Source organism: Xenopus laevis, chromosome 8S, assembly GCF_017654675.1.
Source record: "Xenopus laevis strain J_2021 chromosome 8S, Xenopus_laevis_v10.1, whole genome shotgun sequence".
Classification (NCBI taxonomy): Eukaryota; Metazoa; Chordata; class Amphibia; order Anura; family Pipidae; genus Xenopus; species Xenopus laevis.
In genome coordinates this window covers 28,808,178-28,952,356 of record NC_054386.1, presented here as the reverse complement: position 1 = coordinate 28,952,356, position 144,179 = coordinate 28,808,178, and the positions used below count along the sequence as shown (strand labels likewise).

The 144,179-nt window shown below is 41.7% G+C and overlaps 2 protein-coding genes across 5 annotated transcripts; both read left to right on the top strand.

The window, feature by feature from the left end:
* The first annotated feature begins 49,494 nt into the window (after positions 1-49,494).
* tmem250.S (chromosome unknown open reading frame, human C9orf69 S homeolog) lies at positions 49,495-51,618 on the top strand. 2 transcript variants are annotated; one of them, XM_018232572.2, is made up of 2 exons: positions 49,495-49,665; positions 50,973-51,618. In XM_018232572.2, the coding sequence occupies exon 2, from the start codon at positions 51,108-51,110 to the stop codon at positions 51,525-51,527; it is 420 nt and encodes a 139-aa protein (XP_018088061.1). In that variant the 5' UTR covers positions 49,495-49,665; positions 50,973-51,107; the 3' UTR covers positions 51,528-51,618. The 2 variants fall into 2 exon arrangements, with proteins under 2 accessions (XP_018088061.1, XP_018088060.1); XM_018232571.2 differs by having other exon boundaries at positions 50,880-51,618.
* Positions 51,619-60,186: 8,568 nt separating this feature from the next.
* On the top strand, positions 60,187-114,601 carry nacc2.S (NACC family member 2, BEN and BTB (POZ) domain containing S homeolog). Of its 3 annotated transcripts, none has more exons than XM_018232569.2 (6): positions 60,187-60,411; positions 99,090-100,014; positions 107,640-107,807; positions 112,215-112,320; positions 112,865-112,962; positions 113,530-114,601. In XM_018232569.2, the coding sequence occupies exons 2-6, from the start codon at positions 99,153-99,155 to the stop codon at positions 114,033-114,035; spliced, it is 1,740 nt and encodes a 579-aa protein (XP_018088058.1). In that variant the 5' UTR covers positions 60,187-60,411; positions 99,090-99,152; the 3' UTR covers positions 114,036-114,601. The 3 variants fall into 3 exon arrangements, with proteins under 3 accessions (XP_018088058.1, XP_018088057.1, XP_018088059.1); XM_018232568.2 differs by lacking the exon at positions 60,187-60,411 and adding an exon at positions 95,302-95,891; XM_018232570.2 differs by lacking the exon at positions 60,187-60,411 and adding an exon at positions 95,945-96,821.
* The last annotated feature ends 29,578 nt before the right edge of the window (positions 114,602-144,179 follow it).

Sequence of the window (144,179 nt, the reverse complement as noted above, 5' to 3'; positions counted from 1 at the left end):
AAAATCTTGTGTTGTTTTTTCCTTTTGTAATCGCACTAAAATTCTTAAGAAAATGAGGGTTTCAAGGTTTTCTTATTCAGATTAATTTTGTGTTTTTATTTGTTTGTGATTTTTATATCTATGAATAAATAATTCGATGTTTGTGTTTTCTTAAAAAAAATGCATTTGAAGACGTTGACCTAGAGTTGTGCGAGAATTTTGTTCAGCTTCATTACATGGTATCATTAAAGGGATACTGTCATGGGAAAAAAAGTTTTTCAAAATAATCAGTTAATAGTGCTGCTCCAGCAGAATTCTGCACTGAAATCCATTTCTCAAAAGAGCAAACAGATTTTTTTATATTCAATTTTGAAATCTGACATGGGGCTAGACATATTGTCAATTTCCCAGCTGCCCCAAGTCATGTGCTCTGATAAACTTCAATCACTCTTTACTACTGTACTGCAAGTTGGGGTGATATCACCCCCTCCCTTTCCCCCCTAGCAGCCAAACAAAAGAACAATGGGAAGGTAACCAGATAGCAGCTCCCTAACACAAGATAACAGCTGCCTGGTAGATCTAAGAACAACACTTAATAGTAAAAACCCATGTCCCACTGAGACTCCTTCAGTTACATTGAGAAGGAAACACAGCAGCCTGCCAGAAAGCATTTCTCTCCTAAAGTGCAGACACAAGTCACATGACCAGGGGCAGCTGGGAAATTGACAAAATGTCTAGCCCCATGTCAGATTTCAAAATTGAATATAAAAAAACCTGTTTGCTCTTTTGAGAAATGGATTTCAGTGCAGAATTCTGCTCGAGTAGCACTATTAACTGATGCATTTTGAAAAAAACATGTTTTCCGATGACAGGATCCCTTTAAGTAATGTTATTCCTTCAAAACCTCTATTTATTGCCTTTTCTACAGGTGCCCATATTTCTTGTAGGTGTTTTGGAGTCAATACTGTACCTGCACATTTATATATAAGCTTCAAATGGTTTGTAGTTAATGAACTGCCGAGGTTGTATATAAGTCACTGGCAGAGGTACCTATCCTATTTTAAATTTCTCTGGTCTGCGCTGGATTTAACCTGAAAATCTGACCTTTTCAGGCTTCTTTGGCAAAAAAATGAAAAATTTTCTGGCTTTTTTTTTTTTTTTTTTTAGAAATGTTCGATTGAGGTTATCATTCTATTTTATTGAGTTTTTACCAGAACTGATTAAACCAAGCTTTTTTTTTTAAAATAAAATTAAGGTCAAATCATGGATTCTAATTTGGTTGGACTTTTTTTATTTACATAGTACAAAGATTTTTTTAGCGAGTAGAAATTTAAAGTTGATATACGTGTATATAAAGGCTTATGATTTCTACAACTGGTTTTACACCGCATTACAATTTTAGATGAACGCCACGTGTGTGTGCTGATGGTTAGAACAACACAAAAAGACCGGCAAGGTTAAATCAATCAAGTATCAGTATCAATTAGGCACATGACAAAGCCATACATTTTGGAATAGGCTGAACACCAACTTCCCCACTAAAGATTCAGGTGAATTCTTATATCTGATCAAAATGCAAAAAAAGTTTCAAGGGCTCTGATTGGCTTTGAGCAAATTCAAACAATTTACCCAAATCTGAACCGGACTTTGATTTGGCAGAAACCCAAGCCGAATCCTGGATTTGGTGCATCAGTAATATTGATGGAATACTGATTTTTTCTCACTCCAAAAAATTTCTTTTTCAGCTCATTCTAAAAGTAGCCCTTGGTTCTGTTTTTTATTTTTCATAATACACATTACTTTCCAATCCTTTTGTTAAAGTAATTTTCGCATTGAGGAAATCTGTCAATGCTTTTATCAGATGAGAAGAGTGAAAGGTTTTCAGCTGCTCTGCATCCTATACATACTGATGTGTGCATAGTTAATGAGAAAATCCTAATTTCATTTATGGACTATTTATGGAGCCAAGTTGTCCTCCTAATTTTATTCATTCTTCATCCCTCCCGTGCTTTACAACAATGTTTATTCCTAATAAATAATGTAAATTTAATTTTCTTCCGTCTTGGTCTTAAATTTTAACATTACAGCTGCCTGTAACCATAAATAAATTCTTTGATGCCGAATGGTGTCTGCGGCTGGAATGGAATTATTATTATGCAAAGGGATAGGCAGGGTTAGCTAATGCCGTAAAAGTACGTCTACTGTGGAAAAAGGGAAAAAGGTAAGGGATCAAAGTTCAGCGCAGCCAAATTATTTATCTGTGTAATAACTTAATAGACTGAATATATTACTGGTCTGTAAACTTGATGCACAAAAAAAGACAAACAGATTTGTCAGATATATGAAACAGTAAGAGGAGGTGGGTTGGCTGGACTATAAGATGCTTTATTTCCCCTCTTAATGAATAGTCCTAAAAGGACATTTGAAGGTCACTGAGTGAGGCAAACACCCCAATGCATGATAGTTTGTGCATTTAACCCTAAGGAAGAGTACATTTTTAACCGTTTCGCCTATTTCATAGTTATTCCGTATTTCTTTATGGGAAAAGATGTGTAATAATGGAAGAATAAAAAATATAGTAAGTAGACATATAAGACTAGAAGAATAAAGAGGTTGAGTGAGAAGAGGAGGAATAATAGTTGAAAAGTGGACCCACGGTCTAAGGTTTTCTGGTGGGCCCACATTCTAATGTTTTCTTGAGGTCCCACGGTCTAAAATTTTCTTGTGGGTTAATGGTCTAAGGTTTCTGGTTGGCCCAAGGTTTAAGGTTTTCTGGTGGGCCCACTGTCTAAGGTTTTCTGGTGGGCCCACTGTCTAAGGTTCTCTGGTGGGCCCACAGTCTAATGTTTTCTGGTGGGCCCATGGTCTAAGGCAGTGATCCCCAACCAGTAGCTCGTGAGCAACATGTTGCTCTTCAACCCTTTGGATGTTGCTCTCAGGGTCCTCAAAGCAGGTGCTTTTTTTTTTAATTCCAAGCTTGAAAGCAAGTTTTAATTGCATATAAACTAAGTATAGTGCCAAGTAGAGCCTCTTGTAGGCTGCCAGCCCACAAAGGGGCTACTAAATAGCCAATCACAGCCCTTATTTGTAACCCCCAGGAATTTTTCTCATGCTTGTGTTGCTCCCCAACTCTTTTTACATTTGAATGTGGCTCACAGGTAAAAAAGGTTGGGGACTCCTGGTCTAAGGTTTTCTGGTGCGCCCCTCGCACCTCAGTCGAACACTGTACAAAGGTATAACTTTATTTGTGGTAAGAACAATTCTTCTCTGTGCTCCAACTGGGATGGAATTAGAAGATTACCTCACACACAAAGCGGATTTTGCTGCGACAATGCATAGTTTAGCATTTCTGAGCCAAAATCCACTCTTTGGGGCAGATTTAAGAATATTTGAGCCTGTTCCCATTTGGAAAAGACGACACAATGTGGCCTGTGGAAATATCTGAGTTAGAATAATAAGTTGTTCCGCTATTTCCCAATCTGTTCAAAGATAATGTCCTGTCAACTGTGCCCTTCTCCATCAAGTCCTGTGACCTCACAGCAAGGCCCCTATGACAGTATATTTAGTAATTACAAATATGTCATTTAGGTTATTGCAATCAATAGAGTTTTGACCTTCATCCTAATTTTTCAATAAGTATGCAGTCTATGGGAGCTATGAAAGATATTCTATAAACATCACCGAGTTATAGGCTCTCAAGTAAATGAAATATTTGACATTTGTTTTGAAAGTAAGGAATATCTTCTTGCATGTCCCATAGAAGAGTCATCTGCTGGACCCGTGGTCTTCTATATCCCAGCCGAGTGTATTATTTTTTATAAGCAGAGGAATCTCAAGGCTTGACCTTGAAAATGATACAGAATAAAGTAGGGGGACAATTTTCCAGTAAATTATATATAAGCCATTAAGTGACTCCCTGATCACTTCCATGGACAGACTAGCATCTGTGCAAGTTGAACTGTGCTTCCCAAACAAATTCCACATCAGTCAGGAGTTAACTGTGCCCTTTTTATTAGATTAATCCCACACAAGCTGAATGATGATGGGTAAGGTGGTGGTACCTGTATTAAGCAGTTGATATCAAGTGTCTCCTATGTCTAGGTGAGTCAGATATTCAGTGTGACATACAGTATACAGAAAAGAATTCACAAGTGATACATATACATAGGATGCTGGGGTCCTGAAATAGGCAGGTGTTCTTTACATCAAGGCTGCCAAATAGCCAATCACAGCCCTTATTTGGCACCCCCTGGAACTTAGTTCATGCTTGTGTTGCTCCACAAACTCCTTTTACAATCAAATGTGGCTCATGGGTGAAAAAGCTTTGGGAAAGCTGTTATAAGGCTAGTGCTGGCATAAGTGGGTGCAGTCCAGTCAAGGGCCCCATGGCCAAGGGGACTCCAATCGACACAAAAGTGTATCACTGGTAATGAAGGAGGCATGGCTTGCAGGGAGTGGGTGGCATTTGAACATATGGTCACAGCAACTTGTCCATGCATCTTCACCAAAGAAATAGGGGATGAAAAAGATTTAACTGGATTAGATCTAATCCCAAATATTATAGTGCAATAGCCAAAAGTGATTCATATATCTGCCTACTTGCAATTTTTTGGGTGCTACTATATCTTACAGATTAAATCAGGAGAGCGAATGAGCATTACGTTTCCATCGCCGTGAAGATGAAGATAAATCGTTATGGCGGGGGAAAAAACGCTTTGAGCAAAGTACCGGCCTTAACCTCAAGTTCATATCTTCTTCATAAGTAGGAGTAAATTAGTGGCTTAAATGAGACCAATAAATTACACCTAATATTACATTTGGCTCATCGTTTTGCAGCAGAAAAAAGACTCTGCAAGAAATATTTTCATTCCTAGCACCTATGTTCATCTCCCTTTACCATATAACATTTGTTTTAATATTAAAATGGTAGCCACACCATAAATTATGAATCATTATCACTCCTTATTGATTTTTTCCCCTAGTAGTGCTGTCTGCAACCCTGGGTATGCAGGTTGGCTGAATATCACTCTATTGGATTGAGATTCATATCCTATTTGAGGGTCAAAGTTTAGGACCTTCAGAGTTTGAACTTCTATCAGCCTGGGGTGGATCAATACACAGAGATATATTTGGCCTTGGCTGCTTATACAGATTAAGTGGCCATAAATACAGTCTAACACAAGAGGCTTCTGAGCTAAGTGACTGAAAGAGGTGGATGACAACTTTAAATGGTGACTGGGGCACCAACTATAAAATATATGGACTCATCAAATGAAAAAGGGCATTCGAATTAGAAAGGAGAAAGTGCATTGGTGTCTGGTAAGGACCATCATCCCCCACTTCTTCCCACTTGCCTGCACATATGGGTGGAGCGGCGAGTTTAAGAGTCATGGAAGGGGATCCCATAATTATTTTATTTCTTGTGGCTCTGGGTAAATCACCTTGTGCCCATGAAAAAAATAAATATAATTCTCCTGAAGATGATGGAACTGCTGTTGCAATTATTCTACTGATGTTTTCTTTTTAATGAAGAAGCAGAGTAAGGTGCCCAGAAATCTCTGTCATGTGTCATCATTGTTGTGGAGCAATGCTTAGGGACCTGTGCACCATGGGTCCAGAACAGGACATTGGACATGAAGGTGGCAGTAGGAGGAAAACTATGCCCATTAGCTTTCATAAAAGCCAGTGATAGTGTTTTGGTCGAGGGCTACAGTCTTCTGCAAAAGGCCGATTGTGCCTTGTGTCCAGAGGCTTGCTAGCAATGGGCATGTTGTTCACTCCCGTGGGCTGAAGATCCACTTGAATGTGCAACATTCATTACCAGGTTATACATTTTGTCATTGGTGAAGTCATTGATCATTTTCTTTTCCCTCTGCAATGCAGCTGTGTTTGTCACCCAGCAATTTTCGTAAACCACCTGGCTTTGCTCCTGCCTCGGGACCATAGCATAACACTTCTTGCCCATGAGTTGCCTCTTACATGGCAGGCTCAGGTTGAACCAAATAAGTGTCGTTCATTGTTAGCTAAAAATCTTCCTGCAGTCTTAGTGCACTATCACACCAATCTTGCTGAATGGATATGGTCATAGGAAAACGTGTTTTTTTTTGTGTAAAATTCATCCGTTAATAGTACTGACATCTGTTTTCCAAAAGAGCAAACAGATTTTTTAATATTTAATTTTGAAATCTGACATGGGGTCAGACATTGTCAGTATCCCAGGTGCCCCCAGTCCTGTGACCTGTGCTCTGATAAACTTCAGTAACTCTTTACTGCTGTACTGCAAGTTGGAGTGATATCACCCATGACTGTCTCCTAGGCTTAGTAGTTACACTGGGTAGCACCTAATTGCTAAACCTAGTTGCCCATTTGGGCATATTCAATATTAGATGGTCTGTCATGATATGTAAGAAAACTATTTTACAAAATGCAAATTGTATTGAATTGGTCTCCTCCATTATAGAGCATTCCAGCCTTGAATAAATATGAATAAAAGAGAAATAAAATCCAATTTCTACGGTTTTAGTGATAAAGCGATTCCAACAACTCAGGGGAAGAAAACACCCACATAGTCTGATCTATAAAGGAATGGCTCTGTCAGAATTGATATGATAATTCTTCTAGCAGATCCAAACTTTGACAAGTAAATCTCATATTTTAAACACAGGATTACATTTTTTATTACTTCAGTGGAGGATTAATGCCCAAAGCCCCCAAATCTAAAACACACACAGAGGAAATAAAGTGAATTCCGCAGAAGATAATCGAAGAGTGAACCATGTTGTTAAACCAATGAGCAATCTGTATAATAAGCGATCATATAGAGCATTGTAATCTGAATCTTGCACCAAATATTACATGGAATGTAGAGAATGAGTTAGTATTACACATAAAGACATAATGTAACAACTATGTTACAGCAAATGATATTACAGCACTTTGAATGGAATATTATAATGCTCATAGACATGTAACCACGCTCATACTTTGCAGAAGATTAAGCTATATGGAATTGCTAGGGCTATGTCTTGAAGCTACAGGAAACCAGCTAGGTAGGAGCGAGGTAGAAGAGCAAAAATATAAGGGGTAGTCAGTGTGGGGAGTAAGGTGTTGGTTCCTTAGACACTGTCACGATCGCCGCCCGGAGCAGGACCAGGAGCTCCGGGCGGCGCAACTACCCCTTCCGACGCCGCTCCCAAAATGGCGGCGCCCATGGCCGCCACGTGGGTAGCGGCGCCGGCGCAGAGACGCCTGCGCGCAAGTGCGCAGGCGCGAAGACGTCACAACGGCGCGACGGACGCAGGCGCAGCGCGTCGGTCGCAGACGTGCTGACGCCGACGCAAGGGCGCCAAAAATCCCCTTTAAAAGGACGCCTGAGGCGCCAAGATGGCGCCCGAAAATAGGATCTTGTTCCTGATTAGATTCCTGGGTTCCCTGTTGCTGTTATCCCTGTGTACTCTATTGATTGATCTCTTGTTGTTGACCCCCTGCCTGGACTTTGGACTCTGTTTATATTCTGCCTGCCTTTTGACCTATTGCCTGAACTTTATTACCCCTTCGGCTGAATCCCTGGATACCACGATCCTGATCCCTCCTGAGGGGCTTCCTCCTTTATCCGGACAACTCCCCAGAGGGAACTCCCGGTTCCCTGACAGACACAATATTTGTATTTTCAGTAAGTCACAATGGGTCCAAAGAGTTTCTGTTTAAGGGTCTCAACAGAACTGGGGGATCTCTGATGCTGGTCCTGGTGAGATGAAAGAAATTGGTCAGATTGGTATGAAGTGATATAAAGTTGGAGTTTTTTTTAAAATGTTAATGCAGTTTATAGTGCCAGCATAGTCTTGTTTTACAGTAATGACATCAGTCCCTATCTAAGGTCCATAGGGTCACACTAGGGTCTATTTCATCAGACCTCAACCAAAGGAATCCAAGTTCTTTATCCAATAGGGCTGCTCCTATGCTCTTTCTATTTCTCGGGTGCTCTGTCTACAACGTCCCCACTGTGCAAATTCACCAATCAAAGAAGGGGACATCACTCTGGTAAAAAGATAGGCAGATTTATTGCAGCATCCTGCACTGGTTATATACCTTACGTGTTTCAGGACACAAACCCTTAATCGTAGGCTTATGATTAAGGGATTGTGTCCCAAAACGCTTAAAGTGTATCACCAGTGCAGGATCGGCAATAAATCTGCCTCTCTTTTTACCGGAGTGCCGTCTCCTTCTTTGGTTGTTCATTTCATCAGAAACCCGTTGACTTGTCTTTATGTTTTTAGATTGTGGGAAGAAACCATGGCACCCAGGGGATGGTCACATCCTATGGGTATAACATGCAAATTTCTTGCAAACTGTGCCCCAGCTGGAATTAAACTCAGCACCCCAGCACTGCAAGGTAGCACCACCACCCCAACAGTCAGTTTTGATTAGTATAGTGCAGTTAGAAATATTAACAAAGGTTTGATTGGTGGCAGGCATAGGTCCTTGTGCGTTCCTTCAAAAGGGCAATACTTGACTTACCGCCAGTGCAAACTGCTGGTCAATGTACTATGAGTTCATGACATAAGGGAGTGGGTTCTTTAGAATTGTAGGTGCCACTTACATAATCTAAACAACCACCAGAGGAACAGGGAAAGTAGAGGACTTTTTTAACCCTGTAAACTCCAAGCTAACCAGTTCAGATGAATTATTAAATAGAGTTCGTGAAAGATAACATAAAACGTAACTTTTAATCCAAGTAAGTTAAAAGCACACCCGCACCCACAAAGACAATGCCAAGACTGACTCCATTATGTGTATATGGAAGTCCGGGACCATGTCCCTAAAAAGTACACTCATTTAAAAACCAGGCATAGGATGGAATGGTGGACAAAACATGTAGTCAGCGTTATCTTAACAGCCTGACCACTAAAGTCTTAAAGTATCCGCCATATTACTGTGACCATTCCAAAAAACCTCCCTTCCAATCATTCCCCAGTGAAAATTCTGCCTAGCTACGTGGGGAACAAGTGGGAGCTAATCGCCCACCGTCCACCTATGCCACCAGCCCGACGCGTTTCACCGTATTGCACGGCTTCCTCAGGGGCATAAGTGGCGAGTGCGCGTCCAAAATCAGTTTAAATAGATATCAGTTATCCCTCGTGTGCGTTTGTGCGCTTGTGTGACTTCCGTTCAGTCACTTCCGGTTGCGTTCAGTTACTTCCGGTTGCACTACCGCGATTTTGCCCACATTAGCCTCAATGGCCCAGTGCGCACTTACATAACTCTAATTGCTTGTAGCTCACAGAGTAGAGTTATATTTCCTACCCTTGAGGGTCACACAAATGTAAATTTTAGGATGTGATCCTGGGTGAATATATGTGGCTACTGTAGGTGTTACTGTGCCAGTTGCGATGGACTGAGACAGGGACACAACAGTGACATTTAGAAGTATGAATCCACATGCAATTGCTTTAGCACAAGGCACTTGGTTCACTCTTAAATATCAGTGAGATTTTCATCTCAACTGAACAGACTCAAGGGGTTACAAATAATATGTGAAACCCTCTGCAAGATTTACTTTCTCTTTATGCAGCAACATTAGAGGTTATGGCCAGTGGCTGTGTTAGGGCTATATATCATGGGTGGGGCATTTCAATGATTGTGCGTTGCCTATATGAATGCCGCTTGGGGTCAGAGTGGCTGGCGAATTAGAGTGATTTAACGGTGGGATAAAAAGACAAGCATGCAGGTCAAGTGCTTAAAAATTTAAATTTGTTCCAATCACACCAGGGCGGACCTGTAAGGAACCTGGCAGAACATTCACAGATACATCATAGTGCACAGTTCTCATTAATACTTGCCCCGTGTCCATATGGTAAAGATCCATTACTGTCGCGTGGCAATTCCTTTTAATGTCGTGGTTAATGAATCAATACATCAGTTGCTGTTTTGGACTGGCCTATTGAGCCAACAGTCATTTAATTTTAGCTGCAAAAAAAAGAGTATAACCCACTGTTACACAAATGAGATGTTTCCTATCATGCTTGTAGGCCCTGGGCAAAGGATTGTTACCAGAGGGCACCATTTTGGCAACAATGGAGATGCAAGACATGCCCACACATCCTCAGACAGAGTAGAGATGTCGCGAACTGTTCGCCGGCGAACTTGTTCGCGCGAACATCGGGTGTTCGCGCTCGCCGGAAGTTCGCGAACGTCGCGCGACGTTCGCCATTTTGGGTTCGCCATTGTTGGCGCTTTTTTTTGCCCTCTCACCCCAGACCAGCAGGTACATGGCAGCCAATCAGGAAGCTCTCCCCTGGACCACTCCCCTTCCCTATAAAAACCGAAGCCCTGCAGCGTTTTTTCACTCTGCCTGTGTGTGCTGAAGAGATAGTGTAGGGAGAGAGCTGCTGCCTGTTAGTGATTTCAGGGACAGTTGAAAGTTTGCTGGCTAGTAATCGTTTTGATACTGCTCTGTTATTGGAGGGACAGAAGTCTGCAGGGGTTTGAGGGACATTTAAGCTTAGGTAGCTTTGCTGGCTAGTAATCTACCTTCTACTGCAGTGCTCTGTATGTAGCTGCAGTGGGCAGCTGTCCTGCTTCTGATCTCATCTGCTGACTGCTGCAATAACAGTAGTCCTTGTAAGGACTGCTTTTATTTATTTTTTTGTTGTTTTACTACTACTACTACTACTACTACTATAAGAGCCCAGTGCTATTAGTCTAGCAGTGTTGGGGAGTGGGACTGGTGTGCTAATCTGCTGCTCCTAGTAGTTCAGCAGCACCAACTTTAATTTTTTTTTTTTAATATTCATTTTATTTTACTTTTTTTTATTTTACTACCGCTGTAGTAGTGTATAAGTTGACCTTTTAGGCATTATTTGCCCTGTAGGCATTATTTGCACACTGTTTTCTTCAACCCGCCATCGAGCTGTGTGACCTTGTTCACATTCTGTCTAAATATCCATAATATTACCGTCTCCAGAAAAAACACCGGAGTCACTTTTTTCAAGCAGCCATAATATATTTTACGTAATCCGTATCCACCGCTGTAGTAGTGTATACGTTGGCCTTGTAGGCATTATTTGCACACTGTTTTCTTCAACCCGCCATCGAGCTGTGTGACCTTGTTCCCATTCTGTCTAAATATCCATAATATTACCGTCTCCAGAAAAAACACCGGAGTCACTTTTTTCAAGCAGCATTCATATATTTTACGTAATCCGTATCCACCGCTGTAGTAGTGTATACGTTGGCCTTGTAGGCATTATTTGCACACTGTTTTCTTCAACCCGCCATCGAGCTGTGTGACCTTGTTCCCATTCTGTCTAAATATCCATAATATTACCGTCTCCAGAAAAAACACCGGAGTCACTTTTTTCAAGCAGCATTCATATATTTTACGTAATCCGTATCCACCGCTGTAGTAGTGTATACGTTGGCCTTGTAGGCATTATTTGCACACTGTTTTCTTCAACCCGCCATCGAGCTGTGTGACCTTGTTCCCATTCTGTCTAAATATCCATAATATTACCGTCTCCAGAAAAAACACCGGAGTCACTTTTTTCAAGCAGCATTCATATATTTTACGTAATCCGTATCCACCGCTGTAGTAGTGTATACGTTGGCCTTGTAGGCATTATTTGCACAGTGTTTTCTTCAACCCGCCATCGAGCTGTGTGAGCTTGTTCACATTTTGTCTAAATATTGATAATATTATCGTCTCTAGAAAAACCACTTGAGTTACTTTTTTTCAAGCAGCATTCATATATTTTACGTAATCCGTATCCACCGCTGTAGTAGTGTATACGTTGACCTTGTAGGCATTATTTGCACACTGTTTTCTTCAACCCGCCATCGAGCTGTGTGACCTTGTTCACATTTTGTCTAAATATTGATAATATTATCGTCTCTAGAAAAACCACTTGAGTTACTTTTTTTCAAGCAGCATTCATATATTTTACGTAATCCGTATCCACCGCTGTAGTAGTGTATACGTTGACCTTGTAGGCATTATTTGCACACTGTTTTCTTCAACCCGCCATCGAGCTGTGTGACCTTGTTCCCATTCTGTCTAAATATCCATAATATTACCGTCTCCAGAAAAAACACCGGAGTCACTTTTTTCAAGCAGCATTCATATATTTTACGTAATCCGTATCCACCGCTGTAGTAGTGTATACGTTGGCCTTGTAGGCATTATTTGCACAGTGTTTTCTTCAACCCGCCATCGAGCTGTGTGACCTTGTTCCCATTCTGTCTAAATATCCATAATATTACCGTCTCCAGAAAAAACACCGGAGTCACTTTTTTCAAGCAGCATTCATATATTTTACGTAATCCGTATCCACCGCTGTAGTAGTGTATACGTTGGCCTTGTAGGCATTATTTGCACAGTGTTTTCTTCAACCCGCCATCGAGCTGTGTGAGCTTGTTCACATTTTGTCTAAATATTGATAATATTATCGTCTCTAGAAAAACCACTTGAGTTACTTTTTTTCAAGCAGCATTCATATATTTTACGTAATCCGTATCCACCGCTGTAGTAGTGTATACGTTGACCTTGTAGGCATTATTTGCACACTGTTTTCTTCAACCCGCCATCGAGCTGTGTGACCTTGTTCCCATTCTGTCTAAATATCCATAATATTACCGTCTCCAGAAAAAACACCGGAGTCACTTTTTTCAAGCAGCATTCATATATTTTACGTAATCCGTATCCACCGCTGTAGTAGTGTATACGTTGGCCTTGTAGGCATTATTTGCCCAGTTTTTTTGGCCACAGCCACTGAAGCACAGAGGCCAGAAAAAATATGCCATATAAATGCTGAAAATAGTCATTTTTTGCCATACGTTGACTCAACGTATATGGCAAAAAATGACTATTTTCAGCATTTATGTGGCATATTTTTTCTGGCAACTGTGCTTCAGTGGCTGCAACCAAAAAAACTGGGCAAACAATGTCTACAAGGTCAACGTATGGCGAAAAATTACTATTTTCAGCATTTATATGGCATATTTTTTCTGGCAACTGTGCTTCAGTGGCTGCGTCCAAAAAAACTGGGCAAACAATGTCTACAAGGTCAACGTATGGCGAAAAATGACTATTTTCAGCATTTATATGGCATATTTTTTCTGGCAACTGTGCTTCAGTGGCTGCGTCCAAAAAAACTGGGCAAACAATGCCTACAAGGTCAACGTATGGCAGTTGTTTAAAGAGAACAGTAGATTACTAGCCAGCAAAGCTACCTAAGCTAAAATGTCCCTCAAATCCCTGCAGACTTCTGTCCCTCCAATACAGAGCAGTATCAAGCAGATTACTAGCCAGCAAACTTACTATCATCTGTCCCTGAAATCACTAACAGCTCTCCCCCTACACTATCTCTTCCAAGCACACACAGGCAGATTTTTCAGATACATTTTTGCCCTTGATCCCCCTCTGGCATGCCACTGTCCAGGTCGTTGCACCCTTTAAACAACTTTAAAATCATTTTTTCTGGCCAGAAATGTCTTTTCTAGATGTTAAAGTTCGCCTTCCCATTGAAGTCTATGGGGTTCGCGAACCGTTCGCGAACCGCTCGCGTTTTTGTGCAAGTTCGCGAATATGTTCGCGAACTTTTTTTCCGACGTTCGCTACATCCCTAAGACAGAGTACCAGTTCCTAGTACAATAGAGGAATACTATGTACACGGCCACTACACTTGCTCATCCAGCAATGTGGACAACATTGGAGAAACTGGACAAAGCTTCAGAAAAAGGAGAAATCACCACCGGTTCACAATAAACAATAAAAAATTGGACACACCAATAGGTAAACATTTTAATAGCCCCAACCACAGTCTGGATGATTTTCCAAATTTCTGGGAAATTCAAGGGCAATTTCAAAACAGAAAATGAATGCAAAGTGTGGGAATACAAACGTATGCTAACCTTTAGGAGTCTGGAGACAGGACTGAATTTAGGCCATGGATTTATGGCTAATTACCAAGACTAGAAACAGATGCATACATTTTTAAAAAACAAATCTGTAGAGACAACAAACTACTACAGGAATCTGTTATCTTCTTCTAATTCATGCCTGGTCTGGACAACTTTGCATAACCCACCTCCCTGTAAGTCTGCCCCAGCTTGCAATACAAATCATGCTTATGTGTTGTTTCTCCTTTTGTCCCTCAGTTTTTTTTGTAAACAAAATGCTGTATATATGTCAGTGCCAACATTGCTTCTTTGTAATCAGCTTTGAAGAAGGAACTACAATGTTCTGAAAGCTTGCTGTGATTATCATCTTAGTTAGCCAATAAAGGTATCACCTTTACAACACTTTTGTCATGCTTCATATCAAATGTTCTACCCTATAACCTGTTTTATATCCCAAATATGGTGGCTTTTATTATAAAGGCTTAGACGTCCTGTTGGCAATCTGGCTCTTACTGACAGGTCTGTGGCTTGTGAATCTCTCCACCCCACTGGCCTCTCATTTTACATGTTCTGACGGGGCAGGGGGAGAGTATAAAGCATTTAAAGGCCTGTAGGTGTCTTGCATTACATGTGCAGATAAGCAAACTGCCATCTCGAATCCAGAATCAAGTTGCAGTGGATTTACCGTAAGAGCAGCTGCAGAGGAAAAGTAAAAACAAATGGATTTGAGCAGGGTATGAAAGCAGAAAAGCACCCAGAAAGCAGCATTTTCTGCAAAGATGAGAACTGACACCAATGGCAGCATAAAAACCCAACATATGGGGAATGTTATGCTACTTGTTTAGATGTAGTATGGGTGTAGTAAGGCATTTGGGCCTTACAATGAAATAGGCCAGATAGTTAGAAGCAAGAGGAACCACTGAGAGTTTTCCTGGTATCCCGGTGGGCCAGTCCCACCAGTGGTTGGGGCAAATTGTAAGGCACACACAAATATCCCCTATGCACAAGCAATTTAGTGTACATTCTATCACTTTGCACTTGCCTTTGTGTTCCCAAATGAGCCCCAATGTCACTCACTTTACTTCTTTCCCCCCACACCCCTATCCCAACCAATTCTTTTTCTTCTTCTTCATCTTTGTGTTGTTTTTTATTGTATATTGATTTATTCATAGTCAGAATAGTAATGTATCTGTTGTTTTTATTTAAAAAAACATGCATAACAAATTCAAGAAAAATACTTTACCTTTGAGAATGGATTTCAATTTTGATGCCGATGCCGTTTGGACCATCCACAAGCCAGAATTAAAATTAAAAAATGTTAACTGTTAAACATGACAAAATGATCCGGCCAGGGCCTTGTGTTAAAGAATACAAATGGCTACACTGCCATCTGTTGTCAGCCTTGGGCCCTGCTTGCCAAAAAGACAAACCTTTCTTCTCCCCAAGCAGTCTGAGGTCCGTCAGTTTAATGTCTTGACAGTTGGGACTAAAGAGATGTTACGCCAGGTTGGCTATAAATTATCCATAAATACTTAGTGCCCAGAACAAAACTTGGGATTTTAAAACCGGTTCACCAAATTGTCAATTAAGAGCAAATCAATCACGAGCTGTTTATCACTGTGTTAATCTGTCCAAAGAGTCCGGTTCAAAAATCGATAGTTGCCGTCACTGGGGACGAAAGGATGAACAGGGTCAGCATCTGCTGTATCAGGGCAACAGCTAATATTTATACTCTTTGAGAAAAATCCCAGCCTGCCAGAAATGGTATTAGAAGCCTTACAAAGCTGTATCATACAGCGAACTATGCCCATAAAGAACAAGTGCTTCAGAGAATGGAAAGACACACGCCGGGACTAAACATAAAATATGAATATTCCAAACCCACTGATGACCGCGAGAACAGATGAGGCAAATAAATACCAGTGCCGTGTAACAAGAACAATTCATAAAAAAACTATGCAACATGGAGGAACGCACCCAACCCATAAGGACACGGGTAGCTCTGTATGATAAAAGAAAACTAATTTTTACCACTGTTTCTGTGCAAATGATATATATATGGACTGGACCGGCCAAAGCCAATTGTCTTGAAACAAACTAACCGGCCCAAATGTAAGGCCCTCTTCTCAGCCTGCCTGAACAATACCTGCCTGAATATCCCAATAAATAGGGACTATATCAGCACTTTGAACCAGTTCCCTCTCAATGGGTCTCTGTAGTAGTTACACCACAGCCGCCCTGTACTCCATTTAAAATAGCAGCCTTCATTGACTTCGTTTTAAAGGGGTAATGTCATTGGAAAACATGTTTTTTCAAAAACCATCAGTTAACAGTGCTGCTCCAGCAGACTTTTACACTTAAATCAGTTTTTTCAAACGGATATTTTATTATTTATTTTTGAAATCAGACATAGTTTTAGTTTCCCAGGTGTCCCCAGTCACGTGATTTGTGCTCTGATAAACTTTAGTCATTCGTTACTGCTGCACTACAAGTTGGAGTGATATCTACCCTACCCCCTCCCTTCCCTCCCAGCAGCCCATCAGCAGAACAATGGGAAGGTAACCAAATAACAGCTCCCAAGTAGATATAAGAACATTTCAAAAGGAAAACCACCAGCACACCCTGGCCTCTCGAAAAATATAGGTCCGGTAAGAAGGGTCCGCACCCTCCAATGAACGTGAACTAAAAATAAGAAATACCGCACTCAGGACTCCATGCAAGCAGGCCAGGCCCTGCGTGTTTATTGATATGTAACATTTGCGTGCCCCCGAAACTTGGCCTGGCCCGCTTGCATGGAGTCCTGAGTGCCGGTATTTTTTCTTTCTTCTTTTTAGTTCAGATATAAGAACAGCACTCAATAGTAAAAATCCATGTCCCACTGTGACTCCTTCAGTTACATTGAGTAGGAGAAACAATAGCCTGTCAGAAAGCAGTTCCATAATGCAGCAATGGCTCTTTCTGAAAGCACATGAGCAGGCAAATGACCCAAGATGGTGCCTATACACCAATATTACAACTAAAAACAAATACACTGGATTAGGAATTAAATCTTACATGAGTGAATTATTTGCAGTATAAACAGTGTCATTTAGAAATAAAAATCATGGGAGAATCCTTTTAATATAAGGTAAATAAGACCCCAGTCTTACGCTTTTCAGACCCTACCAACCCAACATCATCAATCATTATTTACCCATGTTTGCCCCTCTTTGATGTCACCAGGATCAGTTTAAGTATATAAATAAATGACCGCCCAAGGATAAGATAAGAACATGTTGTGGTTGCTGTTGGGGTGGGCCTCGGGCCTTTAGTCCTCCTACTAAAAGAGTGTTGCACTGGCCCAAAACCACCACTTCATTGGCCATAGGTCATCCTGATTAGGCCATGTGTAGTCAAGTTATATTGAAAATAGACAATTAAGTCAGCCTTAAGTCCATTAGTTATTTTGACTGGTTCAACTCTATACTCTCATCCAATAATAAAGTTATATGGTGCCATTAGGGAAGTCTGTTGGTTTGTGTCTTTGCTGTGTAGTGAAATCTTGATCATAAGAATGCCTCTGTCAGGGGAAAGGGGTATAAATCACTTCTTTACAGCAAAACAGTAACTATATCTGTGATTAGTAGGCATCATGGTGCACATCAGGATCATTAATGAGGTCGCTGGAGTTAAGAGAAATCTGTTAGCCCTGGATTTAGCCACATGCATCAAACAAAGGACACAAATAATGGATTATGTGCTTTTCATTTAGGGCGATTTCCTTTTCATCCTCCAGCAGGATCTCCTTGATCATCGTGTAACTACAACACACATTCAAACCGCATATTAGGGATTATATGTTCCAAGGGAGGATTTTATTGATGGACGCAATGAACTGTTTGGGTTTTGCCTAACAAAATTAATATTTTACATGCATTCTATCTCAAAATAAAGCTGTTTTTGTTTTTTTACTGCTCTATGGAGCACAAGTGTAAAACAAATTAATATTGTGATTGTCTCTGAATTCTACCTTTTCTATTAGTCAGTATATACTGTATATGTAGCTGCATCTAATTCTCTCATTCAGTTGAAAAGATGTCTATCTATCCATCTATCACTATCTATCTGTCCTCTCTGCCTATCTCTCTGTCTGTCTGTCCATATCTCTCTCTCTCTCCATCCATCCATCCCTATCTATCTATCAATCTATCACTCAACCTTCATCTGATTCATTAAGAATTTTATTGCTTCATTATACATTTTACAAAGGGACTAAGTTTTACTCACAACAGCTTTCAAAGTAAAACTCCCAAACTTGGTTGCCCTTTTATTGGCCACCAGTGGGATCACCTGACTATAGTTGGAAAGGGAGGCAGCTACAACATGGAGCTAGCCACAGCTACTTTTTAAAAATTAGCGGTAAGCATAATTTTCCCTTTTTTTTATAGTTTTATTTAATTATATTATATATAATTATATTAATTATGTTATATAGTTTTATTTAATTATTTATTACAGGAGCAGTGGTCAGCTTCATGTTGTAGCTCCCTCCCAACACATATCTTATTTTATCTTTAAATCTGCTAAATAACCAGAACAACAATCACAATAGCTGTGACACGGGAATATTACCCAGGATTCCCTGAATTAGTGTAATATTACAGCCTGGTGTTTTACCTAATGCAACTCTTTGTACAGCATATCCAATACAACAAAATACCCTCTACTGGCAGCACATGAAATTGCAGAGAAAGGGGGGCTGTTCCTGCTGAATTGTGCTTAGTACAGGGAAATAATAAAATGACTCTGAAAACATCAAGTAGACAAATGTAAATAAAAAAAGAAAATATAGTAGCCCTTGGGTTGTTTTTAAATGATCTTGGGGTAGGCCTTGTGTTGTAGCTCAGGTTGCTGTGAAGTATGTTGATGTGTGATCAGACCAAACTAAAGGGGAACCCATTATAACAGTATTTTACTGGCTGAAGTGGTGGTAAATGACTTTGACCAAGGATGTTCAACTGGAGGCCTAAAGGAAAAGCAGTGGCTTTGTGAGGGATATTTACGGCCTTCACACCTACATAGAGACATCTCAGTATGACATCATTACAACCATGTACAACTGCTTGATGTCTAGGAGGGCGATTTTACTGCCTGAAAATTAATTTAGGAGCTGTAGAATTTCATTTTCCCTAAGCTGCTTCCTGACACTAGAACTTCACCTTGGCCTGTGAGCAGAGGACAGAATCCTAAACTGATGTTTATATTTTTTAATTTCCGGCCTGTTCTTCAAACGGATGGACAGATAAATAGCCTTCCAACTAGGATGGACAAGGTATAAATCAGGTTAATAAGAGTCTGGCCTTGGGATGTGTACAAACTGTAGTAAACCTGAACTCGTCCTTCTGTCATAACATCAGGCTTTGTTAACTGTCTGCCTCCAGGTCTCGCAGGAACCATCTTTCATGAAAATCATTTGACAGTCATCTGGCATGGTTCTGCTGCTCAGACAGTTGAAATAGTAGTACGCCTTGAAATGAATCAAATGAAGACTTAAGTCTCCTACCTTGATCTAGCCCCACAGTTGGGAGGATTTTTTAAAATACGGTCAGTGACAGCAAAAGAACTGTTGGACTATATCAAAGCTTATGCAGCAACAGAGAAAACACCAAACGTAGGGCGCACATGCTTAGTTTTTAGTGCATTGCAGCTGTTTGTCAAGCATGTAGATGACCAAACTGAAGGATGGAAATGTCTGGCCAGCAGGCTGGCCTGTTGGGCAGGAATAGAGACAGAAGAAGACCACTAGTTGCTCAGGTGGGTTGACTTTAGAGCTGGAACTAGGGATGAACTACAGAAGCATGTGCCATCAGGTGCAACTGAGAGGACAAGACGGCGCTAGGGCCTCTACTGGCTTCTATAGCTTCTTCTCTACTGGCTTCTATAGCTCAGACCCGGTATGGTAGTGTTGTACAATGAGATGAGCCAGAATTATTTGCTTTGGACCTTTAACTAGAGGCTGCTGGGGGCCGAAGCTGGCACAGTAAGGTTGCAGGCAGAGAGCAGAAGGAAGAGCTCAACCCGAACCCGTATGCAACCCGACAATCTGGTAATCAAACCCAGGGTCGGAACTAGAGGTAGGCAGAAGAGGCACGTGCCTAGGGGGCAATGCTGTAGGGGCCTTAGGCATATATCGTCTCTATCTGCCTGCCTACTCCAAGTCCAGACACTTGTCCCTCCACTCCAAGTGGACACGGCATTCCTGCCCAACCCCCCTGTGATCTAATCGAATATGTGCATGAACGTCTGCACTCGCACGCGGTTGGGGGGGGGGCGATGGGGCCAGGTTGCCTGGGGAAGCCCAACTCTGTCTAAATCTGCCTCGACCCGCAGGTCCGATGGGGTTTTGCACATCCCTACAGCACAAACACTATTTAGTGTACTAATATTGAAGAATGGGATAAATGGCAGATTTAAAGCATTTATTCTCAGTATAATACATTTATCACTGGTCATTCTGCTAGGTGCTGGGCCATGCTGATCTCAACAAAAAAGGGATTTGTAGTAACGGACAAAATACAGATGTTCCTTAAAGGGGAACTCCGGGTTCCAAACCAAAATTAGATAAAGAGGCCCACATAACACAGAAACCACTAATATACCCATCACAGTTACCCGTTTCTTGAATGCATGCCATGTTCTAAGCAGAAATCCAGCTGTTTAACAGTTCTTCTCTTTCTGCCTCATTTGAAATCCTGGCAGGGAAGGAGGGACTAAACACTGATGTTACAAATTGTAACAACTTCTCCAGAGCTTACAGACAGCATGCAGGAACTACATAACCCACAATGCATTGCACACTGATGTTCCTTTTCTTATTGAAATCAAGTGTGCAGGGAATTGCAGGGTTTTCAGGATGCAGGCTGAGGACAGATGGTTGCTGATACAAAGTTACGGTAGTCAGCCAGTTTAGCAAAGTAGTCAGACAGATCAGCAGGAGAGCAAGAGGCTAGGCTTAGGGAACTGTTCCAAGCCATTAAATATCATAAAAAGTCTGCATATTTTTTAATTGATGTATATTGCAAAGTTGCTTTAAATTATGTTTACTTTTCAAAAAGCTTAAAAAGCTTTTCAAAAAGTTATTTTTTGTTGAGCGTCTGTGGGTTGAGCTGCCAAAAGAGGCACTGTCCCTTTGAAAATGGGACAGTTGGGTGGTATGCAAAGGGGTTTGCCGGGACAACCGAATAGTAAAACATCCAATGGATGTGGATTTAATGGATACACTTGCATGCCACTGGCTGCATTGGAAGCTCCCACGCTATTTGGTATCGGAAAAAATACATCTGTGCTTAACGGCTTCTGCTGATACAAATTCTTTTCAACCTTTATGGTGTTATCTGCCAGCAACAATGCTGACCGGCACTTGTGTATACCTGGCGCCTGCTTACCGGAGTTCTTGATTGCTTGAGACAGAAAATTATTGATCTGCCCTCAGTTTATCCCAACTGCCGGATTTCAATAAGTGGCAGATTGGGAGGATTAGCAAGTGGGATGTGTTTTTATTTGTACCTGGCTGTTGGCTTTGATTTGTCAGTAGCTTGGTAAGATTTATAGCCCTCCACCTGAGCTTGCATTTTCCCACACAGGTTGTTGAATGTGGCAGGTGTTTTTTTTATAAATATATATATAATATATAGGGGGTTGTTTATCAGAATCTGAATTTTTCTGAAGTTTCAAATAAAGTCAGACCAAACTAGAATCCACGATTTACCCCTTAAAAACAGAAAAAAAATTGGATCAGAAAAAACCTCGACTTTTTCCGATTGTCGAACTAAAACCGAAACTTTTTCGGATGGTCGCGCGAAAAAGCCGAAATTTTTAGATTAGAAATCCGAAAAGTCCAAATTTTTTGTATAAAACCCAACGCAAATCAAATTGCAAATCGGACCGTGACAGGTTGAAGATGGAGTATTTTCGGATTCTGACTTTTTGCAGCATATAATAAATCAAAAAATTCAAGGTTTTTTTTTTCCAATAAAAATTCGGATTTTATAGTAAAAAACAATTTTTTTTTTGAGTTTTTGGCATTTAGACTTTAATACATAACCCCCATAATGTTGTTCAATGGTTTCAAAACCCCCTCACTCTCAAACCCGTAGAACAATTTTATCCAATTAATTCAGTGTCCGCATTTTCCATAAATCTAGTATATTCATTAATGGTGCTTGTCTTGGCAGAGACCATCTCTACACACATCACGCTTTGCGGTAAAAAATTGGACTGCACTGTCCTACTACAGTCTAGGGATGTGGTTCCCAAACCGTGGGCTCCTCTGTGGGGCCCAAAGCAGTGGATGGGAAGGTCATCTATGGGTTGAGTATTTAATGTCTGAGGCTATAGGAAAGAGAATTATTGGTCTAGAGAGAATGCTTCATATCAGGAAAACATTCATAAACGGCAAATAAACAGTAAGATGGGTCAGTGGACAGAACTTATTGTGACGTCATTCGCTGTCAGCTTAATGAATAAACACAAACCTTTTTTTATCAGTGACGTATAGGTGTCGTATATGTAGACCCAATATGGAAACACGGTGCAAAGCGCTGCAAGTCCCATAAAAGGAGTCTGCAATGGGGTAATACTGGAGATAATTTGATTGTTATGTCACCTCAATATTACTTCATCCAGTGCTACTCTACACTTGCCAAGGTTTTATCATTGTCTACATTTTTAAAGGAGAACTAACCCACCCAATAAGAAAACCCCCATCTACAACCCTAGATGGTCCCCCCTTCCCTGTTTCCGAAACGCATAGTGCATTATTCCAGTCCCTGGACAGCATGCTCACTTATTTATGCAGAGTAGCGATGTGGAGCTCATGGGCACCATCTTCTGGGTCTTCAGTCTTCTTCTGTAAGGGAACGCTGTATTTCATGCATGTGCAGTTGGAGCAGTTCGGTATCATACCAACTGAAAAGTTCAGTGAATTGCCGAAGGGAAAGAAGAGGATCCAAAGAAGACTGAAGATCCAGAAGATGATGCCCATGAGCTCTGCTGCATTTACTCTGCATAAATAAGTGGACATGCTGTCCAGGGACTGGAATAATGCTCTATGCATTTAGGGTTTTATAGGGGGGACTATCTAGGGTAGTAAATGGGGCTTTTCTTATTGGGGGGTTTAGTTCTCCTTTAAAAGCATGTACAAGGGGAATTAATATTTTAACGATGAAACCAGGATATTTAAAGATTATGGAAAAATTGTGGTTTTGTGCAGTTATGAATATAGGAAATGCAACTTTTTATTAGATAAACAAAAATTCGGGAAAATTATGTTAGGGTGAACGGAAAAAGGGAGGAAAGTAAAATGATTTGTTGGATTTTACACAACTGAATATTTGTCCATTTTTCACAGAAGACAAAAACATTTCCTGGGGATCAATTTAGCTTGAGAAGAGTCGGCTCCTTTCAAGCCATAATCCATCATATTTCCCCATCTTTCATTTCTCTGTGTCTGAGTCGTTTAACTTGGTGATTAATTATTTGTTCAGGTTTTGAAAGGGTCCTTTCCAGGAGCTGGGATTAGGGAGTTACCCTGAGTGCCAGCGGGTCAGATAGTATTAGTCTGTTGACTGAGAGAACCGTAAAACTCGTGCCCCCTTATTGGCAGTTGTTGTGGTCGGCTCATCTGTCAAACTGGGCCTGTAATCAATCACTCCGGGGATCAATATTCGCCTTATACATTCATCATGCCTTTGGGAAGACTATTAGGATGCGGCTGCCTGTTACACACGAGAACAAAGCAGAGTACAGGAATAAAAAGAAATTCTGGCATCCTATATGTAGAAGAAATTGAGCAGATATTACCCAAATTCACCCCTATAAGAACAAGGACCTTTCACATTAGGAATGAAATGGAAACAAACAAGCACATTTTAAGAATATTTAATCTTTAAAAATGCGTTTTGGGGTGGGGGAGGGGTGGAGACTTAGTAGTTCGGATGTTTTTGTGCAAAGCTCTCCAGATTGTGTGATTGGTCTGTCAATTTGATTTGTGGTTAAGCCTGCCAGGATAAGTGGCACATATAACAGCACAGGCCAAGGAAAGTATTATTGTGCATAAAGCAAATCCCTGCAAACCTGAGCACTGGGTATTCAAATGGAACAGTTATCGGAAAATACATGTCTCTGTTTCATTAAAGCTTATCTTCAAGATAGGAGATACCTTCCTCATTCATATGCAAAGCAAAAAGAATCCTGGTGAAAAAGGCCTAGTTTAATGTATACATCGAAAACTGTGGAGGCTGAGGCTGAGGGTTTTAGAGCAAAGCAAGTGCTATATGCCAAACATATTCCCAACTACAGATTGGTTTAAAGATTTTCTTCTTTTATGGGATAGGCAGTGTCTGACTGGGATGCCAGGGGCCCACCAGAAAAGCTTAGACCGTGGGCCCACCAGAAAAGCTTAGACCATGGCCCACCAGAAAACCTTAGACTGTGGACCCACCAGGCAACCTAAGACAGCGGGCCCACCAGAAAACCTTAGACTGCGGACCCCACCAGAAAACTTTAGACCACAGGCCCCAATAGGAAACCTTAGACCACTGGCCCACTGGAAAACCTTAGACCGTGGGCCCACCAGAAAACCTTAGACTGTGGGCCCACTTTCCAAAATATTATTCCTCCTCTCCTCAATCAACCTCTTTATTCTCCTAGTATTTTCTATCTACTTATTATGTTCTTGCATTATTACACTTTTTTCCCCATACATAAATAGGGAATGACCATGAAATAGACTAAATGGTTAGAAACAAGTGGGCCCACTGACACTAGGACCCACCGGGAGCTTTCCTGGTATTCCGGTGGGCCAGTCCTACACTGGGTATAGGATATTGTTTTAGAATAAACAAAAGAACTTGGGGTTGGAGTTCTATTGCACACTGCTAAAGTCATTTAGGTGAAGACGTTTTCATGTGCCCCTCACCATGGGGCAAATTCACTAATCTCAGAAAATTCGCTATCGACGGCTTTGCTCACAGCGTAACACTTCGCCAGGACAACACTAATTCACTAAAATCCGAAGTTGCGTCCAGGGCGCTGAACACTGGCAAAGTTGCGCTAGCGTTGCCTAATTTGCATACGGCAAGAAGTTAAAGTTCAATGGACGTATATGTTGCAGCAAATACATTACAATACACAAGCCAGGGAAACCTTAATAAAATAAAATGAAGTTGTTATATTGCACTAAAAATTAGCCCAGTGTATCGTTTATGTGCCATATGTTAGAAAATGTAGGGGGGAAGCCAGTTACCCAAAAAGATTTACACTCTTTTGTAGCCTATCACCCTGAAAAAAGGAAAAGACGCTAGCGTTTTTTGGGAATTTGTGGGAAATTTTCAACTATTTTTTGAGGAATTCCTATCTACTCTATTGCTCTTCACCTGGTCTGAGGTGGTGAAGGCAAGTCTGGCGCAAGAGGTAACCTTCAGTAAAATCCACATCTTAGTGAATTTGGGTAGTTTACGTCCATTTCGCAAATTCGCCAGCCTCTGGACTTGACACAAGTGTGTGTCCTTGTGTGTCTTGGAAAATAAAGTGTTACAAAGCACCAGTTCCTTTTAAAATTTACAATAATTTTTTATCAGATGCTCAACCATGAAAAAAATCACTTCAAACGGGCCTTGTGGTTTAACAATTGATTTTTCGGTGACAACTCCATTGAACTTGTCTTCTCTCTTTGATGAGTTACCAATTTTTACTTCTTGCCGTTTTAAAATAATTCACCCTATATTAGGATGTTATGTACATGCACTAGAAATAAAAAAAATGTAAAAAAAAAATCAAATTTCAAACAGCAATTTCTGCTGGTGATATGGTTTTTCCTGCATCTCTGGTACCCTGCATGCATTGCTCTTAAACCAGTCTCAAGGTCAATGGGTGCAGAGGGTGGGCTCTACAAGCAATTTCCTAATCTTCTAGAGCAGTGATCCCCAACTGTGACTTGTGAGAGAAATGTTACTCACCAGCCCCTTGGATTTTGCTCCCAGTGGCCTCAAAGTAGGTGCTTATTTTTGAATTCCAGGCTTGGAGGCAAGTTTTAATTGCATAAAACTATGTGTTATGCCAAACAGAGCCTCCTGTAGGCTGCCTGTTCACGTAGGGTCTACCATACAGCCAATCAAAGCCCCTATTTGGCACCACCAGGAACATTTTTCATGCTTGCGTTGCTCCCTTCCTCACTCCTTTTACATCTGAATGTTAATGTTTTTCACAGGTGGAAAATATTGGGGACCCCTGTTCTAGAGTATTACATATTTTTGTCTGCATTACATAAAAATGATATTGAATGAGATTGTTGAATCCAGTTAAGGGAGACATTGATAAAGGCAATGGTGGACATCAGTTTTGAAGATTACCATAGCCAAGCTAGGCTTGTTTCCACTGGAGAAGAGGAACTTTATATGTAGGAGGACCATCTAATGCTGGGGTCCCCAACCTTTTTTTATCCATGAGCCATATTCAAATGAAAAAATAATTGATGAGCAACACAAGCAAGAAAAATTTTCCTGGAGGGTGCCAAATCAGTGCTGTGATTGGCTATTTAATATCCCCTATGTGGACTGGCAGCCTACAGGTGGTTCTGTTTGGCAGTTCACATGGTTTTCATGCAACAAAAACTTGCTTGGAATTCAAACATAAGCCCCTGTTTTGATTCCACTGGGAGCAACATTCAAGGGGTCAGTGAGCAATATGTTGCTCACAAGCCTCTGGTTGGGGATCACTGATCTAATGTATTTATTCATTAGCATAGCAAAGGGCATCACATCCATTTAGATATAAGAATAGTAGTGTACAAAACCATGGACTGGACTGGAACCTGGGATTCTCTTCTGGTTTACAGTGACCTTACAGAAAATCACAGGCCTCTAATAAACCATTTATCACTGCCTTAAGTGTATGATGCGTGGAATGTGCCAGTAATGCTTTTTGCAGTGTGTGTACGACACTTTGTGGATTAAATATATGAAACACTGTAGACTTCATTGTTCTGAATGAATCAGCATAATTATGGTCAGGATTAGGGACTTTAAGGGTGACAAGCTCCTTATAGTGGAATTCTTTGCTTCCCAATAATGATCCTACTCACTGGTTGCCTGAGGTGGTGAGTAGCCTATATGTATAGTGTAATATCCAGCCTGCATCTAAATATAAATATCCCACAAAATCCCACAGTAACCAGAATGAATACCAAGTGTCAGATCACTTTACTGCCCCTCGGCTCAGAAGAACTGGAGTAGAGTGTTGGGCTTCAAACTTTTGTATTTAAATCCTCCACTTTAACAACTGTCTTGCGTTACACTAGCAACACCATCTGTTCAGGCCAGGCCGTTAGCTGTGCATTATTTACTAGGATGCATGTTGACGTTCTAAAGAGCACTTGTAGGATATTCATGAGGACAGTTTACCTCCGAAGCCTGGATTAGATGTCTTGTCACCCAACACTCTTTTACTGAGTCTTTTGCTTTGGTGCACTTTTGCCCTCGCCGTAAAATCTTGAGACCACTCATCACAATTCATTCAGGCTTTTCTTATGAAATCAGTTGGGCTCCTTTAGTTCTGTGGTGGTTTAAAAATATTACATATGTATGTAATATGTAGGAAACAAAATTGGCCTTCATACACAATATGTTGAATATGTTGCTCTTTGGTCTCACAGTCAAAGTAGCCTTGCACTGTCCAAAAGTGGACCTGACTGGCCCTGGGGGACGTTGCACAGATAGGGGGTTATTTATTAAAGTCCGAATGCCAAAAACTCTTCAAGTTTTCTGATTATAAAATCTGAATTTTTAGTGAAAAAAAAACCTCACATTTTTTGGGATTTATTATACCCGAGGATGGAAAAAGTCAGAATCCAAAAATCCTGTATCTCAGACCTGCCGAGGTTGAATATAAAGCAATGTGAGAAGTCCCATTGGCTTTCATGCAATAATCCGAAGATTTCGTGGTTCTTGGGCAAAAATCTGAAAAAAACTGATTTTTTGGGCAGAAAATCTGAAAAAATTGTACAATTCGAGTTTTTGTACGATTTTTTCAAGTTTTTTCGCCAAACTGGAACTTTTCGGGTAAATGTATTGATAAATAAATGGAAATAACCTGTTTGTATTTGGTTGGAGTATATTTCAGAAAATAATGAGATAAATTCAAATAAATAATCACAATATTGTATTAAAGGCCACAAACACAATTTGACCAAATTTATATTGTCCGATCATTTGGATAGACAGCAGGGAGTAAAGAAGATGTATGTGTATGGCCAGCTTTAAGGTGGCCATAGATGTTAACATTTTAAAATTAAATGTTAAAAGATTTTTTTGTTATGGTAAAACCAAGCTTATCTGGAAACAATCGTTTAAATGTACGATTTGTCCATTCAAGCAATATCGTCTAGTTGAAGCCAGGGAAACTGTGGGTAGCCGCCTGCTTAGATGATAGATCGTTCGGTGCCCACTAACCATCACAATGTTTTGAGGGGCAAATTCACTAAATGCCGAAGCGCCTAACGCTAGCGTGAATTCGCCAGTGTTACTTCGCACTCTTACGCCTGGCGAATTTGCGCAACGGACGTAACTACGCAAATTCACTAACGCGCAAATGATTCTGAACGCTACCTTTTACGACAGACTTCCTTCGCCACCTCAGACCAGGTGAAGTGCAATAGAGTAGATAGGGATTGCTTCAAAAAAAGTTAAAACATTTTCTAAGTCCCAAAAAACGCTGGCGTTTTTTCATTTTTTATGGGTGATAGGTTGAAAAAGATCGAATTTTTTTGGGGCTACCCTCCTTCCCCCCTACATTTCCTAACTCATGGCAACTTAACTATACAGTGGGCACATTTGTAGGGCAAAATAAAAAATTTATTTGATGTTTTGAAGGTTTCCCAGGCTTGTGTAGTGCTGCTACTAATACTTCCATTGAAAATTGAATTTGGCACTAGCGTAGTAGGCGAATTAACGCTAGCGCAACTTCGCAACCTTAAGCTACCCCTGAGCGCAACTTCGGATTTTAGTGAATTTGCGGAGCGCTCGCGAAAATACGCCTGGCGAAGCGCGGCAAAGCGGACGCCAGCTCAACTACGATTTTTAGTGACTGTCCCACTTAATGTCTATGGTGATTTTAAGGGTTGATGCTGCTCTTACATTTTCCCATGTGTTTACTTTTTCGTCTACAAGTTTCCTCCCACAGTCCAAAACACATTAAAAGGTTAATTGGTGTCCAATGAAATTGTCCCTGGTGTGTATGTGTGCTAGACTGAAAGCTTCAATAGGTTAGGGACTGATATGAAAATATTCTCTGTAAATAAACAATTCAAATGAGAAATCTCCCAGGATCCCCAGTGAACCAGTGGACACTAATGGTTTATATAAACATGTATACCTCATAACAATTATTTTGATTAACTGGCAGTTTATGTTGATGGTTGTTTCAGATATTCAGAGATGCCATCCCTATAGATACAGTATTTTCATCTATGAAATAGCCGGTTTCTGCTTCTCCATTACCTTCTAGTACTTATACACCAATCCCCATCATCTTCATTCTATTTCTTTTAGATCTCAGCTTCTTTTATTCACATCACTTGCTTCTTTTTCAATTACGCAGACATGGGAGGCTGAACTTCCATGTTAATTTAGATATTCAACACCTTCCTTTATGTTTTCCACTCCATTTAGATAGAAGCTGATTCTTAAAAAAATACTTATGTTTTCTTCATTTTGTTAACTTGATCCTAACTTGATCTAGAACAGAGACAGGTCGAGTAGTTTTAGTGACCAGGGCAATACTATTTGGCCCACTGCCCTGTTTGCAGCTCAACCACTTAGGGGGTTATTAATTAACGTCAGAATTTATCTCATTGGTGTTTTAAAGGGGAAAACACAATTTTTCATGGGAAAAAAATATAATTTTTCAGGATTTATTAAACCCAGAGGGTGTTAAAAGTCCAAATAAAAAAGTACTCCAACTCAGACCTGCCGAGGTTGTATATAAGTCAATGGTCGAAGTCCCGAAGATATCCTGATCTGCGCTGGGTTCAGTGCAATAATCTGAAGAGCTATGGTTTTCGGGCGTCAAATTTGCAAAAATTGCAGCTTTCGGCAACAAATCCTAAAGATTTGCACGACGTGATTTTTTTCCTGATTTTATCTAGTTTTTTTCAAACACAGGAAATTTTCAGTAAAATGTATTGATAAATAAGGGGAAAAAATGAGTGCAGTAGTGAGTATTTTTCAGAAAATTATGAGATATTTTCGGTAAATAACCCCCCCTCCCATGTGGCCATACACTTTTAGATCCGCTCGTTTTGGGAGGTTATCAAAAGAGCAGATCTTTCCCCGATATGCCAACTAAAGGCAGAATGATATTGGGCTAATTTGATTGTTCGGCCCTACGAGGGCAATGGGCGCCAATGCAACAAGGACATCAACTAGCTGATGTGGTCCTGGACATATCTGGCCAGATATCGATTGGGGAGGCCCATCGGAATGCTCCATGCACAGGCCAAAAAGCTGCTGTATTGATCTAAAGGAGCGATTTCAGCATCTTAAATCTGACCATGTATGGGCTACCTTTACTCACACACCTCTGCCGATCAATCCTGACACCAACCTTCTCCCGAACCCATTGTAGTATGCATGGCAGTCCTCTGCAGCTCCCCACCGATTGTGCCCAAGGCACATTCCTTGCCAGATGTCAAAAGTTGTAGTTCAACAACAGGTAGGTGGTGGTGAAGTTCACAGCTATTCCGGTCTATTCTTGTATATGGGATACATAAACAAAGGCTACCGTACAAATATTGACTCAAAAAGTATTAGTATTATTGATGCAGAAAAAATTGCTTCCCCTCTGAATAACACAAAAGAGTAGCAACAAAAAAAACCCTAATTAACGGCTCCAGCTATTTATGAATTAACTATAACTTTTTTAGATGTATACTTTAAGTGGCTCTACATAATCCGTCACCCTTTATCCGCTGTAATCTGCAGTGTGCATCAGAAATCATGGCAAGGACAGAGTATTTAATTTGACACCTCTATAAAGAAAAGAGACCCGTAAAGTAAACCATATCATGACACGCAAGCACATAATAGTATTTTATTCACGTTTTAACCGTGGCCATGTCACAAGCGCATGTGGGTATTTAACCGCTAAGATTCATGGCAATGTTTAGCCAATAAATCGATGGCAATCTAAAAAGCAATGGTGAACATTCAGAGGGAAAAAGGCAGTTGTTAATATCTTGAAAATAGGCCACTGAGCCTTAGAGTACAATGCAGGAGCCGTCCACTGCTGACCCTCTTCATTAATCATTTTATTGGCACCCGCAGCTATTGGCACCTTTCTACTGAATGAGATTTGCAGGCCTTTGGGGAGCAATGGGCGCCAGCCTGGGTTCTTATCAGGCTGCTCAGCTCGTGCAAATGGCCCATTCTAACAAATGAAAATTGACATTTTCATTTGAACTTCCCGACCTCTAGTAATCACACTAATGGCCTAGGTTCGGCAGGGAGCCTAAGTGTTTCTTTAGTTGGAAAGGTAGTAAAAGATCAGTTATTTTACAGCTCTGAGCCTTTAAGACTTTTCCTGGAAGATGTGGAGAGAGAATGGGGACTCTAACTTAATGCCCTGTCTGGCCAACATCTCTATGTGCAGCTTCATGGCCACATGTTGTATTACTTACTAAATGATAATTGAGGTTGCTTTAAGACCTAGGCCTTAACTTGTATTTCCCACTGAGAAAAATAAACTCTTTGGCTTACTTGCAGGCCTAATAAATCTTTGAATTAAAGGGGAACAAAAGGGTGCCCATGGATAAGGCACCACCCCTAGTGATTATAATCGATAACCTCAGCCCTTTTATTTATCAAAAAAATACAAATCTAATCTTTGTCCTAGTTTGGTGATCTTGGTTGAAGTCTTTGCCCAGTGTGCACTGGGGCATTGTGAATTTATGCAGTTTGCATCTGGATTGGTGAATGATGTGTAAGTTGTACCATACAAGATTTTGCAGGTTTCAAAAATGATGCTGGAACACTGGGTAAAATATGTTTTTGCATACTGCAACTGAGCCCTTTAGCCAGTGTTGGTGTAGGATGCCTGGGGCACACCAGAAAACCTTTAGCCATGGGCCTACTCTCCAAACTAATTTTCCTTCTCTTGTCATTCACTTTCTCTATTCACTTGTCCTCAAATATTATCATTAGTCTCTCCCTCCATTTCTTCTCTTTATTCTTATATAGATGGGAGAAATTGCTGTTGTATAGGCATACAAGGCAAATAGATGGGTAAGCAGAAGGGCCCACTGACACTTGGGCCCAGGGTCGGACTGGGACACCGGGACACCGGGAAAAAAACAGATGGGCCCCAGCCCTTAGGGCCCCACTGGCCCAGACCACTCCACACAGGCTGCGCTCTGAAGACTCCACCCCCCCACCTAACGCGCACTGGTACTCACTGGTGGGGGAGGCTGCAGGGGATGCAGAGGGGCAGAGCTGGATTTACGGCTGGGGAAGGGGGTGAGGGCCTTTATCACCAGCCCTCGTGGGCCCCCGCTAGCCCAGACCCACTCCAAACAGCCTCCCCCCGGTGGGCAAAGACCCCCCCAGTCCGACACTGCTTGGGCCCACCGGGAGTTTTCCTGGTATCCCAGCAGGCCAGTCCGACACTGCCTTTAGTATGTCACTTCCAATGCAAATTCATTCATTTTCCTTTCATAACGGGATCGGGACAATGTGATACTTGTCTCCAGTAACTGACACAGAGCTACACTGATACAGTTAAATCTCTATGACAGAGAAAGACGTGTGTGTCTTCCCCCCAACCCCCTTGCACTCTGGAGCATTCAATATTCCTGTGAGCGATGGGTTACAAAAGTGGGTTAATGAAAGAAGCACTGATTCTTCTGGCTGCTCTGAGATAGGAGATGTAAATAATGAACTGGGATTATTCAATGCCCATAAAAGATGTTTATTCTTTGGCAGGAAAGAAATCAGAAGGAGAGACAAAATGACAGGTCTGTCCGACGCTGATGGAATACCTGCCCTACCCCGGTACATTAAAGAAATTGTATAAGAGAGGATGAACTGGCTGCGATACAAAGACTGACCTATAATTCTGCAAAAGTTACAAAGGTGCCCGAAGTCTACTTTTGGCACTGAGGAGGAGGAATGGAAACTGCCAAAGGTGCAATGGTTGAAACTGAATAAATTCAATAATATGGAATAATAGGTTATAGTATGTGAAGAAAAGAGACTATGAGAATAGAGGTTGAGTGAGGAGAAGAAGAATAATATTACGGATATCTGACCTGTTATCAGAATGCCGAGGACCTGGGGCTTTCCGGTTAATGGATTTTTCTGTATTTTTCATACCTTAAGTGTACTGGAAAATCATATAAACATTAGATAAACCCAAAGGGATAATTTTGCTTCCAATAAGGATTAATTATATCTTAGTTGCGATCAAGTACAAGTTAGATTTACAATTTTCTCAAAATTAAACACCAAACTATTTTTCTAAATGAATTCAGCATTCAGACATTTTTTTTAATTTGGTATTTATCTGCCTGGCAACACTTTTACGTAACATACTTCCACTTGTCTCAAAATCATAACAGTCATGGAGTCCAATGAACCTTTCATGCAACTGGTTTATACTTTGTGAGTCCCAGGCAAGATGTTGGTAGTTTCTGTTGACCTGGACAGGTAGGCATTGCACATATCTGATTACAAGGCTCTGTTGACAGTTCCTCGCTCTGCCTTCAACAATCAAGCCAAGGGAAAAAGGAATCTCTTGGCTGTTTTAATTTACAGAAACCTGCCTCGGCGTAAAGTTCTCCTGTCACTCAATCTGTTTAACATAAAGGACTGACTTAAGCAGTATTGAATACATTTAAATGAGGTTTCCACTGTCTATCAGAGTTATGCATTGGTCCTTAAAGCAAATATCATGGAGTCAGAGGAACGACATGGAAAAGGAAAGGTCACTGGAAAGGATACATTTGATATTGTATACACAAGATCAGTGGATGGACATTCCAAGAAAGCTTTGTCCTTCAGAAGTCACTTCATTTTGGTTAGTGTGGTTGAAACATCCTACACGGCATTCCCTTTGGAACCCCCTCTCTGTAAAACTGTGTACCGTTTTCTCCAAGCATAAGGAATAGAAGCAGCCAATAGGAATATCATCTGTGACTTTAAGTAAAATTATGAAATTACTGAGGGCAATTCTTCAGGTTTTGACCTTGTTCATTAGGAGCGGTGGCATGGTGATCCTTTTTTGGTTAAGCGATTTCTCTTTTATTTTACTTTCTTTTTCTGGCTTTTTTTCTTGTGCATAATTAGCCTTTTCTAAATTGGCAATTTCTACAAAATGCCCTAAAACAGACAGAAAACTTGCAGTTGATAGATTCTCCCTAAGGGGTATATTTATCAAAGAGTGAAGTTGGAGATTGCCACAGTCCTCTAGAGTGAAATTCCGCCACTCTCCATTCATTTCTATGGGATTTTGAAAGGCGTATTTATCAAAGGATGAATTTTCACTTTCACCCATTGATTAATACTCTTTTAAAAATCCCATAGAAATGAATGGAGAGTGGCGGAATTTGACTCTAGTGGACTGGGCGACCTCTAACTTTACTCTAACTTTACTTTAAAGTTTACCCCAAATTGAGGATAGGCTTCCAAAAGCATCATAGGAGATCAAATAAGCATTGTTCCAAATCTTACTGCAGATGGCCTGAAGGTTGGATTCCCAACCAAGGCTCTCATCTCAACTCAGACCCGATAGTCTTCCCAAATATACACAAAGAAACATTGAGGAATATTAGTTTTGTTTCTAAATTATGCAGATGTTTGTGAGCTCTTTAATCCACAATTAAAGACTTGGCTTCGAGGCAAAAAATAGGTTACATACACATCTTTATCCTCTTAGCTCTGAAGTATGTTTTGCACATATTGTGAGCAAAATACGGATTGATGCTGCATTGTCAGGAGGGAGAAGGGATGAGCCTAAGGAGATTAACTCCTTCGCCACAAAGACTCAAAAACATGCAAGTGGACTCCAGCAAAGTCAAATCTCATAAGACTTTCTGTTGCTTAGAAGTCTTAAAATACAAGCATGATAAACGGCTTATTGATATTAAACCACTGGCACATTTAAGTACAAATACATCTGATGGCTCACTAGATATTATTTGGACACAAGTGGTAACACCACATGGCACAAGTGTCCTTCAGCCTGCATATAGCCATATTTTGTAGTGAATTTATAGCAATAAGAGAAAAGCTGCAAAATTGTGGTCATTTGGACAATGTGAAGTTGTTCCTTTACCTTTTTGTTGATTGTAAGCAGTGTTGGACTGGCCAAATAGAGGCTAAATAGATGGAATAATAGATTATAGTATGTAAAGAAAATAGACTAGGAGAATAGAGGCTGAGTGAAGTGAGGAAGAATAATAGTACTGAGAGTGGGCCCCCGGTCTAAGATTTTTTGGGTGGGCCCCTGGTCTAAGGTTTTTGTGTGGACCCCTGGTCTAAGGTTTTTGGGTGGGCCCCTGGTGTCCCAGTCCGATGCTGATTGTAAGGCGTTAATGCCCTGTTCTTGATCTGTTTCGATATAGATGCTACAATACATCTTAATTCTCTCTTATCTTATTCTTGCCAGTGGTATTAGCTGCACTCATACTTAGGTTATAATCTCTTAAATTACAAGCTCTTAGGAAACAACATTTTTAGAGAACTCTACCAATATGAGTGAACTCTATTAAAAAAAAAGTAATATAAACCAGAATCATCAACAAAGTGATAATTTGAGTGAAACAAAAAAACCTTTCAAAATCTTTCAGAAACAATGCAATCTTCATTGTCATCTTAAAAATGTTTGAGACCAAAGTCATTTGTGAACACAAGAGCAGGGTGCAAAGTGCCATTTTTGACACAAATCACCATAATACAATGTTTTCTCCAGAATTCTAGCTCAAACTGTGGACAAGATCAGAATTGTGTCTGTCATAATTGCCCTTGGCGCATGAAAAAGGGAGCAACCTCACTTGTGTTATGACACATATGCATTCAAGTTGAGTTCAAGTGGGCTTTAATTCAATTGTTTTCATCAGACCCCCACTAGTAAGTTGACTTCATTAAGCAGACTCTGGCCCTTTGTATAATGCATTACTAATACAGGTAATAGGATTACTTATCTGGAAAGCGAGAAAGCTCCAAATTACGGAATGGCTGCCTCCCATAGACTCCATTTTGTCCAAATAATCCAAATTTTTAAAAATGATTTCCTTTTTCTCTGAAATAATAAAACAGTAGCTTGTACTTGATCCCAACTAAGATATAATTAATCCTTATTGGAAGCAAAACCTGCCTATTGGGTTTATTTAATGTTTAAATTAATTTCTAGTAGACTTAAGGCATGAAGACCCAAATTACGGAAAGATCCGTTATCCGGAAAACCCCAGGTCCCAAGCATTCTGGATAACAGGTCCCATACCTGTACTCAAAAAATGGAAACATTAATATCATTGGTTAAAATTCATTCTGTACATACCGTATTTAATTACCCCAAAATTGTCTGGGGGAAGTTGCAGTTTTTAAAACAAGGAAAAATCAGTTCAATCCCTATTGGCCAAAGACAATTAAGTTCATGTTTCCTATTAAGATTTTGACTTGCCGAGTACCTAATGAAAATCCACTTTTCATGCACATGTATTCACAGTCCATAGTGATAAAGCACCTTGAGTGCATTGACTCCATAGCGTGGCAGCTCAATCCATGTTTACGCATGATTGAGCTTAGCGAAGGTCAGCAAAGGTCAGACGATCCATGCTTCACATGCAGTATTGGACGGTAAGGACCAGTGGTAGGATGGCTGGATGGTATTTCATGCTATAAAATTGACAAAAAGTCCTCACTTTTTGTGCCTCCTCCGATTGATCTGTTCCTTGTAAATTAAGGCGACAAGTCACAAGTCTCCAGGGTTTGATGTAGAACATCATGAGCTCTCAAAGCTTTAATTAAAATCTGGTTTAATTAAAGCCCTTCTGGGTCTTTATTTGTTTCAGTAATTGATTTCATTATGCTCGGAGATCCTTGAGAGAAAACATCCTGCCTGGAATTCAGGGCATATTCACCCTTTGGGAAACTGGTTGTGCTCCAGTGGTGATGATAGAGATAAGTAGGTATGTACAAGAACACAGACATGGGAATATGTTATAACACACTTTGTTTATTCAAAAACTAGCTGCGTTACTTGGTATCACCCAACAAAATCTGATATTAAATCTATAATATAATAACTATTAAAAACAGTTATTTGCATTCAGAACCTTTCCCTGCTAATGAATTCTCCAGTACTACTGAATGTCACAATAGCAATGGCCAGAGAGGTAAGAGGGCCGGTAGGTACCACTGCTAAGTGCTTATCCAATATGATGGAATCTCATTGGTCAGATAGGCCACATATTGAAAAATTCCCCTCTGTATATGTCTTGTGCATTTGGTCATTTGGTCAGATCAATCGGTAAGCTAATGTAAATGGGGGACCAATGGTTTGGGGGGAAAAAAGTAATCTTGTACATGGTAACATCAACTAAAACTGTAGACAGGGTCAGAGATCAACAGGTCCACTGCTCAATGGTGGGGCATGATGTTGTTTGTTGACTTGTTCATTGGTAGGAGGATGGTCGCTGAGAAGTTTTAAACAAACGTCCATCTTTATACACAACATATTTTTCTTGAACGTCTGATGAAAACAAAGTTGGAGATGCACAATCGTCCCATGCCTGGTCCTTAAGTGGACAGAAAGGGCCTTCAAAAGAAATACCAAGTCTGAGCTGGTTCTTAATAATTGGAGATGGATAATCCATTGATTCTTGTCGTATAAGCTATTATGTATACATTGTAATCAAGTCAAGGAGTCTCCTCAACTGGTATCAACTACAGGTGAAACCATGGTTGGCCATCTTTTGTGTTAATTCCTAAATTATTACAATAATGGCAAGCATACCATACAATGATTTTGAAAAGTCCAATTTTAAGCCCAAGACGGAGAAGCTGTAATCGCATCTATATTTTCTCATTTTATGCACATGTCACCAGTTAACTGTTTCTTAGCAACTGAAAGAGGCGAAGTGTCCTTGTAAATAAACAAATTCATAAATAACCAACACGCTTATGGTGTAAGGAGTCATGAGCCTGTAATGCGATGCAAATTACATTCAAGATTTCTTTTTCCTGTGTGTGGCATTTTAATATTAACCAGCCACAAGATTGTCCTGTGCTACAAGTGTCATTTTGCTGATAGCAGAACCTGCTAATTTGTTTTTGAACAGTTGCATGATGGATTGATGATTGTAGAGTGGATACTTATGGGGCACACACATGAATTCTTGAAGTATTTATCATAGAATTTTAATAAAAGTATTTTAAAGGCTTGTGATACCATGGAAGGTGCTAGACGTAGCCAATGAATGTTTGGTCTTCTCGATAGATTAAAGCAGAACTGGTAAAAAAAAGTAACCGATCTCAAGTCAATGCAAATGGGTGTTGTGTGGGGTTGTTGGAATGGATTTGAGTTTACATTTCTTTAACTGGCTTTAAAGAAAATGTTCCATTCTCAGCCTCTCTGAATATGTATATTCTAATGCGAGGTCTACTTTTATCGATGTCCCATTTTGATATACATCCATAATATCACTGTTAGCATTCTGTTCCACGGTAAATATTACTTAAATATTATATTGAGAATTGATATTGCTATATTTGACAACTGTTTCTTATGTAACCTTAGCGTAGATCCCAACCTTTTGGGCACCCCGGCTATAAACTTTTAGGGAAAGTAAGAAATTTCGTCTTCTCTCGAAGTGACTCCAAATAATTAAGTTTTTGGATGTAGTAAAAAATGCAAGGTTCCTATGCCATGTGAAAACTGGGCACTCCATCTAGAAGGGCTAGAAAACTAAAAAGCCATCTAGAAGAGCTAATTGCATTCAATTCCATGCACATTTATTCCAGTTTCCCCTGATTTTCCCAGTAATCTTAGAGGAATTATAATTCATTTTTGCAGAACTAATTTATTACTGAGCCTGGCTAGTGTTAATTGCCCCTTGTATGTAATAATACAAAATACTATTTAAAGGAATCAAAAATCAATTAGTTGGACCCCATGTTTCCACTCATCATCCAATCACCTCAGGCCCTGCTCCCCCACACCAGAGCTAGAGGTAAAGATGTTGGGGTGGGCAGGAATGGGGTCTGCTGGATGTAGTGGGGAGGTAGTATGTGTGATACCTCTGTCTGCTGGTCCCTGTGCTTATGGGGCCTCCTCCCATTTGAAGCTTCTCCAATTGTCAGGAGCGCATGGTCGCCACGTGATTTCTGCGATGTCGCGTTGAAGTCAGTGTGCAAAGGCGTGATGTCACAATGCCACATTTTGGTGCCAAATTCAAAATAAAAGGACGCCCGGGATGCCGGTTCAATGCCTGATTATAGGATTTGTTTCAAGCTTTTCTGGGTGTTCCTAAATTCGTGTTTATTGCATTCCTGGACTGTTGGCCATACCTGTACCTTGACTTTGCTAATTATCTGCCTGCCTTCTGAACTCCTGCCTGGATTTAACTATGTTTGTTCCTGAACCCTTGACTGTTACCGTGAACTTTGGCCTAAAGCTTCCTCCTTTGTCTGGACTTCCCCCACTGGCCCCCAACACCAATGTTCACAAGTTCTGATTGGGCTCAACTGGCCTATACCCTAACCCTAAAACAACGCTCTCCGTGGTGGTTATATGTCACAGATCGGCAAACAAACACAAAAAAAAAACTTGGAACTGTATGCTCCATCCAAAAGAGGTATTATTCCAATATTTATGTTTCCTGAAATCCTGCTCAATAAAATTGTACATTCACAGACGCGCTAAGAAATAAAATAGCTTTAAAGCAGTGTTTACTATTAAAATTCTCCCAAAGCATTTGCTGATAGTTCCCTCTGCTGGCAGAAAGCAAGATTTTTCTTTGGTCACCACCATGAAGTTTTAGGGGTCAGGAAAAAAATTTTTATTACATTGAGATAAACCTATAAAGGTTTCTTGTACAGGTAATATTGATGACGAATCTAGAGATGGGATGATTGAATTTCATGCAGTTTCATCCTATAGCTTTAAGAAATCTAAAAGTGCCAATAAAATTGCTTGAGTGATCATCATTATCATCAGGGAAATATAAAGTAATGGTATCTGTTGCTGCTGGCTTGGAGTATTAGTGGAGTATTAGTGGAGATTATTAGTAGCTGGATTAGACATTTTATTTAGAGCTGAAAATATAACTATCTACTTTATCTACTTTAAAGCTTTGAAGGTATGACATACTGTAAACAAGGTACAGTTAAAAAATATTACATGAGACATACATGCTACAATTACGATCTTTCCCACATCGATTGGTCGTACAAAAGATCTTTCGTCCACTTTACTAACGTTAAGAGCTGAATCATATGATATGCAGGTAAAAACAAAAAGAATTATTTAGCTCTATTTGATGATTTAGCATTAACTTTACAATGTTGTAAAAATACTTACCGGCGTCCAGCGCGCGTCCCGTTCCTCAGCCGTGATTTCACGTTGTCGCATCGATGTGTGCATGCGTGTACATCACCCCAGCAATTACCGTATAAACACAGATCTTGGCGTGTGCACGTCTAAATGCAGGATTTCACATTGCCTATGTTTTGACACGCATATCGTTCAGACACAGGAGGATTGGCCCCAAATTTGACGCTATTTAAAGAAAGACGAAGATATGCTAAAAGCAAAAATGTCCAAAGTCTCTGGAGCTTCCCCTTTAATCCGACCCAAAAAACTCGTTCTCCTCGAGTGTAATATCCAACCAAAAATCAACAGACTGTAGAGGTCAGCGCTAAAAAGGGGAAAATTAGAATATAGCAAATAGAGATCTTATGGTGTAGTATTTATTGGAGAGTTGTAGTTCAACAGCTTCACCTATTCATGAACTGATGGAGAATATATAACAAAGTTGTAAACATAGTAATTTAAAAGTTTTGTCTGCTTGTTATATAATAGAATGTCTCTTCATATGGGAAATAATTCATATAAGTTGGTAGGAGTTTTCAAATAAATTTTCCAATTCAATTAATTCTCATTTATTATTTTATTATTGAAATTGATTTTCCTTTTTGGCTACATTTTAAGGTAATTCCTTAAATTTACTAGGGATGTGCCGAATCCAGGATTCGGTTCGGGATTCTGCCGAACCGAATCCGAATCCTAATTTGTATATGCAAATTAGGGGTGGGAAGGAATCACATGATTTTTTCTCACAAAACAAGGAAGTAAAAGAGTTTTTCCCCTTCCCACACCTAATTTGCATATGCAAATTAGGATTCAGATTCGGTTCAGTATTCGGACAAATCTTTCACCAAGGATTCGGCCAAATCCAAAATAGTGGATTCAGTGCATCCCTAAAATTTACACAATTTATTCTCAATTTTTATTTTTACATTATGATTGTGTCATTTGATTTTTTTATAATGTTATAACTTGATTTCTTTTATATATGTATATATATTCATCAAATCTTCTCATAGTGATGTTTATCAGTTACACATTTAAGCATAAAAGTAGTTTATATATCAGCTATCAGACTCCTCAACTCACTGTCTGCCCTCCCACAACATTAAACTATCTTCCAATCAGCAGAGGCTAAAGTTGAGTAGATATGGAGTTAGGCATGTGGCAGCATGATATCTTTATATAACAATCATGCTATAGTAAGAGATAAACTAATCATAAGCAGGCATATGAAAGTTAAGGAATGGGCTTAAAGAGATACTGACACCAGAAATTAAACTCTTTTTTACATCTATCATAATATTGCCTTTGACAGCTAGTTATAACTTTGCCATAAAGTATTTGCACAATGCTTTTACATTACCTGTCTGATGCCCCACATTCCTGTATGAGGGGGCTGCCATATTTGTGCAGCAGGAGCCCGTTAGTAGTAGAAACTTTAACTGACAGGCTGAGATGGGACAGACAGGTTAGCAAAACAGTCTTTAGGTTTAGAAACTTCAACTAACAATAATTCACATAAACAAAGCTCTCAGCTAAAAACAAACAACAAGACCTATAGGTAACTTGTAACGTACATTTATATTTTAAAATTTAGTTTTTTAGTGTCAGTATCACTTTAAGGGAAAAGGGTATAAAACTGCAAGCTAACTATGCAAAGCATCCACGTTGTACTGCTATCTAGAAGCACAGAGAGGCGCTGGTGCAACACAGGCATGAGGCTCTGTCGCTGCATCTTCTGCATTAGGTGCCAGCTCTTGTGGAAACCTTGGAAGAAAGGCAAGATAAGAGTGTGTAAATGTGTGATACAGCAGAATGGGCTGTTAGCAAACAGAGAATAAAAGAAATGCTAAGTAATAAAAACTGACTCTGCAGAAAGTTAACACAATTAAACCATAAAAGGGACGAGTGACAGGTGGAAGTTATGCGGAAAGAGTGACTGAGCAAAACACATAAAAGAATCATGGACGGAGTTTACAGTGCGTGTGTTTTATGAGGGGGTTAAAATGGCTGATATCTATAAAAACAACATATTTCATTTGATTGCTCTTTTATAGCCATATAAACTTGTTGGAATGGAGAAGATTCCATAGTGACGATATGAGAGAGCAGGGCGCCTTTGCTGAGCCGCCAATAGCATTTTGCGTATTTCAATTTGAAAAAAAGCCAGAAAAATGAGGGATCACCCTAAATCACATGACAAAAGTCAACTCCTACAAAATGTGTTTAGTTTAGATCATACATCATTCTAATCAATCCCTGCCCCAGTAAGCTGACAATCTAAGGTATCACATTCACATACAATAGGGTCAGTTTTATCTGGAGCCAATTAACCTGCCTGTAAGTTTTTTGAGTTTAAGCAGAATCTGAACTACTCGGAGGAGGAAACCCATTCAGGCACGGGGAGAACATACACACTCCTTGCAGACAGTGCCCAAGCCAGAATTGAACAAAGGACCCCATCGCTGCAAGGCAGAAGTGGTACCCAATGGGCAACCGTGCTTTCTTGTTAACATATTGTCAAGACCATTGGCTGCCAGGAGATGTGTAATAGTGATTCAAGAGCCAGAAAAATTTAAACTTAAATTGCCCCAACCTGAGCAAGGCTTCCATGATGGTTCATATCCAACACCCACTCAACCATCTCTGATGTTACTGGAAGGGAGGGAGCAAGGGGGAGTGCATTTATAAATAAAAGCAAGACTTTCAACTGTTGGCAAAGGGCAATAGGACCTAAAGGAGGTAGTCTGGCAGGCTTGGGTGGGCCCAACGCCTTGGATATACAATGCAAAAAGGCTAAATGGTTGTATGATGATATGTCACCCACAAAACCATGTTATTTCTCTTTATCAGGCACATGTAGGTTACATAGTTACATCAAATGCTTAAAGTAACAGTTCAGTGTGAAAATAAAAACTGTGAAAATAGATAGGCTGTGCAAAATAAAAAATGTTTCTAATATAGTTAGTAAATAGTTAGTATATAGCAACCAGTCAGTGTAAACCAAGAGAGCTGAAAAGCAGGAAGTAGTGTTCTGGCTATTATGTTAGACATCCAGTCACTCCAGCCTTTATACATTACATTTTTGCCTAACAAACTATATTAGAAACATTTTGTATTTTGCACAGCCTATCTATTTATACAGTTTTTATTTTCACACTGAACAATTCCTTTAAGAAATTAGAGGTGTGCTGGATTAGCACATTGGGCACTTTATCACTGGGCGGTCTGAATATTCCCTGTTCAAAACAGGGAATATACTCCTATGTTGTTTATATGAGTAAGTGCTTATGAATAATCTAACTTAAGTGCTTGTTTTTAATATATACCTGTGTTTATTTTATTTATATCCCTTTCTTTTTGTTTGTTATATTTTAGGACAGTAAGATTTAAAGATATGGAAGCTCCAGATCCAAAGTAGTTCTGGGTTGTTTGTCCCCTGAATTCAGCATCGGAGCCAGAAAGAAATGTTTCCAAGACAATTAACATAAAGATTTATTAAAGTAAGGCTTTCTAGTACTGTCCACTATTTATTGCTACAATGTATTTTTAAATTTTAAATGACACTGTTTTGTAATTTTTAAATGACATTGTTACAATGTGTTTCACAATTTAAGATGATATGACACATAGTATTGTTTATGGTTTATTGTGTAAACATAAGGCACAAATTTCAGTGTGTATTAATTAAAACACTACAAAGTTTCACTGTGCATTATGGGTAATATAGAGGTGACCAATTGTGGCTCCTCCTCTTCCTGTGGGTATTTAAACACTTGATGGTATTGTTAATGAGAGGCTTGAAAAAGGGCCATAGAAGCCCAAAACATTGCCTTGGTACTTTAAGTAAAGATTCACTTTTTTCAAATTACCGCAGTGCTGCTGCTTTTGTTGATCTGCATCTATTTGCCCTGGCAGAGGGTACAGCGTACACCTGGGGCCACAAAGAGCCGCTTCCCACTCTTGAAGCACACATGAGTTGAATTACATAGTTAAATCAGGTTGAAAAAAGACAAAGTCCATCAAGTTGAACCCTCCAAATGAAAAGCCAGCATCCATACACACACCCCTCCCTACTTTCACATAAATTATATATACCCATATCTATACTAACTATAGAGTTTAGTGTTACAATAGCCTTTGATATTATGTCTGTCCAAGAAATCATCCAAGCCATTCTTAAAGGCATTAACTGAATCAGCATCACAACATCACCCAGCAGTGCATTCCACAACCTCCCTGTCCTGACTGTGAAGAACCCCCTACGTTGCTTCAAATGAAGGTTCTTTTCTTCTAGTCTAAAGGGGGGGCCTCTGGTACGGTGATCCACTTTATGGGTAAAAAGGTCCCCTGCTATTTGTCTATAATGTCCTCTAATGTACTTCTAAAGTGTAATCATGTCCCCTTGCAAGCACCTTTTTTCCAGAGATCAACCCCAACCTTGACAGTCTACCCTCATAATTTAAGTCTTCCATCCCTCTAACAAATTTAGTTGCACTTAGTCTCTGCACTCTCTCCAGCTCATTTATATCCCTCTTAAGGACTGGAGTCCAAAACTGCACTGCATACTCCAGATGAGGCCTTACCAGGGACCTATAAAGAGGCATAATTATGTTTTCACCTTGAGTTAATGCCCTTTTTTATGCAAGACAGAACTTTATTTGCTTTAGTAGCCACAGAATGACACTGTCCAGAATTAGACAACTTGTTATCTACAAAAACCCCAAGATCCTTCTCATTTAAGGAAACTCCCAACACACTGCCATTTAGGGGCAGATTTATCAAAGGTCGAGGTGAATTTTCGAATGAAAAAAATTTGAATTTCAAGCTTATTTTTGTGTATTTTGACTAGGGAATAGTCTAAATTCGATTCGAATTTTAAAAAAATTCAAAAATTCAAATATCGAAATTTATCATGTACTAAAAATTTGACTTCGGCCATTTGCCATCTAAAACCTGCCGAATTGGTGTTTAGCCTATGGGGGACCTCCTAGAACCTATTTGGAGTCAATTGGTGGACTTTGAAAAATCAAAGTTTTTTTGGGGAAAAGCTTTGAATCAAATTCGATCGAATGCACTATTCCTTCAATTCGAACAAATACGGGTGTATTCGATCGAACCTATTTGACCCAAAAAAACACTTTGAATTAATTTCGGTTGGTCTTTTTGAATTCGAATTTCGAAGTTTTTTCAATTCAAAATTCGACCCTTTATAAATATGCCCCTTAGTGTATAACTTGCATTTATATTATTTTAGACAAAGTGCATCTCTCTAATCAGTTTGGTTGCACACTCTGCACTCTCTCCAGCTCATTTATATCCCTCTTAAGGACTGGAGTCCAAAACTGCACTGCATACTCCAGATGAGGCCTTAGCAGGGACCTATAAAGAGGCATAATTATGTTTTCATCCCTTGAGTTAATGCCCTTTATTTGCTTTAGTAGCCACAGAATGACACTGCCCAGAATTAGACAACGTGTTATCTACAACAACCCCTTGATCCTTCTCATTCATAGAAACTCCCAACACACTGCCATTTAGTGTATAACTTGCATTTATATTATTTTAGACAAAGTGCATAACCTTGCATTTATCAACATTGAACCACAGAGAATGGGACAATACACATGCTAAGAGTATTAGGGGCATCCAATGGTTATTGAGCTACATGTCCCAAAACATGTGTAATTATTGAGATGTTATGACCCTACATCATGACTCTTAACATGACAAGGCACATTTAACGTCTAAACTATATATACTGTATATATAGAGTTGTACTAAACAGTGCAATAAAGGTAAAGGTGACAATGCAAGAAAACTTCATGTGATGAAGCAAGTAAAAGTTGAACTCCATACACAGCGCAATAAACCAGGAAACATGACAGAGCACATCATGCAAACACAACGAGTGTGACATTCATGGGTTTTATCACTATGGTTTTACTGCCATTACTACAATAAAAGCAGTTATGAAGGGGGAAAGCTGTTGTGTAAAGGAGTGCTAACTGGCTATCAGAGGTCAGACGCAAGTAAATACATGAACTTTCATACTTCACACACACACACACACAGTAAAATATGCACGTCTTTGGTCTGGTTTAGAGACTGTTCCCTATGGAAGAATCCAGGGATAGGATTTCAGAGGTAAGGATCATTAAGTAAGAAGTAAGGCATATAAATAATGAATTTTAGGAATCTAGTAATCATATAGATTAATGAACTTCTATGCCCATACGTATCAGAGTAGAGGATGGAGTACAAATGAATATCACAGACAAACAGAAGTCAAAACAGAAAAGGTTAAGCAAACAAGACCCAGAACTCCCTAGTGGAGCTTTATCCAAAGTATGTGGAATCAGTGCATTTATTATGACATTAAAATGACCTAGGACCACTTTGGAGTAGATATCTGTTGGAACAACTGTTTTTGGACATAAAAATAACAATTAATGTTGCAGTGGTGTCCTATTTGTAACAAACATTGTTCCTGTCTGAGCAGAGTTGTCTTATGTCTCTTATGGCAGCACAAAGCTAACCTAGAGTGCTTGTCCAGAGGTCGGAATAGCTTCTGATCCTCTGTCTGATATGTATCCCTTACAGGGCCACAGACACCTTGGTACAACACAGCAGAGATGGAGTTAAACCCACCTGCCCTGAGAAGGCAATTCATCACTCCAAGTGAATCTGCTGCTGATTAAATTAATAAATGCCACCCCAGCCCTAAGTGAGTTAATTGGGATGATTTATTTGGGCCTGACAGTTTTATGCATCTTTGATGAAGTATTATGAGGTTTGCTTTTGATTTTGCATAATTTAACTTGAACGTTCCAAATTGGGGGGTTCCACCAGACACAGCCAATCACAACAGACTCTCTACCTTTGCGAGCCTTCGTGCTTCATTCTGAGGCATCCTATGGAGTCTGCTGTTTGCCTTTGTGGCAAGTACACTGACGGATTGGCTTTAAATAAGATTTGGAAGCTGTCAGTTGAAAGGATAAATCTTCAGAGCATGTTTAATTTATCCACTTTTCAGAAATATCTATTAATTCTGTATCTCTTTTGCAGCAAAGCGAGATTTATTAGAGTCTTATCAACTTTGCTGTACAATAAAAATACATTGCATGACACATTAACATCTAGTTGAGAGGGCACTGCCTATAAACTGATGCTTAAACTTTAATATGTCATTCATTCAGTCCACCCTCCACGGGGACGTTTGCTTGTCTCAAGTGTTTCCTAGAATTGTACTGAAGTCTAGACCATGGAAATCAGGGAAATGTCAATTCCCAGCATCCTCTGGCAGCGACGGCCTGTGCTTATATACACGTAAATAAAGTAGAATGAAGGTACTCAAGCTTTTACAGTGGGTGCTGTTCCTGACGTTTCTCATACCTCTTTATGAATGATTTTTGGGAACGGTATGTGACTGTGCCACTTTCCACGGCACGGTGACAATTTGCCAGAAACTGATTTTATTTATGTCCAGCAGTTTATTGGGATGCCCATTCTGAAACTGTGCAGCTGGTCTGAAAGTAACCCATGCTGCTGCTCGGAGTAGGAAGCAACAGTGTCATGAGATGCTGCTCAGGATTTCGTATAAGACCTTTGTAATTTATACTTGTGAGAGATTCCAATAATCAAATCCAATAGTAATTTGCAGCACTCCCAAATTGTAATAAAACCGCCTTTATTGCACTTTACATCTGGCACGGGAAACGTTTCTGACCTACCAGTACTTTTTCAAGCTGGTAGGCCCGAAACGTTGCTGTGCCAGATGTAAAGTGCAATAAAGGCGGTTTTATTACAATTTGGGAGTGCTGCAAATTACTATTGGATTTCATCTTACAGGATGTGAAGATGAACACATCACTTGGCAACCACTCCCAGTGCCCGGTGCTTAGGAGGGGGGGTAAGTGCCAGTGCCCAGGAGGGGGGTGTGTGCCAGTGCCTAGGAGGGGGTATGTAGCAGTGCCCGGTGCTTAGGAGGAGGGTGTGTACCAGTGCCCGGTGCTTAGGAGGGGGGTAAGTGCCAGTGCCTAGGAGGGGGGTGTGTACCAGTGCCCGGTGCTTAGGAGAGGGGGTAAGTGCCAGTGTCTAGGAGGGGGGTCTGTACCAGTGCCCGGTGCTTAGGAGGGGGGGTAAGTGCCAGAGTCTAGGAGGGGGGTGTGTACCAGTGCCCGGTGCTTAGGAGGGGGGGTATGTGCCAGTGCCAGGTGCTTAGGAGGGGGGGGGGGTAAGTGCCAGTGCCCAGGAGGGGGGTAAGTGCCAGTGCTTAAGAGGGGGTTATGTGCCAGTGCCTAGGAGGGGAGTAAGTACCAATGCCCGGTGCTTAGGAGGGAGGTAATTGCCAGGGCCTGGGGCTTAGAAGGGGCCCAATGTGCCCAATGCATAGGAGGGGGGTAAGTGCCTGGTGCCCAGGGCCAGATTTACATAGCAAGCGACCCTAGGCCTGTTGTCATTCGTCACCCCGTTTCCTCCCCTTTATTCACACACATTTTTGGAGCAATGGGGATTGGTGCACTGGAAGTTTAAAAAACTATTGTATCTCCTGTTTCTGAACCAATGTGGGTGTGGTTGGGCATTATGCCACCCCTTAAAATCCTGCTGCCCTAGGCCTGGGTCTTGGAGGCCTTTCCCAAAATCCTGGCCTGCTGGTGCCTAGAAGGGGGGTAAGTGACGCTTTGAGAGGCTTGAGAAAGGGCAGAAGCCCGAAACGCTGTCTAGTCTTTGGCACAAATAAACACAGATTTCCACCATTTCCGAGTGCTGCAGCGTGAGTTCTTCTATGGAGGAAGGTAAGTGCCAGCCCCTGGTGCCTATGAGGGGGGTAAGTGCCAGTGCCTTTATTGCCTGGTCCCCAGTGAGCAGAACAGTAAGTGCCACTCGCCGAAAACAGAACAGACTGAGGACTGATGCTGCGCGAGCTTTAGTACCAGGAACGGTCGCCTTGGCAACGCGATTTCTTCCCTGGTAACTAAGGGAACAGCACGAGATCTCCAGAGAGCACGAGAGTTGATACCCGGAAGTAGGAAGTGAGGGAGCAGTGGACCGGCTGGTTTGACTCCTGGAGGGGTTGTGAGACCGGCTGATGCTGCTGAGAGTCCGAGGAGATGGAGGGGCGAGGGCCTTCAGGGCTCTGGCAGCGGGGGAGCGGCGAGGAGATAATTGCATGTAAGTGTTGTGCGATGTGACAGATCCGCTTGGCTCATAATGTGCAGGAGGCTGGGATTTACCATATGGGCTTTCATTTTGACCATGGGCTGGGGGGGGGGGGGAGCATGTGCCTGGGGGATAATGGGAGAAGGTTCCATCAGTGGAGAGGCATGGGGGGCTGATACATACATACATACATACATATATATATATATACATACATATCTCCCAACTGTCCCTTTTTCGGAGGGACAGTCCCTCTTTTGACAGCTCAACCCGCAGTCCCTCATTTGTACTGGAAAGCCCCTATTAACTTTCATAACCTGCCAAATTTTGTAAAATGAACATGGTAATTAGGGGTGTGGCCACAGAAATGGGCGTGGTCCAAAATATCACTGCGCTACATGCGAAAAGTTTTTTTTTGTCCCTCTTTTTACTTCCAAAATGTTGGGAGGTATGCACACATACGTATGGAGACTTGGCCAGAGTGCCAGACATTGAGTGTTTCCAGGCTGCTGAGCATTAATTGCACTGATGGGAATGAAAAAAGCCACATTGATCGCAGCTTCCCACAGATCTGTCCTGTCTCCTGCTTATAGTCGTGCTCTTCCAATCACATAAGGCACCTTTATGTGTGTAGATGTCCCGGAGGCTGTTTATTAGAGAATAAAACTATTATCAGCTAAATCCATAAAGCTGACTAAGGGCTGCACTTGGCTTAGGTCATATGTGTGTGTGGGTTCCATAGACTTTGTATAATACGGATTAAATTCAGAACGTGAAGTGCGTCTGGCGTTTGCTCCACTATCCAGAGACTCTGACCGAGGGAAAGGACACCCTTAGCTTCTAGTACTTTATTAAATGGCAACTCCTCCTGAATACTGTTTTTTTTTTTTTGCACAATGAAAGCGCAATGGCATTCCTGTAAGACGCTGTATGTGAGGTCAGTAATGGAAGAAGGGAGCGTGGGTAATTGTTGGCTGTGCTGCGACCCACACAAACCCCCTAGCCAGGGTCTCTGTCTGTTTATATAAAAGAAAGTGGACATTATAAAGCTATTGCAAGTTAATATGTAGTATATGATATATAGTGGAATAAACAGCCCCTTACATCCCAGTTGCTGATTCTCAAACCCCATGTCTCAGAACAAGTAGATTCATCTTCCACCAATACCTAGTGCTGGTGTATGGCATTTAGGGGCATTTGATCTCAAGCTCACTTTTACTTTCCAGGTGAATTCTCCTCTTGACTGGAGCAACACTGGTGCCATGATTGGTGCACTGACTTGGATACCAATCTCTCACAGTAGGCATTTTATTTTGCAGCTGAGTGCCACCTCCAACTGTCGACTATCAGCTCAGGGATACACACACTTTTGGTTCCATTCCAGCTGGCCAGCCATCTGATGGTATGATCCAGGTGCGTCCACCCCTGCCACCCTGCAGACAGTGGAATCCCTGATGCCTGTTATCCCAATTCCCCGTCGTGTTCGGTCATTCCACGGACCCCACACTACCTGCTTGCATTCCGCCTGTGGACCGGTCAGAACCGCACATCTGGTGCGCACCAAATACAACAACTTCGACATCTACCTGAAATCCCGATGGATGTACGGATTCATCCGCTTCCTGCTCTATTTCAGCTGCAGCCTTTTCACGTCCATCCTCTGGGTGGCGCTGTCCCTCCTCTTTTGCCTTCAGTATCTGGGTATCCGAATATTCCTGCGCCTCCAGTACAAACTATCCATCATTCTGCTGCTGCTCGGACGGAGGAGGGTCGACTTTAGCCTGCTGAACGAATTGCTTATTTATGGGATTCACGTGACCATGCTGCTCGTCGGCGGGCTGGGCTGGTGCTTCATGGTGTTTGTGGATATGTGAATAGGTGCATGCAGCACATGGCTTCTGTTGCCTTTCTCCTATTTTTCCCTGCCAGAGACGCCTGGGTTTTTAATAAACGCACGTCACATGGTTTCCGGTCTCCTGTTCATTCCGAGTGCTTTTAGTTTTACCCTTTTGGTGTTTCTATCTGATTAAATGGATTTCAATAAAAATAATGTAATTTTAGTGCGTGGGTATGATTGGTCTATGCATGCTTGCACTCATAGTCTGCCTACCCAGTTAGGGTAAAACCCCCTAACTGGGATACCCAACCCGAGCCAACACTCTACTGTTTGAAGACCCTTCTCTTGGCCGAACAACAGAAATTTTCTTAAGGGAAAAGATCATTCTCGATACAGCAGAGTGGCAAGATTATCTGCCAGACCGGTGTCCCCATCTTGCCATACATGCTCAGGCAATTTGGTTGAAATAACCCAGTTTGGCAGTGGGTTCTCATCATTATGACCATAAACTAACATTGGAGATATAAGGGCATTGCAGTTGGAATGTAGAGAGTTATGGTGGCCATACACACTACAATTATAAACTTTCCCACGCCCATTGGTTGTATGAAATATCATCCACTCTACTAACGTTAAGAGTGGAATTGTCACTTGTCACATATGCAGGTAAAAACAAAAATAATTCTTTAGCTCTATCTGATGATTCAGCATTAACGTTACGATGTTGGGTAACCTTCAAAGGTGCCCCATAAAAATTTTCAGTCTTGCCCGATCAATGAGACGACTGATATCCCAGGCTTTTTACCAATATCGTTCACCTCGTCTCCCACCCCACATGCACCGATTATTATATGAAAGATCTTTCGTACGAATAATAATGGTGTGTCCATGGCCACCTTTAAGCCAATCTGCTAAAGGGCAGATTGCTAATAGGCAGTGCTGACTGGTACACCCGGCTGTACTGAGGGCACACATATGTAATAAGCACACATCACAATACCACACGCTAAAGCTGATGCTTGCAGTGACATTTCAGCAACGGTTGGGGGCACAAGTTGGGCACACATGGTACATTAGCAGACAGGTGACTGTGCAGTCTGGACTCGGCATAGTTCCAATGCACTGAATAAAACGTCTTCTCACTCTGGGGAAATCACAAGGAGTAAGACTTTGCTGGGATGCCCTGTTGTGGAGGGTTCGATTCTGCTTGGAGAAATGTATGAGTTGGTTTATTTGTGATTCAGTTAGGAACTCTTCGTGCCCGACGGCCCAGTCTGGCCTGTGCCCACTTTCTTCTAATCCCTGATCCATTGGAGCTGACAGTCTAATTTCCTGTCACAGACAAACTCACAAAGATCTGGCCTGCTGGGAATCAAACCCAAGGCCCAAATGCTAAAAGGCAGCTTTTAACCTTATAATAATGTTCCTTATCTGTGTCTGACACCACCAGCAGTAGGGATGAGACTATTAAATGACTCCTGTTCCATTAGAAGCTTCTATATTAGGGTCACAGCCCAAATAAACTACATTACAGACCCCTCCCACTTCATTCTATGAGTATGTATCACATGGTATAACTGAATGAGTGAAGGTAAAACTAAGAATATGGCAGTTTATGGAGTGTGAGCGGGGCTGCTTTATACTGTGCCCTGCATGAACATGAGGAAACACTGATCACAACCCTCATAATAAGGATTAAATGCACTGCTGCACTCTATAACCGCCTGGTCCCCCAGACAGTGCAATGCTCCCAATGTTCCGATAAGGAGACAAAAAGCAGATTCCGGAACGTTTGTGACAACAATCCTGCGGCTCAGATGCCTTGATGCTGTATAACTCCGGCTTTTGTTTGCTGACATTATTTTCGGACTGTTGACATAGCAACATTGTGTGATTTCCACTTCTTTAACAGATGAAGCTTTGTTTGTGCCTCCCTCCTCCCCTTCCCTGTACAGACAAAAGCCAAGGAAACTTTCCTTAGTGTGAGTGCTGCCTGCTAATGAGCCTCCCCCATATTCATTTCTACTGTAGCTTTACAGGGGGAATTAGCCATGGTTTTTCAGTTTCTATATAGAAAGAACAGCATGAGGGTATACCTTATTGTGTGCCCAGAGCACTCCTTCTCTGTAAATTTGTATTTATACATATGGGAGGAGGGAGGAGCCATATTTATTCCCTTAGACAGTACAGTATGAGGGTATAGCTTATTGTATGCCCAGAACATTCCTTCTCTGTATATTTGTATTTATACATATGGGAGGAGGTTCCATATTGTTTACCTTAGACAGTACAGTATGAGTGTATAGCTTATTGTGTGCTCAGAACATTCCTTCTCTGTATATTTGTATTTATACACATGGGAGGATGTGCCATATTGATTCCCTTAGACAGTACGCTATGAGGGTATATCTTATTGTGTGCTCAGAACATTACTTGTCTGTATATTTGTATTTATACATATGGGTAGGAGCTGCCATATTATTTCCCTTAGATCAAGAATATTCCTGCCCTGCTTTATGGTTCTATGGCAGGGTTAAAAGTGGCTCAGATAAGAAAGCTTAGCAAGACAAGGGGAAAGAACAATACGTCCTTTTATGAAAGCAGACTATAGTAACCGAATCCCCCCAGCACTAAAGGTACCCATACACTGAGAGATCCGCTCGTTTGGCAATGTCGCCAAACGAGCGGATCTCCCTCCGATATCGGGCTGATCCGATCGTGGGCCCTAGGGTCCAACGATTGGATCCTAACGATGCCTAAATGGGCGGTCACATCGCGGGACCGCATCAACGAATAGATGCGGCCGCGATCCAACGGGATTTTTTGTCCCATTCGATTGAGATCTGGCCGACTTTCGGCCAGATCTCAATCGGTGAAGCCCGTCGGGGGGCCCCATACACGGGCCAATAAGCTGCCGACACGGTCTGTCGGCAGCTTTTATCGGCCCCTGTATGGCCACCTTAACTTTAAGAGCAAAATAAGGAATAATGATGTGTGTGTATTCCTTTACGATCCTCCCAGCTGACTAAAAGAGTAAAATTCCATGCAGAGCGCAGTAACGTGTCCATCCCTGTCATCTCTTTGTTTGTCGTTATCAGGCTGGATCTGAATATATTTGCACGAGGGGAAGGTAATATCATCTACGAGATCCATTTCTCCAGCCCATTCATTATGTCTGTGTGTGCGTTGTTCTCCGGCAGAATATTAATGGGTGCATTTGACTGAAATGCTGAAGGAATATTCATTAAAAAAGAAAACAAAGCTCGGGTCCCAGGGATGATGTCATCACATAAGCGGCAAGTCCACAGGGCTCTGTGCGTAACAGTGAAATCCATCGGATGGAATGTTTATCTAGTGTTCAGCCAAGTCATTCTTTTGGGGTCGTACTTATTCTGTGCAGCTTGAATCAAGCCCTACACTCGCCATATGCTAGTAAGAATTAGCCAATGAGCATATTAACCCCAGATATGCCAGATAGAAATGAACAATGAGCATATTAACCCCAGACAAGTCAGTAAAATTACTGCAGAAAATAGACAATAAACACATTAATCCCAGATATGTCAGTATGATCACTGCAGAAAATGGATAGATTGAAAGCATTACCTTAACCACTTGCATGTGGCTCCCCATGCTCTTTGCTCCTCTCAGTCTCCTGCAAAAAAAAGTAAAGATGGAAACATTTGCTCCTTTAACCTTTCCATTGCCTTCCAAAGGAAAAATATTCTCGGTTCCACAGTAGGAGGCTGCAGGGGCCCAGGCCAACAGGTGTACAAGACAGACAGTAGTGGGCCCAGTAGGGTGACGGGCAGCCAAGAAGAGTGAAAGGGCAGTTGTTGGGGGGGCTCAGTAAGGTGATAGGGCGTAGGTGGCAGGGGCTCAGCAGTCCCAGTCCAATGCTATCTGGGAGAAATGCATAGCAGCAATGTGATTTGTTCATTTATTCATTGTTTCCATGCAGGCAATGTGTTAGTGGACACACAATAGACTAAGGGGCTGATTTATCAAAAGTTGAATTTTGTTTAACCTCAAATGATCTCGAAACTCGAATAGTATCTTATTCAAGAAAAAACGCAAACGTCTAAATCTTGATCGAATATTACCAACCCGAAAACTCAAATTAAATTCAAATAGAATTAGACTAAACTCGAATCGAGTTTCTTTCTCCGAAAAAAACTTGAATGTCAGGAAGGCTATTAACATCTTCAAATGGGTCACTGGACCTCTGCCTTTGATTTCTACGTGGATGTTTTTAGGTGGTGAATAGTCAAATTCGAGTTGTTCACAGGGTCAAGGTATGATGAATCTCGAATTTGAGTTTCGATTATTCCCAGCTCGAATTTGTGAGTTTTTACCAAAAATCCAATTTGAATTTACCACATGAATTATAATCAATCTGTTCTTTAGTGAATCATGTCATCCTATGTAATAGAGATTAGAACACCCCTTGAGTTCCTGAGCACAGGGTAAAAGAATTAAGATTCCCTCTATTTAATATGAGCACCTGTGTATCCCGACCCCCCTTACTATTTCCATATCCCATGATATACGGCTTCTAATCCTCATTTCTATGCGCACATCAGAGAGCATTTAAATGCCATGAATATTTAGCAGTGCCCTGTAATGTTAATGGGAACCTCTTTAAAGCGTTAGCGGTGGAGGATTGCGCAGCCCCGGCCGCCTTTCTCCCATTTCACTCCCTCAGGGGTGCGTGGAACAGCTTCATAATATTCCTGCGCGGGGTGACAAATTGCTCCTCGTAAAGTTTTATAACATTTTTGCTGGTAATCAAAGTTGAAAGCAGGATGTTAAGGGCTGTGTTATTCCTCTGTCTATTGCCGTTTAACCACCCCGGCGGCGGTGTTGTTGAGAGAAGTTTTGATTTCTTTAATTGTTGCCTTGAAAGGAGAGAGAAGCGAGTGGGCAAAATTGGTGCTTGGGTGGGGCCGACTGCTTCTGGCATTGGCTGCCAGAAACTTACCCTGCAAACCCATTAATTCCAGGAAGAATATTAGATTCCCATCCTCTGAAATTGACGCCTGGCATCGCCATCTCCCCTGCAAGCCGGGCTGTGTGTTGGAACAAATGCATTCTGGACGGTGCTTATCCTCTCAAATTAACCTTGGTTTCCGGAGCACCCCCCCCCCCCCACTGCAACATTTACACAACCAACTACTTCCATAGTGCAGTCGAAGGCACAAAAGCAGTGGGCAAAGGGCAGATAACAGGCACGGAGCACTGTCATCATTTCGCCCAGTAGTGGGCGTGTGAAGGTCCAAGTGCTCCCAGATTTGAGCTGTGCTCTCCTATCAATACTGGGTTGGGCAGGGCAGGGCCAGTGGGAGATGCCCCCAAATTAAACAGCAATCTGCTCTCTGCACCTGGGGCCATATTCTGCCCAATGTGCAAAGGTCCTAGTGCTCCCAGATTTGAGCTGTGCCCTCCTATCAATACAGGGTCGAACTGGGCCTGCATGAGATGCCCCCAAATGTAATGACAATTTGCTCTCTGCACCTGGGGCTGTATTCTGCCCAATGTGCAAAGTGCAGTCCGCACTGAAACTCCACGGACACAAGTACCTCTTGGGTGAGTCCGAGGGGGCCCAGTTTGGCAGGACAGTTATATATACCCCAGTACATGCCTTCCCTGGTGACATTAAGCAGAGCATCGGTATATTACTTATTCTAGTGTGCAGTGCTGGACTGGGACACCAGGGGCCCACCAAAGAAAATTAGGCCAGGGGCCTACTTGTGCTTTTATTTTTCCTCTTCTCACTAAACCTCTATTTGCCTATTCTGTTTTCTTAACATACTACTATAATCTATTATTCCATCTATTTAGCCTCTCTGTTCTCATAGAAATAGGAAATGGCCATGAAATAGGACAAATATTTGGCAGAATGAAGGCCCACTGAAACCTGGGCCCACCGAGAGTTTTCCTGGTATCCTGGTGGGCCAGTCCAACACTGCAAGTGTGTCGGGCTGGATTCAGGTTGGGTCGAAAAATACTGAAGTTTCACTAAAGAGGGGGTATAAATGAATAAGGAGGGGAGGTGCAAATGGCTCGGCCTTGGGGCACTCTGGGCAAATGATCAGGATTCCCACTTCTTCAACAGGATCCAGATTCAACTGATCCAAATTCCTGGCCGAACTGAAACACATGTGACTTTTCTTTGCGCAAACAAGGAAGTTAAACAGTTTGTAACTATGCAGTTCTCTCTAACCCTCCCTTTTTTCTAATTTGCATATGCAAATTAGGGCTTGGAATTGGTTCGGTATTTGGACAAGTTTTATAAACTGAATTCAGCCAAATCCAAAATAGTGGATTCGGTGCATCCCTAATTTAAAGGGAATGTCCCAAGGGCAAATTTCTGGCATTCTGGTGACAGTTAGAAGCTCTAGGGCTTTAATTGTATTAAAGGGCATGTCAGAAACAGACAAGTTTTCAATAGACATTTGCTTGCTAATTAAACTGACTTCTGCTACATTGTTTCAAGAGTCAGAACCAGTGATGATTAAAGGACAGGCAGACAGTGCTTTCAATAGCAATTATATATCACAAATGACTCAGAACCTGAATTGAATTGGGCAAAAATCTGCTTTTTGGGAGGAGATCCCCTTTGGTTTGCCCTTCCCTGGGAATCTGGAGATGCCATGTAGCATCTCTGGCAGCAAGTGCTCTACAGTAACAGATGTCTGAGTCTTCCCAAGCAACAAACACCATCTTGAGCGCCGTGTTGGCAGCAGATGGATCGAGGCGAAGCAGCAGTACCGGCTCCTATTTCATTGCAGGCAGCAATTTCCCTCTTTCCCTGTGACCTGACACACTGCGGAAATTTCGATGTCTGTTTTAAAACCTTGAGCCTGTGTTCCCGAAACGCCAGTTCCAAGATGCGATGGAGTCCAAACTGTCAAGATAATGCATGTCAGGCAAAACAAACCATCTCTGAGGATGCTGCGAGATAGGATCCAATTTTGCCGCAGGCTACTGAGGATCTAATGATTAAAGGAACAATGTCTTCCAGCCACTGTGATTCCCTCTCCTCCCCACAGCACTGAGAGTAGATTGAAGAGCACACAAACCCCTCCATTAGCTCTCTGTGCCCCCACATTAATGTTTCATACTTTATAACCATAACAACTTACCCCCAAGCAGTTTAGGGGCTGGAGTTTAACTTTAGCTTTTGGGCTAAATTTTAGGGAACTGTTTTATTTATGGTTTCTAAGCTAATGACCCCTGGGCAACTGCTTAGATACTCAGTCTGATTCCAATTGGAAGCAGCAGTCCTGCCCTGCTTTATGACAGCTGAGATTCTAGCTATCTGTATAACAGATCTTTCTGTCCCAGTTACTGCACAGATCCTATCTGACCCCCATTGAAAGCAGCAGTCCTGCCCTGCTTTATGGCCGAGATTTATAAATAATTTAATCTGAGACTGTTATTTATGTTTTCTCCCTTTAAAACTACACAATCAACTTGTATTCCCCTTTAATATAAACAGAAACTAACTATAAACTTTTCAGGATTATGGCAGTTGCGTACAAGGTTCTCAATCCCTGCCCTGACTAACATTTCCCTCCTAAAACACTTGGTATGTAATTTATATTATTGATGTAAACTCCCTTCTGTTTGTGCTTTATAAATACATATTGATAAGAATAAAATATTTGCAATGAATGTATGGCATCTCCCAGGAGTCACAAAACATTCATTGGCTTGGCTGTTGATATCCAAGTAGCTGTGTGTGTGTTTATGTTGTTAGTGGATATAGCTCATTCCCCTTGCATGAGTCCTGCAGCGGGTTGGGTACCCACGAGTTACCCACAAAAAAAGCAGGTACCCTGCGGAATGAGGGTAGGGTCTTCGGATGCGGTTTGTGGGTCTCATCTATATTTCTTAGCTTACTGTATGTTATATTGTCTATATTTTACTCATATTAAAATTTTACAAAACTTTTTTTATCTCTGATGATGTCACTTCCAGTTTGCAGCAACAGCACTTCCTGTTGAATGGTGTAGGCAGGTTGCGGATCAGGTTGCAGATAAGGCAGTTGTGGGCTGGTTATCGGGCTGCGGGTTGGGTCAGGTCTGTGTCTCAAAAATTGGTTCCGCGTAGGACTCTAGCCAAGTGCATCTTGGGTTGTAGGATAAGTCATACCACAGAATGAAAATTAGCAATGGGATGTGCCGTCCAGTTTATTTTTATCCTGTACATTTAAAAAATTGTTTCTTTAAGCCGAAGCCACAGTTTTGCTTTCAATATGTTTGTTATTAGCTCTGTTGTATGCAGCCATCTTTAATCTGTTGTCTAAACAAAGCCCCGCCCAGTCTGCTGTGCTGGGCGGAGACTTAGATGATGCATAGTTTTGGATTAAAAAAAAAACCCCCACTGTATTGAAATGGAATTGATTTTCCATTCATTATTTGGAAACGGCTGTTTTAGGAATTGGGGTGGGTAAGTGGCAAGGGATAAAATTTACAAGGGAAACTGCGCCTCCCCCCCCCCCCCCAAGTTCTCTTAAAATCGATATACACTTTTTTCTGGGAGCAAATAAAACGTTTACATTCCTAACTGAGCATGAAACAGCTTTGTCTCTCACATAAGACCAATTTGTATCATTAGGGGTTAATGTCCCTTTAATTTGCTTTTCCAGGCTGCCAAAACCCCCCCCCCCCCCCCCCCCCGGCACTGGCAGAACTGGGAAGCCTGTCCCTTTAAGATTTCTGTTGTCATGGTGGGTGAGGCCAGAGAAAGTCCATGTGAGTTGGAGTCACTTCCTGCTGCTGAAACACAAGGAGAAGATCACAGGAGCAGAATTTGCCCGGGGTGCCCCTGCTGCAGGCCTGATTATGCCTACCCGGTGCCAGGTTGGGAGGGACACAAGGCATCCGGCTGCCCATTTCAATAGGTGCTCTGTGCAGGTACGTAGGCAACTTTACTGATGCAGCACTTTGCACGTGAGACGCTGGAGGCAGCAGCAGATTTGGTGCTACCCGCAGGAGGGATAACAGTGTGAATGGGATGGGTGCTGGGCACAGATATGGGCACTGCCAGCCTCCCACTGTGTGGGCTGCCGGGAACTAGTGAAACTTTGCAGGGAAACATTTTAGCCCCATGGAAGGGAGTTGGTTAGTGACTTGCTCATGCCACAGTATGCTATGGATGCTAGAGGATGCTGGGATTTGTAGTTCAGCAAAAGCTGGACAGCTGCAGATTACTGAATCCTGAAAAGCTACCCAGCCCTCCTGTGTGGTGACATTATCCCAACACAAACAGATCAACTTTTGGCCAAGCAAAACTACAACTCCCTGCTTTGGAGCCATAGGAGCAGTTAGCCTGAAACAGCTTGCTTAGCTCTGCCTGTCTCTGTCCTGGGAATATTTACAGGGGAAATCAATATAAAGGAGCAGGCTGATTTTGTCTCGGTTCATGAAGGGAGTTCAGTTCTCCTTGAAAGAAATTTGACTGTAACACCCTTTTGAAAGAGGAACTCAGAGTAAGAATTCTAAATGGTTTTACATAGATACACATGCTGTCATATGTCATGCCAAGGTGTCACAGGACATGGAGTTCAATAGCGCCACCCTGTGGTCTTGTAACAGTTTTTAAAGTTAGTTCCCCATCTGCTTTTTGTGTAGTGAAAAGTAATTAAGCAACAAAGGGTTCAGGCAGTTGGTGCCATCATCAGCTCCCTCCCATATGTATAAAAATAAATATACAGAGAAGGAATGTTCTGGGCACACAATAAGCTATACCCTCATACTGTACTGTCTAAGGGAATCAATATGGCACCTCCTCCCACATGTATAAATACAAATATACAGAGAAGGAATGTTCTGGGCACACAATAAGCTATACCCTCATACTGTACTGTCTAAGGGAATCAATATGGTACCTCTCTCCTCCCTTATGTATAAATTAAATATTCAAAGAAGGAATGTTCTGGTCACACAATAAGCTATACTTTCATACTGTACTGTCTAAGGGAATCAATATGGCACCTCCTTCCATATGTATAAATACAAATATACAGAAAAATGTAGAAGTATCAATTCTAACTAAGTGAGTGGGTGTGGGTGTGTATATATAATGTTGAAATTTAGCTTTTTTAAATTTTGGCAAAAACAAATGATGCTTCCTTCAGCCCCTCCTGGTGGTGAGAGCGAGTGTCACCTTTAAATCAGATTTGCAGTTGTACAATATGAATTATTGAGAGCTGCTTATCCCCGGCAAAAAATAAAAAAACTTGAGGAAAGTACTTTGTGTTCTCTATGTGAGATGCACTTCCCTTCAATTACTCTAAATGTAGACGCCATTACATGCTGATTCATTAATCCTGCGTGTGCTCCTTCCCTTTTAAAAAGCATTTAAGTTGCATTGTGGGCAGCTGTGTGCCAGCCTGCCTGCCAACCAGGTATCTTGTGTATTGAGTAATTGATGATCCGTCTTATTGTTTTAGCTTTTTCAGAAGTTAAAATATTAAACAGCAAGTGAAGGTGAAGCATCAAGTGGACACAATTTCATTGTAATGCCTATTGGTTCTGTGCCGTCCTACTGACGCAGTTTAACGTTTGCGAAGAGTCCTGTAATAAGCCCCCCAACACTGCAGGTATTATAGATGATGTAGAACTCTAAAAGGAATCTATACACTGCAATGAATTCATTTCCTAAAATCCATGTATGAGGCCTTAGCTTTTTGTTTGCTCTGAGCATTCCTTCTCTATATAGTTGTGTTTTTAAATATGGGAGGAGGTGCCATATTGATTCCCTTAGACCGTACAGTATGATGGTATAGCTTATGGTGTGCCCAGAACATTCCTTCTCTGTATATTTGTGTTTAAACATATGGGAGGAGGTACCATATTGATTCCCTTAGACAGTACAGTATAAGGGTATAGCTTATTGTGTGCCTAGAACATTACCTCTCTGTATATTTGTATTTATACATATGGGAGGAATGAGGTGCCACATTGATTCCCTTAGACAGTACAGTATGAGGGTAAAGCTTATTGTGTGTCAGAGCATTCCTTCTCTTTATATTTGTATTTTTACAGTCACTCTGGTGTTTGCATATGGATAACATATATACCCTGTAATGAATTTCCTTAAATGCATGCATGAGGCCTTAGTTTATTGTGTGCCCAGAACATTCCTTCTCTGTATATTTGTATTTATACATATGAGAGGAAGTGCCATATTGATTCCCTTAGACAGTACAGTATGAGGGTATAGCTTATTGTGTGTCCAGAACATTCCTTCTCTGTATATTTGTATTTATACATATGAGAGGAGGGAGGTGCCATATTGATTCCATTAGACAGTACAGTATGAGGGTATAGCTTATTGTGTTACCAGCATTCCTTCTCTGTATACTTGTATTTTTACAGTCACTGTGGTGTTTGCACATAGATAACCTTGATATTTTCACAATGTTTTCACTGATTAATCTTGTTTGCTGTGTAACGTAGACTTGTATAGTTCTCTCCTATACTCCAAGCCACCAAAATACATATTTGCTTCCCTGTGAAACTGATGCCAGTGTGCCAAACGGTGCCCATGGCAACTGTGGTAAAAGTTGTAAATGATCCATTGGATAAGGGTGGGGAGAAACTCTTTGGGAAGAAAATGGTTTCAGAGTGGGGCAGTGAGTTTTGCCAAACACTGCTCAGAGGGAAGGCCTGTTTGATTTGGCTGCCTTTGAATAACAAGCTTTTGACTCAATTCATGGGCTGAGGAGTGCTTATAATTTGATTCGTAAAAGGTTAAGGTCACACTGGGAGATTCGGGGAGAAAAATTGCCTGCGGCATGACACTTGACACAGTTGCCCGAAGTTTCCTCGTGAGGCAACTTCGAGGGACTGCCGAAAACTAAGCACTGCGAGTGCCATGCCTTAAGTGATTTTTAATTTTAGCAGGCGGAAGACAGGGGGAAGCAGTTCAGGGAGATTAGTCACCCCAAAGAAGAGGCGACTTGTCGCCGGGCGACTAAATCTCCCCGAATCTCCCAGTGTGAACTTACCCTAAGGGAAGGGGACGAGTGGAAGATGGGCTTCAATACCCGGGATGGGCATTATGAGTACTTAGTAAAGCTCTTCGGTTTATGCAATGCCCCAGCCGTCTTCCAAGAATTTGTAAACTATCTCTTCCATGATCTTCTGAGTGGTGGTATACTTAGATGACATCCTCATCTTCTCTTCTAATTTAACTGATCATCGTGCTCATGTGCAGGAGGTGTTGCGTAGGCTGAGACACAACCAGTTTTATGCCAAACTGGAAAAAAAAAAAATTCTTGGGTACATAATTTCTCAGAGTGGCCTAGAAATGGAACCAACAAAGGTTCAGGCTATCCTAGACTGGGCACAGCCCCTTTCATTACAGGCTATCCAGAGATTTTTGGGGTTTGGCAATTATTACCGCCAGTTTATAAAGAATTTCCACTTTGGTGGCTCCAATCACTGCTCTCACTAAGAAAGGGGCAGGTCCCAGTATTTGGTCCTTAGAGGCTGTAAAAGTCTTTGATCTTTTGAAAGAGTCGTTTACTTCTGCCTCAGTTCTCCAGCATCCAGATTTAACTCTCCCCTACCTGGTAGAGATGGATGCCTCCGAAATCTAAACTGGTTTGGTATTATCGAAACGACAACCTATTTCTGGTAAAATCCATTCCTGCGCCTTTTTCTCTAGAAAGTTCTCCCCTGCTGAGGTTTACTATGATATAGGCAACATGGAATTGCTGTCAATAAAATGGGCATTTGAGGAGTGGAGACATCTTCTAGAGAGGGTGCTAAACACATGGTTACTGTCCTTACTGATCACAATAATTTGTTTTTTGCTTGCTTCAAGTTTATTGTAACATACAGGCCAGGAGAAAAGAATGCTAAAGCAGATGCCCTTTCTAGAATTTTCTTCTCCAGTCCTAAAGAGGAATCTGAACCTGTTCCTATTGTACCTAAGGGGTTGATTGTGGCAGCCCTGAGCCCAGATTGGTCTTCCTGTTTGTCTAAAGCACAGGTTAATTCTCCTCCCAATGTGCCTTTTGGCAAGCTTTTTGTTCCCGAAAGTTTGCGCGAGGCTATTTTGACCTAGACTCATTACTCTAAATTTGCTGGTCACCAAGGCCGTGGTAAAAACTGTTTCCTTTTGTCTCGTTCACTGTGGTGGCCAAGTTTGGGACAAGATGTTGGCAAATTTCTAGAATGCCAACATCTAAACCCTCCAGATCATTACCCCAGGGGCTGCTGCAGTCACTCCCCGTTCCTGTAAAGCCATGGACTCATATATGTATGGATTTCATTGTGGAATTGCCTCCCTCTTGAGGGAACACAGAGTTATTTGGGTGGTAGTGGATCGTTTTAGTAAATGTTGCATTTTATTTCCCTTCCCACCCTCCCCTCAGCCAAGTGTCTTGCTGAACTCTTTCTATCTAATATATTTAAGTTTCATGGGGCCCCAGTGAATATCGTTTAGGACAGAGGGGTTCAATTTGTGTCTAAGTTTTGGAGGGCATTTTGTTCTATCATGGGGACTGATTTGTCCTTCTCGTCTGAATACCATCCTCAGACCAACGGTCAGACAGAAAGGATAAATCATTCTTTGGAACAATACCTCAGGTGTTATGTTTTTAGCAATCAATATCTCTGGGCGGATTTTCTTCCTTGGGCTGAGTTTGCATTTAATAATGCTACTCAATTATCTACTGAAGAATCTCAGTTTTTAATGTTTTTGGTTACAATCCTAGAGCCTTCTCATTTTCAGGTCAAGGCTCTGAGGTGCCTGCTGTCAATTCTTTTGTTGATCACCTCGCTAAAATTTGGCATAAGGTTTAAAGCTCTCTATCTTCAGCAGTAGCTGCTCAGAAAAGAGCATCTGATACACCATAAAGAGTGTAAAGAGACAGGGTTTGGCTGTCTTCTAGGAACATTCCACTGAAGGTCCCTTCTACCAAATGAGGGCCGAAATGTATTGGTCCATATTTAATTTCTAAAGGTTATCAATCTCAGCAAGGTCAGGTTAGATTTTCCTTAAGATTTCTAATTCTTTTTACGTCTGTTTATTGAAACCTGCCAGAAATGTCCAACAATCTACTCCTCCTCCAGTTTCTGTGGAAGGTCAGCCCAAATATGAAGTTCAGAGGTTGATTGACTCTCGCCTTTCCAGAGGTAAGGGATATGGTCCTGAGGAGAGGTCTTGGGTTCCAACCTTTGATGTTCACGAGGACCATCTCAAGAAGCAGTTTCATTCCAGGTTTCCTGATAAACCTAGGGGTCCGGTGGCCCCCACTATAGGGGGGGTAATGTGAGAACTCACCCTGGTGGTCTAGTGGGGACATCAGTTGCACCCTCGGTGGGGACATCTGTCGCGTCCGTCTTCGAGCGTGGCTATGTGTGTTGTGAGAGGATAGTCGCACCGCTCGCTTCCTATTTTGAAGTGGCGTTGTGGATAACGTCATCGCAATTTGCGTGAGTTTCAAATATTTAAAGGCGCAGGCGCCAATTACATTGCCCAATGTAAATGTTCTTCCTAAGTTTCTGGGTGTATTGTGTGCTTACTCCTGTTGTGTATTCTGGTGTTTGACCCTTGCCTGTTCCTGATTATCCATTCCTGCTGCCTGAACTGACCCATGCAAGGCTTGACGATTCTTCTAATTCTGTTTTGAATCTGCGTTGATTCTTCCAAGTGTACGACCTTGGCTTGTGACCCCGACCTTGCTCCTTCTACTTGAATTGGTACTGCTTTGCTGTTTAGTTTGACCCAGCCTGTTCCTCTGAACTGGTGGCATCTGAGTAGCGGAGGGCTTCATCCGAAGCATAAGGCAGCTGCTATAGGCAGAAGAGTGGACTAAGACCAGAATCTTGGAGTTAGTTCTGGGTTTGGGATACCGATTGTTACAGGGGGGTTCAGTATTGCTATATGTGTGTCTGTGCTGGAGGCTGGAGTTCGGTTACTGCCTTTGGACAGCAGGAATTCTGTACCGGCCTTGCTTGTCATTTCTCGTGTTTAAATTCTATTATATTTCTTGATGTTGGATATTGAATGCATGCAGTTTTTCGGACAGCTCAGCCATACGCTAGAATTATATGCTAGAATAATGCATGTACTGTTTTTCCCGTAGCTGCTGAGGTGAGCCAGGGTGATGGTTCCATAGATATGAGGCTGTAATCAGTTGGTCTCCAAAACCTAGTGAGTGCTTTCCCCATCTCTTTTGATCATATGGTGACCCATCGCTGGATGCAGGTGGGGAAGTAAATGATTGATCTTTAACTAAACATTTACTTTATATTGTTTCAATGACTAGACTTACTCTTAGGCCCCAGCTTTTCCATCTGGATCTTGAGGTTGGATCTATATTGATCCATGTACAGAATAAAACATTTATTTCATCACTGAGAATGGTGAAGAAAAGTTATGAAAGAAATAATTACTGGTTCATTATATCTTATACTGAGTATTAAAAATAAATAATAGCAGAGTTGGCAGAGAAAGTGGAGGTAGCTGCAGAAAAGTTAACCCTTTGAGGTGGGTTTTCAGGAGCTACTTGGCCATGCCCCCTATATAACTCAGATCCACTGAAAGTCCCTTGTATCTGAGGTTATTTCAGAAGCCTTTTCACTTTCGGGGGACAAAATAAATTGGTTCATATGATTTGAGTGGACAGATAGGGTTGCAAACATTGCTGGTGGAAAAATCTTGTCAAAGATGGTCACCAAGTCCAACATGGCCCTGCCATGCTCCCTGCATCACTGTTTAAGATATTGGAGAATTTTGGGTGATGCATTTAAACGAAGAGGCTAAGCTAGGCTTTGGTGCCATCCAATGGCAGTGACTAGGTAAGGGGGACTTAAATCAAGGTGACTCCCAAAAAGTACAGGTGAGTTGATCATGTCTGTAGGAGATGTGGACAGACAGGTAGAAATAAGGATCTGGAAGTCTTAACTCACAGGCTAAGGGTGGATGGAGGGTAAGAAGATCACAGTTGGGACGTGACAATGTCTTCACAAACCATGGAACCTATGATGTTACAGTTGGGTGACAGTCTTTCAGGGTCTGCTTCTTCTCCCCCCCCAGTACCCTCAAGAGAGCTTGGTATTATGGTCCACACACACATGAAAAAGATCAAATAAAGTAACATTGCAGATGAGGCTCAAAAGGCATCCGTCCCTCACATCCCATCACAGCTGCATGGCCTTCCTTCTGTTTTGCTCTGAGAATTCTACATCCTAATCTGTCTGCAGTGTGTTTCTCTGGCTGAATAACAGAGCCTTCTAGATGAACAAATCATGCGTTAAATGAAGGCAGCTTCCAAAATTGCTTGAAAGGGGAAGCCAAATCTCTGAACTGAAAGTCTGGTACAACTCTACTGCGTGACTCTATTCTACTCTACTCTACTGCATGACTCTACTGTATGGCTCTACTGTACTGCATCACTCTACTCTACTGCATGACTCTATTGCGTGACTCTATTCTACTGCATACAGAAGCAGCTCACACCAAGGTCTCCTCAAATGGGATAGTGCTCTGAAGATGTGCTTCTACCTAGTGATCCATTGAATCCAGCCTGTACTTTGTCTCTTATATTTCATCAAATTTTTATGCATTGAGCCGATATTGCAGATGATCGACGGGAGCATGTAGGAGATTGGCCTGTGTATGGCCCCAAGCCAAGGGTGGTTTGACCCTTAGCGCATACAGTAAGCAGCCACCCTGCTGCTGTTTTTTAGAAAGAGGAAATATGGTGTGATAATATCTTTAAATGCAGTTAAGAGCATATTGCCTTCCTTCTGATACAGACAAAGTGCCAGTTTTGGCATTACTTTGCCTTTAAGCTGTACAAAGGAAATCAATGCAATGAGAAAGTTTGTGTGTGCAATGCATTAAAGGTAATGTAATCTCAGATCAAAATGTTCAGCGGTGGGTGAGTGCTGGCCTTTCCTGTGGCCCCATGTTATCGACTCGGTTCCCTTATTGCTTTACCATCGATGTTTTGTACATATAAGTTTTGTTATTAAATTCATATGTTTTTTCTCAGACTGCAGAAATATGATTAATAATGTGGTTTCTGGTGTAGGACACATTCTTCTGCACGTCTCGTCAGCAGGCACAATGCCTTGATGTATTTATGGGCAAAAGTAAAGGATTTCTTTTTCTAATGGATTTTTCTTCTCCCTGCCTTCAATGCACTGAGTCTGCCCCTTGGCACTCTCTATATTTGTGGATGAAGGGCTTAATAAGAAACATTTAGCCCCTTTTATAAAAGGCAGTAATTTGCACACACCCCAAATATACAGGTAGATTAACTGGCCCTAGCGTGACTGTGATTGGGACGTTAGATTGTAAACTTCACTGGGGCTATGACCAAAGGGAATGTGATAGGGAACTTAGATTTAAGTTTCACTTGTGCAGAGACAAATGGGACTGTAATAGGGACCTTAGATTGTAAGCTCACTCTGGTAGGGACTGATGGCAATGTGATAAGGACCTAAGATTGTAAGCTCACTGGGGCAGGAACTGATGGAAATGTGATAGAGACCTAAGATTGTAAAATCACAGGGACTAGGGATAAGGAGGCAGTTTAGTTACAGTATACTTAAAAAAGAGGAGTGGCCTGAAGTGCTTTTAGTTTCTAGTTCAAGGTGGCTTTATGTACAGCTGAAGTGTCCTGTGGAGTAAATTTTTTGTGCAAATGTAAGCTCTTGGGGTAAGGCTGAGACTTGCAGAGGTGCACTGCAGCCCATATGCCCCCATCACTTGTTATACTGTTAGCCTGGGTAGGGGGGAGCCCGGAGTGGGAGGCAGATCAGGTAATGGGGAATGTGAGGGGGTTTAGGCTGCAATAAACATTAACTTGTGTTCCAAAATAATTACCCTCACTGCTTCTTACTGCATTTCCCTTAACTATAAATCACTCATAAACAATACAAACTCTCATCTCCAGTAAATACCAATAGTGTATGGCTGGGCTGGGCAGCACGTTCGGTAATTAATTAGGGCACTTTCTCTAGTGAAGTGAAGCTTATGAACAGAAGCATGTGGCATTCATGGACCTTGTGCTCAAATGCAAGCCCAACAGGAGAACTTTCCAGAGGAGCGGTTGGTGGGTGTAGGTTGTACACAAGTTGCCCAGTTGAAATTGTGCACAGAGCGTTCCTATTAGGGGAATATTGGGGAATACATGGTTTGCCCTCCAGGGTTTAGCATGAGTCCACAATGGCAGTTGCTTAGGTTGCATTTGCCTCCATGTGGAGTCCACCTTCAGGTCTTCTAGTATCTAGTATGTCTGGAGTTGGTGGAGAAAGCATGAAATCCTGAGACCTGCTTGTTAGTCTCTTTGGAGAGGTTAGACTAGAATGGAAAATGCTCCCATTAATGCCCTAGATACTCTCTATCCAGATACATGGGGTACGTGTTTAGATTTTCTCTCTATGTTCTCCTGAGGGTGGCCTGAGCACCCATTGGCCCTCTCCCCATGAACGTGCATGACATCAATATTGCCAACCTAACCCATCACTTTTAGGGTTGTGTCTCTGGAAAGCTGTTAAGGGGTACAGAAAAAATCCTAAAATGACTTTGCTGTCATACCCTGTGGCCTCTACTTACATCTAAAGTTGCCTTTTCTTTTGTAGGAACTGGGCAGTAACATGAGGAGGCCTGGTGACATTGAGGGGGCAGGACAGTGATGTTGGGGGTGGTTGTGTTAAAGGCAGGGCCACCATCAAAATTTGTGGGTCTCCCCTACAAGTAAAAAAAAAAAAGATTGGGGGCCTGGCCCCCTTACAAGTTAAAAAAAAATATTGGTGGCCAGGGACCGGTACAAGTAAAAAAAAACCCTGGTGGCCAGCCAACCCCCCCCCCCCCAAGTAAAAAAAAAACTTGGCTCCTACTTTGGCGCAACTCGACTCCTTCTTCGGCGCAACTCGGCTCAACTCGGGTCCTACTTCAGCAGTTCAAGGGGGCCCGGATAATCCAAGAAACGCAGTACGGCTGCCCCCCCCCTTAACATACAGGCCAAAGGTTTAAAAAAAACAATTTGGTGTTCGGCACAGCTTGGGACCTTCTTCAGCTCAGCTCGGCTCATATGTATGATGTAAGGGCAGGGCCATGACCTATTCAGGTATGTTCAAAACAAAACAAGTGGCAATGTTAGTTACACCTCTGATTCAACCCCAACAGTTGATGCTTAAAGGCAGAGAACCATCCCGGGGTGGGCAACTCAAACCTAGTTCTAAGATTGTTTCCCAAAATCTCTGACACCAGGGAATCAGTTCTACTTGGTTCCTAAAAATCCTTGGCCAGAGGCCGAACAAACCACAATTCTGTATATTGGATACAAAGCACAGGCCAAGTAGCCGTATTGTGCTCCTTCAGCAGCCTTTATGTGTATAGCGCCCCGGGAGGCAGTAGTATCTCCCTGCTCCCCTCTGAAAATCATGATGGGTCAGTGTTCTATTGGTTAAATTGTTTTGAAATGGGAAAATCTCTTTTTTATTTTTCATTGCAGAATTACTACAATTATTATATTATTATTCACCTTGATAAAATGGAAATAGTATTGTATTTATTGAAATTATATGTAAAATATTATATTTCATACACATTTTGATATGGGAAAAGAAACCCAGCAATATGGGAATTTTTGCATTAATTAAATGTATTTGCTCTGTAGTTGTGCTCCAATGTCCAATGCAATAAGACCCTGCGCTGGAAGTAGATCGATGTCATTGTATTGAAACACCCGAGTACATTTGCTTTTTAACCTTGTCAGACGAGTGAGATGAGCCAAGAACAGTGCTAATCTGTACATTAAAGTCAGCCTGACCCATCATTGCTAAAATATTTCCCTCTCTTTTCCTGCAAATGTAAAATTATATTCTGATTGAATGCTCTTTATGCCTATAAAAATTCAGTTTTTGCCCTGGGGTGTTTTCAGAAGTCACCGGAATGTTGCCATTAGTCTTTGGTCTGCAATGGCACAGAGATAATGTTAGATTGCTAATGTATGATATGGGGAGACTGAGAGCACTTACACCCTCTGCTCTGCCAATCACTGGCTGCATGGGGAATTTTGTTTAAATACAGTGCACCTTGGTACAGCTTATTGTGTGCCCAGAACATTCCTTCTCTGTATATTTGTATATTTGTATTTATACATATGGGAGGAGGGGGGTGCCATATTGATTCCCTTAGACAGTACAGTATGAGGGTATAGCTTATTGCGTGCCCAGAACATTCCTTCTCTGTATATTTGTATTTATACATATGTGAGGAGGGAGGTGCTTATTGATTCCATTAGACAACAGTATGAGGGTATAGCTTGTTGTGTGCCCAGAACATTCCTTCTCTGTATATTTGTATTTATACATATGGGAGTAGGGGGTGTCATATTGTTTCCCTTAGACAGTACAGTATGAGGGTATAGCTTATTGTGTGCCCAGAATATTCCACGTGCATTTATACCAATGTGTGGATGCTGCTATACCGCCTGACCCATTCCCCAGGGAAAGTGCAGCAGTAGTAGTAGTGCTCTTGGCTATAAAGATGCTCCCTTCTATGGACAGAACTAATATGACTCGTATGTGTTAGTGTGAAAGGAAAGCATAAACAATAAGTATAAATTGTAGATAATTTCCCTTCAAGCCACTGAGAATTCCATCTTTCGTCGTTAGCAAATTTCCTGTATTTTCCCAAACCAGTATGAAATGCGACGTGCAGGCGGTGATAAAAATGTTGCATTAGGTCAAGAATCACTCCTAATGTGTTGTTTGTAACCATTAGTGTCTTTTATCCCCTTTTAAATCATCTTTATTGCTGCAAGCCTCACATATTTATTTTTGCGCCGGCTCTGCCATACACTGGGAAACTCATAGCTGTAAATTGAGACAAAATAAGTGGATTTTGAGTAGAAATGAAGACTTTTACCTTGTGTTGCTTTCTGCCAATGAAACTCTTTTATATGGGAAAGAAAATGATCAACAAGACTTTTATCCATGATGGGGGGAGAGGGAGCATTTATAAGGGACCATAAAATCTACACTACGGTTATTCCTCTCAACATCCCTAAATCTGACAAGATGAACAAAGTCATGTCTAAACCTCAAGTCATCAAGTTGGCCGTAAGTGACGGTAAAATTAGCTCATGAAATCGAGTCCTGGTGTGAAGCATTTATGTCAGTTTGTCTCAAATGGTTTTGCTCAGTGTCGGACTAGGCTGCCAGGACATCAAGAAAAACACTGGTGGGCCCCAGCCTTCATGTGTCCCAGCAATCCAATCTTCTCCCCATCTGAATCCTAGCCTCTTCCCTGTCTGGAACCAGTAGCAGTAAATTAAGGAGGAAGTAAGCGGAGCAGATGGGGGGCTAGTTTGGAAACCGGGTATTGGGAAGTGTGCCCTTCAGGCACAGTCCCGGTGGGCTCCAGACGACTAAGTCCGACCTTGGTTTTGCTTGTATCGTTTTTAATAGAAATGCACTGAATCCACAATTTTTTGGATTCAACCAGAATTCGGAATTCTTCATGAAAGATTCAGCCAAATCTTGAAGGGTTAGAGAGAACCACGTTTTTTTTAACTTCCTTGTTTGTGTGATGAAAAGTCATTTGATTTTTAGAATTCGGATTTAGTTTGGTTTTCAGCGCATCCTACTGGATTCATTGCATCCCTGGTTTATATGCGAATATTTAGGATTTACCTCTATCTACTCACACAACTCACCCAACGTAAACATACATATGGTTACATTTTATCGTTATTTTATTACTTCTTCCAGGGGAAAAAAATATTCCTGAGTAACCATGTGACCTGTAAGTCTGTTGGATTGTATAACTTGTTCTGGGTAACCATGTGACCTGGAACTGGATCTGTTGGATTGTATAGCTTGTTCTGGGTAACCATGTGATCTGTAACTGCATCAGCAGGTTGTATAGCTTGTTTTAGGTAACATGTGACCTGTAACTGCATCTTTTGGATTGTATAGCTTGTTCTAGGTAACCAAGTGACATTTGATCTTGGTTTTTTAATTTGTATAGTTTTATTCATTATTTGATTTTTGACTTCTGACGCCTTGCAGATTTCAAATAGGGGTCACAGACCCCAGCAGCCAAAAACTATTACTCTGTGAGGCTACAGTTCTGTTATTTGAGTCCTTCTGCACTCAACCCATTATCAATATATTTAAGACAGACATTTTGTGCATACTGCTACTGAAAAATGCCTTACCCTTTAAACAAAACAGGGATCCCTGTTTTGTTTTGTTTAATGGGTAAGCCATTTTTTCAGTAGCAGTATGCACAAAATGTCTGTCTTAAATATATTGATAATGGGTTGAGTGCAGAGGACTCTTGTATTTGTCTTTATGTATTTTGTGGTCACAGCCTCATTGCACCCCCGCCTAATGGTTTTAAAAATTAGTGGTGAGCACAACTTTCCCTTGTTTGTTGTAGTTACAGTTTTGTTATTGCCAATTGTTATTACTACTATTACTATTATTACTATATATTGTTTTGAAAGGCAACTATGATTTATTTGCATGATATTGTGGGGGAGGACCTACTTACAGTCACGTCAACTGAAAAGCAATACTGTTCCACAACGGTGCGAGGGTTCTGACCACCACAGCCCAATCATCGTCATTATCTGCCTTCAAGTGCATGGGGCAAGTAGGCTGACAAGGGAAATGTAAAGATGCCCATACAAGCACCAATGTTTTTTTTTCTGTGTTTTGGCCAGTAGAACCAATTATTTAGAGACTCACGTTGGTATCACCATTATACTGATTCCATTATTACTGCCGTTCTGGCTGAGGTTGGCCAATGTGTGTGCACATCCTAGGGCAGTGCTGTCCAACTTCTGTGGTACAGAGGGCCAGAATTTTACTGGCCTATGTGGTGGAGGGCTGATAATGGAAGTCAGTGTTGGCCACTCCCCTGTTTAAACCACACCCACTGTAAACCAAACCCATAGAACTTTTAAGATCATTTCCACATTAACGGTGGTAGCACACCAAAAAACCAAATGGTTGGTGCTCACTGCAGGGAAATCCCTCATCACTCATATGTGAAAAAATGAAGTTATGTTAAAAACATACCCTTAAATCCATATGCCTCATCCTCCCCTGTGGATAATACAACAACCCCCCAACACATGATTAAACACCTTAGGGGCCCTTAACAACAATTTCCAAATGCTAACAAACCCCCCGAACAAACCCCTACCAGGCTTACATTCTACAGGTAGCATAGGGCAAGCAGAGAATGGCACACCCAAGCAGCACTGGGCAAGCAGAGAATGGCACATACAAGCAGCACTGGGCAAGCAGAGAATGGCACATACAAGCAGCACTGGGCAAGCAGAGAATGGCACACACAAGCAGCACTGGGCAAGCAGAGAATGGCACACACAGGGAGGGAAGGCAGAACAGAGCAGGAGACAGGGAAAGCGATCATTCTAATATGTACTAAATACAGTGACACAGTGCTGGTGCCCCATTAGCATTTTGAATAAGGTGTGAACAGGTGAACAATGTGGGCAGTTTCAGTCTGGGTCTCAGATGTGAACAGTACAGGGTTTTAGGATATAAACAATAGAGGTGTCACAAGTGTGAGTAATGCAGGAGGATCATAGGTGTGAACAATACAGGGGATTACAGTCTGAATTTGAGGTTTAAACAATCCAGGGGCCAGTTAATCTCTGTAGTGATATCTTTTATATTTTACATATGGTAAACAGACACAACATGTGGGGAGCCACATAAGGGGGGGTCCACCAGTTGGGCAGCCCTGTCCTAGGGTATTCGTTTGGATCATACTGTGGAGGTCCGGTGTAAGTATATGACTTTTAAAGGTCCCTACACTGACAATCCCGTTTACATTTAGGAACCAAGCTGCCCATTTTTTGATGATTTACCCTCTTTTTTCCCCCTTAAAGAGATACTGACACCAGAAATTAAACTTTTTTTTTACCTGTCTGACTCCCTGTGTTCATCTATAAGGGGGCTGCAGGAGTTCGTTAACATTAGAATCTTTAACTGACAGGTTGAGATGGGACTTTAATTAACAATTACTTACAAAAACAAACCTCTCAGCACGATTAACATGACCTACAGGTAACTTATAATGTAAATTCATGTTTTAAAAATTATTTTTTTAGTGTCAGTATCACTTTAAGACCCAGTTGTAGCAAAATATCTCTCTCCAGGCCAGGCCTTAAATTTGTTGCATTAACGCTAATAAACTTCTTACAGAGAGCAGCCATTGCAACATTTAGAGAGTCCCTGGAAGGGAACTAAAAATGTCAAATATAAGCAAGAAATCAACAGTTTGACCTTAACTACCACATTGGCTCCGGATCTGAGTGTGTTTTTTCTAATCTACTTTGGGTCGGTGCCCATTGGTGAAATGTTTGTGTTGTACAGAATTTGTGTGTCCCTGGGTAACAATCTGTGAAAGAGTATAATAACTCAAATATAACTGCATTGTTTATTCTGTAAGAAAATGCTTTCCCATGATAGGTTTTATATTCCTTTAAGCAGATATTACAGTATGAGGGTATAGCTTATTGTGTGCCCAGAACATTCCTTCTCTGTATATTTGTATTTATACATATGGGAGGAGGAAGGTGTCATATTGATTCCCTTAGACAGTACAGTATGAGGGTATAGCTTATTGTGTGTCCAGAACATTCCTTCTCTGTATATTTGTATTTATACATATGGGAGGAGGAAGGTGCCATATTGATTCCCTTAGACAGTACAGTATGAGGGTATAGCTCAGTGATCCCCAACCAGTAGCTCGCGAGCAACATGTTGCTCTCCAACCCCTTGAATGTTGCTCTCTGTGTCCTCAGAGCAGATGCTTATTTTTGAATTCCAGGCTTGGAAGCAAGTTTTAATTGCATAAAAACTAAGTATAGTACCAAGTAGAGCCTCTTGTAGGCTTCCAGTCCACATAGGGGCTACCAAATAGCCAATCACAGCCCTTATTTGGCACCCCATGGGACTATTTTATGCTTGTGTTGCTCTCCATCTCTTTTTACATTTGAATGTGGCTCACGGGTAAAAAAAGGTTGGGGACCCCTGGTATAGCTGATTGTGTGCCCACAACATTCCTTCTCTGTATATTTGTATTGATACATAGGGGAGGAGGGAAGTGCCATATTGATTTCCTTAGACAGTACAGTATGAGGGTATAGCTTATTTATTGTGTGCTCAGAACATTCATTCTTTGTATATATGTATTTATACATATGGGAGGAGGGAGGTGCCATAATGATTCCCTGAAACGGTACAGTATGAGGGTAGAGCTTACTGTACTGTATTCTACTCTACTCGATACTGGTAATTACAGGTATAATTTAGCCTAGTCAGATTTCCTGTATAACTCAGCCTGCAGCCTTGTGTCTTTATATGGTCACAGAACCCCAGAGTCTTCTGATATCCTTATCATTTACAGTAGGGGTACATTATCCCTTATAATACACGAGCCGAACCGAATCCGAACAGGGATGGGGAGGGAAACCGCGTGACTTTTTGTCACAAAACAAGGAAGTAAAAAATTGTTCCTCCTTCCCACCCCTAATTTGCATATGCAAATTAGGATTTGGATTCAGTTCGGCATTCGTACCGTATTCTTTCATGAAAGATTCAAGGGTTCGGCCGAATCCAAAATAGTGGATTCGGTGCATCCCTAGTATACAGTAGGGGGTTTCTTTATCCCATCTATAAATAGGCCGCTATTGTCTTGCTTCTGATATATAAACTGCGCAAGGGGGAAGCTGAAGTAGTTATTGGTCCTGACTTTGAAGAAAGCTGGCAGCTTGTCTAAATGCATCTGAATGTAGTCTGATTTTTTTAATATGCATCTGCAGAGTAAACAGAACTATCTTTATACACAGGTCTTGATTATAGATTCTTAGGCTCAGTCTTCTGGGGACTGATTTGCATAGTAGCTGCTTTTCCGCTAATAGAAAGTAACTTCATGTGCATTGAGGACACGGATCTAAGCAGAAAGGATGTTTTTATCTGATGCGTTAAAGCACCAGGCCCTCAGACACAGGACGTCTCTTCATCATCCATCAAGAGGAACTGGCGGTCACGAACGAGGCACGGAGCATATTTTCAACACAAATGCAAATCTTTTTATAATCTGATGCATTATCATGCATCATGGCTGTTTTATGGATTGAATTGAGTCCCTGGATGAGTTTTGGTATGTGATATAGAGAGTTTGTGAATTGATGGCACTTGGGTTGCTAAACTAGTCGCAAGATCTCTTACATTGACAATTAGATTGTCAAAAACTACCGCACATGAAGGCAATCTGATCAGATGCTTATTGGGCAGATCTGGGAATCCAGTCATCTAAGGAGCTGTTTGGTGTTGCATGGGTCCTCTTTAGGACACAAGTGATGGAGAAACGACCAGACCTTGAGATCCATCTGACGTGACCCTCCACTTTGGTAGCCAGATGGACGCTTATTAGGGGCAACCAGCTTGTTTTAATCCTGAGTCATACTCAACTGTAAAAAGTGTTGTGGTTAGCCTTTCAAGTCAGGAATGTAAAAATGAGCCCTTGCTTTGAGGCTACAGGGAAGAACATGTATGAGATTCCTCTGACTTTGGACTCAGCCCTGACAAGCTGCAAGAAGCGAGCTCTAAACTAACTGAAGTGCCTTTACTGGAAAGTTGCACAAACTGATTTCCGAGAACCTCTTACGGGACAATAAATATTGATTGGCTCTTCTTAAACAGGACACGGAATCCAAGAGTAGAAGTTTAACTGCGGCTGAACACATGAACTTTGGAAGTGTTTTGCATCCGGCCAGGAAGAGTGATACCAGTTTGACTTTTGTAGGCAGTAGGGGTAGCTTGTTGATCAACCACATGCTGGAAAGTGGAAACTACAACTCCCATGATGAGTTGTAGTTGCAAAAAGTAGGGCAGGTCTTAAGAGGCATTTTAGTTTCTGTTAAAGACAAAATATAGACAGAGTGAGGTCCTAAAGGTCCCCATACACAAGCAGATATAAGCTGCTGACAGATTAAGTTGGCATCTTGTTGGGCAGTGTATGGGGCCCTCTGAAGGGCCTCCCTGATTGATATCGATATATGTCAATTGAGGAGGGTTAAAAATCCCTTCGGAACGAGGATCAGTTTGTTGATGTGGTCCTCGGTCCAACCACCCGTATTCTGCTTGTTGTGATCCGATCATTGGGCCCTAGGGCTCATGATCGGATCAGCCCAATATCTCTCACCTCAATGTGGGCATATCGGAGAGAGATACACTCATTTGGCATACTCGCTGATTTCCATATGTATACGGCCAGCTTTAGTGAAAGTGAAAGATCAATTAGAGACCACGGATCTAGAGTCCATTAGAGGACCTAATTTCAACTGATAATTTCCACCTCCACCACACAACTGATGACATTCGCCTCTCCCCATGTACACTTGACCAATGCACACAGCAACACCAAACTTTCTGTAAAGACCAGGGACAGCATGCATGGCTTAAGAAAGGTAGGCTGAAATTGTCTACAATCCCCTTGTTTGTGTATTGGATTACCGGCCTACCAGGACAGCATGTATCTACAGTTTGTGCTGCAGTCGGCTGGATCAATGCAGTTATCCACATGACAATAAACTGTATAATATTGCATCAGCCAGATACCCGGAAAATCATTGCTTTTTGCAGCCACCATAACAATGACATATTGATATCAGAACCTTCTGGGCACATTTATACTTTGTATATAGAAACTTTGTGAAAACAGCATCCATTTCTTCACGACCTGCGCATCAATCAATATTTTTGTCCCACAATTAGGAGAATTCATTTATACAAGCTCAGTGGTCTGAGAACTTCAATATAAATGTTGTTAATAACAGCGAATGCATTGGAACTGTTAATAAGTAGTTACTGCGGGATATGACTGGTAATCATGCCACGTTCTTCACGGTTAGGTTCCTAGCAGGGGACGTTGTTTCTTAAACCCCTACAAACTCCCCCACATGTTTCACAGGCTGCGTTCTACTTAAACCAGTCTGTTGATACGATACTCTTAGTTACTTATGCACCAAGTATGTGACATCTAAATCACGGGGTAAGCTGTATGTTTAGTCTGTCCTCGTTCTGGCGGTTGCTAATCTTGGTGCATTGCACAATGCTTACGGTCAGCATGTAACTGTTGGTGAAAAATAATCTGTATAATTCTGAAGAAAATGTACTTTATCTCCTGCTTGCACCCCAAACCGAAAAAAAGTTTGATTTGTTTAAGGATCCTGGTGCATCATCCTGCTAGATGCATATGAAGATGGTGGCAGCAGAGCAAAGGTGGCGGCACCAACATTTTATATTTGTATTGGGTAACTTGTGGCTCTATAATTGTTGTCATTTGATGCTGATAGGGTGTGCTGAGAGTATCAACAGCCAACAGACAATGCTTTGGTTGGATAGTCATGCTTTATATAAATAAAACAAAATTCTTTCTGACCCAGGACCATTAAAGTCTTCCTTGACTGTGAAGAAATGCAGAAAGTTGCATTGTAGATAACAGCTGGCTAGCTGTGAATTATTTATCTATATATATATTCCAAATATTTTGTTATAATTTACATTGTCCTGCTGGAGAATATTTGGAATTCCAGGCGATACCATGATCTAATCTAGAAGCACACTGTAAATATTAGAGCCCGGGGTCGACGGTGGAAACACTATACAACAGAAATCCGCTAATGCATCCATAGCATCTTTTGTGCTTCTCTCTCACGGTAAAGAACAAGGACATTGGAATTGGCAGAACAGTTCTCTGTCGGCTTGTCTTACAGACGCCAGCTTTTGAGATACCTTTCTGTCGCTCTCAGGGATCTCTCACCTTTCCCTCCTCCTCCTCATTTCCAAATTAACGAACACCAGAAGAAAGCAGAGATGCCAGGATTGCCAATTGAATGGAGGGGAAGAGAAGAATGTCTTTAAAAAATATATATTGGTGGGCCTAAGTAGAACTGCTCTGGTGGATTATGCTCTTAAAGAGGAAGAAAAGTCTAAAATAGAATAAGGCTAGAAATTCTGTATTTTGTATACTAAACATAAACATGAACTTACTGCACCACAACATACTACTTTCTCACCAGTGCCGTGCTGATTGGTCCAGGACTGTCACATGTCCTTCGTGTGTGTTCTCTGGCAGCGGAACTTCCTTCACAACAAAAGTACAAAAACAAACGGCATGCTGCTGATGAATTAAAGCTTTATTTTACCAAATGTTACAGTGCGTAATGTCCATTACTACTGACGCATTTCGTGCCCTTTGGCACTTCCTCAGAGTACTCAGATACTCTGAGGAAGTGCCAAAGGGCACGAAACGCGTCAATGGACATTACGCACTGTAACATTTGGTAAAATAAAGCTTTAATTAATCAGCAGCATGCCGTTCGTTTTTGTACTTTTGAAGTTACTGCACCACAAGCCTAATAAAACAAATGATTTATGCTTTCAAAGTTGTAGACAGTGGGTCACCATCATGTAACTTTGTTAAACATCTTTGCAAGACTAAGACTGTGCACATGCTCAGTGTGGTCTGGGCTGCTTAGGGATCATCATAAATTATCAAAACAGCACAAGTGAAATAATATTTGCCAGAAGCTAATACAGCAAGACTGACTAATAATCAGAATAGGCAGACTGCACTGGATCCTGTGTTGTCATGTAATCTAATGTGGATTTTATAGATTTGTATTGTTTAATACAAACGTTCTCCAACTCTGCAGAACCAGTGGCTGCAGCAAAATAATCCTCCAAATAGAATCCAAGTTTATCTGTTTAAATCTGGCTCCATGATCTTTGTCCCTGCAGCTGGAGTTGGAAATGGTGAACGGGATATAAAGGCAAATATAAAGTCCAATACAAATCTCTACACAGTCGCTGACTGCTCTACATGGAAACAAACAAAGCTGCTTCAGTTCTGCATGGCTGGGAAGTAAGGTGGGGGGCTCCCCCTGTTGTTCATAAGTATGATTGTTTCACTGCAGAGCAGTTAGTGACCGTCTGACAATTCCTATCCACAGCAGTAAATGAAGGGAGAATTTCACTGCATACAGTCAGGTTTCTTACAAAAGCGGTAGGCATTTTTTAATTAATGTATACTGGAAATTTTCATTAAAGAAAGTAAAAATGGGATTTTATGTTTTTGCCTTTCCATGCCCTTTAATATCACTTTCAAAGACAAATTGCTATATATGTCAATGACAAGCACAGAGCAGAGTCCAACAGTAGCTTGGACAACCATTGATAGTGGCTAATTAAGTGCCGGTTGTGTTCCATCCTTTCTCCTTCCCGTCCTCAGGTAGCATTACCTCTATACATCGTGGTGGGTAGAAGGTCAGGTTCTAAGAAGGATAGTGAGTTTAGGATGCCAAAAACTGGTTTAATACATAAAACTATATGGCCTTTAATGACATGTCCGAGGGCCATGTAGTGCACCCCGTACTATTTGTTGCGATCACTTATACACTTACACAGTTTAGTAGCAACACTGGGTCTGGAGTTTATTAAACCTGACCATGGATCTGCTGGGTTAACATTTCTTTTGGGATTAGACTTATGACTTCTGGCTTTTGTACAGTCCTAATATAGATCGCAGGTGACATGCAGAATTTAGGATTGCATATTTCTGGAATCTTCACTACCAAGAAGTATAGTCAGAATGAATTAGTTGAATAAATTGAGCCACATTGACCTGCTTTGTTTCCAAAGTGATTAATCTGTCTGGGATCCAAACTCATCCAGCCATTAAAACTGAACTGATTGAGTTGCTTGAGATCTGATTTCCTAAATTCTCAACTGATTCTTCCTGGTATATGAACTGATTGTGCTTCCTCAGATCCATTAGGATTACTACTGAGCCGACTAGGCTACTGACTGACTAAGTCAGCATGGGGGTCTTCTAAATGACTGAAAGGAGAAGGAAAGCTATGGAGGCATTTTATTGCCAATAGATGAGCTGCAATAGTGCAAGCTAGAATGCTATATTTATTCTGTAGAATGTTTTACCATACCTGAGTAAAAAGCTCTAGAAACTCTCTGTTTGTTTAGGATAGGAGCTACAGGATTAACATGGTGTGACATCACTTCCTGCCTAAGTCTCTCCCTGCTCTGGGCTCAGATTACAGTAGAGAAGGGGGGGGAGGAGCAAACTGAGCATGCTCTTGCCCAGGGCAATGAGGTTTAAGCAGAAGGCAGGAAGTCTGATACAGAAGCCCATGTGTACACAATAGAAGGAAAGAAATGCAGTGTTTCTTTTGACAGGGGACTCAGAGCAACATTACTTTGGGGGTTTACTGGTAAATTTAGATGGACCTTTCTGATAAGGCTTACTTAGTTTTAACCTTTCCTTCTCCTTGAAGTTGCGTGGGATTGACGGACCATAACAGGCTACAAACTGACCCTTTTGGCACTCCTGAGTTGCTGTGGATCTCCCTGCTGTGGGGCATGGTGAAGACTCCCTACTGACCCTCTTAGGGTTCCAGATAATGTGGCCTGAGGTGCAACACTTTGCAATCCTATAATGGTGTAGAATGGAGTGCTGCACCTTGCTTTAAGAGAATGGGTGGTGGACAACACTGAAGTATCTCTTGTAAAGCCCCCTAGCTTTCTTGTCATAAAAACATACTGGTTGACATTTGTCCTTTCACTGTACCACACCAAAATGTTATTTATAGTTGGGGGCTGTCTTGTAAGCATTGGAAGCCAAAAAAATCCAGCTTGTGTTCATATAATGAACTTAATAAATAGTAAAGGAATGTGCGAGTGCAGATTGTGTGTGCTAATTCATCACTGAGAATGTTGTGATTTAGTCTGTTCACACTTGCGCTCGTTAAGACAAGCTTTTCTGGCAGCGAGACCATTAGCTTGAGGCCACCCTGGTCTTCAGATGTTTCATTTCCGAATCTGAAGAGCTGTAAGAAACATTGGTTTAACCCCTGCCACTTTCCCTGACCCTGGATAAGCCTGCCGCACTTACCACAGCCCCGGCAGAGAATAAAATATGTCAGCTTTTTGTTCCTGTCTGGAAGTGAAATTATGATTTCTGCAGTCCTTGTTATTGTGCAACCACCAATTGAGCTTGTGTTTCTCCTCTTCTCTTATCTCTTTTGTGTTACTAGCCAAAACCCCAAAAATTCAACATACATTGAAGGGCTGTTTAAAACAGTGTATGAGTTCAAGGGTTGGTAAGTTAAAGAAGCTCATTAATGTGCCTACAAGTTATTGCCTGGCAAATCCAAACAAGCATTCTGCCATTTTCTAGTCTGTGACTGGGCCAGACACTCTGTTGGAAGCTACAGGGGGAGGCCGTAAATATGAAATCATTATATAATACATTATATGGTAATAAGTATCCTGGCACCCGCCTTTCCAGAATCTTATTTATTTTTTATTATTTACGTTTTTATTGTTTTTTTTAGTGCCAGTAACAATCCAATGTATATCAAACAAATAACAGCTATAATATAGTAAGTACATAATGGTGGATCAGTTCCATTTATAATGTCATTCACATACATTTTTGTATCATTTACATAGCTAATATGTATCCTATAATTCCTCCTCTGTTTGCTGTAGGACCTATCCATCATGTCACGAATCAAAATGGGCAGCACTCCAGAATAAAAAATGCCTTTATTCACAAACAGCAGGTCAGCATTTGCAACGTTTCGAGCCTAGCGTGGCTCTTTTTCAAGATCTTTGTCCATCATGTCAACTGTGTGATATTTAAATTATGTGGGTAAACCGGGAAGGTGGGTAAGGGGGGTCTAAAGGGTAATTACCAAGGGATCTGTCCCACAAATCCATAATCTTATTTCTAAGCCAAGAGGATTAATATAAAAGTTGCCCCTCATTCCACTAGATGTTGGAACATGGTCCTCTCTTTCCACTACTCTTCTGGGAAGGTTCCACTAGATGTTGTAACATGGTCCTCTCTTTCAACTACTCTTCGGGGAAGATTCCACTAGATGTTGGAACATAGTCCTCTCTTTCCACTACTCTTCTGGCAAGGTTCCCACTTGATGGTGAAACATTGTTGATGGGAGTTGTGTCCATTCAGCCACAAGAGCATTAGTGAAGTTGGGCCTTGATGTCGGAGATCAGGCTCACAGTCGGAGTTCTAGACTAGTTCATCTCACAGTATCATGGCACCTGCCTTTTCAGAATCTTATTTCTAAGCCAGGAGGATTAATATAAAGTTGCTGCTAAAATGCCCCATCTCTTCTGGGAATGTTCCACTGGATGTTGGAACATGGTCCTCTTTTTCCAGTACTCTTCTATTAAGGTTCCACTAGATGTTGGAACATGGTCCTCTCTTTCAACTACTCTTCTGGTAAGATTCCACTAGATGTTGGAACATGGTCCTCTCTTTCCACTGCACTTCTGTTAAGGTTCCACTAGATGTTTGAACTTGGTCCTCTCTTTCAACTACTCTTCTGGGAAGATTCTAATAGATGTTGGAACATGGTCCTCTCTTTCAACCACTCTTCTGGGAAGATTCCACTAGATGTTGAAACATGTCCTTTCTTTCCACTACTCTTCTGCGAAGGTTCCCACTTGATGGCGAAACATTGTTGCTGGGAGTTGTCGATGCAGCCACAAAAACATTAGTGAAGTTGGCCTTGATGTTGGGGATCAGGCTTGCAGTCGAGGTTCTAAAGTAGTTCATCTCACAGGGATTCCGTTGGATTGAGGTCTTTGTGAAGTCAGGTTCTTCCCATCTCTGCAAACCCATTCCGTAAAGACCATTTTTTATAATCTCAACCAAATATAATTATTGTGATTATTTATTTCAGGCAGACTGTGTTTTCCTGGCATCTGCCAGACCCAGACTTTGCCAGATGGCGAGAGGTTTGTTTGCCTCCCCCATAAAAAACAACACAATCCCTACAGATAGCCCTTGTGGTTACAATGCTTCTGGAGACACTTACGGAATCAACAGTGAGTGTTCAGCTTGAGGATATGGCATTTTAAACAGAGTGTCCTGATTATTTTGACCATATTGACGCATAAGAAACAATTTTTATTTTCTTTTAAGGATGAATTCTCCTGTTAAAGTTGTATTTATGCTATGTTTTATGGTGCTACAGCCCAGCAGTCTATCACATCAGCTTGGGTGTTGGGTTAGTTGTGGTGTGGTTAAATGCTGCAGGTAAACAGAGTGTAGCTTCAGTCTAACCACTGGGATTCTTACAACACTCTCTTCTTATTTCCTTTCATTTGCAGAGTTTTCTAGTAAATGATATTAAAAATAAAGCTGGGCTCCCAGCCAGAGAACAAGTGAGCATCACAAACAGAGACATTTGCTTTCACTTCTCTCTGAATGAAAATTCATAAGGGAACAAGAGAAACTTTTGGTGTGTGTGGCTGCGGTTTTATAGGAACTTTCTGCGGGGTTCAGAGCTTGGCCAAGATAAAAAGAGCTAGTTATTTGGATTGTTAAGGATGCGGCCTATTGCAAGTTATCTTCCCACTAGTGTTTGGTGTCTCTCTCCCTACTGTAAGTCACTGGTGACCCTTTCATTACAAAGTGACCCCCATGGGTCTGCCGTTTTGGTGGGGGACGAGAGCTGAATGATTGTAGCCGGAAATTGCCTTGCATTGCTCTCAAGGTCAGTCATGCTTGAGAACATGAAAATAATCTCCAAAAAGTAGTAACGTGATGGGGTTTTGCCCAACCAGTGTGGGAGGTGATAGAGGCACACGCAAGCCCTTTAATGTGGTTTCGGCCTGGCCCTAAATTCCTCCTATGTTCACTGACAATACAAGCACAGAGACTATTTTTTTGTTTTGTTTGCAGGATGGTCAGGGATGCATTTCTGCCAAAAGTCACTCTTCCGAGTGCAAACAGAGTGATTGTGTAGGGAAAGCACATGACTCATTGTCATGAGTGCCCGGCTGAAATGTCATACGTCCTTCAGATGATGAAACATATCCACGCCTTCCTACTGAGCCCTGAAATGGCACATTCCATGATAAAGTCACTCGCTGGTGTAACACCTGCCCAGTACAGCTATAGAACTGCATTACAAGAACCCCATTAAAATATATGGGCCGGTGTGTCCCCCTTCATTAGAGAAGGGTCAAAATGAGAAGGGTGGGATATTTCTCTGAATTGATCGAATAGCACTGATCCATTGGCTGGTGGGCCCTGGGCAAGTGAACAGAACAGAAATTAGAGGCCCTCACTTGAGGAACCGCTGTCGCCTCTTCCACCTCCCGAAAAAACAGGCATTTGTCCAGGCAGACTAAAGGTCTGATAAAATCAGACCCTACAAATAAAATGGGTGTGTGTGAATGTGTGTGGTGGCCCACTTACCATGTACTGTTGATATCAGTTGATTGGGGGATTGGCCAGGACATACCATGTGCTGCCCACGCACCATAATTGTGGTCTAATTGGATCACAGGACAATCTATCAGTACTGACCCCCATATGTTTGACATAACTCCCCTGCCTTAACATGATTTTGGCACAATAGAATTAAGCCTTTGCCCTTTCCTACTACAAATGTAGCATGATGTCATTGTATGATGTCATGCTGCTACTATAATTCTCCTAGCTGAGTTAATGTGCACTTTAATCCTTTATAAGTCATGCTGGACAGAATCTATGGCACCGACACAAAAGTTGATTGATTGATTTTGAGTTAGCTGTGGATCTAGGCTAAAAAAATTATAAAAATATATCTAAATTAGGGATGCACCGATTCCAGGATTCGGTTCGGGATTTTGCTAGGATTCGCCCTTTTTCAGCAGGATTCGGATTCGGCTGAATCCTTATGCCTGGCCGAACCAAATCCAAATCCTAATTTACATGATAGGGAAATCGCATGACTTTTTGTCACAAAACAAGGAAGTAAAAAAAAGTTCGGTATTCGGCCAAATCTTTCATGAAGGATTCGGCTGAATCCAAAATAGTGGTTCCAGTGCATCCCTCATCTAAATAGGATACAATTAGGGCTGTCAGGTTAATGGTTCAATTAAATTTTCACATTACAGCAAAAGTTCCCAAAAAAAGCACAATTATTGTGTAAACGTCTCGGGAATATAGTCAAACCTTTTGAAAACTTAATGGAAAATATTTTGCAGCGTCACCAAGGCAACACTTGTTTAGGAGGAATTAACTCTTCCGAACACAACGTATAAAATAATCCCCTCGTCCATAAAAAAAAAAAAAAACAAAACAAAAAACAAAAAATCTTATTTCATGTTTGTGTAACCATAGGTACTTATGGAAAACTGGCTCTCATAGGACAAAATAAGGTAAAAATCACCTTCAGGGAAGTGAATGTGACCAAATATCCTAGATAGGATACTTTTTGTGTGGATGTCCTATGGATTGTGTTGCCAAATGGAAGGGTATTTGCTTTGTCACAGGTCAAGGTTCTTCTGCCACCTGTTCTTGAATGGGCTTCTGAAATACCCCAGTAGAATATAACTCATCAGTAGATTTATCAATTAAACATGGAACTTCCCCTTCATAGCAATCTCAGTTATTGATTACCTTCTGGGTCATTATCATTGTATGGACCTTTGACAAAATGAATTTTGTACACAAACGGTAAGAGTTTTTTCCTTCTCTGTATATTTGTATTTATACATCTGGGAGGATGGAGCTGCCATATTGATTCCCTTAGACAGTACAGTATGAGGGTATAGCTTATTGTGTGCCCAGAACATTCCTTCTCTGTATATTTGTATTTATACATATGGGAGGAGCCATATTGATTCCCTTAGACAGTACAGTATGAGGGTATAGCTTATTGTGTGCCCAGAACATTCCTTCTCTGTATATTTGTATTTATACATATGGGAGGAGGGAGGTGCCATATTGATTCCCTTAGACAGTACAGTATGAGGGTATAGCTTATTGTGTGCCCAGAACATTCCTTCTCTGTATATTTGTATTTATACATATGGGAGGAGCCATATTGATTCCCTTAGACAGTACTGTACGAGGGTATAGCTTATTGTGTGCTCAGAACATTCCTTCTCTGTATATTTGTATTTATACATAAGGATCAAGGTGCCATATTGTAGTTGTGCAGCTAATGGAAAGGCTTCAGCTGAGGATTAATATGGTACATCCATGTGTGAGTATTGCAGCACAGTGTTCGTCATATTAAGTTACCTGCGCTGTTTGTCAACAGGTGCAAGGAAATGATTTCCAGATACTTTCTGTGTGTCCTGTCATTAAAGCCCAGGGAATGCAAAGGGGGGCAAAGTGTTCTTTCAGCCAGAGAGACTTCTATTTATATCATGAGGAGCCTAACGTCTGTATGTAGCTGCTAACAAGAGCAAGGGTGTTGTGGAAATCCACCTACCTATATGTGCCCAGAACTGGTCAGGCAGATTTAGCGGATTTCTACAAAACTGCCCGACTGCATGGCCAGGTATGCCAGGTCAGGAGTTGAATTTGAGCGATCATCTGAAAAGTTGGATCCGTCCTGTTTGAAAACTTAATTTGCCAAAGTGGACAGGTGCATCGGGTCATGAGGATCTGTGGTTCCAATCGTTCAGTTTGATTAGAACAATAAAAGGTTGCCATGCACAAGTAGGGTCACTTGCTTTTGGTAAATACGTAGACTTAGGCCGGAGGGTTAGCACTGCACAAGGCCCAAAATATGGTTTTCCAGCTGTTAGCCAACAAGACCAAATTATGTCTGAGAAACAACCCAATTTCCAGTGCCTGAATTTATGATTGTCAGCCAAAAACATTTGAGTTGGCCTGATAACTGCTGAACAACTAGAGCAAGGCCTGTGCTACAGCCAATGTTTTGGGTAAAGGGACCAATGAACAGCCCATCAGGTTAAGCAAGAATATCTGTCTGACTTTATATGATGTACAGTTGTAATTCACAGGTCAGAAATATCTCACACCCACCCCTTCTCATTCTGGGCTCAACTGTGCCCCAAGTTACCAAAGCTGTAAAGACTTATGCCACACTCCTTATGGCATCAAAGAGGGGCGGCCTCTTATGACAGTGTAGAGGGTGGGGTATAGACAGTGAAGACATGTGCTTGGAGGGCCTTTGCTAGAAGTTTGGTGTCTGACCTACCCCTGGAGGCAGTATGCTAGCTTGATCCAGCCTACCATATACTATCATTACTGAACTAATATCTGTAGTAATAATTCAAAACAACTGGACTTGCTGTATTTTTCTTGAAGACGTTTTACTATTCGGAAAGACAGTCGGATGACTGGTGAAACATCATCAAGAATAAAAGCCAACACAGCCAATCCAGTTGATTTGACCTATTACTACAGATATCCCATGACCTGGATGAATTAGAATCTTCACAAACATTACTGAATTAACTTTTTTGAACATTTAAATTGGGCTATCTTTAAAACCTAGTAAAGAGCCAGCATATTAATGCATAACTCGAGGAGAGATGCGCGATATCCAGCCAACATAAGTTTGACTTTCAGCAAAGTTCTTTGGTCAAGCAGTCTGTAGGATGGGTCTTTCAGCAAAGTTCTTTGATCAAGCAATCTGTAGGATGGGTCTTTCAGCAAAGTTCTTTGATCAAGCAGTCTGTAGGATGGGTCTTTCAGCAAAGTTCTTTGATCAAGCAGTCTGTAGGATGGGTGGAGTATACACAGCATAGGTGGTCTAGGAAATGGGTAGATGGTCCTGAGGGTGAACTCCAGACTTCTCCAGTAACTGAGTAGATGGGACCATTAAATTCATGGTTTCTGAAGGTTCCGGTCTATGGAAATGGTAGTCCCTCTAGCCCATCCTGCACTAGAACTTAATTAGCTCCAAAAAGCCCTGTCTTGCTGCCTGCGGCTGTCACTAGTCTATGCAGTAATTGAAGAGTAAAGGCAATTGAATTACAGCACAAGGCTGGAATCCAACATCATGCACTCCCCCCCCCTGCATTCACCATTGCATCAAGCTCGTCACTGTTCCTGATGTTCTCATGTGTGTTAATGCTGACTCACAGTGTAACTTGGACAAGACAGAGGTAGGGGGGGGGGGAACCCTCACACAGACAGTTCCTCCATACTAGGTAATGAGCTGAGGAAATGATCCGCTCCTGCTGTCTTGTAAGATCTTTTTCGGCATCCTCTAAGGCTTTCTACTCATTTGGATGACATTAGGGAGTGCATGTGTGAAGCTAGCTGTCTGCCAATGGCTTTAAATCCCTTGCTCGTTCCTTTAGATTGGCTTTGCCTGAGATGGGAAGTTGTGTCTGCAGTTTTGTATAGCATTTTATCATCTAATTTTGTATGGCTGGGGAAACGAGAGGAGCACTACTTGTACGCCTGCAGCTCAGTCAGCGTCGTAGAGACTGTTGAGCAAGCTCTCTTGCTAGTTGGCACACTGAAAATGTTAGTGGTATGTTAGGTGTCTGTTTGCACCCTCTTATAAACTGCTGCATGCCATCTGTCCTGCACTGGGCGTCTCTTCACCCTTGGCTTAAGGAGAAGGTCGCTTGCCCATAACAGGAGGTCTGATAAAACTTTTTGGGAAACGGAAGTGTTGCTTATTCATTGAGGTGACTCATGTTACCCGCGCGTTAAGTCTGTCCTTCTGCACCACAGGAGATTTCCATCCTCTCTGAGCTTTCTTTAGGACACCTTAGTTATGGTATAAAGACAATAAGACCTACCACCCTGTAGCTCCTGATTTAGCTTTAAGCTGGCCATAGACGCAAAGATCCGATTGTTCGAATCCTCGAACGTTCGGACTTACCCATCTCCCGACCTGCCACTAACCTTCAGATCTGCCGATGTTCTTCCCCTGACAGCAATCGTACGAAAGTTTATGTCTGAAAAAGCTGGTGACAGTCTCCCACTGAAAATCGTCAGATCGGCATATACATATATCGGCAGCCGACAGAAATCTTTTAACCTGGCCGATCGTCCAAACGACCAATCTCCATGGGATGAAAAATGTCGGGACTCTCCACACAGGGTTTGAAAATCGTACGAACCGAGGATTCGTACTATCGGATCTTTGCGTCTATGGTCAGCTTTAGCGTTGGGAGTTAAGGTAGCTTGTTCTGCTTTACTAGATCGGATTAAGGGAAACAAAAGAAGGTTAATCAGAGAGTGCCTCACTTCCGTCAGTACGACACAGTGCGGGGACTCCAGACGCTTGTAGGGCCGCATGCTTGTCTCGGCCGTGTGCGTGCTATAGAGAAAGCCTTACTCTGGCACTGCATGTGGCTCCCTGCTTGTTATAATCAGCATGGTGATCATGAATAGAAAAACCTTTCTATGACAATTAACAGCTTCCAAAAAAACTTGTTAGATAATGTTGCTTCAGCATACAATTAGGGCATCATGCCATATGTCACCACGAGGAACAGCTTACAGGTTTTTTAGGTGACTCAGCCCTGCGCACACAAAATGGGAATATATAAATTTATAGTGGTTATTCTTAGATAAAGGGCTAGTAGGACATTGTCATAGACTAGGGAGTCGATTTGCTATTCCTGTTTCCTCTATGTTTCATCTCCTTAACCACATGCGACCCATGTTGGCTTTTGAAGTGTATTTGTGTTAGTTGCCACAGATTCGTGCAGAGGGGATGTTTCATTTAGATGTTTTACACTTTCAAAGCTGTGGACTTACTAGCAACTAACTTCTTCTGGTTGGCTGGCTTGGCCCCATATGACTAGGGTGAGTGCAACACTCCCGATAAAAGATCACTGATCCTGCCTTGATTATTGCTTATGTTAAGGCAGCCATATGCCTTGTATCCTAGTTGAGATGGATTATTCTGCAGACTGTTAAATTATCACCATAAAAATTTGTATTTTGGAAATATTATCAATTGTTAGAAAGACCGGTTGGCAGCAATGGCGCTATACGGACAAAGTTACCTGCGGGGAGGGGGGTCACCCGCTGCAAAAACAAATTTATCCCATTTTTTTATGCATGTGAAGACACCAGTCAAGAACCCATTCAGGACCAGCATCCTTTTGCCACTATTGCTGTATTGTTATCTTCAAATTGACTATACACAAACAAATATAATGCAACTGGTCATATATGTACCAGTAATAGCATCCGCTGTACTGAACAATAGGAAGACAGCCGTACTTTGTGTCACCCCTCATTCAATGTCCATCTATTCATTTGACCCAGTTCAGGATCCTGTGGAGAGCATACTCGGCCATGTATGGTGCCTTTGGTTTGAACCAAACCAAGCAAAAAAACAAACAAACGAAGAAGTCTCCTCATACAAAACCCGGTATCCAATAACAATATCTATAAAGTGTGTGTATGGCCAGGAAACAGTACAGGGAGCCCAAATATGTGTATATATATATATATATATATATATATATATATATATATATATATATATATATATATATATATATATTAACATGGCAGGACAAAAAGACATAGGGGGGCTCAACTTTTCCATAACAATAGGGGGGAACGGTTCATTGCAAGGGTCCAGTGTTGTACCTTATGCAGTCTTGGTCACTGATGTCCATTTTGCTTTGCTGTCCAAAATGGGTTTATTGGCCCCAAACATGCAGAGTTGGTTGTAATTCTAAGTACTAGAGCTGCACTGTGTCTATCACTCATACCAATGCTGAGTCTTAACGGAATGACAAAAGTAGTACTGTCTGTGCCATGGCCTGTTCTTTGGCATGGAAGAGCAAGTACCACTATTTATTGCCGTATCCCCATTCTCTCATTGAGAAAGTAGATCTATTTGCACCTCATTGTTGAAGCTGGAGGTCCAATGCAAGACTTGTCATCTCCACAAAACAAAAGTCAAAAAGAGTCACAAGTTGGGTATTGGTGCTAAAAGGTACAGGCCCACAGGGGATCTGGAATGTAATGATGATGATGTTCAGTGAGTGAACCAACCAGTGCTTATCTGTAGTCACAAATACAAACTCTCCCTAAGTCAAAAGGAAAGATTAATTCAAGATGCTCTTAATGTGGTCCACTAGGGAACCTGCCATGACTACATAATGCTCAGTAAGCACCTTCCTCATTGGAAGTGTCTAAAAATAGCAGTGCGCATTTCTTCTGGGTTTCCCAGCCATCAGTCACTCATAGGTACTCACTCTAGATGGGGTGCTGGTTCTACTGGTATCTGGCTTACATCACTCTGTGTAATGATGACATACTGTATGTCGGAGCCCAAACATAGAGACCTGTTATATGAAGCCATTCAATGTAATTTCCAGTCAAAATATCACATTTATCTGCCCCTGTCAAATGATACATTTTTTTTACATTATGTTAATAATGTTGTAATATCTCTGTAACATCTTTCCCGGGCAGTCAAAAGGGCACTTTTGGATCGCTTCAAACTTGCCATGTTTTACTACTGATTTCAGGATAAAGATAGAATTATTTCTAAGAACTTGTATAAGCAGTTGGTATCTTGGTTGCCTTTTAGCAACAAGGTCTTAGAGGACAATTATTTGCATAGACACTGTTTAGACAATGCGCCTTGATGGCTCAAAGTGACTTTTGGGGTATATGATCTGCTCTCATTGTACCCATTGTTCATTGCATTTGGGCATATGAAAGGGCAAATTACACTGATATAGAGCATTAGCCCATCACTTCTCAGTCTTTTGGTTAAGGTCAAGTGTAATAAAAAGGATAACCAGACTGGTGGGTTCTTTAAAATAAATGTGTACTGCTAAACACAGTGGGTCCAGATGCACATGCCCAGACCTTCAGCAGAGGGAGTTTGCACAGGAGAAATTCAATGAAGGCTAGCACATACCGGACCGGTATAGTTGGGAACCAGGAGTCAAAGATTAACATTTAAAAAAATTAGGGCAAATGTAGTTTAATCCATCAACCATGGGCAAATTGGTCAGACTGGAAGTGTGAGCCTGTTCAAGTGCCAAACTTCTCCATTGGCACGTCTTCTTTTTTGTTGTGGTCAACAAGCTGCAATTTAAGTTCCCAGTTTGAACCTCCAAAGGAATCAAAGTGACTTGAATCTTGGTGCGTTTGTGATCAGGCAAGAGATCCCAGATTCTTACAGTATATTTTGAGCACTAGAAGCCGCATTTATTGAGTAAGGCAGACCTTGCAGCAGAACCTCTTTATGACCCCAGATGCACCACTTTTGTGAACAGTTACAATATATATTGAGCACTAGAAGTGACATTTATTAAGGACAAACTTGCAGCAGAACCTATTTATGACCTCAGATGCACCGTTTTGTGGATACTTACAGTATTTATTGAGCACTAGAAGCCACATTTAATAGGTAAGGCAGTCCTTGCAGCAGAACCTCTTTATGACCCCAGATGCACCACTTTTGTGGATACTTACAGTATTTATTGAGCACTAGAAGCCACATTTATTGAGTAAGGCAAACCTGGCACTTCTTTAGAATCAACACTGTCAGTCTTGTAAGGAGCATAGCTTGTCACATCAAGGGTCATTCAGGAACAACATGAGGATTAATGTCCAGCCCTCTTATTCTGGACTGGTGATGATGTGCGTTATTTTTCATTATTCATATTTGAGGAAATATAACCCATAAAACAGTCATTCGGCGAACGCCATAATCCTTGGCTGGGACAGAATGTGTTCTCCACCACCACCACCTTCTTCTCAACTAAATCCACCCCTGTGTCGCTTTCATTATGTCTCTGTCCCTCTATGGAGAAACCGTCCCCTCCGCTGACTCCCACTGTTCAAAGTATGGGGAGGGATGAAAACAAACAATGTAACATTTGATTGGACTCCCTCCAGGAGCAAGCACCTCATGCTGCTAAATCCTCTCCCTCTCCACTGCAGGAGTTAAAGAGCAGCCCTGCCAGCTATGCAGACTGTTTGGAATAGTTGAAATGCTTTAACGCTCTGGGCTGGATGGCAGAGGAGGTAGTTTACAGTGTAATACATATGCAAAACTGTGCTATAAATTTCCCAAGCTGTCAGACTTTGTGTGGCACCACTAAGAACTTCATCAGCCTACAGTACAGTACTTCTGCCATCTTTGTTTGCATTGCAGTGACTCATCAAAACTCTGTCTTGTACCAACACTGAAAGCATTCTTCTGGCACAGCTATTCCCTCCTCTGTTTTTAGAGCTCCGGCTTTGGAACTGGCATTTACTTCAGGTCTCTAATCAAAGGACTCTATTCATTGCAGAGAGCAGGCTGAATGTTAATCTGCATCCGGCCTGTTCATTTACATGCTCTGCACTGCTCTGGAGATTTTTGACTTGCTAAAACCTTGAGCCACCTAATACACAGCTTTTTGATGTTATTTCGTACTGCCCCCCCCCCCCTCCTGCTGTTGGTGCTTTAGTTAGCAAAGGCGGACACAGAGGGTTTTTTTTTATCTTGGTTGTTTTTCTTTCCCTTCTCCTGAGCTCTCTCCTTGATGTGGGAATACCTGGGATCAGTTTGGACTTTAAGGTATGTTGAGACGATGGGTATAAACATTACAAGTTCTTAGCTGGGAAGGTTTTTGCAGACACATGATATAAACTGGGACATATCTCCCCCTCTCTGTCTGTCTGGGTCTCTCTCTTCTTCTTCTCCCTGCCTCCTTTCCCAGCTCGTCTCTGCTCTACAAACACTATAGTCCTTTATTTAAGCATTGTCTAGCCTCTTCCAGCCGAGAAGCTGCATTTTAGCATGCAAGGGGGCTGAGAATCCTTACAGATCTATGTTTTGGGACCAAGACAATGTTTGCTTCCCTTTCTTCCCCCCCAAATGCACCAAAAGGCAGTGTTTTTACAGCTCAAGTGAATGGGATATTGTCCTGACATAGCCTGCTGGGAGGTAATTTGATTCAATGCTGTAACACAGTCTGAGGATATTGGACTTGTTTTCTGTGCAAGGTATTAAAGGCATTTTGATAGCTACATCGCCTCAGATCCAGACACTGTCGGGCAGCAGTAGGGGGGAGGCGTTGGTGGCATACATTAATGGGCTCATGTCTGACTTGAAAAAGCATCCTTGCACTTTGTCAAGCCTCCTTTTCAAAATCTTCACGAAGAGGGGATCTTAGAACTCTCCCGATAAAAGTACAGAGGTGCTGCCTCCACCCCTCCCCAGTGGGTATTAAAAATTTAGCATGCACTGTTCGCACTGCAGTATGTACCATAGTCTGTAATGCCCACTCAGATCATCTCAACAGCAGTGATGGCACATAAATCGACAGATACAACATGAGCGCGTGGCTCCTTTTGGCATTTTTCTTGTCCACTTCTTTGTACGTTCCTACCAGCTGCCACCCTAAATACGGCTCTGTTTAGGCGACTGTACACCCCATGCCTCGTAGGTATATCCTGAATTTGCCATAGAGGAAATTTCTGGATTTACACGAGCAGGACCGTTCAAGTAAGTAAGTCTCATATTGTCTGGAATGTCTGTTTGTCCTTGCCTTAGTGGGCAGTTGCTCTGATTGATCCTCTACCTAGCGCAGAGTTAATTGCTCTTGTAGCAGAGAGAGAGTTAAGTCCTTGTTTTTGTGGGAGGCTCTGAATCCATTGCTGAAGCTGGTCTGTAAATCATCAATAAGTTTTCTACTCATGCAAATGTTTACAGGGACATCTGCTATGGTAATAAGATGACTTTATTGCCATCGTTCTGCTTCTGGGCACTATGAAAATAGAGAGGACAACTGGTTTTATGGTTACGTAACCTAGGGCTTATCAGGTATTCGGTTTGCACTGCTTCTCGTTTACAGTTGTGAATTCTTCTGCAAAGCTACTTTGGCACTTGGGCCATGTAACCTCGTGTGTGCCATGGAAGTTCCTTACATGTGCAGCAGCAACCTCTTTAGGCTACAGAGTAGTGGTGAAAATCTTTCTCCAGGAATTCTGACTTGGTCTGCCATTGTTTTGGGCTACCACTGCCCAAGGAATGTTTAGAATTTTACATTTTGCTGACCTTGTTTTCTCAGGCAGATTCCGGACAGTGCGGACACCACAATAACGTCATTTCTTTAACAGGGCATTTAGGAGGTTCTTATTCTTTCTTGCTAAAAAAGCTGCAGCATGAATGAGGGGGTGGGATGAGATCTCCTTCAGTTGTTCTACATAACAGTTTTCATGAGCTGTGGGACAGGCAAGAGCAGAGTTAACCTCACGCCTTTCACTAGACTTTGGCTTAAAGTCTTCTTAACTGATATTCACTGTATCAGAACTGTTAAAATAGTTTTTTTTTTAATTGTTCTTGGTTTCTTCTCTTAATGTAAGATGCACAACCAGTGGGTGATACCCACATATAAATCCATCAATCAGAGCAGTTCTAAGGTGTTTGTAAAATACATTTTACTGCAGGGACCCCTCCATGGTGTAGGCATATAAACAATTAACACAGGAAGAGACTGAAATTCTGTAAATAAGTTTGTTGTTTGAACAGTCGTAGATACAGTCGCGGATATTGTAGAAATGGCAAAGATCAGATTAGTCCACCTCAGAGATGTTTCCCTAATCCTCATTCCTCACCGATGAGTTAATTTTGACTCAAGTTTTAAGATAAATGACAATGCCATGACATGTGCCATAGAGAATTACAAAACCCGGAAGTTTTATGGCTTTCAATTATGAACTTTGACATTTATTTGGGTCTGTTGACACAATCTATAATATTCTACTGCACAGCCAGCCAAAGGTTCTCAAGTTCAGATTGGATGCACGCAGATCATATATACAATATCGCTTTCCATATGGGAGCTTTATTGATTTCAAAGAGACCCCCTGGCCTCAATGTGACACTTTAGAACTTGAAAACTAAGATTCATTTCAATTCCAGACTGTTGTACTTTCCAGTGGGTTTGTAGAAGTAGTTGTAGGTCATAGTAATTGATCTTCTTGTAGGAAGCTTCACCTTAAAAATATATTTAGGAAATGAATAAATGGTGTTTAACCTACAGACAGATTTGCTGAGAACCAGGTCAGGTTCAAAGTAGAAATTGTGAAACCTCATGTATACAAATAATGATATACTTGAAATTGTTTGTTGCAACTCCAAAGGGTTGGGAAGTCACAAGTAGGGCAAGTGACGATCAGTTCCCATCTGAAGTCTACTTTTGGTGTAAGTGGGGCTTGTTGGAGGAGAATATGGTTTCTGATCAGCCAAAGGAAGGATCACTTTCCTTAAGGAATGGGAATGGTTGATGTCACCGAAGTTTCACAGCAACATAGATAGGGGTCTAATTGTGGTCCATGACAAAATAAGAAGTAGCCTCATGCTGAATTAGGAAATTGATAGGAAATGTAATTGTACAAGGGATTGTTGATGTTCGAGTTTGTAGATGTGCTCTGCCAAGAGATCGCTGGCTCAGGTGACATTTCGATGCTGTATCCTTTTTCACTGCACAGCCCAATCGTATTGAGGTATACCTTTATTATTTGTTAGCCTTCAAAACATTGCACAAAAACATTTTATTATTTAAAGATATTGGGAATGGAATATTGCCTTGCAACAGCATTTGCTATGAGTTAATGATGCATCAATGTGGACAGTGATGTCCACAGCATCTTAAATTGATAAGACCATTGAAGTTCCTGCTGATTTTAGGGATTTTATGCCTAGATGTTCAATCTAAATAGGTTTTCATTGTAAAAGAACACTCATCCTTTTTTATTCTCCCTTTTGCAGATGTGAATTATCTTGGATACAAAATTGTTGAATGTCTGAAGAAACCATAACAACTCCTAAGCCATGTCCCAGATGTTACACATAGAAATTCCCAATTTTGGGAACACAGTATTGGGCTGTTTGAATGAGCAGCGGCTAATGGGGCTTTATTGTGACGTCTCCATCGTAGTGAAAGGACAATCGTTCAAGGCGCACCGCGCAGTGCTGGCAGCTAGCAGCTTGTACTTCAGAGACTTATTCAGTGGGAACAGCAAAAGTGCGTTCGAGCTTCCAGCCACCGTCCCTCCAGCATGCTTTCAGCAAATACTCTCATTTTGCTACACTGGGAAGCTCACAATGGCTGCAAGTGAACAGCTTGTGGTCATGTATACTGCGGGATTCCTCCAAATCCAGCACATTGTAGAGCGTGGCACAGACTTGATGTTCAAAGTGAGCTCGCCCCATTGTGACTCGCAAACAACCATGATTGAGGACACCAGTTCAGAGCCCCAAAGCCCCTGTAACCAAACACAACCCCCATCTGGACCTTATGTCATGTCAACTTCCATGCCCATCCCTCTTTTGACCCGAGTGAAAAATGAAAGTTTAGAAATACAACCCATTGCTGTGCCGAACTTGCCGGTCAAGAGGCCGGTGGAAACGCAAAACAGAGACAATGGAGGCTCCATTTCTACTGCTAATCAACAAAAGCTTTCCCGCTTGTCTTACTATGGTATGTCAAGCTTGGCAGCCCTCTTTCCCAATGTGCAACAAGTGCAGTATTCCCAGGGGGAACGTACAAGCCCTGGAGCAAGCAGTATTCCAACCACGGACAGCCCTACTTCTTACCACAATGAAGAGGATGAAGAAGAAGATGAGGCCTATGACACTATGGTGGAGGAACATTATGGACAGATATACATGAAATCCACAAGTGGCTATTCAGGTACATCTTTTTTAATTTTACCTGTTTCTGTTGGATTGTGACCTGAAATACTTACATGGGTAAAATCGAAAATAGAGAAGATAAAAGTTTATAAATCATATGACTTTTTATGTCACCTTGTCTTGCACACTGCTATGGCACTATGTTTCTGGAAAGCTATTGAGGCAAAGCCTTGTCCCTGATTTAAAGGCTCGATCTTTAGCTCTAGCAGTGTGTTTTCCCATAGTTCTATTTGGAAAAAGTGTAAGTTATGATGGAATGGGTCAGATTCATTGTTGAGAGGACATAATTTGAAGAAAAGGGTATAGGCTATTGGTGTTCCTGGCGGGGAATAGGCAAGTACTGGAGGCATTATGTGTCACCGATTAGGAGGGCAAGGGACAACGCCATTGCTGTTTGTTGTAGAAGGCAAAGGAGATAACGGAGACTGTTGGGTGTGGTGCTTGCAGGAAGGGAAACTACCAGGAGGATTGCGGTAAGTTTTGAATGGGAGGGAAATGAGGAGCTATTAGGTGTGGGCAGGAACAGGGAGGAAACTTGGATGCATGGTGGAAGGTCACATCACGAGAATCCTGTAGTCCATAGATTATAGAACATAAACCATCACCAGCTATTAACCTCAGAGCACAGCCCCCTCTAGCCTTTTCCCCTGTTGCGTGTCAGTAATTACAGAGCTATGCACCTCTGGCAACAGTGTCTTTTGACATCAAACTTTGGAGTGGGGCAAAGACATGATAAGTTGCAGAGTCTTTGTCCAACCCAAGCCCAGCACAACACCTTCTGCCAGTATCTTATCCAATGTATAAACATTGGGGTGAATATATATATATATATATATATATATATATATATATATATATATATATATATATATATATATATAAAATTGAGCCAACCAATTGCTGATCCTCCAAACACCAAATTTATCTGCCGGATGAATGCTAAATTTTATCCATTCTCTATTAAAATCTTGTTTAAAAAATGGAACTGCCATCCTTTATACAGCAGCAGTGGTATAGCAATCCATAGGAGTGGTGGGAAGAAAGCGGCAGAATGTTCACCAGCCGATTCATTTTCTTTTGTTGTATAACAAATCTCTGTTAACTGTTTCCTCTTGGTCTTGATCTGCTCGAAAAACCTTTCCAAACCCGCTTCTCCTTGATCCTGCTACACTGCACCTTTAACTCTATAGATCAAAGAGAGACTAGAAGACATAGGGGCAGATTTACTAAAGGACAGCATGGCTAACGCTAGCGACATTTTGCCAGAAATCCCATTCGCAGGGACATCGCCAATTGACTAACAGGCACAGACGACAATTTCCTAGCGAACGGGACCGTGCTTTTTTAGGCTCGGGCGAACGGTTGTTACAAATTCGGTAAAGTGCAAATTTTCCTGAACGTTACCTGTTGTTGTCGACATTTCTTTTTTTTAAGTGGAATTGCCTGCAAAAGTCCTAACTGTTAAACTTTTTTTAGGTTAATAGCTGTAAACCATTGGTGGGACGTATCTTCTGATTAGAAGAAAGATTCCATGTCCTGTATATAAAACTTAGAATAGAGTGCAGGGGTGAATGGACTATTGTGTGCTTATTTCGTGTTGGTCCCCTTTTAATCTACTTTTGTCTTAAAACAGTAGGGAAGATGTTAGAAAATAGTAAGTTGAGGAGTACTCAAGGCAGTTTCAGCCAAAGTGTGGGATAGACATTGCTTGAACAGTTCTGAAGCCAGCAGCTACTCATTCCTGCACTTTGGTCCTTTGAATATAATGTATTCTATGCTGGTTATTTGTATGTAGCTTTCCATACACAATAGATTCGCAATGATTAGATCGTTATCGTTGGCTCCTTCTTACGGTCATGGTTTGCAGTTTCTACCATGGAAGCTGCCATGCGTCAGGTACGCCAGACCTTGTTTGAGAAATCTGACTGTAAACTTCTTTGGAAAGGGCCCAAGATTCTTTCTTTGGAAGATACAATGGTCCATTGTTAACAAACTCTGTGTCCAAGGTATCACAGTATTTATGTATTTGTGTACATAAAACCACAAGGAAGGATACAGTGAATAAACATTTTCTAATTTCTTTTTGACGCATAGTCACAGTTCACTGACCCCCTCAGTGACTAATATCCTTATCATTTACAGTACTGGGTACATTATCCTTTATAATACACGAGTGATACTCAGAGTTCCCTGTATTACTCAGACTTTGGCATTTTGCCTTTATATGGTCACAGAACCCCTCAGTGACTTCTAATATCCTTATCATTTACAGTAGGGGGTATATGATCCCTTATAATACATGAGTGATACTCTGAGTTCCCTGTATAACTCAGCCTCCAGCCTTGGTCATGGAACTACTTTCTGACTTCTTATATCATTATATCTGATAACAGGGGGTGACAAATTACATATATTTTAGCTTTGCCTTACCTACAGTGACTTTACCTATTGTGACTGCATTTTTATTAAGTATGAATAGTTGTCGGCCACATGAGAGGGCAGTGGGTCCAATGTATTTCCAGTCTCTATGGACAATTGGAACCTTTAGAAATTGTTCACCAAATCTCTCCCCCCAGATGCTACAAGACTTGTTTTTAGTGTCCTACAGCAGTTCATAAGTCAGCAAGCCCATGTTCAGGGTATCCTAGCTTTGATTCCCCTGCCAGCTCTTTCCTTAATTTCCCTGTGCCTCAGACACAAAATACTTGATGTGCTGAAATAGTTGAAATTAAAACTCTGCCCCTGAAACTCATGGGTTCTACTTTAATCTATTTCCCTGCACTAATTTGAATTCTCTTTAAAATCTATGGCAACTGTCACGATTTCCATTTCTCCTGCTACAGCATCTGTGGGACAGGCATGGTGCTTATTCATGAGAGCGTTAACCCATCAGTGGTTTGGGAAGTCTTGGCAATTACATTGCCAGTTTGTGTTCCACTTCTCTGTCCTGTGTCCTTCTTCCTCTATCCTATTTGTGTACCATTTCTATGTTCTTCTCATGAATGAGTGGGTTTCCTCTGAGTGGTCCAGTCTCTGACTAAAGTCCTAAACGTATGGTGAACTGGGTGCTGATGAAACAGACATAACTAAAGTTTTAGGGTCATCCTTAGCTCATGACAAGGTTACAGACATATAGAACCATTGGGGTAACAGTCACCCTGCCATAGTTCCAGGGGTACCCAGGACACAAATAAACGCTCACCCCCAATCTCCCCCTAACTGGCCTTCAGACTGGGCCCCTTAGCTCATAACAAGGTTATAGATTTATAGAAACATTGGGGTAACAGTCACCCTGCTATATTTCCAGGGGTACCCAGGGCACAAATACACACTCACCCCAAATCTCCCCCTAACTGGCCTTCAGGCTGGGTCCCCTTAGCTCATAACAAGGTTACAGATATATAGAAACATTGGGGTTAACTGTAAAACTATGCACAGAAACAAATGGGTTAAGCAGCTCCAGCACCTTATCCTCCTGTGACCCCACCATGCACTGTGGGCCACACTGGTTACGAATGGGTAAAGTCTAAAGACAATGTTTAGTTGCACATTTACACTGGCAGATGTTTCACTTTTCCTCAAGCTGCTGAAATACGAGTATTTATAAACCCGGCAACTGGTGACAAGCCCAGGTCTAAAAAAGGACAGATACGGCTGCTTCCAAGGCAGTCATAAGAAGTTCTATTCCCTTGGAATTTATAGCAACGAGAATCGAGGGAGGAGCTGGCCTTTGTGAGAACATCATATAAAATGAGTCCCGTCTTCCCGAGCACTATTAACTCTTTTCCACCAAAGTAGGAATAAAAGATGGTTTTGGCAGGATTCTGTTGGGCTATGGTGGGACATCTGAACCTTTCTGAAGGCACTGAGATTATATTTTAATCCAGCCCAAAAAACATAATCTTTTGAGAAACATCTGGTGATCTAAACTAAAGAGATGCTGGTGTCGTGTATGTCCTTAAAACCCTACGGGATTGAGTCCTCCATCTACGTCTCAGTGAGCGTACACTGTCGACACATACTGAAACAATACATTTTATATCAGGCAGCATAAAGTTGTCTTATTTATGGGAAATTTCGTTACAATACAGCCAGTTTGTTCTCTCTACTGAAAAAATGGTTAGTAGCCTCCTAGATAAATGGGGGGTCGTTATTTTAGTCTTCGATCTGGTGACTTCCGTGTGACAGTGCCACCAATTATTTAAAAATGACATTGACAAAGTTATTTTGGGATGATATATACAGTGTCGGACTGGCCCAATGTGATATCAGGAAAACTCCCGGGGGGGGGGCAGGTGTCAGTGGACCCTCTTGCTTCTAACCGTGTAGCCTATTTCATGGTCGTTCCCTATTTCTTTATGGCAAACAAATGCTTAATAATGGAAGAATATAGTAAGTAGATATAAAAGACTATGGGGTATATTTATCAAAGACAGTAGCGTCACTAGAGGGGGGTGGGCCCTGGTGCGTGACGTGCAGCCAGGCCCCGCCCCCTCAGTACGGCCGCATTTGTCAGTGGCGCACGGGCTGCCGGGGGGGCCCTGAGGGGGTGCGGGCCCTGGCCCGCTTGCACCCCCTGCTCCCCCAGTAGTTCCGCCACTGATCAAAGAGTGAAGTCTGAGATCACCATAGTCCACTAGAGTATAAGTTTGCCACTCTCCATTCATTTCTATGGTATTTCTAAAACAGTTATTATCAATGGGTGTAAGTTCATCAATGGGTGTAAGTGAAAGTTCATCGTTTGATAAATACGCCTTTAAAAATGCCATAGAAATGAATGGAAAGAGGCAGTATTTCACTCCATCATGAGCAATCTCTAACTTCACTCTTTGATAAATATACCCCTAGGAGAATAAAGAGGTTGAGTGAGGAGAGGAGGAATAATAGTTTGGGCCTACGGTCTAAGGTTTTTTTTAGTGGGCCCACAGTCTAAGGTTTTCTGGTGGGCTCACAGTCTAAGGTGTTCTAGTGGGCCCCTGGCATCCCAGTGTGACACTGGATATATATCCTATTTTGAAATAAAGTCTTTCTTTTGCTTCAGTGAATAGGGCTTCTGAATGATTTCAGATGTTCAGCAGCATTAGGGTGGCCGTACACCCGCAGATTTTGAACAATAATCCTGATATCTGTATGCTATAAATATAGATTGCTTTGGAGATTAGGCAGATTTGAACACTACATCCATACCTCCCAACATTTTGGAAATAAAAAGAGGGACAAAAAAGTTGCTACTCTTTTAATTTGGCAGGTTATGAAAGTTTGAACAAATTTCTGAGGTTTTTCAATTATTACAGTTTTGCTAATGAAGGTCAATTACCCTTTAAGCTGCGAGTCTAAAGGCCCCCATACACGGGCCGATAAAAGCAGCCGACAGACTGAGTTGGCAACTTATTGGTCCGAGTGTGGGGCCATCCGACAGGCTTCCCTAATCGATATCTGGCCGAATGTTGGGCAGATCTCAATCGGGCAGGTTAAAAAAACCCAGTTGGATCACGGCTGCATCTATGCGTCTATGCGGTCCCGCGATACGACCGTCCATATCGGATCCATTATGGTCCAATCATTGGGCCAACGATTGGATCAGTCCGATATCGCCCACTTTAATGTGGGCATATCAGTAAGAGATCCGCTTGTTTAGCTTTGTTTGCCAAACAAGCGGATCTCTACGTCTATGGCCACCTTAATTTTTTCCTAGCGACCTGTTGTCTAATATTGTTACACTTATTTGCTTATCTCAAAATTGTTACAAAAGTATCTTATCTGCTGCTGTGGCTGTTTCTGGCTGTTCAGTGCAGAGAATAAGGTGACTTTCCAGTACAAACGAGAGACTGAGGGTTGAGCTGTCAAAAGAGGAACTGTCGCTCTAAAAACGGGAGAGTTGGGAGGTATGCTTCATCTGCCAGAGCACCATATTGTTCAGTGCATGGTGCATCAGCAGATGAGGAAGCAAGGAGGAACCAAAGCTCCTCTGAACTTTCTACTCCTAGTTTCTACAATAGGAAGGAGATAATACTATGTGTGGAGCCTTTACCTCCTAGTCCTGCACCTGTCTGTAGACTGATCAGTCGAAGAGAGTAGATGTTCATGTATGACAGCCATAAATTGTAACCCGATAAAGTTTCAGTTGCTATATGGTCTGATGCTGCCCGTTGGTTCAGCCACCTGGTGGGCTTGAGTAGATGGTGAAGTGGGTACATGTGTGACATTAAAAGGGACTTAACACATGGCAAGTACAGGGAGGGGACTTTAAGTGTCCCCATCCCCAAGGTGGTCTGGAACAGCTGGGGGAACCCAGTCTGAAGGCCTTTTAAAACAAGATCTGGAGACAAAGATCCTGAGCAGAGGTTCACAAGCACAATGTTGCCAGGTAAAGGACAACCATCTCCTTACTACCCGTCATAGGACCTTCTTCTGCCGGATTCCACCATACCTTCCACTGGATAAATAACCAAGTTGAAAGTCAGCTAAGGAGTGATTGCTTTTATTTTGTCCTGGGTATTCTTTGAAGCTAGGCTGAATGATGCAAAGTGTTTTGTATGTATGGGGTGCCTTAACCAAACGATGACCCTTAAGGGGTAGGTGCTTGAACAGAAAAATTCTGAAAAGTGTTTGGTTGCTGTCCATTAACTGTAGACTACTAGTGAAACTTGTGCATCACAATTGGTCCCCAGTAATTAATGCTGTATGACCCAAGGCCAGCACTAAGAATGAAAAGAAACAGAGCCGTCTCGGGTTCTTCGGAGTAGGTAACCACTGTCTCTTGTCAGTCCTGTTCCACAAACTCTATAAAAGACAGAACTGCTTTGTGACAACACAGTTATTAATGTCTGTTGATGCCGAGCCCAGTAATATGAGAGGAGCTATATCGCTGGTTGATCTTCTCATCTTTTGTTATATGTTGCCATCAACAATGCTTATTCTTGGGTGGTTTATGTGTGCATGGTATGTGTAAACATTAAGCTTGCAAGGTACATAAATATCCTGTAGGAGAGAGGACAGAACAAGGGAATAGCTTGTTGCAACAGTGGGGCGAAGAGGGTGGTGGCAGTAAATTAGAACTGTCTGTTTAACAAAGACTTTAGGTGGATTGACTATGTCCAGGCAGTTTATGGTGCCCATCAATTTCTACCTCCAATAATGTCTTTGAAGCAAGGAGACCGAACTTAGCTGATCTTGGAGTCTTAAAAAATTGCATTGTGCTGTGTGTGTTTTCCTTCTTATTTTGCACCACTGTGCTCTGCAGCTAGCACTTCATTCAGATTAACAGGCAAAACCACAAAGTGCACTGGGGCTCATTTATCAACACTGGGCAAATTTGCCCATGGGCAGTTACCTATAGCAACCAATCAGTGATTAGCTTTTTGAAGCCAGCTGCAAGTAGAACAATGAATGCAGCAATTTGATTGGTTGCCATGGGTTACTGCCCATGGGCAAATTTGCCCAGTGTTGATAAATGACCCCCACTGTGTTTTAATGTGCCCATATTTGTGCACCTTCCAGTTGTAGTCGCTAATACTAAATTCAGCATTCGAATACAAACACGCCAACTGCATTCTGATGTGTCTTGTGTATTTTTGCTATTTTTAATGCTTTTTTTTTTTAAATCTGTGTTCTCTACATCAGGGCAGGAAAAAGCAGACCAGATACCTGTGCTGGAAAACCGTTCCTGTGTCCTAATCCGTCGGGATTTGGTTGCGCTTCCTGCCAGCTTGATAAGCCAAATTGGATACCGCTGTCACCCGAAGCTGTATTCAGAGGGAGATCCCGGGGAAAAGCTGGAACTTGTGGCTGGTGAGAACTGAAAGTGTGGCATTTGTGGCTGGTGAGAACTGTAATTGGAGAAAACTGAGGTTGGTGGAACTTGTGACTGGTGAGAACTGGGAGTGGTGAGACCTGAGAGTGTCAGAGCTTCTGGCTGGTGAAAGTGGAAAAGATTGTGGATGGTGAGAACTTGTGACTATTAAGAATCAAAAGTGTGGAACTTGTGGCTGAGAGAACTAGGAGTGCTGAACTTGTGTCAAATGTTAACAGGCAGTACCTATCTTGTGACTGATGAGAACTAATATTGGGGAACTTCTTGCCGATGAGAATCGAAAGTGGGGAACTTGTGTGGCTGCTGAGAATTGAAAGTTTGGAACTTGTGGCTGCTGAGAACTTGGAGTGTTGAACTTGTGTCTAATGTGAACAAGGAGAACAGACCTTGTGACTAATGAGAACTAATAGTGGGGATCTTCTTGCTGGTGAGAACTGAAAGTGTGGCATTTGTGGCTGGTGAGAACTGAGTGACAGAACTTGCAGCTGTTGAGAGATGAGATTGGCAGAGCTTGTGGCTGGTTGGAACTAGGAGTGATGAAATCTGACATCTGAGTGGTGGAACTTGTGGATGGTGAGAACTGTGAGTGGTGGAATTTATGGCTGGTGGGAATTAAAAGTTTGGAACTTGTGGCAGGTGAGATTTGAAATGTAGAACTTGAGACATTTGAAAGTGTACAACTGTGACTAGGATTGCAAAACGTGTGCCTACTGTGAACTTGGAGTGCAGATGTGGCTGGTGAGAACTGAAAGTGCAGACGTTGTGACTGGTGAGAACTGAAAGTGCAGACGTTGTGACTGGTAAGAACTGAAAGTGCAGACGTTGTGACTGGTGAGAACTGAGAACTGAGAGTGGTGGAACTTGTGTCTGTTAAGGACAGAGTGCAGAACTTGTGGCTGGTGAGAATTGAATGGGTGTTGGCTGGATTTTGGGTGTGTGGCTGGTTTGAACTGGGATTTGCAGAAACTTTAACTGGTGAGAAGTGAAATTGTGAAACTTGAGGCTGGTGAGCACTAGAAGTAAAGAACTTGTGGCTGGTGTTACAGCTGCAATTGGCTTTTAGTGGCCCTGTTTTCTTTAAACTATTTGATGGGAATCACTCCCCATTGACATCAGAGCTACTGTATTTACCTCTTAACCAAATTAGCAGGACACCTTCATTTGGGGGTGCCTTGAAAAGCGTTATATTAAGTGGCCCAAATGAAGCCTGCTACAAATCTTGCATAATAAAAGCCAGACTAAAGGGTGCAACTGAATCTCTAGATCTAGAGAAATGCCTGGATGGGATGTTTTTTAATGTGCTTTATCCGAATCCTACTCTACAGACTCTTTAGTGAGAATCCATATAGCAGAGAGAGAGAAAAGCAGGCAACTGCATCAGCATACAGATTATATTTCTGCTCCTCCAGCTCCATAAAACTCCCCGCAAACCATAAATCTTCCACATGAGAACATTGCTGTGTTTCAAACTGCAACAGAGGCTACAATTTTTTTCGTTTCCATATTATTAGGGGGTCCAAAAAAGCGAATGTGGGAACGGCTGCTGTCAGAGTCAGGGTTTATCCATATTTAATCGCTTCTCCCAAACTGTCACATTTGCTAAATATCTCCGACAGTCAGAGCAATGTGTATGTTTCCAGCAAAATCAATTTCCTTGCAGAGCACAATGACTCGGCCACTGTAAATGGTTGTTAGCATACAGAATACCGACGCTCGTTATGCCGCCGGAATATTCATTTTGTTGCAGTTTACATTTTATGTGCAGCTATTAAATGTGACACCGGTTATTTTCACAGTAAGGAACAACTGTAAATCGTCTCTGTGCACACCTGTGGATGGGGACCATTTGCATTTTTCAATCTGCGGAGGCAGATTAATATCGCGGAGCGGAGTTTATTTCTTCTGCTTGCATTAATATCACCATTGGCAGGTGCTACAGGCTTTCTCTCTCTCTCTCTGTTGCTTGGGAAAATTCTGCATATTTTATTTTCCCAGGATTTATTTTTAACTCTTTAAATGGATTCTGTCATGATTTTTATGGAGTACAGTTGTTTTTATTTCTAAATGACTGTTTACACTGCAAATAACTCACGATACCATGTACAATTTCATTCCTAACCTAAAACGTGTATTTTTTTTAGCACTATGGAACTGCTTTCTAACAGGCTATTGTTTCTCCTACTCAATGTAACTGAAGGAGTCACAGTGGGACATGGATTTTTACTACTGAATGCTGTTCTTATATATACCAGGGAACTGTTATCTGGTTACCTTCCCATTGCTCCCGTTGCTTCTGGGGAGGCAGTGGTATCACTCCAACTTGCAGCGCAGCAGTAAAGAGTGACTGAAAATGATCAGCGCACAAGTCACATGACTGAGGGCACCTAGGAAACTGACAATATGTCTAGCTCTATGTCAGATTTCAAAATTAAATATGAAAAATTCAGTTTGCTCTTTTGAAAAACAGATTTCAGTGCAGAAGTCTGTGGAAGCAGCACTATTAACTTTAGGGTTTTGAAAAAAACATGTTTTCCTCTGACAGTTTCCCTTTAAAGGGGTAGACGGAAGTGTCACGAAAAAGGGTAAGCCAGGAGCAGTCTGTGCATTTGTCTCCATAGGGTCTTTGGACCTGGCAACCATTTTGTCTTCTGGCTTTCATCTATATTTAATTCTTCAATCCCTTCGCTATACTCATTAGTCTTTCAGCTAGCAAATAGCAGTGAGTCTTCATCTAGTCACCTCTGATGGTGGTGCAACCAATTCTTGTTACCTTTATTTTAGTCATAGTTGCTGTTGGGATCCTTCAGTTAGTCACTTCTGATGTAGCGATAAACCAACTGTCATGATCCTTTTGCTAGTCACTCATAATGGTGGTGCAAGCAACTGCCATGGGCAGTGAGCCTTCAACTAGACCCCTCTGGTGGTGGTCCAACCAACTGCCATTAGCCTTTTTTTTCCTAGCCACGTCTGATAGTGGAGCCACCAATTTTTGTTATTTTCAACTAGTCACCCCTGATGAGGGTTAACCTGTCACCATGATCTTTTAGCTAGTCACTCATGATGGTGGTGCAACCAGCTGTTGTCACAGTTGAGGGTGATCAACTAGAGTGAGCCTTCAGCTTGTTACTCCAAAAGGAGGTGCCTTCAATTGTTGTGAGCCTCTGCAAATGTAACATTAACAGCTCAATTTTCTTTTTTATCTTTAGCTTTTTATAGTGCAAGGTAGCACCCTCAAAACGCTCTAGTAAGCAGCTCTTCCCAGGGACAGACCAGCCAGATATAGTGGTTGCCCCTATCATGGCACAATGTCTCAAATGTGATTCTATTGCCATAAACTTTAAGCTTTAACGTCATCACTTCTCCTCTGCTGGTGGCCCAACCCATTTTCGATGAATCTGAGCAGGAACGAAAAATAAAGCTCAGTAAAGCTAAATATGTCCATGCCCCAAAATTGATTGAGATCATTATTTAACCCTAAGACTGATAAGATCACATTAAGACATGTGCAGTCCCATTATGCAGTCCTTTCCATCTGGATAGTCTGGTAGATATCTGTAAAGCTCCAATAAAATACCAGTTGGGGAGGCAATGGGTTTGGCCCATACACAGGACAGTAAGTTGCCTAAATGGTTAGTAGTGGCCAAGACTTGCAAGAATTATTGACCTATCAGCCTTAAATAGGTTATGGTAGAAAAGCTTTTATATACAGAAGAGGGAAGGTTTTGATGTATGTGGTGCCACACCAAAATCAGAATTTTCATGGCCACTAGGAATTCAATTGCTTGCCCACATTGAATATCCGCTTGCCCTGCAGAGAAGCCGTTTCTTCCATTGAGATGAGTGCAGGGCCGGTAGCTGTCATTCCTGTGGTCTAATGCAGTAAACCTCCCTGTCTCACAATGTGCATATTGACTTCACTGGAGGGGATGGAGTTCCGCTCCTCTGCAGTCAGCAGAATATAATTAGAATCAATACCGGCAGATCTGCGAGTTGCTGGTCTGTGTGTGTGTGTGAGTTCATTCAAGGTAAAGAACAGAGAGAGTTGGAGGTGGGGGTGGGGGGGGTAGCGAGAGAGCTTCCACCATAGGCCCTAATGCTTCTTTTTTTCATTCAATCGATTTACTGGTGGCTGTGATTTGTAAACAGGTCTAATGTCTGTCTCTTTTAGAAACATTAAATAGCGGCAAAATGTGCCCTTTATTTCTTAATGGACTACGAAATTACCATTTTCATCCTTCCGTTCGCGCTGGAATTGAGTTTAACCTCTGCAGTAAGCTGCTGCCTTCTATGGAGGCTAACACCCCGACCGTTTCTAATGCCTCTTCCAATATTGTGTGCTTAGAACTAAGTAATCCCTCAATTGATGCCTTTCTATCAAACACTAGGTTCTGGGGTTTATATCACCCGCGGCCAGCTGATGAACTGTCACCTCTGCGCTGGAGTCAAGCACAAGGTCCTACTGCGGCGGCTACTTGCTACATTCTTTGATCGGTATGGTCTATCAGAAAACTTGCCTTTCATATGTTTTAGATATTCTGTGAACTGCCATATTGTTTCCCTTAGACAGTACAGTATGAGGGTATAGCCTATTGTGTGCCCAGAACATTCCTTCTCTGTAAATTTTTATTTATACATACGAATGGGAGTAGGGAGGTACCATATTTATTCCCTTAGACAGTACAGTATGAGGGTATAGCTTATTGTGTGCCCAGAACATTCCTTCTCTGTATTTATACATATGGGAGGAGGATGTGCCATATTGTTTCCCTTAGACAGTACAGTATGAGGGTATAGCTTATTGTGTGCCCAGAACATTCCTTCTCTGTATATTTGTATTTATACATTATGGGAGCAGTGAGCTGCCATGTTGTTTCCCTTAGACAGTACAGTATGGGGGTATAGCTTATTGTGTGCTCAGACCATTTCTTCCCTGTATATTTCTAATTATACATATGGGAGGTGCCAGGAAGGTAATTGTTAGTAATGATTAAGTATATATGTAGCACTTACATCTGTTGGCTTTTGCTTCTCACAGAAACACCCTTGCAAACAGTTGCGGTACAGGGATTCGATCATCAACGAGTGATCCCAGCCGGAAGCCTCTGGACAGTAGAGTCCTCAATGCTGTGAAATGTAAGGAAACTTGTTTTGATACTGGGTAAAAGGCTTTTGCTTCCCCAACTTGAATGCTCAGAATGGAAACCATTAGGCAGGGTGTTCTGTCTAGTTGTAGCTATTCCATAGCTGTGCAGCCACAGGTTACAGATTCCCTGCCTAGGAGCATCGCGTTTTATCGATAGGAAGTCTAGTTACCCATAGCAACCAACAGCAATAGCATTTAATTGTTTTATCCAGTTAATCTGGTGAAAGCCAACTTTCCATGGGCATCTTCCACTTCCTCTTCCCTTAACCACATTGGCAGCCAATTGACCTGCAGGACCTTCTGATTGAGGTCCATTGAAACTTTGTTCTGTTCAGAAAAAATAAGTATGATTTGATTGGTGGCACTGGTGGGAACATTCCAACCTACCCAGTATGATAGGCCAAATCAGGCTTGTCCAGGTACCTACCTACCCTTATATTGACATTCTGATTGGACCAGTTCAGTAGAATAAAATCAGCGCCATTTTGCATGTAGTAACTCTACAATGTCACAAAATGAATCTCTGTTCCTCTGCCGTGTCCTTTCTCTTTATCCAGTGTATTGCCAGAATTTTGCTCCAAATTTTAAGGAGAGCGAGATGAACGTCATCGCTGCAGACATGTGCACCAATGCACGTAGGGTGCGCAAACGCTGGCTTCCCAAGATCAAATCTATGTTGCCCGATAGTGTGGAGATGTACCGCTCCGTGATGGGTGCCACCACGCCTAGCATCCCGTTGGAGTCCGATTTCCAGCCGAGTCCAGCCCAAGCCCTCGAGCAGAGAAGCTATGCAGAGAGAAGGAGTGATACTAACACTGTAATGGGTTTGAGAACTAACACTTCAAACATTGACCTCACAAATGGGTCCAACCCTATGTTTGAACAGAGCGAAGAAGCCGAAGGCGCAACGGGATCCGTCATCCAAGAGGTAGGTGGCACAGATCCATTGGTATCTGATGCCCAGCCAAGCCCTGCGCTACCCTTCGAAGAAGACACTGGCTCCACCAGCAGACCAGAGACCCCGGTGCGAAGACAGGATACTGCTTACGGTGGAACTTTATAAAGAGAGTTCCTGGAACCTCTTAAAGGGATGTGTAGTTCTACAACTGCTTCGCATGCGTTACTAATAGGAAGCAAAAATGTGATTGGCCATTTACCTTCAGAACTGCTACTGTTGCCTGAAAACAATGTGATTTTTATTCTGCTTGTATTTAAAACAAAAAATAGAAAAAAAAGAAGAAATACTACTTTATGAGAGAAATAATAGCCTTCAGTATAATTTAAATGATCCGGTCGGACGCGACCAACGTAGGAAACAAAGAAATAACAATAATGGGCTCCTTTATATGTAACAGAATTTACTGTATTCATTTTATTTTTTACCAGCACATTTAAGAAATCTGCTGTTGTTCATGAAGTCGCTCATGAAAAGGACAACAGTAATCACTGAATAAGCCAAACCTGAAAACTTATATTACCAAACCTGAAAACTTATCCGAAAAAACTCTTATGTCAGGAAGGCTATTAACATCTTCAAATGGGTCACTGGACCTCTGTTATTGACTTCTACATGAACTTGGCAGGTTTTAGGTGGCGAATAGTCGAATTTGAGTTGTTCCCAGGGTCCAGGTATGATAAATCTTGAATTCAAATTCGAGTTTGAAATATTCTCAACTTAAATTTGTGAGTTTTGACCAAAAATCTAACTTGAAAATTTGAATTCAGATTTTCAATTTCGAACCTTAATAAATCTGCCCCTTAACAATTTTTGTGCAGATTTTTGTTTTTTTATCAAGCTAGCTAGCTTAAAGGTTTTGTCTAATGTCACAGCAGAAACTCGAGCAGTAATCAGTATTAATACAGGCGGCCATGTAAATCTGTAACATAATCCTTTATATCGATGTCAGCCTAAGGGAGGGCAAGAGATTTTTGTTCTTATGACATCACCATTTTAAGATAAAGTAGAAAAAAGCCTGTGATTGTGAATATGTAAAAAATAGAGAGTAACCCCAGTTAGTTAGGTTGTCCACCCAATCTTGATGCAGGTCTCTATGGAGCAGAGACACCTGGATTCACCCAGAGAATACAGTGCTTCTTGTGTTCGGCAGCACTGTATTCATAAGGGACGGGAGGTATGTAGATGTACACCCTTTTTCCCTTTCCATCCCCTTACTTGTGTTTCATTCAGACATGCAAGCTAAGGTGGCCATACACGAGCCAATAAAAGCTTCCAACTCAGTCGTTCTGGGCAAATATTGTTTTTGCTGATTTTAAAATCCTGTTCACATGAAGACCACTTCAACTCATTGATGTGGTCTTCGCCCCGATGGCCTGCATTGACCATGCTTGTAATGCGTTTGTTTGGCACGAAGGCAAGATCTGCTCATTGGGGGCCTCAACATTGCAAATTTTTTATTATTAAGCTTGGTTTTATGTATGAGTGGTCAACTTATTGATGATACATTTTTTTGTCTTCCCCAGTAATATCTCAAAGGGAAAGTTTGCAAATCTTTTTGGCGGAGCAAGGCAGCATCAGGCTGTGGATGTGCTCCCTGTCTGACAGGTCTTCACAGGCCACCCCACTCTAGTACACTGCATGTTTGACCCAACACCTGAGTAGTAAAGATCCACTAGTTTGGTGGCCCATTCCAGTGAGCAGATTCACCAATCACCAGCCAGGTTAAATATACAAATTTAGTTGAGTAAATACTGTGCTTGTTGCTGAGAGGGAGAAATATAGGAAAGTTGGAAAACATAAAAACCACTTGACTACTATATACTAAAGTCACCATTCAAATTGTACCCCATGTACATTTTTTGGTATAAATGTTTTTGAATCTCACTTTAGTAAATGGATCCCTAAAGCCTTTGGTATATTTGTCCCTTATAAACATTAGGCTTGAAGGAGCAAATGGGAAATTTGAAGATTCTTTAGGGACAGAAACATTTTGCCCAGTATTTGTCCTGCTGTACTAGTGAACTGTAGCCTGATTTGCGTTGAGTGACTACTAAATAAAGGCCATGATGGTGCGGTCATGGTAGATGATTTGGAGGGGATTGAATGAACATAGTATTTTCCTTGCGATGATTCTTTTTCTTCCAGTTGACCCTATCTTCCTGCTGCACTTTCATAGAGACCATATCGTAATATGGTAGTATTGACATAGTTTGCCCCAGTTGAGTAACTGATCAATAGTCTAATTGCACTAGGATGGCACCAGCTAACTGCTGATTGGTTGCCATGATTGTTAATGACGCACTAATAATTCCATTTTGGGCTTTTGAAGTTCAACAAGTAGACTCAAATCTTGCCAATACGCCTTGAATATCAATTTGGTGAACTGACAACAGAAAATTATTTGGTAACAAAGTGCAGAGTTCGGTTTCACAAACCAACTAGCGGGTAGTTCGAGAACAGTCCCCTATTTAAAAGATCCAGAGTTCACCTCTTTTGTGCTAAATATTTGTCCTTTGGGAGGAATCAACATTTTTAAGTATTTTTGTTTTTATTTCAATAATTTTTATTGTGTTTTACAAAACATAAGACACATAGGTAGCATACAGCAGTAAAAAAAATGGAAATGACGGCCAGTACACAGATATGAAATCAAGAATACTGCAGTGAAAGGCACATGGTACAGACAAACAATAAGTAGTAGGATATAAAAAATCTCATCTGTACCAATAGTCCAAACACAGTAGCTAACAGAATATAACCGGCCTTGCGCGATAAAGCATAGTAAAAACACAAGATGTATTTTAATAACAAACTAAATGACAGATCCTCCAATGGACCCAGAGAGAGATGGGCCCACAAAGGGTACCAATCAACCGGTATAGGAAATTGAATTCAAATACTAAGCAATGTCAGATGATAACCAGGCCCGTACCTGTATTCCAACCACGGACCCCAAATTTTTAAAAATCTGCTATGGGAATCATTTAAGATACTGGTCATTTTTTCCTGAGTCATGATCCAGTCAATCTTATGCTTAGCGATCTCAATGGACAATACTTTTGTCTTCCATGCTTTTGCAATAGTGCTCTTAGCAGCAGTAGTAATGGCCGTAAAAAGTTGGAAAGTATTTTTGTTTTTAAAGGGTCTAAACTGTATTTTCTATTTTTGGATTCTGTCATTATTTATATGGTGTAGTTTTTATTTTCTACACTGTTTACACGGCAAATAATTCACTCCTAACCCAAAAGTGTATTTGCTTTAGTTGTAATATTGGTGTTAGGGGACCATCTCAGGTAATTCTACCTTAAAGGATAGTTATTAGAAATCAAATGTACATTTTTAATTTTTCAATTTTTTTTTTTAAATTTTATCAATTAAGAAAAAGCACGTAAAAAATTGAATGAAAGGAATTGGCAACTAAAACCTGGCGAGAGTCTACAGAAATCAATAGGAGGTGTATTTATATAAAAAAAAACTCAAACTAAAGTCACATTTTTATAGACTCCTGTGAAAATGAATGAAACAATGCGTTTTTATTTTAATCATTTTTTTCCCGTAGTTGGCAATGGGCCTCTGAGTTTTGCATTTAAGATCCATCAATTAACATGGCTATTAAGCTGCAAAAAAACCTTCATCCTTCACATTCACCATGTTAAGCCATTGCCCTTGACCCACACGTCATCACTAAACAACAAAGCAGGAGGCATGACTGATGTATCTAAGTGGTCATTGGGCAGTGATACTCATGTGCTATGCTGAAGGTATAGTCCAAAACTATTTTATCTTCAACACACCACTAACTTGTTATCATAGGGTGAATTCAATCCCAGGCCGCTTCCAAGCCCAACAAGGCTATTTCTTTAGAAGAGGGAAATGAAGCACACCTAAGGAAGGGGTTGTCCCCGAAGCTTGTGTCACATTTCTGCTGCAATAAATATTTTAAAAGGCAGGAGCCGAAGTATAATGTGCTTCATTTCCCTCTTCTAAAGAAATGGGGATGGTATCCATCCAAGCAGGTGTCAACTTCAATCAAGGAGATACCTTCTATATTTCAGTAGGCCCTAACATTACTGGTGGCTTTGAGGTTTTCTTGGTCAAACTTGCATTTGGAGAAGACACACTGATAGCAAACTATATGGGGTATCCATGTCTGTTCTTAATAAGATCATTCTTGCAAAGGCGATAAGAAAGGTTTAATGGGTTTTCCATTTATAGATATGAATGTTTCCACTGAAAACATATTGACAAAAGCCTTTCATTGTATCAAAATCATTATTTTCTTGAAACACAAGAGGCAAAGAGTATATAAAATACTTGTTCTAATTTCCCACATATCAATACTAGTAATTTGTCAGTAATTTAGTTTGCCTAGGTAAATAATAACCTTATTCATTTAGAGTAAACCAGGCTCCTAGGGGCACATTTACTTAGCTTGAGTGAAGGAATAGAAGAAAAGGTACTTCGAATTTCGAATGTTTTTTTTGGCTACTTCGACCATCGAATTGGCTACTTCGACCTTCGACTACGACTTTGACTCAAACGATTCGAAACGATTCGAACTAAAAATCGTTCGACTATTCGACCATTCGATAATTGAAGTACTGTCTCTTTAAAAAAAACTTCGACCCCCTACTTCGCCACCTAAAACCTCACAAGCATCAATGTTATGGGGAAGGTCCCCATAGGCTTTCTAACACATTTCTGATCGAAGGAAAATCGCTCGATCGATGGATTAAAATCCTTCAAATCGTTTGATTTTATCGATTCGATCGTTCCATTGCAGGAAATGCGGTAAATCCTTTGACTTCGATATTCGAAGTCGAAGGATTTTACTTCGACGGTCGAATATCGAGGGTTAATTAACCCTCGATATTCGACCATTAGTAAATGTGCCCCCTAATGTTATTTTTACTTGCTATGTGGTCTATTGTGCACAGTTCAATACTCTACTTAAAGTAAGATTTTTGGTACATTATAAAATGTACTGTAGGTGATCACCCTTCTAAAGTTCTTTTCCATTTGATTTAGCAATATCAGCCAAGTATTGGATTTTTTTTGGTCCAATAAACTATTAGATAAGGCTAAAGGCTGCCAAAAGTTGCACAGTGCCAAGGGTGTCCAACAATGTTCAAGTATCTAGAGTTTTTAAGGTCCATTGACTTTAAACCATTCAAATAGACTGACCTCTTTTATTCAATACTTGCCCTATAATGTTTTTAGCATTATGCACAAAGTAGAAGGACCAAAAAAGCTTCCCAATATATATGTATGCTGGCAAGGATTTGGCTGGCTACAAACCTGTACATACTTTAGGAACCTGAGAAAAGTTGGGTCTAGCTGAAACAATAGGCAGACTCTTCTGCTACTGATGCAGTTCTTTAAGCAAAGGTTTAGAAAATGAATAAATCAAGATTTTTATAAAAGAAAAAAGTTTTAAGCAAAAGGCACAAGCGAGTAGATTTGGGAACATGAGGTACTACCCTCGCAGATGGTATCTCAAGGTTGTTACCTGCAGTGCAGGTAGTTATATTGTATTTGAAGATAAAAAGCCAAAACGGTATTAATCTGCAGCTTCTAAACACTGAAAGAGCACTTACATAGTCTGCTGTATTGGGGCAGATGTAGACATTTTTGTTGTTATTTTTTTTTTAATGAAACCTAATCTGTGAAGTGGGAATTTCAGAAGATGGCTTTGAATGTAAGGGGAAAAAAATCATTCTAAATTGTATATCTTTATTGAAATTCCCCCGATTTGCAGTAAAACGGTAGGCCTATGTAAAATAGACATCATTGCTTTGTATAGACTGCATGTTAGGGATCGTAGACAAAATGACAGGCACCTTGCACAATGGGGACGGGTGAAGACAAAAACAGAATATATATATTTTATTTAGTGCATTTCTTCCTGTGTATATATTTTTTTGTTGTAGGAAAGCAGGATGCATAAGAAAAACAAAAATTATGATAAAATGTGAATGGTAACGGGCTTGCTGTTGTCAGATGGACAAGAGCGAGGTATTTGCACTAATGTTTTTCTGCGTGTGGTGCTGGGGGGGGGATTAATGATGTTTGATAGGGCTGTGTGGATGATTTGTATTTTTTAAGGATAACGTTGGGGGGGGGAGAGAAGTGGAAGGATCCTGGTGTGGTCAGAAACTGGGTGAAAAGCGTTGGGTAGTGGCCACACTGGAAAGACTGAATGCACAGCACAGTTGAGTTGAGCAGTCTTTAAATTGGACAGTGGTTTTTGGAGTGCCTTAGTGGTTTTTAGATTTCCAAGGACAATTGTAAAGTCTCTTCGTATCTGGCTGGCAAATTAATCTTCCTGTTAACGAAGGGATTTACAAAATAAAAAAGTGACTAATATCCCTTCTGTTTACAATGGTTCGTCAATAATCCAACACTGGGCAGTCTTGTAGTCCTATTGTCCAAATTGGATTGTACCTTCTCCCCCCCCCCCACACACCTTTTCTCTTATGCTTGACTGTTAGCAATATAAAGTATCTGCATGATGGATGATGCACCTTTTCCATTTTATTTGTCCCTCTTTAGAATGTTACAAGCAGAACCTTTGGCTCTTACTGTTGAACAAGGTTGACTTCCGATGAATCTGAAACACTCTCCTTTCTCTGTAGTTTGTACGCCTCACATGTATTTACACTGTACTGATTGTTTTCAAGTTATGCTGCATTATTAAAAGGGCACCATGAACTCAAGTTTCTTTCCATTGTCTCTCGTCGTTTCCCCCTCGCTTTTTTTTTGCCATGATAGAAAATTTAAAGTTTAGCAAACTATTCATAAATGATTGATTTCAGGCCCCAAATGGATTTTGCATCTTTGTGAAACAGAACAAGGTGCAAACGCTCATCAAAGAGCCTTGTGACAAAATTTGGGAAGGGACTGTTAACCTGCTGTATTTCAGAAGTTGTTGAACTATAATCATCAATAAAACCATTTAAAAGGTCAAAATACTATACAACCAGTTTAATCTCTAGAATTTGGGAGGCCTTAGAAAAAAGACTTTTCCCAGAGGGCACAAGAACCTCCCAACATGGAAATGTGTGGCTAACACCAGATATAATGGTAAGTCAGATCTCAGGCCACTAGCCGTAAAGCCAGAAGCCTGATGAACCTGGGCTCTAAAATCATCAATGTTGTAGGAATTTTTAGATTCCAAGCTTGACAAAGTTTTTTGCACACAGGTTCTTGCTAGGGGGGCCCCCTGAAGCTACAGACTGTCAACTGATTCAAATTCACCATAATTCTAGAAAAAGTAATTAAAGTGCCAAAGCTGTGTAATCACATACAACGACCCAGTCTGCAGGTTGTCTAGGTAATAGACCAGACTACTCATTGGATATTAATCCTAGTTAAAGTCTATGCACCAAGAGCAGCCATATTCCATTGGAGAGCTTCTGATCATATTAATGGTTATGTGGAAGGGGCATTTTAGTGTTAGGTCCCCTTGTAGCCCGTTGCTGATGGCCAATCGACCATTGCTCTTACCATATAAAACGCTTATACTAGTTATAACACAAACATTTTTGAGCCAATGACCAAACACTGACGAATTTGTACAAGGCAGATATAATAACAAAATTTTAGCTTTTGTTTACACTTTGAACCCTTTCCTTCTGGAACATTAAATGTCCCCAACATAGAACAGATTCCCACCTACCAGACAAATCATATTTCCTATTTCCAGACCGTGAGTCCACCAGAAAACCTTAGACCGTGAGTCCACCAGAAAACCTTAGACCGTGGGTCAAGCAGAAAACCTTAGACTGTGGGCCCACCAGAAAACTTTAGACTGTGGGCCCAACAGAAAACCTTAGACCATGAGCCCACCAGAAAACCTTTCCAACTATTATTCATCCTCTAATCACTCAACCTATTTATTCTCCTAGTCTTTTATAACTACTGACTATAGTCTTCCATTATTACACTTTTTTCCACATAAAGAAATAGGGAATGACCATGAAATAGGCTAAATGGTTAGAAGCAAGAAAGCCCGCTGATACCTGGGCCCACTGGGAGTTTTCCTGGTATCCCAGTGGGCTATTTCAACACTGTACTGTTATCATCTGCCCAACACGCATGTACTGAAACTTGAACGAAATTCATTTTGTATGGTTTTAGCCGTACATGGCAAGCTTTAGTCAGTTGAACATAACCTGATATCACCCTTCCATTTATCTGTATACTTGGTGGTACATGAGTAATTCAAAGAAATAAGGCCAAAACACTTGATGCTATTTTTACTTTATGAAATGTCGTGAAGTTATAAACAACTTTTTACTTGAACACTCAGTTGGCATTAGGCTTTTATACAGCATTAATCCTCTGAACAGAATGTTTAAAAATCCAAGACAAAATATGGGATTGTTTGAAAGAGACGGTTTCCTATGAAATAACATTGTATTTCATAGCGCTTGTGTTCATTACCTTTCTGTGTTTTCAAACAGACTTCACAGTCTGACGAGTTATTTTCAACCACGTTATCCAATGGGATCCAAGTGCTGTTACTGTGTATAGTTATTTTTTAGCTATGGTTGTTCTAATACAGTGCTGTCCAACTTCTGTGGTATAGAGGGCCAGAATTTTTCTGGCCTACATGTTGGAGGGCCGATAATGGAAGCCATTGTTGACCACTCCCTGTTTTTAAACTACACCCATGTTACCACAAGACTATGTCCACATTAATGGTGGTAGCACAGCAAAAAAACAAATGGTTGGTTCTCACTGAACTTATTACTCAATATGTGAAAAATGTAGTAAGTCATATTAAGACATATCCCTAAATCCATATGCCACCTCATCTGCCCTGTGCATAACAAAGCACCCCCAGCAAATGCTAACAAACCCTCAAAACTAATATCAGACTAAGGCAGAGTAGGGCACACACAGGCAGAGTATGGCACACCCAAGGACCATAGGGCAGGCAAAGTATGGCACACCCAAAGAGAATATGGCAGGCTGAGTATGACACACACAGGGAGCATAGGGAAAACAGAGTATGGTACACCCAGGAAGCATAAGGCAGGCAAAGTATGGCACACACAGGGAGCATAGGGTGGGCAGAGTAAGGCATACCCAAGGAGCAAAGGGCAGGCAGAGTATGGCACAAACAGGGAGCATAGGGTGGGCAGAGTAAGGCACACCCAAGGAGCAAAGGGCAGGCAGAGTATAGCACATCCAAGGAGCATAGGACAAGCAGAGTATGGCACACCCAGGGAGCATGGGGCAGGCAGAGTATGGCACACACAGGTGACATGGGGCAGACAGAGTATGAATCACAGTCAGAGTAGGACAGGCAAAGTATGGCACACACAGCGACCATAGGTCAGGCAGAGTAAGGCACATACAGGGAGCATAGGGAGGGCAGAGTACGGCACATCCAGGGAGCGTAGGGTGGGCAGAGTATGGCACATGTAGGGAGCATAGGGTGGGTAGAGTAAGGCACACCCAAGGAGCATAGGTCAGGCAGAGTACGGCACAACCAAGAAGCATATGACAGGCAATGTATGGCACCTACATGGAGCATGGCAGGCACAACAGAGCAGGAGACAGGGAAACCTACCAGGACCAGTCTAATATGTACTACATACAGTGACACAGTGCTGGTACCCCTCCAGCAGTTTGTATGAGTGTGAACGAACAGGTGCACAATGTGGGCAGTTTCAGTCTGGGTCTCAGGTGTGAACAGTACAGGACTTTAGGGGAGTGAACAATAGAGGTGTCACAAGTGTGGACAATGCAGGGGGGATTACATGTGTGAACAATACAGGGGATTACAGTCTGAATTTGAGGTGTAAACAATGCAGGGGCCAGTTAACCTGTGTAGCGATACCTTTTAAAACGTACATATGGTAAGTAGACACTGCAGACAGACTTTCCTGTGGGGGCCACACAAACAATCTGACGTTTCAACAAATGTTCCTATCATGAGTAAAGGGGGGAAATAAACTTCTCCATCGAATGCTGTTATCTTAAATTGTAGTCACATAATAAAGTAAACTTAAAGTATGCTATTCTGTCCATTTTCTTTGTTATACGTCTCTTTGTTCACATTGTTTTTACTTTAATCTATATGACTCACGTTATAATTACATTGCTTTTTAAATTGCCAGCTTGTCTCGCGCAGAAATACAGAATATCAATTACAGGCAGATGCAAACAATAAAGAGGTTGAGCGAGAAGAGGAGGAATAATAGTTTGGAAAGTGGGCCCACAGTCTCAGGTTTTCAGGTTGGCCCATGGTCTGTTTTCTGCTGGGCCCACGTTTTTAAGGTTGGTCCATGGTTTAAGGTTTTCTGGTGGGCCCATGATCTAAGGTTTTCTTGTGGGCCCATGATCTAAGGTTTTCTGGTGGGCCCATGATCTAAGGTTTTCTGGTGGGCCCCTGGCATCCCAGTCCGACACTGGTTTAAAGCACTAAGTCATTTGGAATCTGGCCAAAGTTTCCAGCCAAAACCAAATTCAGACCTTGCAAATCGTCTGGCTTTAAAGGGCTGGACAACTGAATGTAACAATTTTTTGTTCAAATTAAAATTTACATGTTTGTTCTGACATCTGCTTTGGTTTGGTATATGGTGGGAGTTGAGTTGAGGCATAGAATATGCTGCAAAAAATACATGACATATTAGGTTTCATTTACAAAGTGCAGAAACTGAGCACATAGACCGTCATGTGCCATGTGAATGCAGCACTGCTTATGTTTGGCAACACATTATTCATTACAGGCATTAAGGGCTGCTTTGTACCCGACACTGTTCTTACCTTGACATGAGTTGCAGAGCATAGCAAAGCTTCTGTTGCAAGTCACTTCCAATGTGAATGACTGCTAAAGGGCACAATTATGCACCTACAAGTGTTCCGACACTAGCTGCAGAGGCATTGTGTCTAATATATGTACAGTTTTCTAACATAATACAATGGCACATTCATGTTGGCTTCAGTGCTTTGAAATACAAATATCACAGAGAACAAAGATGAAATGGTCTGAACACTCTACAAGTCATTGTATATGCAGAGAGGCAATGTTCTGAGAACACAATACATGACTGTATATTTAAGGCAAATTTACCTTGGCATAAACATTTACTCAAAAAATATTTCAACCAGAGGACTTCTGTACTGGATGTAGACAGATGTGAAAGTATCTTCTATATCAGAGGTCCCCTACAGTGGATTAACTAGATATTACTGGGCCCCACAGAAGATTATTTTTCAGGCCCCCAGGTTGACCAGTTTTACCAATATTTATTGAAATTGTATATGAATTAGGACCTCATGGGGTCCCTATACCTCCTGCCCCCCCTCCTGCAGCCACAGGGTCTGCTTACTCTATAGTTATACCCCTAATCCCCAAACTTTTTTTTTACCTGTGAGCCACATTCATATGTTAAGAGTTGGAGAGTGACCAAGCATGAAAAATGTTCCTGGGTGGCACAAAATAAGGGGCATTTGGTAGCCCCTATGTGGACTGGCAGCCTAAAGGAGTCTCTGTTTGGCAGTACAACTGGATTTTAATCAACCAACACTTGCTTCCAAGCCTGGAATTCAAAAATAAGCACCTGCTTTGAGGCCACTGGGAGCAACAGCCAAGGGGGTGAAGCAGTAAAGAAGTTTATCAGAGCACAAGTCACATGACCGGGGTTGGACTGGGCAGGTGGGACACCAGGAAAAAACCCAATGGGCCCCTTGCTCTTGCACAGGGTGCACGCACATGTTTTTAGTTGACCAGGTGCCCTCAGTCATGTGCCTGGGGGCACCTGGGAAACCGACAACTACTAAATATTAAAAAAATCTGTTTGCTCTTTTGAAGAATGGATTTCAGTGCAGAAGTTTACTGGAGCAGCATTTTTAACTGATGCACTTTGAAATGGAACACAAAAAGAGAGCTGTGATTGCTAACCTGCGTTCACATTTGGCATCCATAGTGACCCAGATGATATGGAGCAGCTCTGTGCAGCACCCCAGTCTAACTTGAAAAGTCATGGAGATGAATTTTAACCCTTTGCCTGCCAAGCACGTACGCACGTAATGCTCAGGCTTTTGCCGCCTCCGCAGAAAGTGGGGAGAGAAGACAGCCCCCTAGGCAACGAGGCTGGGGGGCTGTCAAGTCGGATCTGCGACTCGATTGTCGCAGATCCGACTTCAAAATAGCAGACGCATCGCATGGAGCGTCTGCTACTACACTCACCTGCTTCCTGCCTGCAGAGCTACACACGCACTTCCTGCTGCGCAACAACTCTGCAGACATCTCCAGTGATGACAGCGATCCTCCTGCTCCAAAAACGGTAAGTGCACGTTTTTTTACACACTTACCTGCACTTACACATACTTATAGTACATTTATACACTTACACATACATTTTAGTAAAGATTGATATTTTTTCATTTTTTATTTTAGCACACTTGGTCCCTTTTATACAGTTATTTACACTTATTTACATGTATTTGCACACAAAACTTTTATTAGTACACAAATATGTATACACAAACAGGTCTTTTTTTTTGCCTAAAAACGTGTTATTTTTGTAGCGTGACTATTGGATAATCGATTTTGGCCACTAATTACGCTGTCAGAACAATTATTTTGTTATTGCATTGATTTACGCTATTTTTGTGGTTTTATTGCAATTTTATCCATGCATTATTGTTCCTTATGTATCTTTAGTATAGTTTTGCTGTTTGGTGCTTTGGGATAGAAAGATAGATTTTCTTTAGTTTGATCCGCCAGAATATGTGCTTTCCAAAAATATATGGGTTTCTGGGGGTCTTTTTACAGTTTGGGGGTCTTACGGCACGTAACGCACAGTTAGGGTTCTCTTTTCTGCAGCTTAGTTGGCTAGCGTGAAAATTCATATGCATGTTTTTCATTTGGGATCCATACACAACACATACTTTGGTAAATCTATGCATATTGGGCATCAAACTATTCATTAGACTTCTGAAGTCCATATTTAGAGTGATTTTTCTTTGTACGTAAAACATTGTGTGCGATAAATGTGGCAAACTGCAACATTGTTAGGCGATTTTCAGAAATGTTGTAAAAACCTATACATTTAGAAAAGCTTTGCAGTTTGGTAGTTTTGTGTAGAAAGACGTCGTTATCTTTGTTGGAATCGGCAGAATGTGTACTTTCCAAAAATATATCGTTTTGGGGGGTCATTGCTGTTAGGAGGGTCTTGAGGCACATAATATGAAGTCAAGGGTCTATGTTCACAGAAGGCGAATAGGCAGCGGAGAAAACTCATATTCACTATTTTTATTTGGGGTCCGCACATGCCAACTGCCTTGGTATATCTATGCATATTGGGCATCAAACTGTTCAGTAGACCCTTGGCATCAATATTTATGGAAAGAAATTGGGAAATAAATGCGGGCAATTGCAATATTTTTAGGTGATTTTCAGAAATGTAAAAACCATTGCTTTTATCGCCAAATTTAGGAAAGGCTTGCGACTTGGTACTTTGGAGTACAAAGACATACATACCCAATTTGGATTCGTAGGAATGTGTACTTTCTGAAAATATATGGTTTTCTGGGGTGAACTTACTTTTTTCTACCTTTGCCGCCCCCAAAACTGATGTAAATGTGTTGATTTTGCAGCACCTGAAATGACAGACCATATGGGGGTCTTCCTTTTGGGGCCCCTATATGCCACGTGCTTGGGTACACCTATACATATTGTGCATCAAACTGTTCAGAGGACCCTTGGCTTTCATATTTGGGGTGATTTCTCTTGATACCTAAAAGTATGTGGGTAATACGATGCTGCAGGGTGGAAAATTTGAGGTGATTTTTGAAAATGTCACCAAAATTGCAGAATTTAGGAACGTTTTGCAGCTTGGTGCTGTGGAGTAGAAAGACATGCATACCCAATTTGGATTCATGGGAATGTGTACTTTCCGAAAATATATGGTTTTCTGGGGTGAACATACTTTTTTCTACCTTTGCCGCCCCCAAAACAATGTAAATGTGTTGATTTTGCAGCACCTGAAATGACAGACTATATGGGGTCTTCCTTTTGGGGCCCCTGTATGCCTCGTGCTTGGGTACACCTATACATATTGGGCATCAAACTGTTCAGAGGACCCCAGGCTTTCATATTTAGGGTGATTTATCTTGATACTCAATAGTATGTGGGACATACGATGCGGCAGGTTGGACGTTTTGAGGTGATTTTTGAAAATGTCCCTAAAATTGCCAAACTTAGGAAAGTTTTGCAGCTGGTGCTTTGGAGTAGAAAGACATGCATACCCAATTTGGATTCGGGGGAATGTGTACTTTACGAAAAGATATGGTTTTCTGGGGTGAACATACTTTTTTCTAACTTTGCCCCCCCCATCTATGTAAATGTGTTGATTTTGCAGTATCTGGAATTACATAACTGATAGCTCAAATGGGGTGTCTACATTTTAGGGCCCCTATATACCACATGTTTAGGTAAACCGATACATATTGGGCATCAAACTGTTCAGTGGACCCCAGGCTTTCATATTTGGGGTGTTTTACATTGATACCTAATGATGTGTGGGAGATATAATGCTGTAGAGTGGAAGCTTTGAGGTAATTTTTCAAAAAATTCACCAATTTCTATAAAACATTATAACTTTAGGAAACAATTGCAACTTGGTAGTTTGGATTACAAAGATATATTAACCCATTTTTGATTCACCAGAATCTGTTCTTTCTAATAATGGGTAGTTTTCTTGGGTAAACCTACTGTTAGTGGAATGTTTGGCCTTGAAATCAGAAGTATGCTGTTTGGGGAGCGGCGCTTTGGAAATTTCGTAGTGTACTACTTAGAGATTTTGATCTATACAAGTGAGAAATCTCCATAAAACTATATATATTTGGTATTGCCGCGTTCAGGAGACATAGACCTTTCCAAATCTGGAATGTGTTCTCGTACATAAAATAAATGATGTTTCTGATATATGTGATTGTTCTTTGTGAAACATGATTTTTTTCATTTTATTAGACACTTAGAAGCCTATATTTTTTACAGAAGTAGAATTACACCAAAATTCTTGCATATTTTTAATGTTCAGGTTGTCCTGAAAAAAACAATATATTGTTTTACTGGGTAAACTAAAAGACCGCCCCAGGGAAGGCCCTTAAAGTGAAAGAGTACAAAATGTCTAAAAACTGCTTGGCAGTAGATGTTCACATCTAGGACAAAACGGCTGGCAGGGAAAGGGTTAAGTATCTCTCAGATCAGAACAGATTTGCGTATTTAAAAAGGGAGGATACACGTCGATCTTTACGAGATAAAATGCCAAAGTACCTCGTTCTGTTTAGGATTAACTTAAATCCAAATGTTTATGTGGCTTGCGAGATGTTATCTTCTTGCAGGGGGGGGGTGCGCCCAACCATACCAAAGGCAAACACTTTGCAGTAACTCCGAGCAAGCATCTGAAACTCACTGCGATTACTTCACTGAGGTTAATATACAACAGATAAACCCACAATGGTACAACCTCAGCTAGTCATGAACTCTTTATTGCAGTGCAGAGATGTTTATAGGTCAGTAACGTTTATACAAGTGACTCACCTTATTTTCTGTGACACAGCAGAATCGATCTGGAAAGCGAAAATGCGATTTTCCCTGACAGGCGCAACGCCTAAAAATATCCTGTAAAAAATGGTACAAAAAAAAAGTATTTCGAATTGTGCACCAAATCTGAGCATAAGAATCTACGAGTCCTCTAAAGCCAGTTCTCTAAATTCAACACTGTAATTTGAAAGTCACACTACGTGAAGCACAATCTAAACCAGCTCGCTAGCAGAAGGGTCGGCATCAATACTTGATCTCTAGCTGGCAAATTCTTCTATTGTGCCCAAACGCAACGTGAAAGCAACAAAGAAGCGCGTGGTAACGACACAGTGGAAGCCAAATTGGCTACAGTTAGCACAGTTCCCTTCTAGCGGCTCACTTGACTCTCTATGAACCACAGGGAATTTCTGTATTAAAGTCTAACGGGATACTGAGCTGATGGGTCGAATGCAAAACCAGACGTATCGGCCACTCACGAGAAACAGGAAACTATTTATATGGGAACAGATTTAGGCTGAAATCTGGCAAAGATTTGTATTTTATTCGCACAAGAAATGGCAATATTCATAGATTGTTCTTAATTAAAACAGTATACAAAAAGTATTTTCATTACAGCTCCTATTCATTTTATCTATGGATTTGTTCTATAGATTGTGGAGGCCGAAAAAGGGGACAGGCTTGCCAGCTGAAGAATACCCTGAATTGCTCCAATATCTGCCTGTGTGCCAACATCTTTTTATTGATTTCTCCTGGTTCAAAAGACAATTGACTACAGACAACTGTCTGGTTCCCTGGTGACTAAGACTAAGGCCAGACGGGATTTGCTGGCCATAGACGTGCAGATTTACCTTCATATTGGATGAACTATAGTTCAGTGCCATCTCCCACCTGCCACTAAACATTCAGATCAAATAAAGTAGTAAAAGAACAGATCAGACAATGTTCCGCTCCTGACAGCAATCGTATGAAAGTTATGTCCAACAAAAGCTGGTGACAGTCTCCCATTGATATCGTCAGATCGATAATACATGCATAGATATTATTGGTAGCCGACAGAAATTTTCTAACTTGTCCGATCAACTGAACGACCTATTGCCATCTCACGAAAAATGTTGGGACACTCCACACACAGCTGAAAATCATACAAACGAGATTCATACGATCAAATCTTTGCGTCTATGGCCAGCTTTATCTGCCTGTGTATGGGGGCTTCCGACGGATCTTCCCGATCGATATCTGGCCACGATATAGATCGGGAAGGTTTCATTTTTCCGGCGATCGACCCGTCAGCATTGCTCCTCGTTGTAATCCAATTGTTCGGCCCTAGGACTGAACGTTCGGATTATAACCCAATATAGCCCTGCCATTGGTGGGAATATTGGGGAAAGATCCACTTGTTTGGTGATGTCGCCAAACTAGTGGATCTTATAGTGTATGGCCAGTTTAAGGCTAGGGCCAGACAGGGCTGAAATCAGCCTGCTGAAATCCGCAGGCCACTTTCAGCCCCCGACCACTAGAAGAATACACCTCTCTCTTTGTGTCTGGAAGCCTTGTGTCAGCTCCGGGGTGAACACCCTTGGTGGATTTCGGGTTAAAATGCAAAGTCTTTCTTCACTAAAATCTGCACCATAAGACTTCCAGACATGAACACACATGAGGATAATAAGAGGATTCTGCTAGCGGTCGGGCTAAAATTGGCCTGTGGATTTCAGCAGGCTGATTTTGGCCCTGTCTGGCCCTAGCCTTAAGATAAGGCCTACCCTTGTGTAAGTGCAACATTGCAAGAATAGATTGACTTCTTTGCTGAGGCTGACAAATGAGGAGATCTTTCTATGATTTTGAAATGAAGTGGTAGGTCAAATTGGGTTGACCTGATGTTTTCTCTCCATGCAAAGGACAGGAATATATGGGGGTCCTGTGTATCTCCTCAGGAGATGTCTGCATCAATTGATGGGTATAGTGCTTGTTCAGGGGCATATTCCAACCTTTCAAAATTAGATATGGATTGAGGAGGCCATCATGCTTACCCTACAAGCAAGGCAATATTCCATCCTTTCCAAACAGATATGAATTAAGGAGCCATCATGTGAATCCTAAAAGCAAGGCAATATTCCAACCTTCCCAAGCAGATAAGGATTGAGGAGGCCATCGTGCCTACCCTATATGCAAGGCAATATTCCAATCTTCCCAAGTAGATAAATTAGGGAGGCCATCATGTAAACCCTATATGCAGGCCAATCATCTGTAGACTTGGTCAAGAGAGAATGAGTTTGGAGACAGTATGTGGCAGGATACTTTATTGGCAAAACCCAGAAGTAAATCATGTGATGATTAGGGATGTCGCGGACTGTTCGCCGGCGAACTTGTTCGCGCGAACATCGACTGTTCGCGCTCGCCGAATGTTCGCGAACGTCGCGCGACGTTCGCCATTTTGGGTTCGCCTTACCTGGCGCTTTTTTTTGCCCTCTCACCCCAGACCAGCAGATACATGGCAGCCAATCAGGAAGCTCTCCCTCCTGGACCACCCCCACACCCCCTGGACCACTCCCCTTCCATATATAAACTGAAGCCCTGCAGCGTTTTTTCATTCTGCCTGTGTGTGCATGGAAGAGCTAGTGTAGGGAGAGAGTTGTTAGTGATTTCACTGATTTGAGGGACAGTTGATAGTAAGTTTGCTGGCTAGTAATCTACTTGATACTGCTCTGTATTGGAGGGACAGAAGTCTGCAGGGATTTGAGGGACATTTCAGGTTAGGTAGCTTTGCTGGCTAGTAATCTACCTTCTACTGCAGTGCTCTGTATGTAGCTGCCTGCTGTGGGCACTGATCTCTTCTGATCTCATCTGCTGACTGCTGTAATAACCCAATAGTCCTTGTAAGGACTGCTTTTATTTTCTTTTTTGTTTTTTTACTTTGCTAGTTGCTACTATAAGAGCCCAGTGCTATTAGTCTAGCAGTGTTGGGGAGTGGGACTGGTGTGCTACTGTGCTGCTCCTAGTAGTTCAGCAGCACCAACCCGAGAATTTTTTTTTTTTTAATATACATATAATTTTTTTTTATTTTACTTATCTTACTGTTCTTTAACTTGTCAGTGCTGTTTGCTGTTCTTCATAGTAGTGCACCAATAGTAGTGCACTTGTAGGCATTATTTGCCCAGTGTGTTCTTCATTTTCAAACAACTGGCATCTAGCTGTGTAAGCTTGTTCATATTCTGTCTAAATATCAATAATAATACCGTCTCCAGAAACACCACCTGAGTGACGTTTTTCAAGCAGCAATAATATATTCCGTATCCACCACTGCTGTAGTGTATACATTGACCTTGCAGGCATTATTTGCCCAGTGTGTTCTTCAAACCACTGCCACTTAGCTGTGTGAGCTTGTTCACATTCTGTCTAAATATCAATAATAATACCGTCTCCAGAAACAGCACCTGAGTGACGTTTTTCAAGCAGCAATAATATATTCCGTATCCACCACTGCTGTAGTGTATACGTTGACCTTGCAGGCATTATTTGCCCAGTGTGTTCTTCAAACCACTGCCACTTAGCTGTGTGAGCTTGTTCACATTCTGTCTAAATATCAATAATAATACCGTCTCCAGAAACACCACCTGAGTGACGTTTTTCAAGCAGCAATAATATATTCCGTATCCACCACTGCTGTAGTGTATACGTTGACCTTGCAGGCATTATTTGCCCAGTGTGTTCTTCAAACCACTGCCACTTAGCTGTGTGAGCTTGTTCACATTCTGTCTAAATATCAATAATAATACCGTCTCCAGAAACAGCACCTGAGTGACGTTTTTCAAGCAGCAATAATATATTCCGTATCCACCACTGCTGTAGTGTATACGTTGACCTTGCAGGCATTATTTGCCCAGTGTGTTCTTCAAACCACTGCCACTTAGCTGTGTGAGCTTGTTCACATTCTGTCTAAATATCAATAATAATACCGTCTCCAGAAACACCACCTTAGTGACGTTTTTCAAGCAGCAATAATATATTCCGTATCCACCACTGCTGTAGTGTATACGTTGACCTTGCAGGCATTATTTGCCCAGTGTGTTCTTCAAACCACTGCCACTTAGCTGTGTGAGCTTGTTCACATTCTGTCTAAATATCAATAATAATACCGTCTCCAGAAACAGCACCTGAGTGACGTTTTTCAAGCAGCAATAATATATTCCGTATCCACCACTGCTGTAGTGTATACGTTGACCTTGCAGGCATTATTTGCCCAGTGTGTTCTTCAAACCACTGCCACTTAGCTGTGTGAGCTTGTTCACATTCTGTCTAAATATCAATAATAATACCGTCTCCAGAAACACCACCTGAGTGACGTTTTTCAAGCAGCAATAATATATTCCGTATCCACCACTGCTGTAGTGTATACGTTGACCTTGCAGGCATTATTTGCCCAGTGTGTTCTTCAAACCACTGCCACTTAGCTGTGTGAGCTTGTTCACATTCTGTCTAAATATCAATAATAATACCGTCTCCAGAAACAGCACCTGAGTGACGTTTTTCAAGCAGCAATAATATATTCCGTATCCACCACTGCTGTAGTGTATACGTTGACCTTGCAGGCATTATTTGCCCAGTGTGTTCTTCAAACCACTGCCACTTAGCTGTGTTAGCTTGTTCACATTCTGTCTAAATATCAATAATAATACCGTCTCCAGAAACACCACCTGAGTGACGTTTTTCAAGCAGCAATAATATATTCCGTATCCACCACTGCTGTAGTGTATACGTTGACCTTGCAGGCATTATTTGCCCAGTGTGTTCTTCAAACCACTGCCACTTAGCTGTGTGAGCTTGTTCACATTCTGTCTAAATATCAATAATAATACCGTCTCCAGAAACACCACCTGAGTGACGTTTTTCAAGCAGCAATAATATATTCCGTATCCACCACTGCTGTAGTGTATACGTTGACCTTGCAGGCATTATTTGCCCAGTGTGTTCTTTAAACCACTGCCACTTAGCTGTGTGAGCTTGTTCACATACTGTCTAAATATCAATAATAATACCGTCTCCAGAAACACCACCTGAGTTGTTGTTGTTGTTTTAAAAATAATGCCAGGCAAAGGCAGGCCGCCACGCAGAGGCACTAGGGGCCGTGCTGCTATGCTATCCTGTGGCCCTAGGAAATTGCCCAGTTTTAAAAAGGCAATGACCCTGAACTCCCAAAATGCTGAAGAGGTAGTTGACTGGCTTACACAGCACACCCCATCCTCTACCGTTTCTAACTTTACCACAACATCCTCATCCTCCACTGCTATGGCCACCCCACGTAACACTTCCTCCACCACCGGCGCCCCTTCTTCACTGGAGTCAGAGGAGTTATTTTCACATGAGTTTCTTGAACTGAGTGATGCGCAACCATTATTGGCAGAAGAAGATGAAGGAGATGAGGACGTTACACCAGATTTAATTCTGGCAGAGAACACAACAGAGATGGACATAATGAGTGATGAGGAGGTCCCCGCTGCTGCTTCCTTCTGTGAGCTGTCAGAAGAAATTGATGCATCTGAGGAGAATGATGATGAGGAGATTGATGTTTTGTGGGTGCCCAGTAGAAGAGAGCAAGAGGAGGATAGTTCAGATGGAGAGATGGAGAGTCAGAGAGGCAGGAGGAGAATAAGACTTGGAAGAAGCAGGGAGGACAGCTCGCAGGGAACAGTAGGGCAACAACATGTATCGGCACCTGTGGTCAGCCGGCCAACGCACCCGCCATTGCCGCCAACGCCGCCAACTTCTACTGTTACCGCCAGATTGCCAGCTTCAAAAAGGTCAGCAGTGTGGGATTTTTTTAATGTGTGTGCCTCTGACAAAAGCGTTGTAATTTGCAATGAGTGCAGTCAGAAACTGAGTCTTGGGAAGCCCAACAGCCACATAGGTACAACTTCTATGCGAAGGCACATGAACGGCAAGCACAAAGCACTTTGGGAGCAACACCTCAAAGGCAACAGGCAAACTAAAAGCCACCCTCCTTCTGGTCCAGCATCTTACTGCTCTACCTCTGCTGTCCTTGACCCGTCTGAACCACCCTCCACTCCGCCTTCCACCTTGACCACCAGTTCCCATTCCCAGTCATCTGTCCCCAGCCAAGTTTCTGTGAGGGCCATGTTTGAGCGTAAGAAGCCAATGTCTGCGAGTCACCCCCTTGCCCGGCGTCTGACAGCTGGCTTGTCTGCACTCTTAGCCCGCCAGCTTTTACCATACCAGCTGGTGGACTCTGAGGCCTTCCGCAAATTTGTAGCAATTGGGACACCGCAGTGGAAGGTACCCAGCCGCAATTTTTTTTCAAAAAAGGGAATACCACACCTGTACCACCATGTGCAGAGCCAAGTCACCGCATCTCTGTCACTTAGTGTTGGGCCAAAGGTCCATATGACTACTGACACATGGTCCTCCAAGCATGGTCAGGGCAGGAATGTCACCTACACTGCCCACTGGGTGAACTTGGTAATGGCTGGGAAGCAGGGAATGTGTGGCTCAACAACGACAGTGGAGTTGGTGTCACCGCCACGGATTGCACGCGGTTCTGCCACCACCTCTACTCCTCCTTCGCTCTCTACCTCGTCTTCTTCCTCTTCTTCCTCCTTTGCTGCTGGGTCCTCCTCCTCCACACCTGTGCACCCCCAGCTCCCCCTAGGCTATTCGACGTGCCAGGTACGCCGTTGTCATGCTGTCTTGGGGATGACGTGCCTGGAAAGCAGAAACCATACCGGATCTGTACTCCTGTCATCTCTGCAGTCACAGGCCGATCGGTGGCTGACCCCACACCAACTGAAGATCGGAAAAGTGGTGTGTGACAATGGAAGCAATCTGTTGGCAGCACTGAGACTGGGCAATTTAACACATGTGCCCTGCATGGCACATGTTCTGAATTTAATAGTCCAACGTTTTGTCTCAAAGTACCCAGGATTCCAGGAGGTTCTCAGGCAGTCCAGGAAGGTGTCGGCCCATTTCAGATGTTCCTATACAGCCATGGCACGCCTTGCTGACATTCAGCAGCTGTACAACATGCCAGTCAGGCGTTTGATTTGCGACAGCCAGACTCGCTGGAATTCAACGCTCCTCATGTTGGAATGTCTGCTGCAACAACAAAGAGCCGTCAACGAATACCTGTTTGAACTGGGTGGTAGGACTGGATCTGCAGAGCTGGGGATTTTTTTCCCCCGTTACTGGGTGCTTATGCGCGATGCCTGCAGGCTCATGCGCCCTTTTATAGAGGTTACAAACATGGTCAGTCGCACCGAAGGCACCATCAGCGACCTAATACCCTTTGCTTTCTTCCTGGAGCGTGCCGTGCGACGAGTGACAGATGAGGATGTAGACCAGCGTGACGAGGAGCAGGAAGCGCACGATTTCTGGTCGGAATCACCAGAACGAATCCAGGCACCTGCTGCAACGCAGGGAGAGGTGTCAGAAGTGGAGTCAGAGGAGGAAGGTGGCTTTGTGGAGGAGGAGGACCAACAGGAGCAGGCTTCACAGGGGGCTAGTGGTGACCTTTTGGGGACCCCTGGTCTTGTACGTGGCTGGGGGGAGGAGACCGTGGATGATGCAGTCCTTGATAACGAGGAAGCGGAGATGGATACCTCTGCATCCAACCTTGTGAGAATGGGGTCTTTCATGCTGTCATGCCTGTTGAAGGACCCCCGTATCAAGAGGCTTAAGGAGAAGGACCTGTACTGGGTCGCGACTCTACTAGACCCTCGGTACAAGCATAAAGTGGCAGAAATGTTACCAACATACCACAAGTCTGAAAGGATGCTGCATTTACAAACCAGCCTGCAAAACATGTTGTACAATGCTTTTAAGGGTGATGTCACTTCAGGAACTCATCAACATTCCAGGGGCAGAGGTGCCAGTAATCCTGCCACGAGCGCACCTGCAAGGACAAGCACTTTGGCCACTCTGTAACGTCAGACATGCAAATGTTTTTTTGTCCAAGGCAGCGCCAGAACCCTTCTGGATCCACCCTCAAAGAACGCCTCAACCGGCAGGTAGCGGACTACCTGGCATTAACTGCAGATATCGACACTCTGAGGAGCGATGAACCCCTGGACTACTGGGTGCGCAGGCTTGATCTGTGGCCAGAGCTGTCACAATTTGCCATGAACCTCTTGTCTTGCCCCGCCTCAAGTGTCCTCTCAGAAAGGACCTTCAGTGCAGCAGGAGGGATTGTAACTGAGAAGAGAACTCGCCTAGGTCACAAAAGTGTGGATTACCTGACCTTTCTTAAAATGAATGAGGGGTGGATCTCGGAGGGTTACTGCACGCCGGAAGACTTGTTCTGAGTTTCTGACTCCCCATGCAGCTGTCCTTCTCTGCACGCCTCATGACTCCACACACAGCTGTCCTTTAGCGTCCTCCTCCCTCCACCACCGTTACAAACTAGGGTGCAAACCCTACTGGTTTAATTTGAATCCAGGTAAATCCTGAGTTTTTCTGGCCTCTGTGCTTCAGTGGCTGCGACAAAAAAAAATGAATATTTTCAGCATTTATATGGCATATTGTTTCTGGCCTCTGTGCTTCAGTGGCTGCGACAAAAATAAATGAATATTTTCAGCATTTATATGGCATATTTTTTCTGGCCTCTGTGCTTCAGTGGCTGTGACAAAAAAAAAAAGAATATTTTCAGCATTTATATGGCATATTTTTCCTGGCCTCTGTGCTGCAGTGGCTGTGACAAAAAAAAAATGAATATTTTCAGCATTTATATGGCATATTGTTTCTGGCCTCTGTGCTTCAGTGGCTGCGACAAAAATAAATGAATATTTTCAGCATTTATATGGCATATTTTTTCTGGCCTCTGTGCTTCAGTGGCTGTGACAAAAAAAAAAAGAATATTTTCAGCATTTATATGGCATATTGTTTCTGGCCTCTGTGCTTCAGTGGCTGTGACAAAAAAAATGAATATTTTCAGCATTTATATGGCATATTGTTTCTGGCCTCTGTGCTTCAGTGGCTGCGACAAAAATAAATGAATATTTTCAGCATTTATATGGCATATTTTTCCTGGCCTCTGTGCTGCAGTGGCTGCGACAAAAATAAATGAATATTTTCAGCATTTATATGGCATATTTTTTCTGGCCTCTGTGCTGCAGTGGCTGCGACCAAAAAAAATTAATATTGTTTGCATTTATATGGCATATTTTTTCTGGCCTCTGTGCTGCAGTGGCTGCGAACAAAAAAAATTAATATTGTTTGCATTTATATCGCATATTTTTTCTGGCCTCTGTGCTGCAGTGGCTGCGACAAAAAAAATTAATATTGTTTGCATTTATATGGCATATTTTTCCTGGCCTCTGTGCTGCAGTGGCTGCGACAAAAAAAAATGAATATTTTCAGCATTTATATGGCATATTGTTTCTGGCCTTCTGGTTCAGTGGCTGCGACAAAAAAAACATAATTTTTCAGGAAAGTACACATGCCTAATTTTTCAGGGTTCTGCAACAGTGGCAAAATCGCATCTTTTATGGTCACCGCAGGTGATTAATAAAGTAGACCAAAACTGGGCCCACACTGCAGAATCAGTGTTTTTTGGTTCACTTCACTGTACATTGAATTACCTCTGCCTGACCGTGCACGTGCGCACAAGCACGGTGACTGCTAAACACACCACTACAGAAATATTGCCACCAACAGGACGAACATCCTGGAGGTGACAAGCTCAACTAGTAATTAACAACTATCATTTGCTCACTTGACGGTATCATTCATTAAAGCTCTTTGCGTTTTTTTGCGTTGCAGTAAGCGCCGCGTTTCGTCTTTGCGTGTGAACAGGCTGTAACCTTTACATGTAGACGCCGGACGTTTTAAAGCATTTTATTACACAGGTTTAGAAATGTAGTGTGATTTCTGCCCTTTACAGCACAAAACGCAGCGCTGTGTCAACAATGTATTTTTCCGATACATTTTTGCCCTTGATCCCCCTCTGGCATGCCACTGTCCAGGTCGTTGCACCCTTTAAACAACTTTAAAATCATTTTTCTGGCCAGAAATGTCTTTTCTAGCTTTTAAAATTCGCCTTCCCATTGAAGTCTATGGGGTTCGCGACGTTCGCGAACCGTTCGCATTTTTGAATATTGAATATTGAATATTTTCATCATTTGTATGGCATATTTTTTCTGGCCTCTGTGCTGCAGTGGCTGGGACAAAAAAAAATGAATATTTTCAGCATTTATATGGCATATTGTTTCTGGCCTCTGTGCTTCAGTGGCTGCGACAAAAATAAATGAATATTTTCAGCATTTATATGGCATATTTTTTCTGGCCTCTGTGCTTCAGTGGCTGTGACAAAAAAAAAAGAATATTTTCAGCATTTATATGGCATATTGTTTCTGGCCTCTGTGCTTCAGTGGCTGTGACAAAAAAAATGAATATTTTCAGCATTTATATGGCATATTGTTTCTGGCCTCTGTGCTTCAGTGGCTGCGACAAAAATAAATGAATATTTTCAGCATTTATATGGCATATTTTTCCTGGCCTCTGTGCTGCAGTGGCTGCGACAAAAATAAATGAATATTTTCAGCATTTATATGGAATATTTTTTCTGGCCTCTGTGCTGCAGTGGCTGCGACCAAAAAAAATTAATATTGTTTGCATTTATATGGCATATTTTTTCTGGCCTCTGTGCTGCAGTGGCTGCGACCAAAAAAAATTAATATTGTTTGCATTTATATCGCATATTTTTTCTGGCCTCTGTGCTGCAGTGGCTGCGACAAAAAAAAATGAATATTTTCAGCATTTATATGGCATATTGTTTCTGGCCTTCTGGTTCAGTGGCTGCGACAAAAAAAACATAATTTTTCAGGAAAGTACACATGCCTAATTTTTCAGGGTTCTGCAACAGTGGCAAAATCGCATCTTTTATGGTCACCGCAGGTGATTAATAAAGTAGACCAAAACTGGGCCCACACTGCAGAATCAGTGTTTTTTGGTTCACTTCACTGTACATTGAATTACCTCTGCCTGACCATGCACGTGCGCACAAGCACGGTGACTGCTAAACACACCACTACAGAAATATTGCCACCAACAGGACAAACATCCTGGAGGTGACAAGCTCAACTAGTAATTAACAACTATCATTTGCTCACTTGACGGTATCATTCATTAAAGCTCTTTGCGTTTTTTTGCGTTGCAGTAAGCGCCGCGTTTCGTCTTTGCGTGTGAACAGGCTGTAACCTTTACATGTAGACGCCGGACGTTTTAAAGCATTTTATTACACAGGTTTAGAAATGTAGTGTGATTTCTGCCCTTTACAGCACAAAACGCAGCGCTGTGTCAACAATGTATTTTTCCGATACATTTTTGCCCTTGATCCCCCTCTGGCATGCCACTGTCCAGGTCGTTGCACCCTTTAAACAACTTTAAAATCATTTTTCTGGCCAGAAATGTCTTTTCTAGCTTTTAAAATTCGCCTTCCCATTGAAGTCTATGGGGTTCGCGACGTTCGCGAACCGTTCGCATTTTTGACGCAAGTTCGCGAATATGTTCGCGAACTTTTTTTCCGACGTTCGCTACATCCCTAGTGATGATGTTTTAGGTAGAGACACAGCTAAACACCTCTAATCCCCTTTTCCACCATCATAGTCCATACATGGGGTGTCATACGAGATGCTATGCTTTTAGTTATACAGTTCCAACATATTACACAGAGATTATATGTTATCGTTTGGAGCTTTATAATCTAAGATCCCTCTCACGGCCACACACATACTAGAGTGAAACTTATCAGGAGACAATTAACCTGCCTGTATGTTTTTTTGGAAACTGGGAGGGCAGACTAAATCTATTTTACTAATATGGCTTCCATTCACGGGCCTCGCGGCACCAGACACTGCTGAACTTGGCACAGGAGCGGATTCTGGGTGGCTGACCAGTGGGACTTTATGTTGTCACATATTCGCATTCGATTTCAAAAGAGTTTAGTTGGTGCCGCCTTATCTTACTGATGATAATGGCAACATTGCTTATCTAAATGAGTTTTTATTACATTTTATATTGTTTTCTGGCACAAATCCCCAGTGGTTACTTGTTTCTCATGCTTACCTGAGAAAAGGTCCAACCTATGAAAGGACGCACACATGTACTTTGTAGGCTATAGGTTCTCCCATGTACGTACATATCACTTTAAGTTTCTCAAATGTTCTAATACTGTACATCAAAGCTCCTGACTAATGAATCTGATCATTTTTCTCCCTATTCTTTTTATGTGGGGGGGGGGGGCTGCTGGGCTGAGAGGAAGTCATAATCATTCGTTTTTGTGGGTAAATTCTACATTTCTTAATCCTTTCCTTATTCTGGCTGCCCATAAAAGTGCAGAGGCCTCTTATTGAAAAGCGAGCTTGGAATGCGAAATGTCAATGCGTACGCGATCGCCATCATTCCAGGGGCCTGATTTATACCAAATGAGTTGTTATAATAAGAATCTTCCTTTAAGTATTTTTGCCGACTCAGTGTTTTTTTATTCCGTGCAAACGGTGCCGAAGTGCCGTACTATTTCAACATGATTACTTATAAACACCATTTCCAAAATTAGTGCTTTTGTTGTAAGCATTGAAGGGGGGATTATGATGTGAGTGCGGCCGGGAAATAAATGGCTTATTTAAGGAAGGCAGAGCGATTGCTCCATAACGCAGCGAATGAACACAAGCTCCTTAATAGCGATATTATGTTTCATTATAGTGTAAGGCTATTATGGGGACTGTACATTTATTTTTCTGCTTTCAATTTGTTTATCATTTTGTCTAAATGTGGATCTTTTCCATTTCCCACTTCTTTTTTTTATCCTGATCGGGAGGGGGAAAAAAGAAGCCGGATTTTTTTTCTTCTTAAGCAATGCAGTTATATCATGAAATGTTAGCTGCTTTCGGCATGCATGGCCTGATGGCATCCATTCTGGACTTACTGGCCTTTGCGTTTTGGAACCTTTTGGTTTGGTTCCTTGAACGTATAAGTAGTTGTATCAGCAGAAACTGCAAATAGTCTTGCCGTTCCTTTTCAGTAACTGTCTGTACTGACTTGTTGTTCCCTGTCTCATACAGCAACATACATTACAGAAAGCGGCTGCTTCAAGCAGAGGGCATCACTAATACAAAGGATGGGCATCGCTGTAGGTTCTTATTCATATGTATACAGCACCGACATATTCCACAGTGCTGTATAGAGGTTCTATATCATTCCCATCAGCCCCTTCCCCAGTGGACTTTACAATCAACGTCCCAATCTAGGTACCCTACCAGTATCCACAGTAAATGGATATCAGTCGGGATCGTTTGGCCAGTGTACAAGCTTACAAAACATAATATTTACATGAAACAATGCTGGACCCGTAATGATTGCCAAAGCAAGACAAGTGTCGGACGGTAATGCGAGGGGTCCACCAAAAAACCTTAGACTGTGGGCCCACCAGAAACCTTAGACTGGGGGCACACCACAAGACCTTAGATCATGGGCCCACAAGAAAAGCTTAGACTGCAGGCCCACCAGAAATCCTTAGACCGTGAGCTCACTTTCCAACTATTATTCCTTCTCTCCTCACCCAATCTCTTTATTCTCCTAGTCTTTTATATCTACATACTATATTCTTCCATTATTACACATTTTTCCCCATTTCGAAATAGGAAATGACCAGGAAATAAGCAAAATGGTACGAAGCAAGAGGTCCCACTGACTCCTGGGACCACCGGGGATTTTCCTTGTATCCCAGCGGGCCAGTCCGACACTGGCCAAAGGTGCAAAATGGCCACCCCTGGTGTGAAAATGAGAAATGGCATCCTCACACCTTTGTTGATGACATCCTAGCAGACTCTTACATGAAACACTTAGTGTTTTAGCCCACTGCATACATATATATTGCTTTGCAGGCCAGATAGTTTTAGCCTGATATTTTTTTTTTGTTTTATGTGAACATTGAAACATTTCAGGGCTGTTTAGTTTCCTACATCTCTGGCATTTGGGCTTGGTTATGTCTGCATTACAGCAAACCACCACCCCTGTCCTCAAAGTGATAAATGAGTTCTTTTAAAGGACATGGTCACCCTTAACTGCCTGAAAGTGATCTCCCTGTCATTCTCTCTCTCTCTCTCTCTTTTGTTCTCTCTCTCTCTCTTGTTCTCTTTCTCTCTCATTCTGTCTCTGTGCAGGTCCTGAAGAAGAAGGAAAAACCTTAGCGTTAAGAACAATCGTTTCTCATTAGTTTGACATCTCTCACCATGAAGGATTTAGGATTAATATTTCTGGTTGTTCAGAAAAGCATCGTCATCAGGTAAAAAGTATGAGTTTCAACTGCTGGAAATTATGACTGGCACCAGACTTGCAGATAGAAAGACATACTGTATATCAGTGTTCTAGAATACTCACTAACTTGTTATGGTCTCACGAGACTAGCTAAAAGTCGTTCACTTCTTGTTGTAGGGATTTGAGCAGACTCTTTCTTCCAGATCACTTCTATTTCCCAGCTCTCAACAGGCGAATACCTTGCATATATACTGTAACATCTACTCCTAGATTACCAGTGATGGCTTAAGATGACCATACATTAAAAGATCCTCTCATTTGGTCAGGTCATCAAACAAGCAGATCTTTCACCGATAAGCCCACCGTGAGGTGGATAATTTCAAACTGATCCAATTGTTGGACCCTAGGGCCCAATGATCTGA

Coding starts and splice junctions, on each gene's coding strand:
- nacc2.S (XM_018232569.2), top strand. CDS start 99,153: ATGTCCCAGATGTTACACATAGAAATTCCCAATTTTGGGAACACAGTA. Junction 100,015..107,639: donor ATCCACAAGTGGCTATTCAG/GTACATCTTTTT, acceptor TCTCTACATCAG/GGCAGGAAAAAGCAGACCAG. Junction 112,321..112,864: donor CTTGCTACATTCTTTGATCG/GTATGGTCTATC, acceptor TGCTTCTCACAG/AAACACCCTTGCAAACAGTT.
- tmem250.S (XM_018232572.2), top strand. CDS start 51,108: ATGCCTGTTATCCCAATTCCCCGTCGTGTTCGGTCATTCCACGGACCC.